The sequence below is a fragment of the Pituophis catenifer genome, unplaced genomic scaffold (genome assembly GCF_029215685.1).
Source record: "Pituophis catenifer annectens isolate HBS135680 unplaced genomic scaffold, rPitCat1.0.hap2 SCAF_17, whole genome shotgun sequence".
Classification (NCBI taxonomy): Eukaryota; Metazoa; Chordata; class Lepidosauria; order Squamata; family Colubridae; genus Pituophis; species Pituophis catenifer.
Window position 1 is genome coordinate 8,283,578 of NW_027256897.1, and position 140,640 is coordinate 8,424,217.

Here is a 140,640-nt window from a genome sequence, read left to right on the forward strand (position 1 = left end):
TAGCGCTCCCAGGCTCATTCAGTGTGAGCGTCAAGAGTGGAAGTTCAGGGACTGAAAGACCTCTATAAGTAGGGGCATAACCCCTATCTCCAGGCTGTGTTTATATGTGGAATGCTTGTGCGGGCCTCTCTGGTTCTAAGAATCAGAGCCAATATCCAATATTATGTTGCATCAGAAATGTTTTGATACTTATGTAGTTTGTTACATATGTTGTGATACTTTGTAATGTTTTTTTAAAATCTTTGCTAAAGCAAGCCTTAGAGTAAACTTTAGCAAGGCCCAAAGATTTTTGCAGTAATAAACATGTTGCAAACAGTACCTGCCAGGCTTCCTCACTTTCATTACTGGTATATATTGGAGAGTGAATGAAACCATCTGTCTTACTGTTGATGTCTTCTTCTTCGTCTAGTTTGGATTCATGCCTTTGAGATAAAAAAGATCAATGTCACCAAATGACCAACTAATGTTCAGAGACTAGAAAACCAATCAAGTAATTTTACAAAGGGGCTTTTATATGCTTTATCCTACAAGTGAAAGAAAGCATGATAGAATGAATTGGAACCTTGTGCCCTTGAGAATATCTCAGACCACAGGTTTTACTGTTCCTACTGTAAAGGCCTCTAATCCCAGCAGTTTCTCTTACTCTCGGGGATCAGGAAGCATCCCTAAAATTGCCTCATGTCTTGACAGTTTACCTTCCTCCAAGAAAGTAAGGTTGGCTCCTGGACTTGAAGTAATTTTAGTTAAGTTTAACTATTAGATACTTGAAGTAGCTAGTCCTGTTACAAGTTTTGCTTCTTTTAAGGACTTGAGCCTTGGTTAAAATTACCTCAGGCGCCAAGAATTCACTGTATTCATGAGACCATTGTCAGCTCCTGAGGCAATTTTACCTTTTAAAGCTAATGTTAACTCTTACTCGCCTAGGGTAGTTTAGTCCCTTTAATATGGCTGAGATTACTCAGGTTCCACCAGTCTTTTACTCTTAAGAGTAAAAGCCTTGGCTAAAGAGTTTGAGCCTTGACTAAAATTACCTCAGTCCTGAAGAGCTCACTTTATTTCAAGAAAGTTAATTCATGGACCTGAAGCAATTTTAGTTAATTTTTTGCCTTTAGTTACTTGAAGTAACTAGTCCTATACATATTTGCTTCTTTTAAGGACTTGAGCCTTGACTAAAATTTCCTCAGATCCCATGAGTTGACTTTACTCAAGAAACCAAGGGCAACTCCAGGTACTGAAGCAATTTTGCCTTTAAGCTATGTAATTAAGCTAATTAAGCTAATGCACCTGGCTAAAATTGCCTCAGCCTTATTCCTCAGAGTCAAATCAACGCCTAACTCCTGGGCCCTGAAGTAATTTTAATTAACTTTCCCCTCCACTTACTTACAGTACTCTTTAGTCTGCAAGGACATGGCTATTATTACCTCAGACTTTATTCCAAAGCTAATTTAACTCTTATTCACCTGTGGTGGTTCGGTCCTTTTAAAAGGACATGGCTGAAATTACCTCAGGTTCCATCAGTATTTTACTCTAAGAACTTGAGCCTCGGCTAAAATTACCTCAGGCCTCAAGAATTCACTTTATTCCTGAGAGCATTGTCAGTTCCTGAGGCAATTTTACCTTTTAAAGCTAATTTTAACTCGTATTCACCTGTGGTGGTTCAGTCCACCACAGTCCTTTTAAAAGGATATAGCTGAGAGTACCTCAGGTTCCACCAGTCTTTTAGACCACTCTAAGAACTTGAGCCCTGGCTAAAATTTCCTCAAGAACTGACTTTATTTGAAGAAAGTAAGCTCAATTCCTGGACCTGAAGCAATTTTTGTTAATTTTTGCCTTTAGTTACTTGAAGTAACTAGTCCTGTACATCTTTTGCTACTTTTAAGGACTTGAGTCTTGATTAAAATTTCCTCAAGTCCCAAGAGTTGACTTTATTCAAGAAAGTAAGGGAACCTCCAGGTGCTGAAGCAATTTTGCCTTTAAGATAATTTTAATGCTTGTTCACCTGTGGTAGTCTAGCCCTTTTAACTGCACCTGGCTAAAATTGCCTCAGCATTAATCCTCAGAGTCAAATCAGCTGCTGAAGTAATTTTAACTAACTTTCCCCTCCACTTACTTGCAGTGCTTTTTTAAAAAATCTGCAAGAATATGGCTATTATTACCTCAGACTTTACTCCAAAAAGCTCATTTTAACTCTTATTCACCTATGGTGGTTTGGTCCTTTTAAAAGGACATGGCTGAGATTACCTCAGGTTCCACCTGTCTTTTAAGAACTTGAGCCTTGGCTAAATTTACCTCAGTTTTCAAGAACTGACTTTATTTGAAGAAAGTAAGCTTAACTCCTGAACCTGAAGTAATTTTAGTTAACTTTTGCTTTTAGTTGACTTGAAGTTTGCTTCTTTTTAAGGAGCCTTTGACTAAAATTACCTCAGGAGCAGAGTTTATTTGAAGAAAGTAAGGGCAACTCCTGGACCTGAAGCAATTTTAATTTTTTATCTTTAGTTACTTGAAGTAACTAAAGTCCTCCACACATTTGCTTCTTTTAAGGCACCTTGACTAAAATTTCCTCAGGTCCCAAGAGTCGACTTTATTCCTAAGCGAGGTCAGCTCCTGAGGCAATTTTACCTATAAAGCTCTTTTTAACTCTTATTCACCTGTGGCGGTTTGGTCCTTTTTTAACAGGACTTGGCTATTACCTCAGGTTCTACAAGTATTTTAAGAACTTGAGCCTTGACTAGAATCACTTCATTGGTTTGCGTTATTCCCTGAGGGAAACCGTATTGGTAAGACTGAAATAACTATCTACAGTCACCTGAGGGAGTCCTTTAAATAACACTACTGTTGAGATATTACCTCAAAAACCGCCCCTGGCGTTTTTTTACTCCTAAAAATACACACCGTGGTTAAAATTACCACAGGAACTATCCTTTACTCCCCGAGAAACAATAAAGACTATTAATTATCTAAAGAACTCGCGCTCCCCTCAGTATCCTACAACATATAAAAAGTCTCAGGTAGAAATTACCTCAAAAGCTCAAAAGGCCCTGCCCGGCCTCGAGCTCGAGGTCTTGGGCTGCGAGGCGCCGTTGAAATCTATCTATCTATCTATTTCTATTTCTATCTCTCTATTTTTTAGCCTCTACGGCGCCCCACAGCATCGTCCCTTTCAAGGAACGAGAGAGCGCTACCGCTTCGGCAGCGCAGCTTGCTAATTTTTAGACACAGCTGAGGAGCCCGCCGAGTTTTTAAATGCTCCCGCCCCGCCCCTCGGAGAGAGGGACTCTCGGCCAATCCGAGGGACGGGTTTTCAGAGCAGCCAATGGCGGGGCGAGGTGGGCGTGGGGAAAGATCCCCGAGGGCGGCGTCTCCCGAGGGCGCTTGGGCGGGAAAGCGCGCTCTCTCGAGCTCGAGCGCGAGCTCGTGCGCACGCGCACACAGGGGAGCGCGCGCGGGTTGTTTCCTACCTCGCGTTAAGGGCCCAAAGGCGGCTGGCTCTCTCAGCGGTTGCCATGGAGACGGCGGGAAGCAACGCGCGCCGCGCGAGGCGGCTCATCACGGCCAGGTGGGCCGCGGCCGCACAGGTGAGGCAGATTTTGGAGGCTGCGGCTCTGTATGTGAGTGTGTGTGTGTGTGTGTGTGTGTGTGTGTGAGTGCGTAATGCCTTCTCCTCAAGGCTTCGGCCCCCCCCACGTCCCCCCGCCCCATCTGAGGACCCTTTCGCCCCACCCTTTGGACTACAAATCCCATCCGTCAGGCAGCCATCCTCTTCTCCCCTTGTGTCCCATGAGAGGCCGGGAATATTGGAGGCCCGGTTTTTTTAAAAATATCCCCGTTATTTTTTTTTTGCAGCGTGTTTTTTTAGGATTGAGAGGGTGAGTTGGCCTTATACTGTGTGTGTGATTTGGATTACAAGTCCCATCAGCCACCTCCGGGGTGGGGTGGGGGGGCTGATAGGGATCGTCCCTTCTTGCAAAGGAGAGCTTTTCTCCCTGCTTTAAAATGATCACTTGTTTTTTTTTTAAAAACTGAAAATTTAATAAATACCAAAAAAAATAAAATAAATAGAATTATGATTATATTGTAAGAGATGCTTTGGACTACAGTTCCCATAAACCAGGCTGTTACAAGAGAGGCAATCCCCATCAGTCTCCCCCAACCCCAAGGCTGGCTAATGGAAACTGTAGTCCAAAGTGTCTCTTATACTCTAAACATAATTTTTTTCTTAAAATTATTTTTTATATTTGTATTTTGTACTAATTTTTCAATTTTCTGCTTGGCGCGGGTTCTTCCCACCTAAAATTCGACCCCTTTTTTCTGTTGTTTTGTTTGCATCTTCTCCACTATGTTACAATCTTGCCAGGCAGCCTTTGCTTTTGTTATTTTATTGTGCAAATATTGAAATTGTTATTTTTTTCCCAGGTATTTTTTTTTAAAGAAAAAAAAATCCAGGACTGGTATGTTTTGCTTTGCTTTTTAGGGATTCTGTTTAAATTGTTATAATAAGAGTTTTTGATACATGGTGTCTTTCCCCTTGAAAGAAATCCATCCAAATTTGAAACTCTTTCTTCCTTTTTCTATTATAGGAACTCTTCCCACCCCCAGTTAAATGTTTTCAAAAGAAGTGCTTGTTCGAAAGTGCAAAATAATAAATGTCTGTCTTGGTTGTATTTATTAATGGTTAAAATATGGTTTATGGAATTAACCAGATTTTCTGCCCTTGAGTGACACTGAAATATAAATTACTCAGAGCACCCTGAAGTGGATGACATATTAGAAGTGAGTGATTGATTCCTTGTATTGGGCAAACCCAGTTACAGGTAGTCCTCTACTTACAACAATTCATTTAGTGACTGTTCAAAGTTACAACAGCACTGAAAAAAGTGACTTATGACCATATTTCACACTTATGACCCTTGCAGCATCCCCACGGTCAGTGATCAAAATTCAGGTGCTTGGCAAGATCACCTTTTGTGACCTTCTGACACACAAAGTCAGTGGGGAAGCCAGATTTGCTTAACAACCGTGTGACTAATTTAACAATTGCAGTGATATACTTAACAACTGTGGTAAGAAAAGTCATAAAATGAGGCAAAGCTCAACAAATGTCTCACTTAGCGACATAAATTCTGGGCTCAATTGTGGTCTGTAATTCAAGGACTACCTGTACATCAAGGCAAGAGAAACGAAAACGAAAGAGCGAGTTATGTGTTTTTCCTGATTTTAGTTTAAGCTACTTTCCAACAATGACTGGCTCTTTTGTATACCAGTAGAAACATGCCCAAAGGAAAGAACATAGAAACCATCAAAGGCACATTTAAAAAAAAAAAAATAACAAAATAAAATTGAGGCACTGCTTTCATAAGTGTCCATCTAAGTAGAGAACAGCAGAACTAGCTATACGCCTTCCAAACACAAGCTCAGATCTTACTTTCAAGGCAGCTGCTTCCGTCCTAAAGGTAAAACTGTGGTCTCTGGCTTTATCTTTAAAAAAAGTAGTTCCCATTTTGCCGATACAGATGAGGGTGTCATCTTGATATCTGCAATCTAGGCTTGTAATCGGAGACTTCAAGGTAGGTAACACAAGCAAATTATCGGGGTAAGCACTGAAGGGATTTCTTGAACAGAAATCCCTTCAGTAAAGTAAAGTAAACAGAAATTTCTTTGGAACTGCAAAAGCTTTACAGTTTTTTAACTGTAACATCTGCTAAAGTCTTTATGCGCTGAAGGGGAACCACAGCTTCCGGAAAAGAGGCATGCAGTGAGTAAGCAAAGATGGAGCTGTAAAACTAGACCGCCTTGGGGAACATGTCTTCTAGTTGATTTCCCTCATTATGAAAAGTTTGTGCAGGGCAGGTTAATACTTTGGAGGGGAGCCGGTTTAAAAGTTGCTGACTTCTCTCATTTTACGGTGAAGCAGCTGCTAAGTTGGTTATGCCGCTTGGAAAGCACAGATCTCTTTCCTTTCAGCTTTTTGCCGTATGACATGCAGAGGTCTATGCGATGAGGAGAGGCCAGCCACAGAAAACATCCCTGGGGAAGCCACAGATGTCTCCGTCCCGCTCTCGGAGTCCAAAGTCTCCTGCAATCATCCGTAGCAGGTCATCGTCTCCGCTGGACACAGAAGGAATTCCGTCGACCCACCAACCAACGGGTCAAAGATATCAAGGAGAGGTAGATCGAGAAAGCGATACAGGTATTGTAATAATCAGTGATGGATTATATAAAACGTTGCAGCTTTCCTGCAGGGACTTTGCTTAAGAGATCTAAACAATGGCTCTTTTATATATATTTTTTTAGAAAAATACACTACAGATAGTCCTCGACTTACAACCATTCATTTAGTGACAGTTCGAAGTTGCAACTGCACTGAAAAAAGTGATTTATGACCATTTTTCACACGACCTTTGCAGTATCCCCATGTTCACATGATCAAAATTAAGACCTTTAGCAACTGACTCATAGTTATGATGGTTGCAGTGTCCTGAGGTCATGTGATTCCCTTTTATGACCTTCGGATAAGCAAAGTCAATGGATTCACTTAACAACTTTGTTAACTAAGAAATGCAGAGGTTCACTTTACAACGGTGGCAAGAACGGTCGTAAAATGGGGCCAAATTCACTTAACAGCTGTCTTGCTTAACAACAGAAATTTTGGGCTCAGCTGTGGTTGTAAATCAAGAACTATCTGTACTTCACAATTCTCTTTTGGCTTATCAATTCATCCGATATGAATATGATTTCTATCCCCAGCATAAGGATTTCAGGCCAGTTCACACCATTTGAAGTGGGTAGAGGGGAAGGGTGGTGCTTTTCTCCTGCTATTGTGCATAAATGTTTGATTTTAAAGTTTTTATATTGTGTGACACCAAGAATGTTAACGGAGTTAACAGAGGCCGCTTATATGTTTAGTACAGTGTTTGTCAACCTCAGCCATTTTAAGATGTGTGGACTTCAGCTCCCAGAATTCACCTCTATGGCTTTGATAATGCTTATATTGTTCCTTGTTCAGTTTCTATGTCACTTATTACCTCAAACACCTTGCTATTGATTTCAGATGGCAGTCCAGGTATCCGATACATAACAGAACCTCTTATTAAAAAGCTCACCAAGCAAGAGAATCTGGCACGCATAACCGCTCTGAATCTTTCTCTTGGTAAAGATGGAGGGAAGAAATTTAAGGTTTGTGTCTGGTGCTTTGTACTTTAACAACCATCAACCACAGGGAGATAAGAGATTATGGGAATTCTGCAAATAAACCTGATCTAAAGAAACACTTTCTAATGCTTTATAGTGTGATTGCAGAGCTGAATAGATGGATCCATATTTTTATTCCTTTCAGTACATAGAAAATCTGGAGAAATGTAGTAAACTGGAAGTCCTAAATCTCAGTCATAATCTGATCGAAAAGATTGAAAAATTGGATAAACTTCTGAAGTTATTGGACCTCAACCTCTCTTTCAATAAAATAAGGTGAGCAAGAAAAAAGAGTGAATAATTACAAAACAGATTACGCTTTTCTTGAGGTTTTTTTAAAAACCAGTTAAGGCTATTTCCATTTTTTAAACTTGTATCAGCCAAAGACTAACGCAAAATGAGAAGGATAAACTTTCACATTCTTTATAAACAAACTCCCGATAGTTTCTCTCTCAGTTTCAGTTTTCAGTATCTTAGCACTTTTGTGGTAAAGGGATTCAAGTACACGGAGGTAGTCTAAGAAGTACATGGAAAAATAATATGTAACAACAAACCAATGTATGTCAGCAAACTTCCTGTAAGTTTAGATGCCCTTGTATTCTTGTAACTTCGTAGCTTTTTATTTAAGCTGGGCTGTTGTTCAGTTCTTCTAATCGTAGCCTGCAGAGTGGGGAAATGTTATCACAGCTCTTCCTTTGTATAAAAACTATAATTGATGTTAAAATCCGAACCTGTTCCTCACCTTAATATGCCGGATTGTCAACCCATCTCTTTTTTTTGTCCAGTAAAATAGAAGGGATTGAACATTTACACAGTCTGCAGAAGCTGAACCTGGCTGGGAATGAGATTGAACACCTCCCTGGGTGGCTGGGGAAAAAACTCCGGTCCCTTCGCATCCTGAATTTAAGAAAAAATAAAATCTCATCAGTAAGTGATTTTCCACCCTACAACAATGTATATTAATAGAGGATTGGGTACCATCATAGCTATTGTTGTGATTGTTTAAATCCTTCCCACCATCTGACAATATAGCCACCTCTGAAAACAGTTCTGCTTGGAATACTAGTGATACCTTTACTGACTGTTAATAAAGAGCCCTGGTGGCTCAGTGGTTAGAATGCAGTATTGCAGGCTAACTCTGCCCGTAGCCACGAGTTTGATCCTGACCAGCTCAAGGTTGACTCAGCCTTTCATCCTTTCAAAGTTGTTAAAATGAGGACCTAGATTGTTGGGGGCAATGGGTTGATTCTATAAAATGCTTAGAGCTGTAAAGCACTGTGAAGTGTTATATAAATTATCCTATTCCTATTCTATTCTATTCCTTATTCCCTATTCTATCGTATTTCATATTTCTATTCTATTCTGTTCTGTTTATTCTTATTCTACTCTGCCCTGCTGGCACAGTGGTTAGAATGCAGTATTGCAGGCTAACTCTGCCCACAACCTGGAGTTCAGTCCTGACCGGTTCAAGATTGTCTCAGCTTTCCATCCTTCCGAGGTCGGTAAAATGAGAACCCAGATTGTTGGGGGCAATATGCTGACTCTGTAAACCGCTTAGAGAGGGCTGTAAAGTACTGTGATGTGGTATATAAGTCTAAGTGCGATTGCTATTGCCAGAGGAACCAGCTTCCACAGTCATGGGATAACCAGTTGCAGAATCCTGCAGAAACTCACTATAAATATATCTTTGCTTTCTGCTGGAAAACAAGGACGGGGTCGCATAATTTGGGGTAAACATTCCCTAAAGCTAAAAAAAAAAAGAAAATGTACTCTCCTGCACAAAGAAGCATTTTGTGCGTCCTTAAAATGCTCTTCGTTGGCTTCTATTTTTGGTTCTCTTGCTGTGTATTTGCAAAGCTCTATGAAAGTACTATATTAGAAAAAGCGGGTATTCTTTTTTGAAGATTTCCCTACTTTAGAATTCAGCTCAGTTTGTCTTTGTGTAGCATTCACACAGACTTCTTTTCAGTTGTATCTAGCCAATAGATTTTTTTTAACTCCAGAAATTGAGTTATAACATGAAGCGCCATGCTTGATAGAACATCTTAACTGGTTACATCAATTTCTATTCAGTTTTAGCATAAAAGAACCATTTAGCTTATCATTTCATGGTCTGTTGCATTACTTATCTATAGTAGAAAACTTAACCCTAACTTATGCCTCAACATCTAATACTTGTGCCTCTTTATTATTTATTCCATTTATCTATCTATCTATCTATCTATCTATCTATCTATCTATCTATTAAATTATTAATTGTCTATTATTTCCTTTCAGCTCCACGAAGTAGCCAAACTGAAGCCTCTTAAAGATTTGACTTCTCTGTTCCTGGCAGACAACCCGGTGGTAAACCTCCCTCACTACCGTCTCTATACCATCTTCCATCTGAGGTCATTGGAGGATCTTGAGGGCCAGCCGGTGACGAATTGTGACAGGGAGGAAGCCCTTGAAAGATTTAATTTAGGTAAGTAAGTGCCAGTTCGAACTATCATTATGCATTCAGATAGCTTCTTCTAAAAATATATATTATATTGCATTAATATTAATGAACGTATCTTTTTTTGTATGTACGCTGAGAACGTATGCACCAAGGCAAATTCCTTGTGTGTCCAATCACACTTGGCCAATAAAAAATTCTATTCTATTCTATTCTATTCTATTCTATTCTATTCTATTCTATTCTATTCTATTTGGTGGAACCCCCTTATGTAGAAACATTTAGGATTGTAACAAAATGAACTGTTCCAATTTTTTTTTAGGCTGTAGTCACGCTTTTATACAGAAAAGGGTTGTTTCAGGCAGTTGGATGGTAACCCACATTATATGTAATTTATGGCAGGTGGATTGTGATTTAAATCACAATTTAAATCACTAGTAAAAAGGATTTAAATTATCTCGATTTAAATCATAATTTTTAAAGAGCAATTATAATTTCTGTCCCGCAGCAGCTCCTCCTCTGACCCACTACTCACTGACAGTCCCAATATTGCAGATTCACTGACAGTAGCCTCACTCTACATAACTAAGCTCCATTTCATGCTGAATAAACTAAATTATTAATGTATCTTAAATTGAAAATTATCTTTAGATAGATTTTTTACTCCAAAAGCATTTTATTAAAATAAATTTGATAAAAATAAAAAAAAATCCAATTTAAATAAAAAAAATTGATTTAAATTTCTAAAAATCCTATATTAATTAATTAATTAATTAATTAATTAAAAATCATCGATTTTTATCCACCCTGCAATATGGTCTATCTGAGATACAAGAACTTGTCAGTAAATAGCCTCACACTGTGTAACAGGCTTCCCTCAGCCTTGTCTTTGGCACCAGCCCTTCCTACCTGTTTTTCTCTCTCAGTTATAAACGAACATTCGGTTTGGTCTGCCAATCCAATTTGCATTATTTATTTGCTTTCCTGCCAAGAAGAAGTTGGATGTGATTTTTTTTTTTTCCTGGCTTGCTTGTCTTTTGCAGAAGAGATAGAACACCTGGAACATAACCTGGAACAGATGACCAAGGAGATAGAATGCTTGCAGAACAAACAGTCTGGTTTGCTAGAGCAAGTCCAGCAACAAGAGGAGCAGAACAAATCCTTAAAACAGAAGCAAGAGCAGCAGAAACAGAGCCATAAAGACCTGGAGACCGAATTGGAAACCAAAAATGAGTTGGTAAAGCAATGTATATGGGTGTTAGTCAACCATAGATCCTATTCTAAGGTTATGGATTGCTTGCAGACTTGATATGAAGTTAAATTCTTTATGTGATCCACTGTCCAATATTTAACTGTGTTTTTATTAACTATGGTTACCGTATTTTTCGGAGTATAAGACGCACCTTAGTTTTTGGGGAGGAAAATAAGAAAAAAGCTGATTGGCAGGTGGATCGGCCTCCCCCCGCCCAATCAGCTGTTCCCAGAGGTGAATTTTAGCAACAGGTTCCTTGGTTGTGAGCTCTGTGCCTTGCTTTTTTTTCTGCCTCTGAAACTTCTGAAACTCTGTTTCAGAAAAAATGTTTCTTCCTGCCTCTGAAAACCTCCGAAACAGAGCTTCAGAAAAAAAGTCTCTGGCAGAAGCTGGGACAAGTAACGGGAGCTCACCCTGTTACGCGGCACTAGGGATTTGAACCGCTGAACTGCCGACCTTTCGATCGACAAGCTCAGCTTCTTAGCCACTGAGCCACTGCATCCCTGCAAAAAAACCCATAGCTTTACACGATGCGTAAACTAGTTTGTCCTGTAATCCATTCTCGCTATTATGCTGTGACTTTGACTTACTGCTTGTATGTATCCACAACTTCCTGAAACTGACCTTGCTTTACCCCACCCCCCTCCATTTTCCATTAGCTGAAGCAGAAAACCGTGGAACTGACTCGAGCTTGTCAGAAGCAGTATGAGCTGGAACAAGAATTGGCTTTCTATAAAATCGACGCCAAATTCGAGCCGTTGGGCTATTATCCAGTGGAGGTAATTCCTTGGAAAGGGGGTGTTCTGATTTTCGGCAGTCTAAAATTTTGTCTAACTTAGGAGCCCTATTTCTGGTAGCCCCGTTCTTAGTGGAATGACCAGAGAAGAAGGGCTTAAACACATTAAGTATGTGCTGAGATGATTGGATTACTTCTTCCTCTGTTAATGATGGCACTGCTGATATTATCTAGTTGGGTAATGAAACGTCTGCAAGAAAAACCAACAAACTCAAAGAGCACCAAGAACTCTATACTTCTTCCTCTGGTTCACTGCAGGCTTATGGAAGAAGTAATAAAAAGAGTCATTTTTGGAACTGGACCACATTTTCATGGTCTATGAAACTGCAGCCCCAATACATGGCAGGGTATCTTTTCATCCTGGGAGAGAGTGAGAGGGTAATACTTATTTGTGAGGCTCAGCGTAGTTGAAGCCTCTAATATAGACTTCCTTGACCCTGGTTACCTCCTGAAGTGCATGTCTCAAAGCCCCACGTGTTAAGAATGGGCCAAGTCAGGAGGTAAAACATGGAAGTATCAAAGTTGGGGAACACCTTTTGAGTGCTTTCTTCACTCTGTCTTATATTTTTCTGAACCCTAAAATAAGCGCTTGGCCTTATTGCCATGCACTCAAAAGCCCGATTGGGCTTATTATCAGGGGATGTCTTATTTTGGGGGGAACAGAGTATTATATGAGAATTCCCAATTGGCTGGCTGAAGAAGATAGAACAGAACAGAAAGAATGGAATGGAATGGAATGGAATGGAATAGAATGGAATAGAATAGAATAGAATAGAATAGAATAGAATAGAATAGAATAGAATAGAATAGAATAGAATAGAATAGAATAGAATAGAATTCTTTATCAGCCAAGTGTGATTGGGCAAGGAATTTGTCTTAGGTGTACATAAGGAGGGTAAAATACATTCATCAAGAATAAAAGGATACAACACTTAGTGATAGTCAAGGTAACTAATAAGCTATCAAATCGTACTAGGAAACAAGTAAAAACAATATAATTGAAAGATACAGGCAACAAGGTTATAGTCATAAGTAGGAAGAGATAGATACTAGTAAGGATGAGAAGAATAATAGTAATACAGTCTTAGTAAATGATTTGACAGTGTTGTGGGAATTAGTTGTTAAGCAGAAAGATGGCATTCAGGAAAAAAAAAATCCACAAAAGTGTAAGGGGACTTGTCCAAAGTTTTCTCGTTATTTGTTTAATTGAATAAGAATTAATAGCAAGATCCATTGGTTAAATCAAACGTAAAATAATCTATCCAAAATGTCTCATGGTTCAGATCGCTGGCTTTGCAGATGATCTTCTAACATCCCTGGTGTCGCCTGCATTATTTCTCCTGTTTTAGGATGTTGAATTTGACAACGTACCAGGTGAAAGTCCTTACATCGGCAAGGCCAGGTACAAAAGGAACATGTTTGCTATGGAGGGTTACATCTCCAGAAAGGCTCAGCAGATGCAGATGGGAAATCTAGAGAAGGAGGAACATCAAGAAGCTCAGCATCTTAAACAGAATCTTCTCCAGTCGCTTGATGAACAGCTTGAAGAGAAAGAGAGGAAGATTAAAGAAGGTATCAACAGCTTTCCTTTTCCTACCTCGAAATCATGAGCAGTGAGCTTAGGCCTCTGTACGTTTGGGTGACCTAGAATAGAATAACAGAGTTGGAAGGGACCTTGGCAGTCTTCTAGTCCAACCCCCTGCTTAGGCAGAAACCCTACACCACTTCAGACAAATGGTTATCTAATCTCTTCTTAAAAACTTCCACTGTTGGAGCATTCACAACTTCTGGAGGCAAGTTGTTCCACTGATCAATTGTCCTGACTGTCAGGAAATTTTTCCTTAGTTCTAAATTGCTTCTCTTCTTGATTAGTTTCTACCCATTGCTTCTTGTCCTGCCCTCAGGGGCTTTGGAGAATAACTTGACTCCCTCTTCTTTGGGGCAGCCCCTGAGATATTGGAAGACTGCTATCATGTCTCCCCTAGTCCTTCTTTTCATTAAACTAGACATACCCAATTCCATCAACCGTTTTTCAAGTTTTAGCCTCCAGTCCTCTAATCATCTTTGTTGCTCTTTTCTGCACTCTTTCTAGAGTCTCCACATCTTTTTTACATCGTGGTGACCTTTAGGAACATTTGATTGATGTTGATCTATCAATAAATGAATCAAATCCCTTGCGATCACAGAGATGACCTGAAATAGACAGCTCTTCATCTCACAGGTTTAGCCAGCATGGTAGATTCCAGTAAGACGCACTGAAATAGCTTCAGAGGGTATTCAGATTTAAAGTCACATTACGTGGCTCTTTGGTCTTTCTTTTTAAACCCTTCTCTGATCCTTATCAGCCTCTCAAACCCTGTGCATGAAAAAAAAGAGCCTTTAAAAGCTTTGGCAGCAATTATTATCTAAACATTAAAAATGGTTTGCTTTTCTAACAGGAGAGAGAAGCCTTTCACATCGCCGGCATCTAATCCATTTCAACTGAATCTTAATTTTTCATTTTTTTTTTCCAGCCCAGGAAAAATTGGCCACGCTGCACAACGAAGTCGCCCAGGCAGAGCAACAGGTCTTAAAAGTCACTGAGGAGCTTAAACAAGTCCAGGATGCGGTCGCCCAGAAAAAGGTATGAACAAATGGGGAGCATGATGACCAAATCTAGCTATGCTCACCCAACGTGTTAAACCATGTTTCCGCTTTGCCATTCATATGTTGCGTTGAACCCAATACACCAAAGATAAAAAAAATGGTTTCATGCGAGACATAACCTTAGTCTTTTTGTGCCTAAAGGATAAATTTCAAAATTCCAGTTTACGGCTCTTAAACTGGGGAAATGAGAACATGATGCTTTTCGGAGCCAAACATTAAAACCATCCTTCATCTGGAATGACAATAGCAACACATTTAGCATTTTATCTTCCAGTTTCGTCATTTATGGCAATGTTGCTGCGTATAAAAACACAAGACTGACCCAGAAACCCACAAAAGCCACAGTCCTGTGCACTTATATTTGGAATTAATTTCCATTAACGTTGACGTCTAAGCAGGAATGGGAACCCCAATTTCTGAATGGCAAGAGATTCCAAGTTTTTATACCTAAGCTTCTAGCTTGAGAATCTCTTGCGTGCTCATTCTTCCCCAGGTTTCTTTGGTTATATTCTCTGCATTTTCAACTCCAGGTATCTGAAGCAGAAAAGGATTGTTTTCGGCAGCAGCTGAGCAACAAGATACGTCTCGTTCATCGGCTGCAAGAGGAGGCTCTGGAACTAGAGGGACAGATGCAGAAACAACAACAAGAAATGGCGGAAAAGGAAAAGGAGCTAGAAGGCTTGCAAAGTTTCCTAGATTCTCTGGATCCTAAAGACCCAAGACATGTAAGTGTGTACATCTTCCTGTTTTAAAATAGGTTGCTTTCTTTTTAACTTGGGATCTGTTCTGTCGAAGAAACTCAACTCAGCTTTGAGTTTTTGCCAATTACATTAGTCAGACGCCTCTGCTTATTGTTAGATTGCCGGACGTCCAATTGGTCTGCAGGAAGTTTAGATGCGGTTCAACCTACCCAGAGTTCCCTTAGCAAAAGCCAACTTTCATTAAGCGAAATTTTTTAAAATTTTATTTTGGCAATTGCAGAATATCGCAAATTACTTTAGCGTTGATCGTTTGCAAACCAGCCCATCTAGTTTTTCAATCCCGTGGGGGTGAATACTTGTTGTCCCAAACTAATTTTTTGTGCGCCAGGCCACAAAGCTCCCGACAGAAAACCTTGCCAAGATTGCAGCCTTCCCAAACTGACATCCCTCCCACCCCCCATGCTTTCGAAACAAAAGGAAGCTGTTTCCTCCAGTGGCCGGCCTCTCTCTCGGAGAGCAGAAGTGCCTGCTGCCACTCCTATAGCTGATTGGCTGCCGACAGGCAGTTTCCTGTGTTGTGATTTAAAGCAAACAGGGCAGAGCCCAATTAACCGAGACAAGCAGGGATTGGCACGCACGTTCCCGCTGGGCAAGCGTCATAAAGAATCTCACACGGTCTCTGGAGCTGGCTTCTTTCAAAACCACTTCCTCGCCCCAAGTTGCAACTGTCAAACAGCGGATGATGCGCCAGATGAGAAAAGAGATTAGGGGAACTGTGTCCCGATTAAGCAACTCCTTCTGTTGCTGCATTTTTCTCCCCACAATGAATTTCACATGCTGAGCGGGGAGGGGAAAAGGAGACGAGACAAAGAAAGCAGTGTAAGTTTTCTCCTCCTCCTCCCCCCCCCATCAAAAGACTCTGGAGGCAGCTCAGCAGCTGCAGGGACCTTGAAGGGGAGTTGACAGCATTCAGCGGTAGATAGACTGTAGAAAAAGGAAGATGGATCTAGCGTGATTGTGGGTGTGTCAACAATGGCCGAGAAGCTTGGTGAGTGTGCGATCGTGCTCATGTGAAACGTGCTTCGACCTTTTTTTTGCATTGCTTCAGGGAATCTGGAAGAGTATCTGGAAATCATTGCATTCTTGGAATCAGAATCATTATGGTTTTGCATTTTTAAAATCATTGCTGGATGCTACAGTTATCTAAAGGGACTATTTGACTAAGTATTGAGATTCCTCGTTGTTGTTTTTTAACCATTGCTTTTATTTTGGAAGTTGACAGTCCAAACAATCTTTTTTTTTTCTTTTTGCTATTGACATAGAAATAGCCAGGGATGTGGTGGCTCAGTGGCTAAGATGCTGAGCTTCCATCGAAAGGTCGGCAGTTCAGCGGTTTGAATCCCTAGTGCCAGGTAACGGGATGAGCTCCTGTGACTTGTCCCAGCTTCTGCCAACCTAGCAGTTCGAAAGCACGTAAAAAATGCAAGTCGAAAAATAGGGACCACCTTTGGTGGAAAGGTAACAGCATTCCGTGTGCCTTTGGTGTTTAGTCATGCTGGCCACATGACCACGGAGATATCTTCGGACAGCACTGGCTCTCCGGCTTTGAAACGGAGATGAGCACCGCCCCCTAGAGTTGGGAACGACTAGCACATGTGTGAGGCTATTTATTAAAAATAGCCAAATACAGGACAGCAATAGAAATCGGTAGTCTGGAACCCCAGTTTGTGAGGGAATCAAGTATGCAGAATCTACCTACAAACTATTTTCTAAGTCAGTGCAAATGGAACACTGTAATAAAACCTGCTATCCGGACAGTTTAGGTGAGCTGTTAGCTGTCAGGAGATGTTGTTAGAATGGGTTTTGTGATCTTTAAAAAAAAAAAACACCAGTTACTGCATATAATACTTTTGTTAGCTGTTGAGGGTGTTTGGTTTTCATTTTCTTGCATTGCTTTGAGCTGTCATAGAACATAGAATAATAGAGTTGGAAGCAACCTCAGAGATCTTCTAGTCCAACCTCCTGCTCAAGGAGGAAACCCTACATCATTTCAGACAAATACCTGTCCAGTCTCTTCTTGAAAGCCTCCAGTGATGGAGCATCCACAACCTCTGAAGGCAAGCCGTTCCACTGATTAATTGTTCTCGCTGTCAGAACATTTCTCCTTTGTCCTAGGTTGCTACTCTCCTTGATGAGTTTCCATCCATTGCTTCTTGTCCTGCCCACAGGTGCTTTGGAGAATAGATTGATCCCCTTTTCTCTGTGGCAGCCCCTCAAATATGGAACACTGCTATCGTGTCACGCCTAGTCCTTCTTTTCATTAAACTAGACATACTCAATTCGTGCAACCGTTCTTCATATGTTTTAGCCTCCAAAACATCTTTGTTGCTCAACGTCTGCCCATTCTGTCCCTAGGCTCATATGAAGGCTCAGAAAGCAAGCAAAGAGCAGCAACTCGACATGATGAGGAGGCATTATAAGCAACTGGAAAGCCGCCTGGATAACGTGCTGTCCAGGATCGCCAATGAAACGGAAGAAATCCGGGATTTGGAGCAACAGCTTACAGATGGTAACCTTCTCCTTTGCAATCCTCCCTTTATGGCAAACTGGCCATGTGTGCCTCAGATGTTACGGGGTGCGGGTGTTTATTAAGCATCAATAAAGGTTTTGTTGCAAGAAACATCGGGGGTAGCTTGGGAATTGTCATTAATATCTGTTCGCAGGCCAAATTGCAGCCAACGAAGCCCTGAAGAAAGACTTGGAAGAAGTCATCCTAGGATTACAGGAATACCTCGAGAACGTTAAGAGTCAGACGAAGCAAGCGACCGATGAGTGCAAAGACCTGCGGAAAGAGAAGGAGGCTTTGCTGAAAAGACTGGAAGAGGTAGAGGAAGAGAGGAACCAGCTGGAAATAGTTGCCATCGATGCTGAAAACCTCAGAAAAGTGAGTTATGAAGACAACTGTCTTTATAGCCTTGCCATTCAAGGTTATAATTACCCTTACCAGCTTCGGAAATGTATTTTGATCAGATCCCTTTCTTTCTCTCTTTTTGACTGAAAATCGCACCAAGTAAAGGATAATATTTGTAGCTCAGGATTGAAATGAGGGCTTCTTGGTGCTCTCCAGCCTAGCACCGATGATGTTACCTAGTTTGGGTAACGAAATGTGTGCAAGAAATCAAGCAAGCTCAGAGAGCACCAAGGAAACTGTGCCTGTCAATAGAATAGAATAGAATAGAATAGAATAGAATAGAATAGAATAGAATAGAATAGAATAGAATAGAATAATAATAGAATAGAATAGAATAGAATAGAATAGAATAGAATAGAATAGAATAGAATAGAATAGAATAGAATAGAATAGAATAGAATAGAATAACAAGAGTTGGAAGGGACCTTGGAGGTCTTCTAATCCAACCCCCTGCCCAGGCAGGAAACCCTACACCACTTCAGACAAATGGTTATCCAACATCATCTTAAAAATTTCCAGTGTTGGAGCATTCACAACTTCTGCAGGCAAGTTGTTCCACTGATTAATTGTTCTGTCAGGAAATTTCTCCTTAAGTTCTAGGTTGCTTCTCTCCTTGATTAGTTTCCACAATCTACATTTTGCAATATTGTGGACAGGTTGATAGGAAGAATCCAAAGGTACCTTTGATTTCAGGAAACGGCGAACCTGGAACGGGCTCTCCAACAGCAACGTGAACTCAACGAGGCCTTGCAGGAAGCCCAAGGAGAGATCAGCGCTTATGAGGCTGAGCTGGAAGCTGAGCTGAAGGCTCGAGACACTGAAGCCAGCCAGCAGAAGGAAGAGCTGGAGAATTTAAAGCAGATTATTCAGGTAGGCAAACATATATATAAATAAAAGGCCCCCGTCATCTTGTTGTCTGAAATCAAAGTTAGTAGCTCTCCAGCTTTAGAATTGTTAGTGGGACCTTCCCGAGAAGTGATGTTTTAAGGCAGGGGTCCTCAAACTTTTTAAACGGGGTCAATTCACGATCCCTCAGAATTTGGAGGGGGGTGGGGCGGACCAGCGTCATGTGACTGGATGGGGTGGCCAATTTAGCAGTCTGGTAAATGATACACATAAATTAAACTTTAATTTGTTTTGCTCCTAGGGTGGAAAGCAGGTTAGTGAAGGGATTTGGCTGCCGTGGGGGTGGGGGGTGAGGGACTTCTGTTTCCCTCTCCCTCTCTCTCTCTCCCTCCCCCTCCCTCTCTCCCCCCTCTCTCTCCTTCCTTTCCTCCCTCCCTCCCTCTCTCTCTGCCTCTATATCTTTGTCTGTCTGTCTTTCTGTCTCTCTCTCTCTCTCTCCTTCCCTCCCTTTCTCTCTCTCTCCCTCTCTCTCTCTCTCTCCTTCCTTTCCTCCCTCCCTCTCTCTCTCTCTGCCTCTATATCTTTGTCTATCTTTCTGTCTGTCTGTCTGTCTGTCTCTCTCTCTCCTTCCCTCCCTCCCTTTCTCTCTCTCTCTCTCTCTCTCTCTCTCTCTCTCTCTCTCTCTCTCTCTCTGTAGGCCAGGGAGGCGAAAAATGGGCCCACATGTCCCATTTTTGGCCTCCTCAGCCTCCAGAAGGCAGGTGGGGATAGGTGGGGCGATGTGGGTGGGGCAGCCTCATGGTCCCGCGCAGGCCAAATTAATGGCTTCCGCAGACCGTATCCGGCCCATGGGCCGTAGTTTGAGTACCCCTGTTTTAAGGTGTCAAAGATGTTCTGGACAGATTTATTTCAACAAAGGCATTCTCAAATTCCATCCCGATGGAGGTTGAGAAATGGGAACTTCATCTTCAGGGCCTTTAGATACAAAACGTAAATCAATATTCAGTAGCTCAATTTTGGGGGGGCAGGTTGCTTCAGTTTCCTTTGAAAGATTTGCTTTCTACCTCATTTTTTTTTTCTTTTCTGATTGGGGGTTACAGGTGGAACAGTCTCAGCTTGGCAAGGAGAGGCAGGCCTTGGAGAATGCCTTGGCCAAAGCACAATTGTGCGAAGAGAGGGAACAGGAGAATAACCAGCTGCTTTCCCAACTCAAACTGCTGCAGGTAGAATATTTTTTCCCCAATTGCCTTCGTAGCTCTTTTCCTTCAAAGAATTAATATTAGCCTGATGAATGTTCAGTGAAAATCAGTTGTGTACCTGTCTTTTCTGGTCATTCAGGTCTGTTAAAAATTAACAAAACCTTTATGCTAGAGAAATTATTATTTGTTGTAATAACAACAAAGCAGTTGAATGACAAAAAAATAAATAAATCTTGTTTGCAAATGTGCGGCACTGTTAATGTTCTGATGAGATGTCTGTAGGTTTTATTCTGCGACCGAATGAAAATAAATAAATTTCAACTTTGTAATGGTGCATTATGATCTTTCAAACCTCTCTCTCTCTCTCTCTCTCCCTCCCTCCCCCCCATCTCTCTCTCTCTCTCTCTATCTATCTATCAGAAAGACAACCACCTCTTGAGGCAGCAACTGAAAGACACACAGGAGCAACTGAATCACACAACCGATAGCTTAATTCATCCCGAGGAAGTCTCAGCTCGTGTGAACGAACTCAAACAAAAGTTGCGGACTGGGACAGAAATCAGGTGCGATAAAATCAGAAAAGTCCTAAATCCATGGGTGTGAGACCTGCCCCAGTCTGATCCCTTAGGGAAGGAAAACCCTCGACTCCCATTTGGTTGAAATGAAAGGTACTTTTACTAAGAGATGCTTGTTGCAGTAAAGTCAGGCGGAATCCTTCAGTCCTGTCCCTTCCCCCATGACAGATTGAAATCCAGTCAATGTGATGTCGTCGAGGTGTTTTGGGAACACTGAGGTATTTGGGCTGGTAATTTTCCATGCTCAGGGCAAACGGCCTTGAAGATGCCTTGAACTGTGGTTCCACGTTGATCTGCTTTTCTTCAGCTGTCATCCCCTTTTACAGATTCCCACACAATAGTGCATAGAGTTTTACTGCCCATTTGTCATCGTCCCCAACCCTCCCCCCTAGTCCTTTGATGGCAGGACGCCAGTGTGGCGCCAAGCCGAAGGTGGTGGACCTGACAATGGGAATGGAAGATACATCTGGAAAGACTTGGGTAATTCTAGTCCTAGGCAGCCCAATGAAGCTTCTAGGTGTGCTTACACATGAGGAGAGGCATTTATTTTCCTTTTGAACCTTTAGGGTGTTTACTTTTTAAAATCCATTAAGGGTTTTTCCTGGGGAATCACGTCTCTGCCAAACTTTAGAAATGTGGTGGGTTTCCCCTTTTTGCCTTCCACTTCTTCTTTATCCTCATTTTCCCCGATAGGACGTTCTTTATTTATTTTAGTTTATTGTTTAAATCTCCCATAACGTTTCGTTTTTTTTAAAAAAAAATTTTTGCTTTTCTACAACAGGTGCCATAACTCGAAGGACGTATTAGGGAAGAGCCTAGCGGAGCTGCAGAAACAGTTCGCCGAGATCTTAGCTCGTTCCCAGCAAGAAAATGAATCGGCCCAGGCCAGGGAGAGAGAGCTCCAGAAAGAGATGGCTACTCAACGGGCTGAGCTGGAAGAAGCCCAAGAAAAGTATAAACTGGCCTGCAACAGAGCTGCGGAAGCCAAAGTAAGAATGAATGAATGAATGAATGAATGAATGAATGAATGAATGAATGAATGAATGGCAAATTATAACTAGTGGGAGGAAAGATCACTCAGCATTTTGGCAGAAATCTTTTATATAAATAATACGTTGTTTTTATGGGTCACTTTTTCCTCAATTCTGCAACTAATATTCTGCAGAAAATCTTTGGCTTGATCCTTAATCCTTTGTTGTTGTTGTTAGTTGCGAAGTCATGTCCGACCCATCGCAACTCCTTGGACAACATTCCTCCAGGCCTTCCTATCCTCTACCATCCTCTGGAGTCCATTGAAGCTCACGCCGACTGCTTCAGTGACTCCATCCGGCCACCTCATTCTCTGTCGTCCCCTTTTTCTTTTGCCCTCAATCTTTCCCAGCATTAGGCTCTTCTCCAGTGTCCTTCCTTCTCATTAGGTGGCCAAAGTATTTGAGTTTCCACTTCAGGATCTGGCCTTCTAAAGAGCAGTCAGGGTTGATCTCCTCTCGGACTGACCAGTTTGATCGCCTTGCAGTCCAAGAGACTCGCAGGAGTCTTCTCCAGCACCAGAGTTCAAAGGCCTCCATTCTTTGACACTCAGCCTTCCTTATGGTCCAAATTTCACAACCATACATTGCAACTGGGCCTTAATCCTTACCGGCATCTAATTATACAAAACTCTCTCTGTCTCATTATTATTTGGCTGCTATGATTCTAAAGACTTAAAGGCAGGGGTCCCCAACCCCCGGTCGTGAGACCCTAAGAGTATAGCTGAAGATCAGAGCTTCTCTATAAAAACAGCGGTTGAGTTATAATTTAAAAAATGACAACTATTACAATTATTAATACAGCAGGAAAAATTGTGAGTGGGAAGGAACGTGCTGATACATTTCATTTGATGTTTGTTTTAGTAAAATAAGATTTTCAGCCTGTTCCTTCCCACTTCTTCTCATTCTCACCTTTTAAACTAAAAAAAATCCAAACTTTTTTTTATTTTTGCATCAGTGGGAATGCTCGATATTGACAAGATACCTTGTTAGTATCATTCACTGACTTTCCTTTGTTACTTATATTTATCTAGATCCAATCCTTAGTATCATTCGCCCCTTTTGTTTCTTGCGTTTATCTAGATTAAATCCGAGAGAAGGCAGAATGAGGCTCGTGTCCAGCAGCTAGAGGGTGAAATCCAGCATCTCGTCGAAAAGCTGAAGAGCATGGAGGAAATTCAGGGCCTCACCGATCAGCAGCTTCAAGAAGCTGATGAAGAGAAAGAACAAATCCTTGCTGAGCTGGAAGACTTGGAGAATAAGGTGGGTTTCTCCTCTTGAAGGTCCTGGTTCAAGGTCCAAGTGAATCCTGGTTATTTTATTGTAGCTTTCAGTGCCTTGTTTTGCTTTGCTCAAATCTGTTGAATGCACTTTTGTGGGTCTTTCCAGAAAAAGGCGGAAGACGCGAGGGCCCAGCTGCAGTTCCACAGCCTCAGCAAAGAGCTGAAGGCGTTAAAAGAAGCCATTTCCGCTTCCGATAAACAGGCCACAGCCCAGCTCTGCGCAGCCAAAGACCAGCTCCAGTCGCTTCATGGGACTGTGTTCAAAATCAATCGGGAACGTTCCGAGGTACGGTGCTGCAGAAACTCCCCGCTCAGAATGGTGCCAACCAAATCCTCATTGCTTACGGAAAGGAAACCTGTGTTCGAGACCTGTAGCTAAGCAAACTTTATCATTATATTTTATCATTTATCATTATAAAAAAGGTAAAGGTTCCCCTCGCACATATGTGCTACTGTTCTTAGGCGGAACTCTAGGGGGCGGTGCTCATCTCCGTTTCAAAGCCGAAGAGCCAGCACTGTCCGAAGATTTCTCTGTGGTCATGTGGCTGGCATGACTCAATGCCAAAGGCGCACGGAATGCTATTACCTTCCCACCAAAGGTGGTCCCTATTTTTCTACTTGCATTTTTTACATGCTTTCGAACTGCTAGGTTGGCAGAAGCTGGGACAAGTAACGGGAGCTCACCCTGTTACGCGGCGCTAGGGATTCGAATCGCTGAACTGCTGACCTTTTGATCGACAAGCTCGGCGTCTTAGCCACTGAGCCACTGTGTCGCTTTTATCATTATATATAAACTTTATTTATATTAATGCTGGTGAATCCAGCAAGAGGTAGAGAGAGATTCCAAAGAACGGTGGCATTGAACACAGAGAGAGCATTGAAAGTCTCTGTAGCTGCTCTTTTGTAAATTAATTAAATGCACAATTTGTAAAATGCTACTCCAAACTGATTTGGCCTTTCATCCCCCTTTCCATTTTCCTCCCAACTGAAGGAGCTTCAGGAGGCAGAAAAGTTCTGCATGCAGGCCACTCAAGCAGCTAAGGATCTGGCCAGAGCAGAGACAGAAATAGGACTTTTGCAGAAGCTTCTCAGAGAAAAAGAGGCGCAGGTATGTTATGTTTACATGTTCCTTTTCATAGTGGAGTCCTGGTGGCTAAGAAGCAGTATTACAGGCAAACTATCAAGAGCCTTGATAGTACAGGGGTTTAGTGTACCCTGTTATTAACACAGCTGCCTGCAATTTCTGCTAGTTCGAATCTCTCCAAGGCTCAAGGTTGACTCAGCCTTCCATCCTTTCTAAGGTAGGTGAAATGAGGACCCAGTTTGTGGGGGCAATAAGCTGACTTTGTATAAAATATACAAAAGAATGAAGGCTATTGCTTAACGCATTGTAAGCCGCCCTGAGTCTCCGGAGAAGGGCGGCATATAAATCAAATTAAAAAAAAAAAAAAAAACAAACTCTGCCCACCATCTGGAATTCGATCCTGATGGAGATCAAAATTGACTCAGCCTTCCATCCTTCCGAGGTTGGTAAAATGAGGACCCAGATTGTTGGGGTCAATAGGCTGACCTGTAAATCGCTTAGAGAGCACTGTGATGCACTATGGAATGGTATACAGGTAGTCCTTAAATTACGACCACAATTGAGCCCAAAATTTCTATTGCTAACCGAGACATTTGTTGACTGAGTTTTGCCCTATTTCACGACCTTTCTTGCCACACTTGTTAAGTGAATCACTCTAGTGGTTAAGTTAGTCACGCAGTTGTTAAAGCAGATCTGTTAAACACCCATTGAGTTGGCTTGTCAGAAGGTCACAAAAGGTGATAAAATGAGCCCAGGACACTGCAAATTGTCATAAATATGAATCATTTGCCAAGCTTCTGAATTTTGTTCACGGGGCTGCTGTAACGGTCATGTGAAAAAGTTCCTTTTTTTCAGTCCTGTTGTAACTTCAAACGGTCACTAAACGAACTGCTGTAAGTCGAAGACTACCCATATAAGTAAGTGCTATTACTAATTGACCTGAAAACTGGAGTGAAAGATGCCTGAGGTGGAGGATGTAAGATGTTAGAATTTGGTGTCTCCCAAAGTCCTTTAAAATTGAAAAATCAATGACAAACTTCATCAGAAATATATGTGGAAGATTTAGAAAGATCCCATGCTATCATTTGGCTGGATCCATCATGTCTCCTCTGCCCAGGGAGAGGACTCAAGATACTGTCTTTGACCCTGTGATCCTTCTTGGTTTTACATGGGATCAGGGTGGATTTCATTTAAATCGACTTGATTTAAGTCACTAGTAAAAAGGCTTGATTTAAATCAGTTCGATTTAAATCATAATTTTTAAAGAGCAGCTATCATTTCTGTCCCGCATCAGCTCCTCCTCTGACCTGCTGTTGACTCACCGACAGTCCCAATATTGCAGAATATACAGTCTCATGCTACATAACTAAGCTCCATTTCATGCTGAATCAACTAAATCGTTAATATATCTTAAATAGAAAACTGTCTTTAGATAGATTTTTACTCCAAAAGCATTCTATTAAAATAAATTCGATAAAAATCCAAAATATCTGATTTAAATTTTTAAAAAAATTCAATTTAAATAAAACAAACTCCACTTTTTTGATTTTTTAAAAAAAAAATCATCGATTTTTATCCACCCTGCATGGGATTCAAATCCATCCACCAGTTTTTGACAGCATGTCAAAATCGGTCAGATCAGTGGACATGAAGGACTTGGTATGGGGCACCCTCAAAAGCAAACATTTTCCACCCAAAATAAAATGTTTTTCAACATTGCAGTTGGAATTGGAAAAGAACGATGCCGAGATGGCGGCTTCGCATTTTCAAAAGGAAGAGTGGGACAAGTTGAATGGGCTTCTGAAGTGGCAGAAAGCAGAAACGGACCGACTCCGCCGAGCCTTAGATCAGGCTAAAAACGGTTTGTTGCTTTTCTCTTTGCTTTTCGGCAAACGTGGATGAATTTGCACTCTTCCGCGAAAGACGTTGTGCCCACAGAATAACTAACACGCTTAAAACAATAAGACAACCGACTTGCTTAAAACACAGTGAATTTTTAAATTCCCTTGTAGGCAACAGGGCTGAAATGGAAAGCGTACTGGGGGAAATCGAAGGACTCCGACGTACGATCTCTCAGCAGAACGATACCATCGCTAGCTTCGTGGCTCCACTCCAGCAGAGTCAACATCTGTTTTTTGTGCCATCATCATCCCAAGTATGAAAAACCGTCACACCGTTTGCCTTGAAAGAGACTTTCAATCAAATCAAGCACAGTTGTTTACAGGGCTGCCTCTTGTTTTCATAAAAAAAAAAACATCTGGAGTTAGGAAGCATCGTTTTATTTATTTGAGAGCTGAGATGATGGCGCAGTGGTTAGAATGCGGTACTGCAGGCTACTTCTGCTGACTGCCGGCTGCTTGCAATTTGGCAGCTCGAATCTCTCCAAGGCTCAAGGTTGACTCAGCCTTCCCTCCTTCCGAGGTGGGTAAAATGAGGATCCAGTTTGTTGAGGGCAAGAGGCTGACTCTGTAAACAGCTTAGAGAGGGCTGTAAAAGCACTGTGAAGCGGTATATAAATCTAAGTGCTATTGCTATTATTTCTCTTCATCCTGCCTACAGCTGGCTACTTTTCTCCACCTTGCTAAGCCGAAGTTAGATAAATATTTTGAGTTTTCCTGAGTGGAAGCCCGAACTAGGCCCAGCCAGCTTCTGTCATCCACAATTTCTTTTCAACAGAGCCCACTTTCCTTACAGATTTTTTTCCCCTGCAACCTGGTTATGTCCGTATGGAGAAGAGACCCATTCTCCAAAGAGAAGGAAAACCGCAGCATCTATAGCCAGCTTTGTGAATTGACATAACTTGGAGGATTTCCATAACAAAATGATTCTAGCCCTTTTTTCCCTTTCTTTACCCCTTGTACGTACAGATGTTTGCATATTTATAGTGCATAAGTCAGCTTCTGTAGCATAGTATGTTGCCATATTTTGGTAGAAGGATTCATAGTTATACAATTGGTGTTTTTCTGCCTATTGCAAGCCATTTTTTCCCCCCAGTATCTGAAATAATAGCTTTTACTCCCTTATTTTTGCCTGAAATGCTCTCATTACATTGGGGCCCTTCCCTCTAGGGAATATTTGTCTCAACTCAAGTTGGTTATTTGTTGTTGTTTATCTTCCTTTTCCAAGGCGTCTACTCCTGCATCTCAGAGCACCAAAGATTCAGGCATTATCTTACAGTGTCCCGTGTCGACTCCCATCGTCAAACAGGACAGGAAGCTGACCGAAAGCAAGAAAGCACATTACCCTGCTGGCTTGCAGGAACCCTCCTCTAGCAGTAAGTCAGTTCAGCTAACTACCGTACTTTTCGACGCAAAAATGGTGAAAATTTAGGTGCGTCTTATAGACTGAATATGGGTGTTTTTAGGCTCCCAAGCCTTCCGCGTGTCGCGTTTTCACCCTCCCCGGCCCCCAGAAGCACTGCAGGCCAAAAACAGGCCCGTTTTTGGCAAAAATGTGCCGTACGGAGCATTGCCGAGTGCTTCTGGGGGCCTGGGAGGGCGAAAATCCGACGCGCAGAGGCCAAAAACATTTTTTTTTCTTGTTTTTCTCCTGTAAATTTATGTGCTTCTTATAGTCTGAAAAATACAGTATCTTGCAAGTTACTTTCTAGAGAAAGCTGGCAGATTATTTGCCAAGGCATAGCTGTTTGTTCCTAGGAGGCAGATGGGTGCTTTTAAAATTTGATAAATAAATAAAAGGTCATAATTTCTCCTTGCTATGTATAGTATGTTACTGGGAACCAGTGAGAGGCAAAGACTGGGAATGCCTCAGTATGCTTCTTGATTGTAAACCTGACTGTAAAGGGAATATTCTTGGCATTTTATTCATACTACTACCTTTCAAGGTGACGAACACCCTGCATTACAGGTAGTCCTCGACTTACAACAGTTTGTTTAGTGCCCGTTCAAAGTTACAGTGGCACTGAAAAATGTGACTTACGTCTTGTTTTTCACACTTACGAACTTTGCGGCATGCCCATGATCAAAATTCAAATGCTTGGCAACTGGTTCATATTTATGACCATTGCTGTGTCTTGGGGGGCGGGTGTGTGTCACGTGATCCTCTTTTGCGACCTTCTGACAAGCAAAGTCAACGGGGAAGCCAGATTCACTTAACATCCGGGTTAATAACTTATCCACTGCAGTGATTCGCTTAACCACCATGGAAAGAAAGGTCGTAAAATGGGGGCAAAACTCACTTAACAAATGTCTCCCTTAACAACAGAAATGTTGGGTTCAATTATGGTCGTAAGTCGAGGACTACCTGGATAAACCAGACAGGTCAAAACCCAATACCATGTTTCCCCGAAAATAAGACCCTGCCTTATATTTTTTTGAACCCCGAAATAAGCGATTGGTCTTATTTTCGGGTAGGTCTTATTATTTTGGGGCACGTGGAGCAAGACGGGGCTCCTCTTGCCGTCTTACCTGATTTCCAGTTCTGTCTCCCTAACCCTAATCAGAGGAAATGGCGGGGACCGGCTGTGCATGCGCTTAAATATTTTCAGGGAGGGCTTATTTTCAGGGGGGCTTATTTTTGGGGAGGGCTTATTTTAGCGCATGCGCTTAAAAGCCCGATTGGGCTTTTTATTTGGGGAGGTCTAATTTTCAGGGAAACAGGGTAACAATTCTTCTGTACCCATCAGCTCCGAAGTAATGTTCCACACGCTGTTCCTTTTTCTGAGAGCACACCTCTTCGCTGTTTGTGTCTTTGTGTTCCACAAAAAGTTCCTTATCCATGCCCTCCAGTGTTTAACTGGCATTCTTTCCACTGTGTCTCACCCTGAAGGGCACCAAGGTGATGGTGAAACCCTCCCCAGCGCTGCTCCTTGCGTCCTGCCTCCTGGATCCATCATTTATACCCTGCTTCCAGATGGCAACCCAGTGCCCCAGGGGACAGTGCTGTATGGCCTACAGCCTCCCTCCGCGCAAGTCAGCGGAGGCCCAGTTGCTCCCACATCCGTGGTCTACGGCTCACCTCCCACCGGAGTCCAGCTGCATTATGGTCTTCTTCCTGCTAACTATTCAGTGCCATTGGTTCCCCTGGGAATCCTTCATTGCAACATCCCCGACCACCGTAACTTGGTAAGAGGCTACATAATCGGGTTTTGAAACAAAATTCATTATCTTTGGATTTTATGTTGTAGCCGAGAGATGGGAGCCATCAACGTAGCCTAACCCCTTTCGTCCATTCTATCCATCAGTAATCTGGAAATGATTCATAGTCGGCTACCACATGACTGCACGATAAGGATAGTGACAAATAAATTGAGCCTTTTTTGCTTTAGAACATAGAATAATAGTTGGAAGGGAGCTTGGAGGTTTTCTAGTCCAACCCCCTGCTCAAACAGGACACCCCAAAACAGGTGGGAGAGTGGGTGGGTGGTGGCTGGATGGATGATAGGATAGAAGGAAGGGAGAGTGTGTGTGTGTGTGTGAGAGAGAGAGAGATGGTTCTCCATTCTGTTTTTGAAAGCCTCCAGTGACCGAGCACCCACAATTTCTGAAAGTAAATTTCTCCTTAATTCCAGGTTGCTTCCTTCCTTCGTTAGCTTCCATCCGTTGTTTCTTGTCTTGCCTTTTGATGCTTTGGAAAATAGTTTGACTACTTGTTTGGCGGCCCCTCAAATATTGAACCCCCTGATTGGATCGGGAGATAGAGAGACTCTAATGATGTACTTGGTCTCCATCGTTTGCAGGAAAATGATATCTTGCGGCTAGAAGACAGCATAGAGGCCTTGAGGTCTCAGCGGCACAAAGATGGGTCCTCCAGAACTTCTCGTGAACCTAATAAAGAGATGGAAGAACTGAACCAGGGCATACAGGACTTGTTGAAGGAGAAAGAAGAGCTGGAATACCAAGTCGCAGAGCTGCAGCGGGTAGCCCAGAAGAGAAGTAAACGCATGTGAGCAAGCTCTCTAGCAAAACGTTTAACAACCACAATAAAGTCTATGCTGAGATTTTCCTCTGGGTGGAATGTCGTGGCACTTTTTTAGCCCATTCAGCAAGAAACATTTAGGAGACACCGCTTAGCAAGTTTTTCCTGTGAAGCTCCTGTGATGTAGGGAGCAAGCCATTTTTTTTTGGTCTGGATGACTTTATCAATCTCATACTATTATTTATTCAATGAATAACTTTCCTTTCCTTTCAGAACTCTTGTTTACCTTAAAACTGATGTTTAAGGGATGGGATCAATTTAGAGCTAAGGACGACAGCAGAAAATCAGTGGTATTTTTTGGTACCTGTCTACAATCCTTCCTTTCTTCCTCTCTGCTTTAGAGACTTGATCGAAGGGCGTGGGGACGCCCTCACTGCAGAGCTGGAATTGGAGAATTCAATCCAGTGCCATGAAAGTATCATGGATGAAATTGAATGCGTGGAAAAGACACTTCTGAAGCGACGGGCAGAACTCAGAGAGGCTGACTGTCTTCTGGCTGAAGCTGAAACTGAGCTCGAAAATACTCGAGGAAAGGTAATTTGAATATATTGATTTAAAATACCTGCTAGTGGCGTCCCATGGTTGTTTGTCCTATATTTTCTTAGCCCTTCCAAGGGCTGAATAATAGAATTATTATTCTTTGAGTAGTCATAAAAGAATTTAATTATAGAATAGAATAGAATAGAATTTTTTATTGGCCAAGTATGATTGGACAGACAAGGAATTTGTCTTGGCGCATACACTCTCAGTGTACATAAAAGAAAAGATAACGTTCATCAAGAATCATAAGGTACAACACTTAATGATAGTCATAGGGAACAAATAAGCAATCAGGAAACAATATCAATATAAATCGTAAGGATCCAAGCAACAAAATTACAGTCATACAGTCATAAGTGGGAGGAGATGGGTGGTGGGAACGATGAGAAGATTAATAGTAGTGCAGACTTAGTAAATAGTTTGACAGCGTTGAGGGAATTATTTGTTTAGCAGAGTGATGGCATTATTCTTCTTTGACTAGTCATAGTGCTTTTGATTTCCCCTTCTAGACCAAAGAGACTATTCAGAAATACAACACCGCTAAGCAACACTTGTCTCACACTGAGAAAGAAGCTGAGGAACTTGAACGACGGACTCGGGAGATGGCTGTAAGGCTTGTGAAAGCAGATCAGGAGCTCAGGTGAACCTAAGTGACTTTTAAGAGGACACTCTTCACCTCAACATAACAGGGCCAGATGGTGGCTCAGGAGGTTGCGAACACGCAGTCATAAAGAGTTCTTGCTTCTGATTTAACTAACAGCCTTGTTTACTTTTAAGGGCATGTAACAGTTGCTCTGGGAGCAGAATTGGTGTGGCAGGCAGCCTGTATATGTATGCACACCCAGCTTTCTTAACCTGCAATCAGTTTAATGGCTTTGATCATCGGCTGCCCTTCTCCATATTTACTCAGCTTTCATTATTATTTAACTATGGTGTTGACCTCAGCGCACATTTAGCCGTTTTATTATAAACCTCTCCGTGAGCTTGTCGGAATCAGCAGAACAGCATCCCTTAAATCAAACCGCAAATTCAGTTTCCAAACACAGATCCTCTAAAATCTAAAACAAGATTGCCTATGCCCTCAAGGAGAATGTGAAATCCCCATGGTTGCCAATGGTTTCTTTGCAGAAGTGCAAAGAAGGATTAAAATATGGAAAGGAGAATAAAAAGATGTGATCAAACCCACTTCCTAAGGTCCACTCGGGAAACGAAAGAGATAAAAGCTCAAAAATTATTTGGTTCTGGGTATATGTGTGTGTTTCATGGTTCATAGAATTTGCCTATTGGACATTTTAAGTTTAGCTCGTGATTTAAAAAAATTAAAATAACACCCACCCCCCACCCCTCAAAAGAATCGATTTTCAGAGGTGACCAATCAAGAGATTTTTGATGGCTGCCTTTCAGGTTCCTTCAAGCAAACGCCCAGAATTTGGAACAGCACAAGATGGAACAAGAAGGAATTCTGAAAGAAATCAACCAAATCGTATCGGCAAAAGATTCTGAATTTCAAGTCTTGAGCCAGAAGATAGAAATATTGACCGAAAGGTATTTTTTTAGACTGGCGCATCTAATGGACATCAAACCTCCTGGGTAGATGGTGTTCATCCTCTTCTTTTTTTTATTTTTTTTTTTCCTTCTCTCCATAACCTCCCAACGTGCTTTTCTCTGAAAATTTCCTTTAAGACATTACGGGCACCTATAATACTGTGCCTTTTGGGAGAGGGTAGACCGCCAACTTGAGCTAAGTCAGTTTTGGCAAATATGCTAGCTTGTTTCACCGTTTCACCGAAGGGCCGCTGGGCCACCCTGTGTTTAAATCTTTCTTCCTCCTCTTCCTCCAAAATAAATACATCCCAATTTCATTCTTTTCCAGCCTTCAGAAGCTGCAAACAGACATCCAAGTGGCAGAAGGCAATGAGGATCACCACCTACAGATCCTCAAAGAAGCAGAGAACATCCTTCTGAGCAAAAAGCACGATCTAGAGAGATTAAAAGATCAGGTGGGTGGAATCCTTCCCGATCCACATTTTCCAGAGATAGGAATGTTCTGAGCTAACTCAGCGTTCCAAGCGACACCCCCAACGAAAGAAAACTCAAAGTTTCCTCAAAGTTACATTTTATTAGAGGTGTCATATTGGCACATCTGGGGAAATCCGAATCTGAAAGCTTCCAGGTTTTCCCCACTCAAAAGAAGTCCCTGCCCAGCATCCATATGTCCATCACATGGTCCAATTGAAACACCATGCCAACTGGAGATGCCTCCCAGTTTCAACCATCCAATCTGTCCACTGTCCTTGACTCTCTGAGAAAGGAATGTTATTATGACTATATATATCACCCTTGCTCCATACAATCTTTTGTATGGGGACCTTTTATCAGGTTCGCCTGATTCGCCAGTTGCGGCCCTTTCTTGATCGGGATTCCTTGTGCACAGTCACTCATGCCCTCGTAACCTCTCGCCTTGATTACTGCAATGCTCTCTACATGGGGCTCCCCTTGAGGAGCACCCGGAGGCTCCAACTGGTCCAGAACGCAGCAGCGCGGGTAGTGACGGGAGCAGCGTGGCGCTCCCATGTAACACCGCTCCTGCGTGAACTGCACTGGCTCCTGGTGATCTTCCGGGTGCGCTTCAAGGTGTTGGTTATCGCCTTTAAAGCGCTCCATGGCATAGGGCCTAGCTATCTTCGAGACCGTCTACTGCCACCGATGACCTCCCACCGACCCGTGCGCTCCCACAGAGAGGGCCTCCTCGGGGTGCCATCAGCCAAACAATGCAGGCTGGTGACCCCCAGGGGGAGGGCCTTCTCTGTGGGGGCACCTACCCTCTGGAATCAGTTGCCCCCTGAGATAAGGAAAATCCATGACCTCAGTGCCTTCCGCCGTGCCCTTAAAACTTTCTTTTTTCAACAAGCCGGGCTGGCTTAATTTCTTTTTAAGGGTTTTTTTAATTGTTTTGTTTTGCTTATCGTTTTAATTAATGGGGCCAAATCTATATATATTTTTAAATGTGTTTTAATATTTGTATCTGATGTTTTTATCTGGCTGTTCACCGCCCTGAGTCCTCAGGGAGAAGGGCGGTATACAAATTCAAAAATAAAATAAATAAAATAAATCCCCCCTCCCAGTTTCCCACTGCACTAAATGTGGCAGGCCTGAAGGCCCAATGCAGAAGATGGCTTCCATGCCTGACACTAATCCTTGGATGCCGCCATATAGAAAACAGTGGAAAAGGCTGGCTTAATGACCAGAGGAGTTGATTATCCACAAATACCAGTGATATTAGTGCAACTATTGGTAGTATTTAAATTTACAAAGAGCCACGCTGACCTTGTCGCTATCTGACCAGCAGCTCAGCCAATGAGCTGGTTAAGTTTTGGAAAGTCATGAATTAACAAGGGTGCTCCTGTGCACTCACTGAAAGCATTTAACCATCTTGCCACCCAGGGCAGGTAAAAAAAAAAATAATTAAGGACAGATCTTGGGCTGCCCTGAAGTCTGATAAATAAAAGACTTGACTTGTTTCTACAACTGAACTGAATTTCTTGTTTCGGCAGACCTCCGTTCAGCAGCAAGAGTTACACCTGGTGGACAGATTGCTCGATCAAAAAAGGAACGAGCTACGGCTCCTCCAAGACAGCATTGCTGAGAAAAATGCCATCTTTGCAGAAGCTCTCGGGAATGGAGAGGCAGAGATAACTGAAAAACGGCATCTAATGAAGGTCTTTTTCCAGTCGCATTACAGTTTTTTTTAGAGGCTTGTTTTTTCAATTGCTCAAAAGTTTTCTCCAGAAAGTCTCTGTCAGGTTTTGTCATTGGAACAATTCTGTTGTTTTAATTTGCTCCCGTTTTGAGAATTGTTTTAATTCAGCGTTCCTCATTCAGAAAGTAAAGGTACTATCAGATGTGCTTGTTACCCTGGAGCAAGAACTAAATCTGAATGGAGCTGCTTCTCTGTGGAGATTCTCAGTCATCCAGCCATGTTGTTGTTAGTTGCAAAGTCATGTCCGACCCCATGGACAATGTTCCTCCAGGCCTTCCGGTCCTCTACCATCCTCTGGAGTCCATTTAAGCTCATGCCAACTGCTTCAGTGACTCCATCCAGCCACCTCGTTCTCTGCCGTCCCCTTCTTCTTTTGCCCTCAATCGTTCCAAGCATTAGGCTCTTCTCCAGGGAGTCCTTCCTTCTCATTAGGTGGCCCAAGTATTTGAGTTTCCTCTTCAGGATCTGGTCTTCTAAAGAGCAGTCAGGGTTGATCTCCTCTAGGACTGACCGGTTGGATCGCCTTGCAGTCCAAGGGACTCGCAGGAGTCTTCTCCAGCACCATCGTTCAAAGGCCTCCATTCTTTGGCTCTCAGCCTTCCTTATGGTCCAACTTTCACAGCCATCTATTGCAACTGGGAACACCATAGCTTTGACTATATGCACTTTTGTTGGCAGGGTGATGTCTCTGCTTTTTAATAAGCTATCTAGATTTGCCATAGCTTTCCTCCTCAGGAGCAAGCGTATTTTAAATTTCTTGGCTGCAGTCCCCATCTGTGGTGATCTTGGAGCCCAGGGAAACAAAATCTGTCACTACCTCCATTTCTTCCCCATCTATTTGCCAGAAATTGAGAGGGCCGGATGCCATGATCTTAGTTTTCTTAATGTGTTAAAATTTTCTTTCATCCAGCCATAGTTGTCTTTAAAGAAAAAATAGGTTTAGTGTTTTTGAAGGAGAAGGAAGAAGAAGATGTTTTGCTTCTCAGCCAAGAATCTTTATCAGTTGTCACAAGTGATGAAGCTTCTTGGATGAGAAGTGAAACTTCTTCTTCCTCAAAAAACAGTTCAGTTGCTTTTTTTTTTTTTTTAAAGCACTTTGGAGATAATGGAGCTGCTTGTTTGCACATTTTGCAACAAGCCCTTCAATTCTATCTTCATCCTTTTCCTAGGAAATGAAGGCTTTTCTAGAAGACCTGAGTGTTCAGAAGGGAGAACTCAATGCCCAGCTAAGCGAGAAAAGGTCCCAGCTATCTCTCGTCATGCAGAATATCCGAAAAGAAGAAACAAAGCTACAGGATATCCTGGGGCTGATAAAGAAGCATAAGACAGGTTTGGCTCCAAAAAAAACCCCCAAAAAACCCTGTAGCCACATCTGTAGCTTTCTATATACCTACCAATATTTACATGAATGCCCTTTTCTGCCATTCATTAGAACTGAAGCACATGCTGGAAACAGCACATCTGGGAAAAGAGGAGGTCGAAACCCTGAAATTTCAGCATAACCAAAAGGCGAACGAGTTGGAAAAAATCGAAAGGTTGCTTCTAGAGGTGAAAAAAAACACATTTTGTAGTTATGGTTCGGTTTAGGAATCCCTGCCTTGAGCTTCTGCAGATAACATTGGTTAATCTCACTTTTCTAAACAAGGAGAAAGCCGCACCTCCACTAATACAGGAGGGCAAGCTACTGTATATAAATAGGGATCAATCCTCCACACTCGCTGTAGCACTGATGGTGTTACCTTGTTGGATAATGAAACATCTGCAAGTGAACGGCCAAGCTAAGAGAACACCAACGCATGACTTTGTGTTTCCCAGTTTATAATGTTTATATTTGGGTGATGCGTTTATTATCTTACGATTTTGATTTTTAATTACTCAGAATCTTGGGAATAGGCAACCATACAGATGATGATAATGATTGATACCTAGGACGCTGGCAGCAACCCGTATCAACCATTAGCACCAGTCAATGGTATTTGTGATGCATTTTTGAATGTTCAGTTGACTGAGTTTCAAGTTTAATGAATAAAAGAGAAAGAGTGATCATCATCATCATCATCATCTCCTTTCATCCCCATAATCCCTTGAAGGGTGGAGTTTGGGGTAACTGAATGGAGCTATCAGAGTGTTTACTGGCCGGATGCCCTTCCTGTCGCCAATACGGAGTTTTGTTCAGCAGATATATTCTCATTGTTCCCAGAGAGAGAAATACCTGCCTCTACCCAGGATCGAACTCACAGCCTCCTGATTGTGAGGCGAGAGCTCCCCCTCTAGGCACACCGCACCACTCTAATGAGGGTGCAGTGATGGGGGGGAGTTAAATTTTGGGGCAGCTGTTTTTATGCAGACATTTTTTTTTTTTTTTTTGTAAACCCCAGGAGAAGCTGGAACTGGAGAATCTCCAGCAAGCATCCCAACGCCAACGAGGGGAGGTCGAGCACCAGAGGCAGCTTCTCCAGGAGGCTCAGCAGGAAGCCGAGCGGCTGACTTCTCAGCTCCACCTTCTGCAAAACCGCGTCAGGGTTCTGAACGATGAGAAGCGACAGCTGGAAGCCAGCTGCGAAAGCCTAGAGGAGAAATTCTCCCAAAGCAAAAGGTGACAATGGCGATTGGGAAAGGGGCGTTTTCGACCTTAGCCAATACAAAATCCCCAAAGAGGTCATTTTATAGGAATGTACTTACGCAGGTAGTCCTCGAACTTACAGCAGTTTGTTTAGTGACCGTTCGAAGTTACAACGGCACTGAAAAAAATGTGACTTACGACCGTTTTTCACACTTACGACCATTGCAGCATGCTAAAATCTCAGCTGCCTGGCAACTGACCCGTATTTATGACGGTTGCAGTGTCCTGCGGTTACGTGATCCCCTTTTCCGGCAAGCAAAATCTAGGAAGCCAGATTCATTTAACAACTGTGTGACTAATTTAGCAGTGATTCACTTAACCGTGGCAAGAAAGGTTGTAAAACAGGACAAAACTCACTTAACTGTCTCACTGTAGCGACAGAAATTTTGGGCTCAGTTGTGGTAGATTCTTCTTTGAATATTTTAACAGATTAACAGAGTTGGAAGGGAACCTTGTAGGTCATCTAGTCCAACCCCGCGGCCCAAGCAGGAGATTTCTGCTTTTGAAAAGTTCTACTTTCTCCATGGCATTAGAGAAACTACGTACACTGGTTTTCCTTTCATATGAAATAGACAATGACTAGATTGTGCTGTTTTATCCCAGAGTATATCCCAGACCTGCTGATACGTTAATTTCAGCCAAGGTCTGTGAGACGAAACAGACTGATTTTGTATTCAGTTCTTAGCAATCCACCAAGCTGCACCTGCCTCTCTGCTTTAATTTTGCAAAGTGAATCCCAAAGGTGCTTTTTCAAATGGCAACTGGACTTCGTTTTTCCTTGAAGACGTTTCACTTCTCATCCAAGAAGCTTCTTCAGTTCTTCTTCTTCAGAACTGAAGAACCTCCTTGGACGAGAAGCGAAACGTACTCAAAGAAAAAACAAAGTCCAGTTGCCTTTTGAAAAAGCACCTTTGGGACAAGCATGGATGTTGAGAGTCTCCATAGACATTGGTGAAGTAAACACGTGGCTTTTTCTTTTGGCAGAACCTTAGCCTCTACGGAAGATAATAATAAAACTATTCTCGCCAGCAAAGAAAAATCCATTTTGGATTTCCAAAAGCTGCAGCTTGATATCGATCAGCTTCACAACCAGAAAATAGTTCTGAACAAGGATGTCGCTGAGCTACAGAAGCAGTTGCATGGTACGGGAAACTTTTTTTCAAATCTCTTTTTATCCCAGTCCTTTTCCATATGTGTCTTGTGCGGGATAAAACACCATCAAGATTACGATCTTTTTAATCAAATCGTCTCCCGTGCCTTTTCTGTTTTTCTTGGCGATTGACCTCTTCCTCAAAATATTGCAATTATTTTCCCCTTTAGGAAAAAAGGAGGAATTGGAGGTTTTGAAAACGGAACTGAACAATTCCAGGCATTACCTTCAGCTGTTGGAGCAGGTGAGTTTCGTTTAGATTTACTGTTCCGTGTTAAGGATGAGGAAAAGTACTGCAGCCAGGAGCTACATTTTTTCCCCCAAGGATGCAAAGTCAGGGCAACGATATAATACCTCAGCCAAAATCAGACTGCAAACTGCTACAATAAGGCATGATTTTCTACAGGAAATTAAAAAGGGCAAAAAGAAAGTCTATTTGCAATTGTTCTCCTGCGAGCTGCATCCAGATTTATCTGTAGCAGCGGCCTACTTAGTAGGTTCCTGAGATACCCCATCAAAGACGTTGATCTGCAGCAATTAACAAGCATCTTAAATCTTTCGCTTGCAGCTATTCTTATATTATTGAGTTTGTCATCTGCATATCATATAACTGTCTGGTTTGGCTCTGCAACCCAACAAGACAGACAGAGACTTCAGGGGATAATTAGAACTGCAGAAAAAATAATTGCTATCCACCTGCCTTCCATTGAGAACCTGTTTACTGCATGAGTCAAAAAGAGGGCTGGGAAAATATTTACAGACCCCTCGCATCCTGGACATAAACTGCTTCAACTCCTACCTTCAAAACGACGCTATAAGGCACTGCACACCAGAACAACTAGGCACAAGGATAGGTTTTTCCCGAATACCATCACTCTGCTAAACAAATAATTCCCTCAACACTGTCAAACTATTCACTAAATCTGCACTACTATTAAATCTTCTCATCGTTCCTATCACCTATCTCCTCCCACTTATGACTGCATGATTGTAACTTTGTTGCTGGTATCCTTATGATTTATATTGATATTGTTTCCTAGTATGATTTGATAGCTTATTTGTACCCTATGACTATCATTAAGTGTTTTACCTTATGATTCTTGACGAACGTATCTTGTCTTTTTATGTACACTGAGAGCGTAGGCACCAAAGACAAATTCCTTGTGTGTGTCCAATCACACTTGGCCAATAACGAATTCTATTCTATTCTATTCACTCTGGAACTGCAGGACGTGAAAGAGGCCGCAAAGGCAAAGGAGGATCTGCTCCAAGAACAGAAGGTCCTCAAAGACACCCTCCACGAATCTTCCAGGAAGTGCAAAGAGGCCCAAGAAGCCCGAAGGGAAAAGGAAAACCGGCTACACCAACTCCACAAGGAGCTTGAGGAACAGGAGGTGAAACAGGCCAAACAAGAGACGGTACATTCATCTTTTTTTTACATTTTGTGTTTGACTGATCTGCTGGCTGAATTCTTCCTTTTTAAAAAATGAACAAGTTGGCGGGGGGAATGGAAAGGTTGATTCAGGAGGTGAAAGAAGCCATAATGGATCTCGGATCAGTGATTCAGTAGCCTCTCCGTACAACGGCTACTCTCTGAGCCCAGTTGTTTACTATTTACAGGAGTTCGTTTATTATTTATTTAATCCATGCCCCACCTTTATTATTTTACAAATAACTCAAGGCAGAAAACATATTCCACGCACCTTCCTCCCCCTATTTTCCCCACAACAACCCTGTGAGGTGGGTTGGGCTGAGAGAGAGAGAGGGACTGCTCCAAAGTCACTCAGCTGGCGTTCATGATTATTAAATCAAGACTTGAACTCAGGGTTTCCTGTTTTCTAGCCTGGTGCCTTCACCATTAGACCAAACAGACCTAAAGAGTTAAAAGAGAAACACTTAAAAAGAAAATAGGTAAAAAAATAGGATTCTTATTATGCAAAATACCTTTAAGCAGGGGGAGATCTCAGATCACTAAAGAAACCAGACCACCCACCCATCCCAGTAGCCTCTTACCGCAAGCCACCTTAACTCTCGCTTGGTTGATTTCATCTAGGTCCTTCAACAGCTCAGAGAAGATGTCCAGCACGAAGAAAAAAAGTTGACAGAGTACACAGACATACTGAAGCATCAGAAAAAGCAGCTAGAGCAAGAACTGGAAGAGCAGCAGGGTCAGCTGACACAAGCTGTAGCCAAGGTCCAAGAGATGGAAGAACGGATCCGGAAGCTCCAGAAAGGGGAATCTCACATTTCAGCTCTTGAAGGAAAACTCCGCAAAGCCTGTGAGTTGTATTTGAGACCGGGAACGTGGATGTATTTTCATGAGAAATGCATCTCCATTGAGTAAGAAAGTCAGCGTGGTATTTGCAGCTAAGGATGAGGGAGTGAGCAAGATTCACACCCCAAAGTCACTGGGCAACTAGTTGTATACAGCTCATTTGGGAGTTTTATCTACTAAAAAGCATTCCCTTTCAAATATTTTGAGCTGTCTGCAAAGAGACTAGCATTTAGATATCACGAATTCTGCAGGATCCAATCTGAATCGGTCACCGGGTCCCAAAGGTTTATTCTTCCAAGCTTTTGGGCTCGTGCTGGAACTTCTCTCTCCCAGAATATGTGCGTTGGGCTCTTCTACACATTGTATTTTTATGGTTGCTGGTTGTGTGTAGCTTTTATTTGTTTAATTAGGATGCAGATGATTGGCTATTGCCGTGTTTTTTGGAGTATAAAATGCAGCTTAGTTTTTGGGGAGGAAAATGGGGCGGGGGGGAAATCTGCCTACCAGGAATTCATCTGGCTAGTGTCCTTAATCTGGTCAGCTTCAGCACATTAGTTCACTGGTTTTGAGTGTGCGCATGCGCTTTTTATCCCCTTTTTGGGGATAAAAAAACAGCTTCTAAAGCACAGCTGATCTTTGGAGAGAGAAGCAATGAGAAAAGCAGGCGAAGTGCGGAAGATCGCTTCACTCACTAGCGTCTCATTAGGGCTGACAAAAAGCTTCAAAAAAGTTACATTCGGAGTATAAGATGCACCCAAATTTTCAGCCTCTTTTGGGAGGGGGGGAGTGTGTCTTATACAGTAAATTGTTAATTGTTGTTTCCTTGTGACACCATGCCCTCGGCTCTTAAGTACCTGATAGGCTGGTGGTAAATCATCACTCCTGTTGACTGACCAGGGGTACCGTTTCCCAGGCTTCAATCCTTTCTCTGGCTGTTTTTGTCCCTGCTCTGCCAACAATCATCATACATTCTCTTAGGGATGTCCTTCAGCAAATGGAAAAGCACACACATCCGAGGCTCTTGGTAAGGTTGGTTGGGTAACCAAGACCGGCTCCTCTGATTCCAGGGCATCAGCTCTCTGAAAAAGAACAGAAGCTTCAAGAAAAGGTGAGCGAGGTTTCATCCCTGCAAAGAGAACTCGGCCTCTCCAGAGCCGAGGAGAGGCTGCTCCAGGACCGACTGCAAGCAGACCACATAAGAGCAGAGAAGCAAATGGCAACCTTGAAGGAAACCATCAAGGCTCAAAGGGAGCAGCTTGAAAGGGCCCTTCAGGTACGTAACTGTCTTCACCAACCTCCATTCGCTTCTTTTCCATTTTTGGAGGGTTGTGGAAGAGAGGGGAGATGGCGAGAAATTGAGAGGGTTTCTTGAACACGAGGAACAGCTGGCTTGGCCCCCAGTTCTACCAAACTCTCTGAATGCTTGGAAGTGATTTCTTTTATCCAAACAAGAGATTAAATTAAATATAATTTTGTCTCTAGTTCGAAATTGCTTCTGGAATTTGTGTTTGCAATGGGTGGGGGGGGGAATGAAACTTTGATTCTGTTTTTGTAAATTAGACAGGCTTATTGTTATAGAAAAGGGATGCAGTGGCTAAGACACTGAGCTTGTCGATCGAAAGGTCGGCAGTTCAGCGGTTCGAATCCCTTGTGCCACGTAAACGAGATGAGCTCCCGTGACTTGTCCCAGCTTCTGCCAACCTAGCAGTTCGAAAGCACGTAAAAAATGGAAGTAGAAAAATAGGGACCACCTTTAGTGGGAAGGGAACAGCGTTCCGTGCGCCTTTGGCGTTGAGTCATGCCGGCCACATGACCACGGAGACGTCTTCAGACAGCGCTGGCTCTTCGGCTTTGAAACGGAGATGAGCACCACCGTCTAGAGTCAGGAATGACTAGCACATATGTGCGAGGGGAACCTTTACCTTTTATTGTTATAGAAACGGCTTTTACATATTGCTGGATAAAAACATAAAGTTGTAGTTGTAATGCTGTTACCTTTGACTATGCCGAAGAGAGTCGGAAGTTGGTGCCTTTTTCCTTTTTTTCTCCCGTTACACTATGCCCCCGCTTTTTCCCCTTCCTCTCTTCTTACTTTTCCATGCTTTTTTTCCTTTGTATTTTATACTTCGATAAACTAATTTAAAAGTTTTAATTGGAAGTGATTGCAGAATACAACTTCAGCTAGTCTCATTCCAACTCTGTGAGGTTCTGTTGGGGAGGGGGGGGGAGGCACGAGTGAAAGGGGGGTTCATTCAAGACCACCAAAGGAATCCATGGCAGTAGTAGGACTTCAGTAGGTCACTTCTGGATTTGCAATCCAGTTTTCTCTCGTAACTCACAACATGGAGTTCTTGGATCCAATCCACGTTGGAAAATCTGAAGCGGGGCCAGACACTAGTATCCTCCAGATGTTTTGTATCAGGCCAGGTCTGCCCCATCTAGCATGGACATCTGGGGCCAATGTGCGTGTGCGTAACCTTAAATCATGAAGGATCACAATGGAGCATTCACTCCACCCCACCCCACCCCACCCCTCCATGGAATGTGTTTGTTAATTCCAAGGCAGATGGGGGAAAGAAAAATACTCTTCTCCAACCTGCTGTTGTAATTTTAGGAACAGAAGCAAGAAAACTACAGCTTGCAACGAGAAATAACCTCGTTGGAACAAGTGGCCCGAGAGAATCACGAGCGAGCCAAGCGGCTGATGAGGGACCTTGGACGGATCCAAGAAGAGTACGCACAACTCAAATCACAGGTAACACTCTGGAGCCTCCGAACAGCCTCCTCGTTTCCCAGAAAAGCCCCCTCTTGGCCTGCTGGCCAGGAGAATGAACTTCTCCCCACAATCTAGAATTAATGTACAAAGTTGACTTCTCCCAGGTATAATATACACAAGCTCTGAGATCTTTGAATGAAGCAGAGGAAAGGGCTATCAGGGCTCTAGGGATTCTCCTGCCAGTGTATAAATTAATACAGGTAGACCTCAGCTTACAACAGTTCATTTAGTGGCCGTTCGAAGTTACAACGGCACTGAAAAAAAGTGACTTAGGACTGTTTTTCACACTTACGACCGTCGCAGCATCCCCAGGGTCACCCAATCAAAATTCAGATACTTGGCAACCGATTCCTATTTATGACGTTCCCGGGATTAAAGTTATCCCCTTTTGCGACCTTCTAACAGGCAAAATCAATGGGGAAGACCGATTCACTCAACAGCCGTGCGACTAATTTAACAACGGCGGTGATTCGCTTAACAACAGTTGGTCAGAAAGGTTGTAAAAGGGGGCAAAGCTCACTTAACCATAGTCTCACTCTTAGCAAGAGACGTCTAAGGCTCAGTTGTGGCCTTAGGTAAATCGAGGATTACCTGTAATGTAAAAGGAATATAAATTGTAAAATGCGAAAGGAAGCATCATTAGACATAAATCACTTCAGATGTTCACGTTTAATTAGTTGCATTGATTAGATAAACTCATCCACGGGGCTTTCTGGCACTTCCCCCCAGAATCATAGAGATGCAAAACCACTTGGTGTGGAATGACTGTTGTTGCTTCTTGTGTCTTAGATGAAGAACCAGGAGGACCTGGAGAAACAGCAGAAAGAGCTGAAGGGCACCGTTAAGCTGGTCAGGCTGGAAGTGAAGGACAAAATGAGGAACGGTTTGAAGGATCTGAGCCAATCTCCTCCAGAGTTATTGGAGGATAGAGAAGCTGAGCTGGAAGGGAAGGCAAGGCTTTGGAGCGATGTGGAAAGCCTGAAGGAGAACTACCCGTTCACCGAAAACAAGGCCAGGATGCTGTTTTGGGATGAAAAGCTGGACCTCTCCAAAGTTCACATCACGGTAAGTTATGTTAAGAAGTAAAGTTGTATCAAGGATCAGAACAATGGGCCACACACACAATACTGTAGCTAGCATGAATGTCCCACTTGAAGAAGGAACTTCTGCATCTTCTGTGCGAGAAAGTGTAGGTTGTGCACTTATATTAGAAATCCATACATCCAGGCAGCTTGTTCCCACGTGCAGTTGGTCAACGAGCCTTCCTTTCCACCACTCTCCCATTTTTCAGTTTTGGTTACTAACCATCCAGGTTTATTTCTAATTTAAAAATAAGAGATCTATAAGAGGTTGGAAAACATTTGTGGACTTTCTGCATGCTAAATATAATAGCATGGTTAATAGAGGGATTTGAAGATTAGTGTAATGTTTAGCTCAACCTGTTGACTGCATTTTCTTCGAGAGATAGAGAGAGAAATGATAGATAGAGAGAGAAAGAAAAGGAAAGAAGGAAGGAAGGAAAGAAAGAAAGAAAGAAAAGAAGGAAGAAAGAAAAAGAAAAAGAAAGAAAGAAAAAGAAAGAAAGAGAAAGAAAAGCAGTCAACAGGTTGAGCTAAACATTACATGAATATACAAATATATGTATTTGTAAAAGGGGAGGAGAATTTATTGCTTTTTCTTTCTTTCAGCACCCAGCCAGATTGGATCCTACATGTTCAATGTCAAATTTAATTAACCATTTTTCCCTCCTTTTTTGTACACTATTTTTTCCCCTTGTTTGTGGTTGTTCGGTTTGAAGGTGTGTTTCTGTTTTGTTCCATTTTTGTTTGTTTTACTGTTTTGTATTTTATTTTGTATGATAAAACAGTAAGTTTTTTTAAAAATGAGATCTAGAAGCTTGGTTTTAAATCTCTGCTTCGGCTAGAGCTTGTAAGTAGGAGTCCGCATTTAAAATACCCGTGTGATAGCTATTGTCTGACAGTACACAATATCACTGCGTTTGCTACATGTGTGATAGTTAACCACATTCCACCCTGAATGAGTGTGAAGGGATGTCAAGAGATATCTTCTTGTTTCCCTTAAGTTACTTGCCGATTAGTCTCTTCACCAATTCTTTCTTCTCTCAAGGATGAACAGTGGCGTGGAAAGGCACGCCGGGAACAACTGCAGCACCAGGAAGATCGTCTCAAGGTAGTGATGATTCAGATTTATTTGCTTGGGATGGGGAATAAATGGTCCAATACAGTCAGTCCTTGACTTATGACAGTTCATTAAGTGACCGTTAGAAGTTACAACAATAGAAGGGACATCTTCCCAGCTGATTATTTCACTTCAACATTATCCATCTAGGCTCAACTCCGGCAATGCATGTCAAAGCAGGTGGAGGCATTAATAAAAGGGAAACAGCAGACTGAGGGCACCCTCCACAGCCTGCGGAGACAAGTCGATGCCCTGGACGAGCTGGTTAGCAGCAGTTCTACAGATTCCTTGTTTCCATCGTTAAATTCCTCGGGATTCACAGATGCAAAGAACCAGGTATGTGGGTCCTGCCACGTGGTTTTCTTCGCTAGCATTTGCGTCGAACAATCTTTATGGTAGCGCACGCCTCATGTTTATCCCATTCAGCCCGGATCCAAAGGGACCGTCCTTTCTCCGTGGCCTTTTTCTAAAGTGCCCCTATTTCCCCCCCTCGAAAAATAGATTTAATACAGCAGTGTTAAAAACAACAACACTAATCCTTTTGAAAAGGTCCAAAGCCAGCGTTATTTTACGCACTGGATATTTGCAAGGTGTACCAACTTGGACTCAGTGGCTAAGACGCTGAGCTTGTCGATTGAAAGGTCGGCAGTTCAGTGGTTCGAATCCCTAGTGCTGCGTAACAGGGTGAGCTCCCGTGACTTGTCCCAGCTTCTGCCAACCTAGCAGTTTGAAAGCAGGTAAAAAAAATGCAAGTAGAAAAATAGGGACCACCTTTGGTGAGAAGGTAAGAGCGTTCCGTGCGCCTTTGGCGTTGAGTCATGCCAGCCACATGACCACGGAGACATCTTCGGACAGCGCTGGCTCTTCGGCTTTGAAACGGAGATGAGCACCGCCCCCTAGAGTTGGGAACAACTAGCACATATGTGCGAGGGGAACCTTTACCTTTACCTTACCAACTTGGGAAAGATTTAAACCCTTCTTTCTCGGAATGGATGGAGGGCGTTACACCAGTGGTCCCCAACCCCCGGTCCATGGACCAGTACAGGGCCACGGCATGCCAGAAACAGGGACGCGCAAACAAGCGAAGCCCCATCCGTGGGATGCAGGCATCACGCAAAACCAGGTCCGTGGAAAAATCAGTCCCTGGTGCCCAAAAGGTTGGGGACGCGCTGGGTTAGGCTACGAACGGTAAATATATTCACTTTGGAAAAGTTAATGAACATCGCTTGAAGGAAAAAGGTGTACATGAAAGCATTCGAAATCCATTTAAAGCGTTTTCTACCTAAAGAGCACTTCTGCTTCAAAAAAATGGTACCTGTACGATTTTTAGTTTTTCATGTTGCGTTAAAGTTCTGGTTTGTTGTTTTTTTCCCTAGTCCACCACAGCTCCTTCTCCCTGGACGACTGCAGACACTTCAGGCCAATCTCAAGTGACTTATCAGTTCAAGACATAGCTTCAACAAAGCAGGTGAGAGGTGCAAGACGCACCGAGCTGTGAATAGTGTCAAGTTTCCGAAAGATGCCCTAATTAATTCATGAGCCATGATCCAAACTTCAAAGGGAATACAGTCATTTATTAGGAACAACATTCCGGCAATACTGGGATGCAGTTAGGACTGATCCCACGTAGATTTACGTTCCCCTATGACCCTGTCTCTCCCCACTTGTCTGGCCATGTCATAAATCACATTCTCCAATTAACCACTTTGGCTGGCTGTGAAACCTAACACCCTCCTTCTGATTGCGGTCAGGAAGAATGTATGGAATTCACTTCAGGTCTCCCTCCCTCCTGCTCATGGCAACTTGAAAGCTTTGCAGGTTGACAAATAGTTTTAAACACGGGTTGACCTATTCAAAGGCCGAAGTCACCATTGACATATATATTCCTTCTTAGTAGCATGACAAAGGGTTTCTACTCTGGTCTGGACAAGACCTTAAAAATCCATTGTGATGCTCGACAGTTGTGATAACCAAGGACAAAACTGCAGGTTACAGGTAGTCCTTGACATAACAACAGTTGCTTCAGTTAACAACGGCATTGAAAAAAGTGGCTTATGACCGTTTTTCGCGCTTAATGACCTTTGCTTGGCAACTGACTCACATTTATGACGGTTGCAGTGTCCCGGGGTTCGCGTGATCCCCTTTTGCAAGCAAGGTTGTTAAAATGGGACAGAACTTCACTTAACAGTTACCAATTGTTACCAATTACCTCCCACTTAGCAACAGAAAGTTTAGGCTAAATTGTGGTCGTGAAGTGGAGTAATTACCTGTATTCAGAACCTGGTTGTCTGTTCCGAGCAAAACGCGGCTTCTTTAGAACAAATATTACACAAATAAAATGAAACAAGTTGTCACAAGGAATTACATAGGAATTACATTTCCTGCCTCTGAAAGCCTCCGAAACAGCTTCAGAAAAAAAGCTTCTAAAGCTCTGTTTGGGGGCTTCTTTTCTGAAGCTTCGTTTCTGATGCTTTTTTCAGCCTCTGAAATCTCCGTTTGAGAAGCTGGGTGGGGCTACATTCGGCATATAAGACGCACCCAGATTTTCACCCTCTCTTTTTAGGGAAAAAGGTGCGTCTTATACTCCAAAAAATACAGTACACCTTTCCCTAAAGGTTTCCACAATTTTGGCCACTACTGTATAACTTGCTGCTTGGTACTTAAATCGCTTTTTTCGTTATTGTTGTTCTAGAAAAATACTATGCACAAATGGGATTGGTGAAACCCGGGCCAATCGGACGTGAAATTCATGAAGACTACCTCAATTTATTTACAAGTTAACGGTCTTCGAGCCACCTCAGGTTTTCCGCATCTCTTATAGCAGAATTCTGCCATGCTGAAAGCAACATCAGCGCTTTGTATTCCTTCGGCGTGGAGGGGAATCTAGGAAGAGGTGTGTGTGTCTCTTGCTCTTTTACGTTTCTTTTTAACCACCGTTTAAAAGCAAAAAATGGCTTTTTATGGGATAAAATATTTTGTGAATAAATTTTTTTTTGTACAAAAGGGTTCGACTTTTCGAGTGTCCATGCTCGATGGATTCCGTTATGAGGATTACACTGATATTTAATGTCTCAAAAATCTCTTCTCCCTCCTTCATTCAGACAGAAAAAAAAAAATTTAAAAAGTAGAATTATAGGGTTTATGATAGCCGTCTAAGGAGCACAAACGGTTGATACCGTCAGTGTATCCATCATTTGCCTGTAGCGAGTTATTTGGGAAGTTTTTAAAAGGCCAGCAATAACTCACATCATTTAATATTTAAGAAAGAAGTCACACTTTTATCCTCAACCGTATTGTCTTTCTTAAAAAATAAATCAACTAGCAAGGAAAATCAGAGCGAATTCTGAATGCAAGAAACACTCCCATAGATTTCCTCTGTCTTTATGACACCCCATAGAAGAATTCAAAAGTCTGTGAAGATTCTCAGTCATCCAAAGCCATGGTTGTCCCAAAGATGTTTTTCCAAAAGGCAACTGGGCTTTGTTTTTTTCCTTGAAGACGTTTCCCTCCTCATCCAAGGAGCTTCTTCAGTTCTGAAGTTTCTGAAGAACTGAAGAAGCTTCTGTTGTGGTCCGCCAGCAGCCTATGGAGCTGGCAGCAGAGTCGGACAGTGAGGAGGCTGGAAAGGAACATGGGCCAGTCCTAGAGTCTGGGGAAGGCTTGCGTCGAGGCAGAGAGGGGACCAGGGCCATCTGGGAGTGATGCACGGAGCCTCCAGAGCCAGACAGCAGAGGCAGAGGAACAGGAGGAGCCTGTTCCTAGTGCATGCATGCGCAGAGCTGCCAGAAGGCACGAGCAGTTAAAACAAAAGGGATGACTCGGGAGTAAGGCCTGGAAATGATTGGTCCCTCCCATAAGCTTTAAAAGAGGAGCAAAGGCATGTGGGCTCTTTGCAGGAAAGCAACGTTGTTAATTCTGTTCCCAGTCGACATCTCTGTTTGATTCTGGACTCCGTGTAGGTCCAGAATCAGTAGGTCTTTGGCAGAGTGTCGAGGGAGATAAAGATTGGTGATTATCCTGAAGGACTTCTTCCAAAGAATTTTTTGCAACTAATTGGGACTCAGTTGTGAATGAAAGTAATTCACAGCTGTTGCAATAAAACAGGTTTTTGGGACGACTGGTGTGTTTTAATGACTCAGGAAGCATAGGTCACAACAGCTTCCTGGATGAAGAGCGAAACGTCTTCAAGGAAAAAAACAAAGGAAGTCCAGTTGCCTCTTGAAAAAGCATCTTTGGGACAATTCAACCCCAACCTTTAAAGGTTTTGAATGGCCCTCCCCCACCCCTTTTAAAAAAGGCATCCATCTTCAGTCATCCCACAATTAGCAACCCTTTTATTCCCCTTCCTCAAAGAACAACTAACTCTCACTTTTTTGTCTAGATACAGGTACTTTATTTACAAATATTTAGATAATAGCATTGTTACATTAAATGAGTATACAGCAGCCCAAATAAATCCTGTCACAGAAAATGAAGACCTACTGTAACTTGAATGGGGGTGGGTGGGGAGTAAGAAAAGGATATTGCACCGCTAACAAGCTGCAGGAAGCAAATTTTTGCTTTTGCCCAAATTGCCTTTGCCCAAAACTTTTTTAAGTTGTGTCAACAGGTCATGGTCCCTGGGCAACCCCTCGCCCCCACCCACCTACCCCTACCCCAACGGTGCAATTCAAAGAGCAGAATTCTGTAATACCCATCTACTTTTAAAGAATCTTTTGAGATTTCAGGGAGGGAAGGGGGGGGGAAACTAGAGCAAAACGAAAAGGGCACGTTGAAGCGAGGGACAGCGCACAAGCTACCCAAATGCGAATCGTTTGCACATCCCAGTTTTTTTGGCGTTTTGAAGGTTCACACGTCGACTGTACATTATATGCTGGTTATCCCCTTTCGCTTTTGCACACTGGAACCGTGGCCTGGTTTTAGTGTCATCGAGGGTGGGGTGGGGAGGGGGTGTCTAGACGTGGTCGCTTGAGACACTGCGGGCAAAACAATCAAAGATGCTCATTCTTTTCCCCCAGCCGGGCTTAGCCACGTGTTAAAACCAGATTGCCATTGAGAGAACAATTAAGGGTGGAGAGAGGTTTTGGGGGAGGGGGGGTGACTGCATTCTACGGGCCCACCCTTCTCAGTAAACCCTCTTTCAGGGATCATGGCAGAGAGGAGGTTGGGAAGAGTATCGGTAGCCAAGCCGGTGGAACTGTAGTGTCCAATGCCACAGCAGAGTCCTAACTCCCACAAGAGTAACACTAGCGACTGTCCAGTTTAGAACAGACCCTTCCCAGAAGCATACATATGTGCGACACAGCCCCTGCCTTCTTGCACAACAAGGCGGGCAATGCAGCTGGAATAAATGCAGAGCTATTTTTTGTGGAGGGGGGGAGAGAGAGGGAAAGCGATTTAGCACATCCTCAAGTACACGAGACCCCCCCTGGAGTATCAACAACAACAAAAAGAGAGAGTAGTAGGTTGCTCAGAGGGCGCAGAGGTCCTATGCTGAGTTAGCAATACTCTTGGGCACCGCATTGATGCCAAACGTCATAAAGTTCAACCGGGGTGGACAAATGACCTGTGCTCACTAACCTGGCCGTCTTTCGTGGAGCTGTACAGATAATTTCACTTTTAAGTTTCTAATGCCAGTCATCGAGGACTCTCTCTCCCCTCCCCTCTTCATTAAAATCATATACACAGGATGTATTCGAGTGTCTAGCTTGGTTTGGTCAAAATTTATACATATTTACGCTTGGTTAATAATAAGGGCCCGTATGGGTAAAAAATAGGGAGGAGCAGCGGCGGCAACCTCAAGACATGGGGTACGAGATAAAGCCGTACCACGTCCTAGACCGAGGGGCCCCAGCAATAAGTGTCTTTCTCCCCCCACCCAAAAAATCCCCAGCCACCACCACGTTTCCCAACAAAAGCAATCTACGCAGGATCCCGTTCTACCCTTGGAAATAGTTTCATAGCAAATCTTTTTTTTTTCCTTTCTTTTTTTTTTTCTTTTCTTTTCTTTTTTGTGTGTTACTAAAAAGGACAGACCAGTTACAGATTGGGAGAAAAAGCTGAAGCTAACACAGTTAAACTTTACGAGAGACAAAGCTCTGCGGAGAGAGAGAGAGAGGGAGAGAGAGAGAGAGAAAAAGTCATGAGGTCCAGCATCAGAGCTCTTGTTTTGTAAATCATGAATCGGTGACATCTATTCACAAGGACGATTGATTATGGGGAGGGGGAGAGGAGAGGAGGGGGGAATAAAGACGTCTAGATTTACCATGCAGGGATGGGGGTATGACTCTACTTGCCTTTGATAACCTGATTACATCTAAGTTTTTTCTCTTTATTTTATTCTTTAGCAGTTTAGTACTGTGTTAAACTCTTGCCTCGGGAGTTTTTAATTAAACCTGGTAAGATGTGCAGAGGAAAACGGAAGCAGCCCCCCCAAAAAAAGCACTGCTCTTGACAGAGGTGAAAGGTCACAAATAGAGCCAAGGAACCGAGGTCACTAGCAGCCGCAGCCTTCTCTTTGGGGCTGGGGTTCGCTGGTTAGCCGGCCGCCCTGTGGAGCTGAAGGCTTGTGCTGTACCCCTGACTCTGCCGCGTTCAGATCCAGGCTCCCGTCTTGGATATTCTGGTAGATTTTCTTGGCGGCTTCTAGGAACGCGTCTTCCACGTTCTCGCCTCTGGGGGGGGGAAAGGACAAGCCGAAGCAGCAGCATTAATTTGGGAGATTTATGACCGATGCATCTGTATTTATAGCTCGGGGTCGAACTGAGGGGTCCTTGGTGTTTCTCCGAGCTTGTTTCCTTCCTTCCTTGCAGATGTTTCATTACCCAACTGGGTCACATTGGCCGTGCCGATGTGTACGATCAACACGGATGATGTTCCCTAGTTGGGTCATGACATCTGCAACAAAACAACGATGCTCAGAAAGCATCAAGGACCCCACCAAATACATCCCTCCCGTTTGAACACTGCACTTTCCATGTTTGGAAAGCAGGCGAATAATAATTTTTGTATTACAGTCATAGACCAGAACAAATAAAAACACTCAATAAACACACAATTAAAAATTCTAGAATAAAATAATAAATAACAGATGAAATCTATGATGAAACCCAGTCTGTCAATTATACATGGTCGAACTATACTAAAATCACAATCCATAAACTGTGTGGCCCGTAGTCGGTTGCTTGTGTTTTGAAGCCATAACTAGCATTATATCTGTGCAATTTTAACCACCGGCATGGGAATAAACCGAAATGATTCTTCTGCTGCCAGTAAGATGTTTTCACTCTTTTTTTTTTTTTTTTTGTTTTGGCAGAGAAAAATTTTCATGGGGAAACAATCTCAAATTTCTAAAGCTCCTGTTTCTTTTGAATTAAGAAAACCCCCGGGTTTTTCCTTTTCCTGCTACAATTAAGAAATTACACTGATAAAAGGCACTTGCTTTGCCAGGCAAATGGTGAATTCATTATCTATGAAACAAATGTTTTTTTTTTTAACGTACAGCTGCCTACTTACGTTTTTGCGCTCGCTTCAAGAAACAGCAAGCCTGTTGGGAGAACAAAGTGCAAGTTTAACTTGGGTTGGGAATCAAAATATACACCCCTCTTTTGGATCTCACCAACCAGCAAGTTGGTGTCTCCAAAGTTAACAAGGTCCTGGATACAATCCGAATAGCCGGGTCCATGCGTACCACTTCACCACCCAGAGGGGACCTAAATTGGCATTGCTCTGCGCCATCTTTCTGCCGAGCGCTACCCACCCTCCGTTCTCCTTAGGCTGAGCAGTGGTTAGAATGCAGCATTGAAGGCTAATTCTGCCCACTGCCAGGAGTTCGATCCTAACCGGCTCAAGGTTGACTCAGCTTCCATCCTTCCGAGGTTGGTTAAACGAAGACCCAGATTGTTTGTGGGGGGCGGGGGGCGGCAAGAGGCCGACTCCGTAAACCACTCAGAGGGTTCCGTAAAGCACTATGGAGCGGTACATAAGTCTAAGCGCTACTGCTATTACTCTGGAGCAGCCGTACGTACCATTCTCTTCGGCAAATTGTTTGGCTTCCTCGTATGTCACGTCTCTCTGGGCTTCCAGATCTGCTTTGTTTCCTATAAGGATGATCACCTGCAGCCAGAACGAGAGAAAAAAAAACGGAACATTTAACAGAAATCTAGCAGTGGACAAAAAGAGCCAGTCACAGGTAACATCTTCCCCCCCCAAAGGATCCTGTTGGATCCTTTTACAGAGCATGCCTCATCACAGCTAAGAAACACCATTCCTCTCTCCAAGAGGCTAAACATTTGGGGGGGGGGGGCGGAGGGACAGGACACGACGACTGGAATCGGGCAACGCCAGAAATGCAAATGCTTTTAATTAACGGACAATCTGGTTTCCTCATTAGGCGAAGGAAGCCGTTTTAAGGAACTGCTCATTATGAAATTAACACAGACGTGCTAGAAGAGGAAGTAAGAAACCTAGCGAGCTAGAATGACTGATGTAGTTAACCACATTGTCAGGAGGAAAAGTTAACCAAGGCTGTGCAAAAGGGAAGGAATCCCCTCCCTTTGGAATACGAAGCTGAGAAAAAAAGTTCATTTTCAAAACTGTCTCCCTTAAGCAAATCGTAATGGACTCTGTACAGCTGTTCCACCACAAGACTTCTAGAGGCAGAAGGGAAGAGGCAAAGGCCCACTAGGAAAATAGAAGGTATATTTCTAGGCGTCTGGAGGCTAAAACATGGAGAACGGTTGCAGGAATTGGGTATGTCTAGTTTAATGGAAAGAAGGACAAGGGGAGACAGGATAGCAGTCTTCCAGTATTTGAGGGGCTGCCACAAAGAAGAGGGAGTCAAGCTATTCTCCAAAGCATCAGCAGGCAAAACAGGAAACGAATCAACCTAGAACTGAGGAGGAATTTCCTGACATCTCAACCTGGAGACAAGCAGACCCTAACCCAAAAGTTTCTTAAATTGTGACACTCACAGTATTTGGGTTAGTTAGATTCCTTGCGTCCGTCAGCCAGCTGCTTAAATGGTTATACGTACTTCTTCTGCGAGACAAAAAGGAAGCAAACATTTCATCACGTTTATAAAAACGCCCGCTCGGTTTTTCTTGTCTCTTTAAGACGATCACAGCGAGAGAGAAAGTCCAACTTCGTCCCATTTGGCCCGAGAAAGATTCAGTATTTGGGTTCTTCCCTCTCCACGCCTTTTTCTACCCTGTCTATCAAAACGAGGTGCCTGCCTGGAGCAGCTTTTTAAACATCGATTTGAGAACGTTGGAAAATGATCATCTGGCTAAAAGGAGCGGGTTGGTACAATAGGTCTGACTCCTGCTTTGTTCCAGAGCAGCGGTCACCAACTGGTGGTCCGAGAAAATTTTGGTGGTCTGCAGAAAAATTATTTGCATTTTTTATATTGCACTAAATCAGGGGTCCTCAAACTATGGCCGCTGGGTTGGATATGTGCAATGAACGTTTGTGTTGCTGCAGAGAGTCTCCCCCTTCGGGGGTTTTTTGTGTGGGTCAGAGGGGGGCAGAAATTCCAACTCGGGATCTGCTTCAGCCTCCTGGTGTGGGGCTTTGGGCGAAGGCTGGAGGGAAGTGCCGCTGGTGGCAAAGAGCCGGAGGGCCTCGTTCCAGTGGGACTGCCTCATGGCCTGGAACTGGCTGACCATCTCAGCCTGCTGAGCCTCCAGGCGCCGGTACCTGGCCTTGCACTCCCACAGGTCTTCCCTCTGCTTGGAAAGCCTATGCTCCTAGTCCTCAGTGAGGTGCTTCTGCTGAGTCTCCTTCTTGGTCAGATCCAATTTGAACTGAGCAGCTGTTTTGCCAACTCTTTCTTGTAGTGGTTGCTTAGCTCCAACAACTGCTTCCTGTTGAGGCCCTAAGGAGCCTGGGCGGACAGGCAAGGAGTAGCGAATACAGGCTGGCAAGGCGCCCCTCGACGTGAGTGATGTGTTGGCCACGCCCACCGTCACATGCCCATCTTGCCACGCCCACCCAGCTGGGTCATTAGGCAGATCATATTAGTGGTCCGCAGGATTTGAAATTATGAATTTACTGGTCCCTGAGTTCTGCAATGGTTGGTGACCCGTTCCAGAGGGTAGTGTCAGCTAAAAGAGCACCAAGCTCTTAACCAACCACAGTGGGTTAAGAGACAGGCGACCCTGGGTTCAAACCACAGCAAAAGGGCATCTCTACCACCTTACCTAGTGATATCATAAACCATAAGAGCTCCCGCAGCTCCTCTGTAGTAGCTCCGTGTGACAGCTCTGAATCTCTCTTGTCCCGCCGTGTCCCAGATCTGCAGCTTAATTTTCTGGCCGCTAACTTCAATTATCCTGGTGCCGAACTCGACTCCAATTGTATGGGGACAATCTGCCATAACTGCGAGGCAAAACGAAACGACAAGAAAGTATTTACTACCTAAGGCAAGGCTTCTGTTCACAGGGATTCCCACAAAACGAGGAGTCATATCTGAAGGCCTGCTTAACCCACCTTCTCAGCTAAAAGGCAGCCCCAAAATCAACAGTTATGGTTTTTTTTCCCCATTACAGTGAACAATTAATGTCCAACTTGTTCTACTGCATGTTTTCATAGGTAAAGGTAAAAAGTTCCCCTTGCACATATGTGCTAGTCATTCCCACTCTAGGGGGCGGTGCTCATCTCCGTTTCAAAGCCGAAGAGCCAGCGCTGTCCGAAGACATCTCCGTGGTCATGTGGCCGGCATGACTCAATGCCAAAGGCGCATGGAACGCTGTTACTTTCCCACCAAAGGTGGTCCCTATTTTTCTACTTGCATTTTTTTACATGCTTTCGAACTGCTAGGTTGGCAGAAGCTGGGACAAGTCACGGGAGCTCACCCTGTTACGCGGCGGCACTAGGGATTCGAACCGCTGAACTGCCGACCTTTCGATTGACAAGCTCAGCGTCTTAGCCACTGAGCCACCCCAGCTCTAGTCGTCAGCAAATGTATAAATCTTTGGTTGTTAAAGCCTATCTCTGAACAAAAATTCACAACATTAAACCAATAGCGATCGCGTATTATATAATGGGAGGCATTTTTGCTTTGGTGAAATCCAGAACCATTCCCATTCTGTGAGGCAGCTTTAATAACAGAAGCCTAAAATTAACACGTTGGGAAAGCGGAGAGATAAAGACACTCTTGTAGTTTACTACTTTCAATTAGAAAGAGATGTGGACACTTACACTTCTTTTCTGTAAACTGATGGAGCAAGCACGACTTTCCTACACCCATATCGCCTTAAAATGGGAAAAAAAAAAAAAAAGGAGAGAAAAGAAAGGAATATTTAGAAATGAATTGCTGCCTCAACTTAGTATCTACTGCAGAAGTTATCTATGGAGCCATTTTTCTCCCACACAGACGGTGTTTACACCATCAGCATTCCTCCTTAATAAAAGTGCCAAGTAAGTTTTTTTTTAAGGGGGTGGAGGGAATGAAAAGAAAAGTAGTGCATAATGCTACTGAGAATTGCTCTGGAAATATTTTTTCTTCTGGTATTGCTATTACCGAATTTGTAACTGGGAAGTAAGGAGAGAAAAGTTCCTACTTCTTAAATTTCTTCGAAAGAGCACAGATGAGTAACATGAATACTCTCTGTCTTCCCACTCAGGAACGTAACTTTATGTTTTATACAACTTGCTAAGCGTTAGACATGGTTTATAAACACACTAAAATCAAAGAAGCCACTCGGGCCTGATCTTATTGTGTGCGCACACGTCTCACAATTAGACTAAGAAAGATCTCAAATCACTATGAAATGTAATCCTGGACTTACAATTGGTTATTTGGGGCCAGAATTTCTGCTTGCTTGTTTGAAAGCAGGCTGGGAAGATCACAAATAGCAATCCAGGACCCTGCAACCACTGTAAATCTATGCCAGTTGTCAAGTTCCCAAATTTTGATCCTGCGACGGTCGTATGTCCCTTTTTTTTTCAGTGCTGGCGTAGGTTTTTTTTTTTTTTTATTTTATTTTTATATAAACAGCCCATTTTCCATTAACCAATGTGTCGTATGGGGTACACATATTTTGTGCCAACATTAAAATACACAGTCTTATTCATTGTTTAATCTCATCTTGGCTTAATTTCCAATACCTGAAGTATCTAATATTATAACAATCCCATTGTGATTTATTTAACTCTTATTAATTATATTAACTATTAATACATTTTCTATACTTTAAATAACTTCTTTTACTATTAATTCTTATGTCTATTCCTCAACCACCGGTAAAAAGATTCCAAAATTGTATAATAATCAGTTTGTTCTCTCTCTTTGATAGCCAGTGTCAATCTGTTCCTTTCTGCACGTTCTAGTATTTTCCTAATCACATTCTCATCTGTAGGGATCTCTTCACTTTTCCAATTTTGTGCAAATACAATCCTGGCTGCTGTTATAACATGAATAATCAAATATATATTTTCTTTACTAGCGGTCGATAAATGAATGTTTGTGAGTTGAGGACTACCGTATTTTACGGAGTATAAGACACACCTCCCTTTTTTGGTGAGGAAGACAAGAAAAAGAACTCTGCCTCTGCCTCCCAGCAATTTTGCCTTGTTACAGCAAACAGCCTGCTTTACTTTCATTTTCGTTTTCAGCATAGCTTGATTAGCACAAGAAAAAAAAATCTGCTCCCAGCAAGCAGCAGAGGCCTGCGCAGCAATAGACAATGGCAATCCCTGCAGCCTGAAACAGCTGAGAGTTGGGAGGCCGATCCAAGAGACAATCAATTTGTGCTAATTAGGCTGTGCTGAAGCTGAAATGGGCTGTTTCTTCTTGCTGCTTGCTGCAAGGAGGTAAATTGCTGGGAGGCAGAGGCCAAAGGGTGGGGGACCAGTGGGTGGGCGGGGGCTACATTCGGTATATAAGACGCACCCAAATTTTCACCCCCTTTTGGGGGGGGGGAAGGTGCGTCTTATACTCCGAAAAATACAGTATTTCGAAGCTGGATAGCAACAGAGTCTAAAATCACATACAGGAACGAATGAAGTTTACCCCTAGGAGACTATTCCACCAGTTCTCCTATGTGTATATCATGTTACTATCTGGCGTAGTAGCCTTTGCCCAATACCAGACACAAAACAAGGATCAAATGTCAGCACCACAGCAATCATTGAAGGAAGTGTCTAAAAGGGTAAATCATTCTACCTCACTTCCTGGCTATGAAATCCAAAACTCAGCCAGACTGAAAACACTGAGAGATTTACTCGTGAAATAATGCAGCAGTCTAAACATTAAAAATAAACCAACTCTTGCTTTAGGATGAATAGGACCAAACCCTCAAGACCACTGAATTAAAAGCACCACAATCAATGTGTCAGTGACTTGTGGCATTGTATGCCACCTTTCCACCGAGCCTTGCATGCCAGGAATGGTTCGACAGATCCCGAAAATAGATCGTTTTTTTTTTCATTTTACTCGTTGTTGGTAGGTTGGGCCCTGCCAGCATAAACGTCTTCCCACAACTTTTATTATCCCAAACCAGCTGCAGTCAAAAGGATCTGGAAGTGTGCTGTAGCAGAAATAATGAGACATTTCCAAAGGAGGTTTAGACTTACCGATAATGATGTATTTAAAGATGTAGGAATAGTTGTAAGGTGCAGTTGCCATTGTGGCACTAGAAAAGAAAAAAAGAGAAACAGCTTAACATGATTATCCTTGGATCACACATTTCCTGTTTCGTTTACAACTCATAGTTGGTCCTTAAGAGAAAAGAACCACAGAACCCCAAAACTCCAAAGTCAACAGACTCCTTGGACATTTACTGAGATAGCAATAGCAGTAGCACTTAGACTTATACACCACTTTACAGCCCTCTCTAAGCAGTTTACAGAGTCAGCCTCTCGCCCTCAACAATCTGGGTCCTCACTTTACCAACCTCGGAAGGATGAAAGGCCGAGTCAACCTTGAGCCTGGTGAGATATGAACTGCCAAATTGCAGGCAGCCAGCAGTCAGCAGAAGTAGCCTGCAGTACTGCACTCTAACCACTGCGCCACCATGGCTCATAGATATGTAGTCCTTGATTTACAACTGTCCATTTAATGACTGTTCAAAGTTACGATAACATTGGAAAAAGTGACTTATCACCGTTTTTCACACTTACAACCGTTTGCAGCATCCCCAAGGTCATGTGATCAAAATTTGACCGCTTGCCGATGGACATATATTTATGACGGTTGCACTGTCCTGGGGTTACACGATCCCTTTTTGCGACCTTCTGACAAGCAAAGTCAATGGGGAAGAAGCCAGACTCACTTAACAAATGTGTTACTGATTTAAGAACTGCAGTGATTCACTTAACAGATGCGGCGAGAAAGATCGTAAAATGGAGCAAAGCTCACTTAACGAATGTTTCACTTAACCACATAAATTTTGACCTCAATTGTGGTCCTAACTCGAAGACTACCTGTATTTCAAAGAAGGAAATATTAAAATTGCAAACTTTTAAAACTATGCTGCAATGATTGTAAGTGTGAAAACGGGCGTAAGTCATTTTTTCCAGTGCCGTCGTAACTTTGAACGGTCACTAAACGAACTGTTGTAAGTCGAGGGCTACCTGTGTTGAAGTTCACATAATTTTCACGATTTGCCCTCCAATCCACAAACATCAGTAGTGTGTTCATTCCTTTTAAGAATCCTACTTTAGCGTCAGATCGCTGCTCCTTCAAAAAAATATCATGGAAGTTTTTTTCCCACAGTGGACACACCTAGATATTTCAGGAGATTCCATGCGCCCTTTCTCAATTTCCTGGCAGGATAGCGGAAGAATTTATTAAGCAATTAACCCAACACCATACAATGCTAACATTGCCCTACTCCCCATTATTTTAAGCCTCTTATCTCTTTTTCCTGCGAGACATTATCTAACTGCGCCTTTAATAAAAGAACGTAGCGAAAAAGATTCTCAAGCATTCACCAGGCTATTTACCTATTTCTAAGTCTTGAATAAAGTTTGTGCATACGTTTAGGGATGAAGGGACAAGCCCAGGGGTGAAATGCTACCGGTTTGGGCCGGTTCGCCTGAACCAGTAGTAAAAATTGCTACTGGTTCACCGAACCGGTAGTAAAAAAAGTTTTTTAAAAAAAGTTCCGAAGATTAGCTGCGCGACGCGCGATCGTCGGAACTTTTTTTAAAAACTTTTTAAAGCATTTTATGTAAGTATTTACTTACTTACTTTTTAAAGCATTTTATTCATGTATTTACTTACTTTTTAAAACATTTTATTTATGTAAGTATTTACTTACTTACTTACTTTTTAAAGCATTTTATTTATGTAAGTATTTACTTGCATACTTATGTAAGTAAAAAAATGCTTAAAAAGTAAAAAAAAATGCTGATGATGGAGCGTCGCTCAGCTGATCTTCAGAACTTTTTTTTTTTACTTTTTAAAGTATTTTTAACTACTGGTTCTGGAGAACCGGTAGTAAAAAAAATGCTTTAAAAGTTTTTAAAAAGGTTCCCAAGCTCACGCGCTAAAGCTGATTGCCCCCACCTCACTGCTCTACTTACCTTCCCAAGCCTCCTTTTGGTGCGCACTGCGCAACCAGCAAACCAATAGTAAACCAGTTCAGATTTCACCACTGGACAAGCCTCATATGTAAGCTATGTTAGCCAGTCTGGTTTTTTTTTTTATTGAGCAAATTAAAATAATGAAGCAGACCTACATTACAGAGATATCAAAGGAAAGGATAACATATTAACAGAATATGACTAATAAAATAAATTCACTGAAAACAAGGAAGAGGAGACCGCAGTGAACGGAAATTCATTGGAAATGAATTTTATTTATTCCATTTCTACAGCCAATTCAAGCAGGCAAATGAAATGTTGCTTTGGGACAGGCAACCCCCCCCCCCCGATAGTATTAGTAAAACCAAGTGGCAAGTCAATTAATTTTAAAGAGTGCATGGCTACTTTTATTTATTGTCCAAAACAAAAAACAAAACAAAAAAAGCTTAAATTGCTTAAGGAGATTGTGAAACCTGTATACTCTTGTAGGTTTTGAAAGAAAAATAAAAAGCTGGCATCCGGAAGGGCAATGGAGAGAGAATCTGTCTTGGAGGAGAAGCCAGAATGCATAACTGCTAGGTCCTTTCCCACTAGAAAATAAAATACAATAAAATAAAATCTGAGCTCAGCCTGATGGTTTAGGTCATTTCCCCTCCTCAGAAGATGTGATTTCCCAAGAGTAAGCATCTTGTAGTAAGCACGTGATCGTCATCTGATTGGAATCCATCCGTTCTATACAGAAGGGCATGCACAGCGTGGTGTGGCAGATCCAATATCCACCAGCGAGCCCGTCGTATGAATGAAACACACTATTTCAGGCCCTTAGCCATGCTGGCAAATATCTTAAGGCACCGCTTTGATAATTCTTTGCAAGAATGGCCTTCAAATGTGTGTCTTCTTGCACACACCCTGGTGCAGCGCCAAGATGCACGCTTGTTTACAATGGCAGATTTGAGAATTCAAGAGGGGTGTGTGCGTAAATCTCAAACAGCAAATCATGTCCTGGTATTCAGGTAGTCCTCGGCTTACGACCACAACTGAGCCCAACAATTTCTGTTGCTGAGGAAACGCTGGTTCAGTGAGTTTTGCCCCGTTTTATGACCTTCCTGGCCGCAGTTGTTAAGTGAGCAACACGATTAAGTGAATCTGGCTTTCCCCATTGGGCTTTGCTCATCCAGAAAGTCGCAAAAGGGGAATCACGTAACCCCGGGACACAGCAACTGTCATAAATACAAAATACAAACCGGTTGCCAAGCACCTAAAATTTTGATCACATGACCCTGGGGGATGCCGCAACGGCCATAAGTGTGAAAAACGGGTCATAAGCCCCCTTTTTTTCCCCCAGCCCCATTTGTAACTTCGAACTATTAAATGAACGGTTGTAAGTCGAGGACCACTTGTGCCTAACTCCTCTTTCAACAGCATGCGGCTCAAATCAGTGCATATTTACACAGACGTCTCAAGTCCGCAGCGCGCTTAAGGTAAACCCAAAGTGAACTTTTCTCTTCATTAAAAGCTGGTGGGGTTGCACTGCTTTTATTTTTTTCCTTTATGGCGATTGTGCCACTGCCCTTTGGGAAAGCCTGCCCCGACAATACACAACCAGTAATGTGTGCAAAGTTCAGAGATTGCCATGGGAAACTGTAAAGGGCCTTACATGTTCTTTATTTAGTGAAGGAAGAATTGTACCAAGCCACTCCCTTGTCTGGCAGTAGCCACTGAAAAGGCAGCACACATACCGGGAAAACGGACGAAGCTTCCTAAATATTTATTTATTGGTTCGATTTATATGCCTCCCTTCTCTGTAGACTCAGGGAGGCTTACAATGCGCTAAGCAATAGCCTTCATACTTTTGTATATACCTGCTTAGTAGGGCTTTTGGCCCCCCCCTAAGCGGTGTTCTTTTTTATACAAAGTCATCTTATTGCCCCCACAATCCGGTCCTCATTTTACCTACCTCGAAAGGATGGAAGGCTGAGTCAACCTTGAATATGACAAAACCATGGCAAATCTCCAAAGTGAGACCACTGACAACTGGAGGGAAATCCTCACACATTTACAACTTTAGAGGTTATTCTAGTAAATCCTTTCAGTGTCCAGGGATTGCAAATGCAATGCTAAGAATGCAAGATCTGGGGTCAACGTTTCCTATTTCGTGCCTTCTAGATGTTTTGAGAACATTTAACTGCCCCTCAGCCCAGGTAAATATAGCCAAAATTGGGATGACGAGTTTGCAGGTCGCAAGGCTGGTGTTAAAGAAGGCAACTGTCCATATTTTACTGCACAATCCTTCCTTCGGGCAAAATCTGAATTTTAACAAGTTTCACACCTTCGCAGGTGTGAATCGCCCCCAAGCAAACCAAATGAGCCAAACAGACCCAGCAACCATAAGCTGAAATTTTAGCAAAGGGCACCACCCCTAAATATGAAAGATATGCCCGATAACCCCCCTTAACCTACGATATAGTAATTTGTCAGGAATCTTGCATAAAATATTCTTAGCCTGAGTAGAAAAATCTGCAAAACAAGTTTATCAGTTTACAGGATTCTTAACTGGTTTTCCCTTATTAGAAAGATACTTTTGTTAATTTGAAAAAACAAACATGCAAAGTTAGTTTGTTGCAGCCATACCACGTTGTTACAAGGAAGTGTAACTGTACAAGCAACACATATGCTGATTAAAGGATAAGAGGTGTGCACAGCTATGTATTCATAGCCAAGTGCACAATATCTCACTGAAGATCTACTATGTGTAAAGCACTTAACACATTTTTTTTTTAAAAAAAGAAAGAAATCAGTGCAATAGATAGAGCAGCAATCCTTACCACTTTCAGTTCAGATTCCAGGCAATTTTTTTTCCTGTTTCAAGCATTCCTACCCTTAGCCTACTTAAGAAGGACTTATCCAAAATCCTCAATCTCTTTTAAAGCGCCCATTGCCCCCCTTCCTCTGATGTAATATGCACAAGACAAGTGGCATTCACTGCACATCGTTGTGTAGTTGTGTTGTACACTAGCTTACAAATAAAGGCAGCTTCACAGACACAGGTTTCTAACTTTCTCCAACAGAAAGAAGAAAGAGGCATTCTTGACACCATCAGGACTCGGGACAAGTCCAGGACAACCAAGGTAAAGAATTTAAACGAGGGTCAAAACATTGCTTAAACAAACTGTAGGCAAATAGGGACCACTCTCCAGAAGCAGCTGTAATGTACTTCAACCCTTAGAAGGCATCCACTCCAGGCATCCTGAGCATAAAATGCTGTTTGTTCATTTATTGGTTAGATTTTGATCCTAACTTTATCACTTTATAAGTGATCAACATGAGACCATACCTAATACCACTTCCCCCCTGCTATGCTTATTGTTTATTAAATTTATATGCCGCCCATCTCAACGGTAACAACTCTGTGAGGTGTGCTGGGCTGTTATATGCCGTCCATGTCAATCACATCAACCCTGTGAGGTGGGTTGGCTTGGGTGCCATCCAAATTTAAACCAATTAGTTCCAAGGAATATGGTCTAATGCACTTTCTAAAGTTTTTATATAGGGGTGCTGTCCAACTTTGGCAACTTTTTTTTAAAGATTTGTGGACTTCCAACTCCCAGAATTCCCCAGCCAGCACGGGAAGTGAACTCTGGGAGTTGAAGTCCACAAGTCTTTAAAAAGTTGCCAAGGTTGGACATTCCCTGTTTTTTAACCCATAGAGGTAGGCAGGTTCCTGCTGTAAAAAAGATTGGATTGGAGGGAGAATGGAAGAGAAAGAGAAGGGAAAGGAAGGAAGGAAGAAAAAGAGAGAAAGAGAAAGAAAAAAAGAAAGAAGGAGAGAGATATGGATGGATATGGAAGGAAGGAAAGATACAGAGATGGATGGAAAAGGAAGGAAGAAAAAGAAAGAAAAAGAAAGAGAAGGAGAGATGGATAGATATGGAAGGAAGGAAAGAGATGGATGGAGAAGGAAGGAAGGAAGAGAAAGAAAGAAAAGAGAAAGAAAGAAAGGGAGAGATATGGATGGATATGGAAGGAAGGAAAGACAGATGGATAGATATGGAAGGAAGGAATGAAGAGAAAGAAAGAAAAGGAAGAAAGAAAGAAAAGGGTGAGATATGGATGGATATGGAAGGAAGGAAGGAAAGACAGATGGCTGGAGAAGGAAGGAAGAGAAAGAGAAAGAAAGAAAAGAAAAAAGAAAGAAAAGAAAGGGAGAGATATGGATGGAGAAGGAAGAGAAAGAAAAAGAAAGAAAGAAAGAAAGAAAGAAAGAAAGAAAGAAAGGAGAGATATGGAAGGCAGGCTAGAAATGCTCCTCCAACACCCTTCAACCCTTCATCTATGCCCAAAGATCGCAGCTCCTCTAGGCCTCCATCACCAGGATCCCCTCTCCCCCCACTATGGGTCTGTCTGGGGCAGAGAGCAAGGGCTGGGAACGATGGGATCGGGGAGGGCAGAGCAAGGAAGGGGCCTTCCAGAGCCATGGAGAATGGGCAGCCATGGGAAGCGTGTGTTTCTATTTGTGTTTTCCCTTAAACGGCTGGGGATGATGGGAGGTGCAGAGGCCGCAGCTGCCCTGCCCTGGAGGCGGCGGGCTGGGAACGATGGGCGCGATAGTCACCATCCAGCCCCCCCCATTTCCTCCTCCTCCTCTTCCGCCAGGCCTGGCGCCCGCGGGCGCACCTTTCCCCCCCCCCTCCCGCCGCCGAGACTCCGAGGGGGGAGGCGGTGTCCTCTCCCCGTTGCTAGGCAACCCCCGGGGGAGGCCTAGAGGGCCGGAAGGCCTGGCTTTTCGAGCCGTCCGGATTTACCTGGGCTCGAGGGGCTGGTGACTGGGCAGCTTGGCTGGGGAGGCAGCGGAGGCCACAGCAGCGTTTCGTCCCGGGCGGGAGCCGCGGAAGGGCGCAAGAGGGGGCGACGGGCGGCGGCGGGGAGTCTCCTTCTTCTCCTCCTCCTCCTCCTTCTTCTTCTTCTTCCCTCTTTCGTCGCCGCCGCCCCTCCTCTTCCCTCACAGGCACCCGCGATCCAAGATGGCGGCGGGCCTTTCCGCTGGGTGGCCCCGCCCACTTCGCGCGGGGCGGGGCCCGGAGGCCGGCCGGCCCAAGTCTCTTCTCTTCCCTTCTCTTTGCCAAATGATTCCCTCCTCCCCGCAAAAGAAGGAGGAGGGCGGGCGACGAGAAACAAAAGTCAACGCAGGGAGGGCGGGATGCGGCAGTGGAATAGACCAATCGGAAGGGAGGAGGAGGAGGAGGAGGCGGGCGGGTTGGGGATGGTCGGGGAAGTGGTTTCGCGGTTTGGGGATTTTTTTTTTATTTTTTTTTTAAGGAAAGCGCGAAAGCCTCACAGCGCCTGCGTTAAGGAGGAAAAAAAAAAAGAAAAAAGAGCCGGTTCTTGTTTGGGGGCAGCTTAAAAAGAGGAGCGTGCGCAGACCGGAGAGAGGAGACGCATGCGTAGACTGGAGATGGGGGGGGAGACGCACGCGCAAATTGAAAGGGGAGGAGCCAGCGGCCACAAATGGGCGGGGCATAATACAGGATGATTTTTTTAAAAAAAACAAAAGTCATGGAGTTTGGCCAATGAACTCCGTCCGCAGTCGTTCTGGCTCCGCCCACTCGCTTAGCCCCTCCCCTCCCTTCGGCTTGTATTCAACAGGGAAGTCTTCCCCTGCTTGACCAGTTGAATTTCTGCCTGCAATGCTGATTACTTCCTAGTCAAGATCTTTTTTGGGGGGGGTGTGGGGGAAGGGCTGTCCCAGGACATGCATTTAAAAAAAGTTTATTATTCCTAAAGTTAACACATAAAAATATGTATTAACTGATCATTAATGAGCAGGATTCGAACTCAGAGCCGCATCAAGCAGGAGCCCTTGTGAGACTATCTAATAAAAACGACAACGCATTAAAAAGAATTCATTTGCTAGAGCCTAGCCTTCTGCATTGGGTTAGTTAGCAGTAGCCAGTTTAATGCACCGTGCAAAACCCAAACACGTGTTTGGGCGAGGAGGCTCGTGTGAATCCGACTTCGGGGGGAGGGAGGGGAGACTTTCTGGTTCATGAATAAACTTAAGAAAAAGAAACGGAAAAGAAATGCAGGGTGCACCACTTTTCTCTCGCCACGAGATGGCAGCATTGCTCCACGGTTGGGAAAGGGAGGCCTGCAAACCTGCGTTCCCCTTTAAAAGGAGAATTAAAAGAAAAGCTTAAACTGATTCAAAGAATGTTGCACACTTGTGCAAAATGAGCTTCTTCCCTTTGCAACCCCCAAGTGGCTGGAATTCAGGGGGAGATGCACTCCCATGAGAATCAAGCATGCGCAGACGGGGAAGCTAAAGTGGGAGGAGCCAGTTCCCCGAAGTGGGCGGGTATAACACACAGCAAAAAAAAAAAAAAAAAGATTTTTTTAAAAAGTAGAGGAAATGCATCCGCAGTGGTTCTGGCTCCGCCCACTCGTTTAGCCCCTCCCCTTCAGCATGCATTCAACAGGCAATTCCTTCACTAGTGGAATTTTTCCCTGCAAGTATACTAGGCTAGCCCACTCCTTAAATCAAAGTTTTTGGAGGGGAGGAGGTTCAGGGAGTACATTAAAAAAATCATTTTATTATTCATAAGCTTAACACACAAAGCGTTTATTGATACAATGATCCTGCCGAGGACATGAGCAGGATTCGAACTCCGAGCCGCATCAAGCAGGAGCCCCTTGGGAGACGATAGAATAAAATAGTCGATTAATTAATTCCTTTTCTGGGACCTAGCCGCCTTGCAATCGGATAGTGGCAAGTTTAATGCACCGTGCAAAACCCAAACACGTGTGAATCACTCGCTAGGCGAGGAGACTCGTGAGAATCCGACCTCGGGGAGGCTTTCAAATTCATGAAATGCTTTGTAAATAAGTTTTTTTTTAGAAACGGGGGGAAAAAGTGCAATGCACCACTTTTCCTTGGCCACGAGATGGCAGCATTGCTCCATGGTTGGGATGGGGGGGTGCCTTGAAACCTGCGTTCCCCATTAAAAGGAGAATAAAATAAATAAAAAGTTTTAGCTGCTTAGGCATTTAAAAGATGATTGCACAGTTGTGCGAAATCATCTTCTAGCTTGTTGCAACTTGCGAATGCAAATGCCTTGAATTGCATTGAATTCAGGGGGAAGATGCACTCCATGGGAATCAAGCATGCGCAGGTAGGAGGAGCCAAAGGGGAGGAGCCAGCCTCCCAAATGGGCGGGTATAACCCCCCCCCCCACACACACAAACAATATGATTTTTTTAAAAAAAGTCGAGGAGCTCTGTCCGAAGTTCTGGCTCCGCCCACTCTCTTAGCCCCTCCCCTTCAGCTTGCATTCAACAGGGAATTCCTTTGCTAGTTGTTTCTGCCTGCAAGTTTTCTGGACAACTCAAAAGAAAAAGAAGAAAGTTCACTCCATAGGCAAGGTTTTTTTGGGGGGGGCGGGAGTGTCTCCGGGGGGGGGGGAAATAAAAAAAAATTTATTATTCATAAAATGTTCATTGCTGCATTGATCCAGCCAAGGGCATGAGCAGGATTCGAACTCGGAGCCACGTAAAGCAGGCGTCCCTTGGGAGAAGAAATAATGAAATGTCCATTCATAAAAGAGTAATAAAATTCCTTTGCTGGAGCCTAGCCTTCCCCCTGGAATAGTAGCCAGTTTAATGCACCGTGCAAAACTCAACCATGTTTCCATTGCTTAGCACAGGGGTCAGCAACCTGCGGCTCTGGAGCCGCATGCGGCTCCTTGGACCATCTGCTGTGGCTCCCTGTCAGCTGATCCCACCACCAGCTGGCCCTCCCCTTCCAGTCGCTCCTCGCCTGGCCTGAGAAGGTAAGGGCGACGGCAGGGGATGGAGAAGCGGCCAGGGCAGAGACAGAGAGATACAGAGAGAGAGGGAGAGAGAGAGACATAGAGAGATACAGAGAGAGAGAGGGATGGGGGGAGAGAGAGATATGTCAAAAGGATTTTGTGGTTCCCAGTGTTTTTTAACAACTGGTTCTCTGCCCTAATGACCAGCTGGGTAGGCATGACTAGGGGGCAGTCATGTGCCTGGTGGAAGTGAGTGACATCGGGTTGGCCACGCCCACCCAGGTTTTGTGGCTCCCGGTGTTTTCTTTTCTGTGGGAAACGGGTCCAAATGGCTCTTTTGAGTATTTAAGGTTGCAGACCCCTGGCTTAGCAAGACAGGTGTTAAGTGAGCCTGGCCCCGTTTTATGACCATTCTTTCCCCCGTCGTTAAGCGAATGGCCACTGCTGTTGAGTTACTAACACGGTTGTTATGCCACTCTGGCATCCCCCTTGACTTTGCTTGTCAGAAGGTTGCAAAAGGGAATCATGTGACACACACACACACACACAGAGAGAGAGACACACCCTGGACTCGGCAACCGTCATAAATATGAATCAGTTGCCAAGCGTTTGAATTTTGATCACGTGATCGCGGGAATGCTGCACTGGTTACAAGAGTGCAAAATAGTCAAAAATCCCTTTTAAGTGAAATTACCTATAACGACAAAGACATTCCAAGTTGATCTGAGAACCTGATTTCTCAAAACAATCCCAAAATGTGTATTTTTCAGGCCAATATAACCGTCCTGGGCGGTTTCTATTGCTCTTTGGAGCCCGCGGAGTCAAAACTCGTGCAATTTAATTTTCCATAGTCGGACAAAGACTGGTTGTTGCCTCGGAAATGGTTCGACAAATAAAGCTATTGTTGTTCCCCAAAGATTCTCCTTCTTCATGGAGCCGTACGCACACAAAGACTTTTCAGAGAAGGAACAATGCTGTATTGAGTCCTCTGCACATTTGCCTATGGCTGGTGTGCAAATTGGATGGGTGTTTCACCTATCGAATGAAACCAACAGGACAAGATTCCCCGGCATTTAGTGAAACGAAGAACGGTTGCAGGAATTGGGTATGTCTACGTTTAGAATAGAATAGAATAGAATAGAATAGAATAGAATAGAATAGGATGGGATGGGATGGGATGGGATGGGATGGGATGGGATGGGATGGGATGGAATGGAATGGAATGGAATGGAATGGAATGGAATGGAATGGAATAGAACAGAGTAAGAATGAATGGAATGGAATGGAATGGAATGGAATGGAATGGAATGGAATGGAATGGAATGGAATAGAATAGAATAGAATAGAATAGAATAGAATAGAATAGAATAGAATAGAATAGAATAGAATAGAATAGAAGAGTTGGGAGGGACCTTGGAGGTCTTCTAGTCCAGCCCCCTGCCTAGGCAGGAAACCCTACATCACTTCAGACAAATGGTTGTCCAACATCTTCTTAAAAACTCCCAGTATTGGAGCATTTACAACTTCTGGAGGCAAGTTGTTCCACTGATTAATGATTCTAACTGTCAGGAAATTCCTACTTTGTTCCAGGTTGCTTCTCTCCTTGATGAGTTTCCACCCATTGCTTCTTGTCCTGCCTTCAGGTGCTTTGGAGAATATCTTGACTCCCTCTTCTTTGGGGCAGCCCCTGAGATATTGGAAGACTGTTATCATGTCTCCCCTGGTCCTTCTCTTCATTAAACTAGACATGCCCAGTTCCTGCAACTGTTCTTCATATGTTTTAGCCTCCAGTCCCCTAATCCTCTTTCTTGCTCTTCTCTACACTCTTTCTAGAGTCTCAAAATTTTTTTAAAAGCGGAAATTTTGAGTAGTCCGGAGAACCGGCAAATGCCACTTCTGGCTGGCCCCAGAGTGGGAAGGGAATGGAGTTTTTTGCAATATCCCTTCCCCCAGGAGTGGGGAGGCAATGGGGATTTTGCAGTATCCTACCCCTGGAGTGGGGTGGGCATGGAGATTTTGCAGTTTCCTTCCCCTGCCACGCCCACCAAGCCACGCCCACAGAACCGGTAGGGGCAAAAATTTAGATTTCACCCCTGTCAGGGAGGTAAATTAATTTAATGCAGTATTTCTCTTTAAGAAAGACGCATGAACTTCAACTCCCAGAATTCTCAGCGTGCCGGCTTATGGAATTCTGGGAGTTAAAGTCCACCTGTTTTACAAGTTCCCAAGATTAAGAAACACTGGTTTAATGGCTGTCGGCCCCATCACTTTCTCAACACCTGACTGGCATCAAAACTTGGTCATCCCATAGATAGATGTCCTGCATGATAATCCATCCCTACCGAATTACAATTTCCAGCCACTGCAGCCAGAAATGGCCATATATTAAATATATTAAATATATTAAATGTCGGGTGTGGTAGATCTAATGAAGGGAGTCATGAAGAGTGATCCGCTTTGGAGAAGCCCTTTAGCCTGGCACAAAATATTCTTCCTTATGTGAGAACATCTGTCTGCTTTTCCCACCATTCTTAGGCTTGCAATGCGGTTCCTCCAGAAAAGTTCCTTTTGAAGTTGGATCCTCTTTCTTTCTTTCCTTCCTTCCTCTTTGGAGAAGTGACTCACTCTTTCCAACTCTCTCCAGTTCTTCCTCCGATATTCTGAAGCTAACCATAAAAAGGGAAGCTTTTTTAAATAAATAAATAAATAAATAAAAACGAGACGTATTTACAGCGTTCCATCTGCCACCAATAAACACTGGAACACAGTGCATGGCGAAAGGCCGAACAAAAACCAATTTTTGGGGATACACGGGCCAGATGAATATGTAACAGTAACAGAGTTGGAAGGGACCTTGGAGGTCATTTAGTCCAACCCCCTGCTCACACACTAGGGATTCGAACCGCCGAACTGCCGACTTTTCTGATCGAAGAGCTTAGCCACGAGTGTCTTAGCCACTGAGCCACCTAGTCAGGCTAGTTAAATAAATAAATAAATAAATAAATAAATAAATAAATAAATAAATAAATTTATTTATTTCTATACCGCCCTTCTCCCAAAGGACTCAGGGCAGTGTACAGCCTATTAAAAACACAAAGACAAACATCAGTTAAAAATAATTAAAATTATTACATAATTTCGGCTCAGATTTAAAACCCCAAGAATTTAAAACACCCAATTTAAAAATTAGTTAAAAGTAGAATTTTAATTTTCCGCTCTAGGGTATCCTCAGGTTACCTATGATGTTCTAATCTAGCGGAAGATGGACGGATAGATGTTTCAGTTAGGATTCTTGCCCAGAGCGTGGTCTCCAGCCATCTCGGCAAGCTGTGAATCGATCACCTGTCAAAGCGCGGTGACTGAGGATGATGGGAACTGTAGTTCGAGGGCAGAAGGCTGTAGAAAAAAAGCAATCATCTGGCCAGGAACAACCTGTGAACAAGTCCACCGTTGAAGAAGGATGCTTCAATTTGGCATCGTGTTAATAAACACACGGATACTTACTTACTTACTTACTTACTTACTTACTTATTTATTTATTTATTTATTTATTTATTTATTTATTTATTTATTTATTTATTTTTATATGCCGCCCTTCTCCAGAGACTCAGGGCGGCTTACAATGCGTTAAGCAATAGCCTTCATTCTTTTGTATATTTTATACAAAGTCAGCTTATTGCCCCCACAAACCGGGTCCTCATTTTACCCACCTTAGAAAGGATGGAAGGCTGAGTCGACCTTGACTTTTGTGCTCATGTGTAAAAACACATCAGCCTGGGGTAGGACTGCCTTCCTTGAGGCTCGTTTTCAGAAAGGGGTGGGGCGGGTGAAAGAAATCTCCACCTGCAAGGGGCAGTCTACCCCAGTATCCAAGGAAGGAGCCAATTTGGAGAGGGGTGGATGGGTGGGCAAGCTGGCTTCACTAGAGAAGTTGCATGCAACTCAGGCACCAACTGTGGGGTTCTTGATGTGCGTAGGATAACATCCAGAATTAAAGAATAACAGAGTTGGAAGAAGGGACCTTGGAGGTCATCTAGTCCAACCCCCTGCTCAAGCAGGAAATGCTATACCATCTCAGATAAATGGTTGTCCAATCTCTTTTTGAAAAACCTCCAGTGATGGAGAGCATCCACAACTTCTGGAGGGAAGCCATTCCATTAATTAATTGTCCTCCCTGTCTGGAAGTTTCTCCTTAGTTCTAGGCTGATTCTCTCCTTGGTTACTTTCCATCCGTTGCTTCTTTGTCCTGCCTTCTGACGCTTTGGAGCACACCAATTAATCAAACTAGAGCTGGAAGGGATCTTGGAGGTCATCCACTCCAACCCCCTGCCCAAGCAGAAGACCCTGTACCATTTCAGACCTGTGGTTGTCCTGTTTCTTCTTGAAAACTTCCAGTGATGGAGCACCCACAATTTCTGAAGCCAAGCCGTTCCATGGGTTAATTGATTATTAATTGATAATTGGTTATAGGATAATAACAGAATTGGAAGGGACCTTGGAGGTCTTCTAGTCCAAGGGATCTGCAACCTTCAACACTCAAAAGAGCCACTTGGACCTGTTTCCCCACGGAAAAGAAAACACCGGGAGCCACAAAACCTGTCCCGTACCTGACTATTTCTTGAGCGGCCACAAAACTAGCATCTGTAGTTGAATTAAACGTTCTGTTTTCTTCCGAAACTTTTCTTTTCTTGGATTTATCCACGGTTGGCCTACCGGGGGTTGAAAAGCTCAATAAATCACAAGCGGATGGGTGTCACACATTGGTGGTTGTGACGGGTATGGAACCGCAGCAGAGCCACATACGGCTCCAGAGCCCCAGGTTGCCGACTCCCTATTCTAGTCTAACAGGGAAGCCTATTTTCAGACAAACGGCTGTGCAATGTCTTCCCAGTGATGGAGCACCCACAACTTCTGAAGCCAAGTGATGAATTGCTCCTTACTTCCATGGGTAGCTCGTTCCCCATCCCAGCTAAACCAGCTTTACGCGCGAGCCAACCCGCTTTGCAAACGGAGCGGGCGGAGTCGAAGCATCGCCGGTCCTCCTCCCCGGAGTTGCTTCTGCGTGGCCTGCAGCCTCTGGAAGCGCAGGGCGGAGCGCAGGGCGGGGGAAGAGAAGAGGGAGGGGGGGGCTCGGCCCGACCCCTCCCAGTCCAGCCCATCCCATCCCAGCTCAACCCCAGCCGGATCTTTCTCCCTTTCTCTGCCGTCTCCACCGCCTGGGATTCTCGCAGAGCCGCTCTTGGATTCATCCACTGCCCAGCTAGGTAGGATCCCAGGAGGAAAAAAAAAAAAAAACTGGGGAGACCCAGTGGGGAAGTTGGGGGGGAGAGGCGCCCCCCCACTTTCCGATGGGGCGCTGCGCTTTGGCTGCGGCTGGGCTCCTTCTCCGAGCCCGCAAAGCTTGGGAGCCGCGGCTGTAGCCCCACCAAGGAGGAGAGGAAGCGGGGGCGGGGTGGGGTGGAGGAGGGGAGCGAGATGGAGAGATTTTGGGGAGGGGGGGTTGGGGAGAGGCCGAAGATGTGTGGCATTGGGGGGAGGCGCGCGAGGGAGGGGGAGATCCGGGAGGCGCCGGGTAGCCTGGAAAGAAAGAAAGAAAGAAAGAAAGAAAGAAAGAAAGAAAGAAAGAAAGAAAGAAAGAAAGAAAGAAAGAAAGAAAGAAAGAAAGAAAGAAAGAAAAGAAAAGCCGGCGTGTAGGTGGGATCCTTTGCTAAAGGAGCGCTCCGGTGCCTGTCCGGTTTTGAGAGCCCAATCCGGTATTGGAGGCTGGAAAGTTGGGGGGTGTCGGTGGAACCCAGCACTAGTTTGACTGAGGAGGAGAGGAGTTCCTTCTTTCCCTCTTTCTTTCCTTCCTTCCTTTCTTCCCTCTTCTCCTTCCTTCTTTCCTCCTTCCCTCCCCCCTCCTTGTCCTCCTTTCTCCCTCCCTCCCTCTCTTTCCTTCTTTCCTTCTTTCCTTCCATCCTTCTCCTCCTTTTCCTCCTTCCCTCCCTCCCTCCTCCCTGTCCTCCCTCCCTCTCTTTCCTTCTTTCCTCCCTCCCTTCCCTTCCCTTCCCTTCCCTTCCCTTCCTTCCTTCCTTCCTTCCTTCCTTCCTTCCTTCCCTCCCTCCCTCCCTCCCTCCCTCCCATGGCATTTTCCCCAAAGTTTGGAATTTTAAAAAAGGGGAAGGGACGAATGCAGACTCTAAATAAACCACAAGAGTTCCCACCCCCAAGCTGAAAAGTCAGAGATGCTCACCTTCCAATTCAGGACAATTTCACCAACTAGGCTAGGACCAATAGCCAAGATTAGATTATTATTATTATTTAATTCTTCCAAAAGGTCAGGGCTGAAATATGTAAGTGACCTCAAAAGTTTCCAGCTTCAAGAGAGAGAGAATTTAAAAAAAAAAAAAAAACCTTTGTCTTTAATTTAAATAATAATAATAAGACTCATCCAATCCTGAATTTGGATGGTAGAATTGCAACACCTAAGGAACACCTGAATGTTTCAAAGAGGGGTGTTTGTTTGTTTGTTTTTAAATAGTAGTCAAAACCTGTTGTGAAATCTTTGCACAAGTTTTCCTAAAGCCCTTTGCGCAGTTTCGCTGCCTGGAGTGAAATTTTGTCAATCCAGGGGAGAAAAAAAACCTTAGTTTTTTATAACAGCCAGAGGGGATTTATTGGTGTGTGACTGAATGACAAATTGCATCTAGATGAAAGGTTGCCACCTTTCCTCTTAAGTCCTGCTCCTGTGCTTTCTGCACCAACACTAAGCAAATGATGTCAGGTTGCAAATATTCAGCGGAAGGGGCTTCGGTAGAATTAACTGGATTCTGAAGGATGCAAAGGTTATATTGGGGACTTGTGATGATAGGGCTGAATTTAGTTCTCTTATCTCTCTTATCACAGCGTATACAACACATAGTAGCTACTATGTTGCTTGCCAAAAAAAGAAAAGTAAATCTATGTGCATTTTGCAACTGACTAACAAGTAGTTATTCTGCACAGTAAACCTAACCTTTATATCCTGCTCCCGCCCACTTAATTATTTTTATTAATAACTCAGGGCCGCGCGCATACCTAGTATTTTCAAGGAAGTGATCGTAGATAATATTCCTTCCTCCTATTTTCTCCCACAACAAGCAACATTGTGAGGAAGGTTGGGCTGAGAGAGAGATGGACTGGGTCAAGGTCACCCAGCTGGCTTTCATGCCTAAGGTGGGACTAGAACTCACCGTCTCCTGGTAATTGGCCTAAAGTCATCTAGATGGCTTTCGTGCCTAAGGCGGGACTAGAACTCACCGTCTCCTGGTGATTGGCCTAAAGTCATCTAGATGGCTTTCGTGCCTAAGGCGGGACTAGAACTCACCGTCTCCTGGTGATTGGCCTAAAGTCATCTAGATGGCTTTCATGCCTAATAGGGAACTAGAACTCCCAGTCTCCTGGTAATTGGCCCAAAATCATCTAGCTGGCATTCATGCCTAAAGTGGGACTAGAACTCACCGTCTCCTGGTAATTGGTGCAAAGTCACCCAGCTGGCATTCATGCCTAAGGCGGGACTAGAATTCCCAGTCTCCTGGTGATTGGCCCAAAGTCACCCAGCTGGCATTCATGCCTAAGGCGGGACTAGAACTCCCAGTCTCCTGGTGATTGGCCCAAAGTCACCCAGCTGGCATCGATGCCTACGTCTGCACTAGAACTCACAGCTACCTAGTTTCTAGCCCAGTGCCTTCAACTACCAGACTCATCTGCCTCTTTTTTGGTCTTTTGAATTATTTTACAAAGATTCGGACATGAGAATATTTTAGAAAAGCCCATTGCCTTTAAAAAAAAAAAAAACTGAATATTTTCCTTCGGGTGGTTCTGAATGAATGACTGAATGTTTTAGGAACATCGTCATGACACCACGTCAGCCCAGGAGCTGATATCTTTCGGGGCTTTCTGTATATTAATCCGTCGCATTCCCCGGGCTCTAGACGAGATTCTTTTTATAGCATGATTTGATGATTGGGTTTCTGGCAAGACAAATAAGAGTTAGAGTTGCAGCCCTAAAACGGGCCCAGTGCGAACCAGGGAGCTGTCGTTGCTCATTGCTTCAACTTTTTTTTTTAACAATTGCAGATTGGCTTACTGAATTAACCCCATTCTCCCGGTTAGCCCAACACATCGGAGCACCTTAAACAAAAAAAAACGTCAAATCGGTCTTAGCAGGCAACTAAAATCAGGGTCTTGTGAAAAGCCCTTTGGGTATTGTGCTAGCTTTGGGTCCAGGGGTGAAATCCAAAAATTTTTCCCTACCGGTTCTGTGGGCGTGGCTTGGTGGACGTGGCAGGGGAAGGATATTGCAAAATCTTCATCCCCACCCCACTCCAGGGGAAGGATGCTGCAAAATCCCCATTCCCTCCCTTCCTGGGGGAAGGATACTGCAAAATCCCCATTCCCACCGCACTCCAGGGGAAGGTTACTGCAAAATCTCCATTCCCTCCCCTCCTGGGAGAAGGATATTGCAAAATCTCCATTCCCACCCCACTCCAGGGGAAGGATACTGCAAAATCCCCATTCCCTCCCCTCCTGGGGGAAGGATATTGCCAAATCTCCATTCCCACCCCACTCCAGGGGAAGGATACTGCAAAATCTCCATTCCCACGCCACTCCAGGGGAAGGATACTGCAAAATCTCCATCCCCACCCCACTCCAGGGGAAGGTTACTGCAAAATCCCCATTCCCTCCCCTCCTGGGAGAAGGATATTGCAAAATCTCCATTCCCACCCCACTCCAGGGGAAGGATACTGCAAAATCTCCATCCCCACCCCACTCCAGGGGAAGGATACTGCAAAATCTCCATTCCCACCCTACTCTGGGGCCAGCCAGAGGTGGCATTTGGCGGTTCTCCGAACTACTCAAAATTTCCGCTATGGGTTCTCCAGAACCTGTTAGAACCTGCTGGATTTCACCCCTGTTTGGGTCTAATGCGCACAAGTGTCTTGTGTGAACATAGCTTCGGGAGCTGAAGTGAGTTGAACTAGCTGTAACAGACCAGAGAGAGAAAGAGGGAAGGGAGGACCGCTCCAGGGTGAGTCATGCAGCTGTTTGGGCAGAGCAGATGCATAACCATGTCGATAGTCAATAATCCCCCATCTCGGATCGACAGATTCACACGCCCAGCCCTGCCTCTTCTTTGTGTACCAGGAAAACATGACTATATGTTTTGAAACAGAAATCCCGATTACCCAAGAAGGCACGTTAGACAGTTTATATATGAAGGAGTATGCAAGATACAAGAGAAGAGAATGATTATAGCTCAGGGTTGAATTGTGAGGTCCTTGGTGGCTCTCTGATCTGGTTGGTTTCCTTGCAGATGTTTCATGACCCAACTAGGTAGCATCATCAGTGCTAGAAGGGAGTGGGGTTTGTAGAGAGGAGGAGGAGGGCGAGGGGGAGGAGGAAGTGGGGGAGGAGGAAGGGGAGGAGGAGGAGGAGGAAGAGAATGATGGGATCCTTGATGCTTTCAAGCTTGGTGGTTTTCTTGCAGACGTTTCATGACCCAACTAGATAACATTATCAGTGCTAGAAGGGAGTGGGGTTTGTGGAGTGGGGGAGAAAGAGGAAGGAGGAAAAGGATGGTGGGTCCTTGGTGCTCTCCGAGCTTGGCGGTTTTCTTGCAGACGTTTCGTGACCCAACTAGGTAGTATCATCAGTGCTAGAAGGGTACGGGGTTTGTAGAGAGGAGGGAGAGGGGGAGGAGGGAGAGGAGGAGGAGCCTGGATAGCTCAGCAGACTATTGCATTGTATTTTAATCCAGCTGTCTGCAATTAGTAAGTTCGAATCTTGCCAGGCTCAAGGTTGACTCAGCCTTCCATCCTTTCTAAGGTAGGTAAATTGAGGACCCAGTTTGTGGGGGCAATAAGCTGACTTTGTATAAAATATACAAAAGTATGAAGGCTATTGCTTAACGCATTGTCAGCCGCCCTGAGTCTCCGGAGAAGGGCGGCATATAAATCAAATTTAAAAAAAATAAATAAATGGTGAGATCCTTGATGCTCTCAAGCTTGGTGGTTTTCTTGCAGACATTTCATTACCAAACTATTTATTTATTTATTTATTTATTTATTTATTTATTTATTTATTTATTTATTTATTTATTTATTTAGTCCCATTTCTATCCCGCCCAACTCCCAAGGGACTGTAGATAACATCATCAGCGCTCATTTAGATTGTCCGCCTGCGATGATGAAGACACAAGCAGACAATTTAAAGAAAGGGGAAATCAATGCTTTTCGAAAAGCAGAACGAGAATTCTCTTTACCCCCCCCCCCGCCCCCGGTGGTTTTCCACACAGAAAGGAAGCGGAATTCATAGAATCCTATTAGAACTCCAAATTTACCGAGGGCAAACTGGTTTCAATTGGAAAAAACTGGAAACGCGTCTAAATCCGAGCCCTCCTTCCCTGCCCGCGGGCCCATTCGTTCCTGGCTGCTCTCCAAAGAAGCAGCTGTGAATTTTCTTCGGTTTAAATCCCAAGAGGAAGGAAAAAGGCAGCGTGAATCATAGTGTGCTTGGCAGCACACGCCCATTGAATGGCTTGTGATTTTTCAATATTTGCTCTATTAAGCGGAGAAATCAGACGGCACAAGTCCAATAATCAACCAAGTCCTCTCTGGAATTCGTTAGACAATTTGGACCTCTTCACTTTTCCCAAATTGAGTTTTCCACTTGCATCCCAACCTGAGAGCATGGGAAAAAAAAACCCTATCCCATTGGAGTATATTAGAATAACAGAGTTGGAAGGGACCTTGGAGGTCGTCTAGTCCAACCCCCTGCTTAGGCAGGAAACCCTACACCACTTCAGACAAATGGTTATCCAACCTCTTCTTAAAAACTTCCAGTGTTGCAGCGTTTACAACTTCTGGAGGCCAGTTGTTCCACTGGTTAATTGTTCTAACTGTCAGGAAATTTCACCTTAGTTCTAAATTTTTTTTATTTTTTTTTAATTTGATTTATATGCCGCCCTTCTCCGGAGACTCAGGGCGGCTTACAATGCGTTAAGCAATAGCCTTCATCCTTTTGTATATTTATACAAAGTCAGCTTATTGCCCCCACAAACTGGGTCCTCATTTCACCTACCTTAGAAAGGATGGAAGGCTGAGTCAACCTTGAGCCTTGGAGAGATTCGAACCAGCAGTAAATTGCAGGCAGCTGTGTTAATAAGTTAAATTGCTTCTCTCCTTGATGAGTTTCCACCCATTGCTTCTTGTCCTACCTTCAGGTGCTTTGGAGAATAGCTTGACTCCCTCTTCTTTGGGGCAGCCCCTCAAATATTGGAAGATGCTATTATGTCACCTCCTAGTCCTTCTCTTTTTTTAGAGCTAGACATACCCAGTTCATCTTTTGTTTTAGCCTCCAGTTCCTTAATCATCTTAGTTGCTCTTCCCTGCACTTTTTCTAGAGTCTCAACATCTTTGTATGTGTGATACAAATTTTGTATCTGTAAACAGTCCAAAATCCTGGCAGCTTCCATCTACACAGCACTCTTGACAAAGGTGCTGAGAATTGAGGGTATAAACTTTGGTGAGAAGTTTGGGCTCAATTGTGGTCATAAATCGAGGACTGCCTGTATGTAGGGATGGTGAATTGCTTTGGATGTGCTTGGCAGATCTGGTTTGTCTCATAGAGACTTTTTTTTTCACTCCAGGATCAAGAAGTGGCTTCTGGAATGTGGATTTTAGCTGAGAAGCTGCATTCTCCCAGTCCGGGGCTTAATTCCTGGCTGACGTTTGTTCAGGGCAGGACACTGAACTTTCACAGCGGCAGTGTCTGCCCCACGTGGCAAGCTGTGGCTCAAATACCCAGCTGGCTTTGCTTCCCTGGAAAAGCCGAATGGTGAAGCAGGGAAGGGGGGGGGAGGTGGCTGCGGCTGTAAATTCCAGGGGAGGAAAAGCAGGAGAACACAGAAAGGGAAGGATGAATGCATCCGTAGGGGTGGGAGGAAGGAGGTTCTGTGAGCCCAAGGGTAACGGCTAAAGGAGAATATTTGCAGCTCAGGGTTGAAACGAGGGATCCCTGGTGCTCTCTGAGCTTGGTGGTTTTTTTTGCAGATGTTTCATGACCCTAATTAGGTAATATCATCAGTGCTAGAAGGGGGTGGGGGTCACAGGGAGGAGGAGGAGGAGGAGGAGGAGGAGGAGGAGGAGGAGGAGGAGGAGGAGGAAGACTGTAGGGTCCTTGGTGCTTTCTGAGCTTGGTTGCTTTTTTGCAGGTGTTTTATTACCCAAACCAGAAAGAGAAAAATAGATAGATAGATAGATAGATAGATAGATAGATAGATAGATGATAGATAGATAGATAGATAGATAGATAGATAGATAGATGATAGATAGATAGATAGATAGATAGATAGATAGATAGATAGGAAGAGAGAGAGAGAAAGAAAGAAAGAAAGAAAGAAAGAAAGAAAGAAAGAAAGAAAGAAAGAAAGAAAGATAGATTGAGAGGTGAGTGAGAGAGAGGGAAAGGGAAAGAGAAAGGGATAGAAATAGAAAGATAGAAAGATGGATAATAGAGATGAAAGAGAGAGAGGTTGAGAGATGAGTGAAAGAGAGAGAAAGAGGGTTAGAAATAGAAAGATAATAGAGATGAAAGAGAGATTGAGAGATGAGGAGAGAAAGACAGAAAGAAAGGGAAAGAGAATGATGGATGGATGATGGATGGATGCATAGATAGAAAGACAGACAGACAGACAGACAGATAGACAGACACATAGATAGATAGATAGAGGCAGAGATGAAAAATAGAGAGAGATTGAGAGACGGGCAGAAAAAGAAACAGAGAAAAAAAGCATTTTGTGGAAAGAGAAAGCTGCAATAACCTCACAGAAAAATTGCAGTATTTTTTAGGCTTTTTTCTTTCTGGCCCAGCCGAAGCAGCTGACAGGATGAAACTGCTGATGGGGAGTTTGACTGGCAAACTTTTTTTTCTTCCCTTCTGCCAGTATGACCGACACGGGCATTTTGCCCAAAGCTGGTAAAAATAGCTCCAGACTTCATTAGTACCAGCAATGTGAATGGGCTTTTTGATTTAAAGCTGTGTTTACTGTCAATTTTATTCCCTCCCCCTGCCAGATGTTATGGAAAGTGTGTTTTTTTCCTCTCTTTTTTTGTTTTCACCGCCTCTTCTTTCCAGATCATGTGTTCCAAAGTGGGGGAGGGAGAGAAAAATCTCTCTCTCTCTCTCTCTCTTATTTTTTTTTTTGTTTTTAAATGAAGACAACTGCAAAGTTTTGTGTTATTGTTGTTTTTGTGCCTTGAAATGCAGCCATTCTAAACCCTATTTAAAATGTTTCCTAGGGAGAGAGTGTTTATAAAAAAAAAAATACTTATGGGGATGACATGTGTGAAAGACGCCAAGGTAGGAAGTCAAGATCTGATTTTTTTCAATCCATTGCTTGGAATGTTTAACCTGCCTTTTTCTCTCTCTGGATGCCATGAACCGATCCAACTTTGCTAACCATGGATATCTTCTTCCCACCTTCTCTTCCCTGCGTCCTTTGCCCCCCTTCTCCTCTCTTATATATTTCTCCTCCGGGGATCATCTAAGTCCCAGTTTCTTTTTCCACAACCTGCCTCCTTTGCATGAATTGAGGGATCTTCCTTGGGAAGAGGGTGGGAAATTTTTAGGGGGGGGAAACCCCCCAAAGAGGATGGATGTCAGAGAACAGGACCCCTTCTCCTCTCTCTTTCTCAATTGATGTTGACATGTCTTCAGATCTCAATGTATTGATTGATTCCTCTGCCTGCCAGCAGCTCTTTGTGGTCATATGGGATAGTGAGATCCATAAATTCTACCCTGCCTAAAGAAAACGCAACTGTGGAGTTGTTTTATTGGTCAAATATACTTACTGGTACAGTATAGGTGGTACCTTGCTCAATAGTAGTAACTGTGAGAGGGATCTTGGAGTCCTAGTGGACAACCATTTAGATATGAGCCAGCCGTGTGCAGCAGCTGCCAAAAAAGCCAACACAATTTTAGGCTGTGGAGCGGAGGTGGTGCAGTAGTTAGGGTGCAGTACTGCAGCTACTTCAGCTGACTGCTAGTTCAGCAGATCAGCCGATCAAATCTCACCGGCTCAAGGTTGACTCAGCCTTCCCTCCTTCCGAGGGTGGGTAAAAGGAGGACCCAGATTGTTAGGGGGCAATTATGCTATTTAGTATACTGTCTTTGGTGTAAGCCGCCCAGAGTCCTTGGAGAGTGGGCGGCATAGAAATATGAAAATAAATAAATAAATAAATAAATAAATAAATAAATAAATAAATAAATAAATAAATAAATAAATAATAAATAAGTAGGCTGCATAAACAGAGGGATAGAATCAAGATCACGCGAAGTGTTAATACCGCTTTATAAGGCCTTGGTAAGGCCACACTTGGAATCTTGCATCCAGTTTTGGTCGCCACGATGTAAAAAGGATGTGGAGACTCTAGAAAAAATGCAGAGTAGAGCAAGAAAGATGATTAGGGGGCTGGAGGCTAAAACATATGAAGAACGGTTGCAGGAACTGGGTATGTCTCGTTTAATGAAAAGGAGGACTAGGGGAGACACGATAGCAGTCTTCCAATATCTCAGGGGCTGCCACAAAGAAGAGGGAGTCAAATTATTCTCCAAAGCACCTGAGGGCAGGACAAGAAGCAATGGATGGAAGCTAATCAAGGAGAGAAGCAACTTAGAATTAAGGAGAAATTTCCTGATGGTTAGAACAATTAACCAGTGGAACAACTTGCCACCAGAAGTTGTGAATGCTCCAACACTGGAAGCTTTTAAGAAGATGTTGGATAACCATTTGTCTGAAGTGGTGTAGGGTTTCCTGGGGGAAAGCAGGGTTGGACTAGAAGACCTCCAAGGTCCCTTCCAACTATGTTGTTCTATTTCTAGTCTATTCTAAATGCTTAGTGGAGCTCATCCAGTGGATCCATGGCTCCTGGAGAACCTGGAACCCAATCTTGGTCTCCTCTCTCCTGTTCTTCCCCCCTAAGACAGGCGGAGGTTGGACACAACGAATGGATACCCTGACTCTCCTTTTATCGTAGGGCCACACCTGGAATACAGCATTCAGTTTTGGTCACCACAACAACTGTTGACTTCTTGGTGGACTACCTCTTCCTGTTGGATCTGACAGCCTCAGAAACTGAGAGCTTCACACACCAAGAAGGGTAATGATGTATGAGTTGCCTTGAAGGGCAGCAAACAAATCTAATAATTAAATAAATTCCCAAATCAAGTGGACCAGGGATCCCCACTGGATCTCCAAATTGAACCAAATGCGGTGTAGATGTTCTCTAGATGTTCCTTCAAACTAAGCTGAGGATGAGTCGTGGACAATTTTGAAGTGGAAATGACCCGTCTCTTCTGAAAAATAGGAGATAAGGCTGGATGGGAAAATCTGAAGGTAAGAATGGCCTTTTCTTGCCCTGTTTCTCAAAGTGGACAACCAAGAAAGAGAAGATCTAGGCGATGGTGTCTATGGAGAGTCTCAGTCATCCAGGTCACGGTTGTCCCAAAGGTGCTTTTTCAAAAGGCAGGTGGACTTCGTTTTTGCTTGAAGACATTTCGCATCTCATTCAAGAAGTTTCTGATAGAATTGAAGAAGTTTCTGTTCTGACGTAGGCTTCCCAAGAGCATAAAACAGACTCCTTGTCCTGATAAAACCCCCTTTTTGTTAAGTTACTGTGAATTCCTCTCATTCAAATCCAGCAATGTCCTTCAAGGGAGAATTTACACTCACAGACCTTATCTGGCTTGGAGAGCTGCCAGGCCAATATCTTCAAAACTTGGCAAGAAGTCTCGGAGAGTCACGAACCAATTAAGCGAACTAATTGTCTCCTGCAAACTCCCCTCCCCTTTCGCTCCTCTTTTATTCCCTATAAGAGAGGTCATTCACCGTCCACCTGTGGCTTTACTCCTGAGTCGACCCTTGTTCCTTAGCTGTTCCCTTCTCCTGCCAGCTCTGCGTATGTGCACACTGGGAACAGGATCCAGCTGTCCTTCTGCCCCACTGATGTCCGACTCCAAAGGCAGCTGACAACTGTCAGACGGCCCTGGCTCCCTCTCTGCCTCTGACGCAGAGCCCTCCTCAGAGCCTTCCCCAGACTCCAGGACTGGCCCATGTTCCTCCCCAACCTCCTCGCTGTCTGAATCTGCCACCGGCTCCGCTGGCCGCTAGCGGGCCACGACAGTTTCAGGATATCCAGGCGATGGTCAACTCTGGTCACAGTGCCTGCTCTTCCCAATATTTCCGCCACTTTCTGTGGAAGTTCGAACCTTCTCGTGACGAGGATCTCTCATTCTTGATAGTTTCAAAACCAGCCATGTGGTTCTCACCACATCCTCTGGCAGATAACTCCGGCAGTGTACGAGGTCGAAACTCTACACTTCCTGATCTATTTTATTTCTCTGTTTTTCAAAACGCTTCCCTTTGCCGTCTGATCTTTCCACCGACAGAAAAAAACCATTTTAAACTCGGGAGTGGCTGATGGATCTCTGGCTTCCTCCACACGGCGCAGGAGGTTGGGAAGCTTCAGCTGAGTCTCCGTAGCTGTCTTCCATCCCATCCTTTGAAGGAGATCCTGCTGGGGTCCCTTCACCATCAGCGTTATAGCCTTCTTCTGCAGCTCTTGGGTGAGGCTTCTCACAGCTGATTTCGCAACATACGAGCTATTAAAAGCATTGGGGAAGACTCAAAAGCGTTCCTTGTTATCTGTTTGCAACAGCCCTTATAGTAAGACCTGCCAGTCCTCAACATACATTTAGTGACGGTTCAAAGTTACAATGGCACTGGGGAGGGGGGGGGAAAGGGGAACTTAGGGCCATTTTTCACACTTAACGACCGTAGCGTCCCTGCGGTCAGACAAGCAAAATTCAGCCGCTTGGCAACTGGCTCATCTTTACGACAGCCGCAGTGTCCCACAATCCCCTTTTTTGTGACCAGCAAATTCAACGGGGGAAGCCAGATTCGCTTAACAACCGTGTCACTGACTTACCGCCGCCGGCAATTCACTTAACGACAGTGGCAAGAAAGGCTGTAAAATGGGCACAACTCGCTTAGCTAATGTCTCAGGAACAGAAATTTGGGGGCTCAATGGTGGCCTTAAGTCGAGGACTACCTATATTGGATCCTAACATCCCTAAATCCTGTGGCCTCTTGAGGGTTGCAAGCTAGCCTCTGGAGACCAACGTTTTACCTAGCCCAGATTAAAATAATGCATGAGTACCAAAACAATAAATAAATACATGATTAAATATAATTATATCCAAAGATAATCAACTTCAAATTAATTGGTCTAGTCATTCGTTTTGCAAATGCACCCACAAGTTACTAGTCCACAGTGTTTCTTCTATCCTGCTTGGTCAAACACACATGGTACCTTAGCAATTTATACCGGCTTTTTAGCGGTAGCATCAAAAGACATTTATTTGCCATTCATGAACCATGCAAGCTTAGATTTCACCATTTCCTGACTGGAAAAGTCTTATTCAACCAAGTTCAGAGAGCATCAAGGACTCCTTGATGGTGGTGTAGGGTTTCCTGCCTAAGCAGGGGGTTGGACTAGAAGACCTCCAAGGACCCTTCCAACTCTTCTATTCTATTCTATTCTATTCTATTCTATTCTATTCTATTCTATTCTATTCTATTCTACTCTACTCTACTCTACTCTACTCTACTCTACTCTACTCTACTCTATTCCTCAGGTCATGTCCACACAGACACAGAGTCATAGAGGTTGGGTTCAAGCAGGATAGCAGAAAGCAGGATTCCGTCCCACAAGCAGGATAGAAGAAGCACTGTGGACTAGTAACTTGTGAGTGCGACTGCAAAACCGATCAGCTGAATGAAAGGTACCTAGCAGATGCATTGACACGGCATGCTAGATTTAGTTAGCGTGGGGCCTGATGTGTGAATTTTGTGTGAATTTAGACCCACTGGAGTAGTTTATAATCCGAGGGCGTTGTGCAAATCCAGAAAAAAATTGACCGATTAATCCCATAATCTAGTTAGGCAAACCCTCACCAAACAGGAAAAATTAGATTTAAAAAAATGTGATTCCTTCAGTTGTGTCCTTTCATCATCCCCAATGAAAACAGTGACAATAATGAAGAGCAAACTTTTGTCTTCATCAAATATTTACTCCTTTCCAATTGTGCCCACTAAATCTTGAGGACTGGTAGTTTTCTCCTGTGTTGGCCGGATGCAGAGTTAAGATTGGCCTTCTAACTTGCACAAGGTCAGGCTGCCAAAGCCTTCGTGGGGGAAAGAACTATTTCAAAGCCATTAAGAGATCCAAGGCTGGCAACTATTTAAAGTTACAGACAAAGCCAAAGTGATTTGGGGAGGGACAGGCTGGCTCTTAACGCCCAAGAATTACACTGTGAGAAGGAAGGTATGGCATAGAAGGAGGCAGAGAGAAAGGAAAATTATATATAGAGAAAAATCTTCTGAGACTTAGAAGAATAGAATAGTTTATTTGGCCAACTGCGTAGTTACACGCACAAGGAGTTTGTCTCCGGGACAGAAGCATTCTGTGTACTTGCAAAACAACATAGAAAATAAAAACAGCTATTATGAACTAGGAGGTATCGGGGATTATACACAGGCAGCTGGACAAGTTTTTGTGCTAAAATTAGTAATTGTATAGGAGAGTTTCTTGATAGCTAAGAGATAGGAGGAGGCGGCGGAGGAGAAATATGGGAGGAGGAGGAGAACAAGGAGAAGAGGAGGAAGGAAGAAGAAGGAAGAAGGAGGAAGAAGAAGAAGAAGAAGAAGAAGAAGAAGAAGAAGAAGAAGAAGAAGAAGAAGAAGAAGAAGAAGAAGAAGAAGAAGAAGAAGAAGAAACAGAAACAACTACTTACAGAGTTGGAGTGGCATTTTTTTTTTTTAATTTGATTTATATGCTGCCCTTCTCCGGAGACTCAGGGCGGCTGACAATGCGTTAAGCAATAGCCTTCATCCATCTGTATATTTATACAAAGTCAGCTTATTGCCCCCACAATCTGGGTCCTCATTTTACCTACCTTTGAAAGGATGGAAGGCTGAGTCAACCTTGAGCCTGGTGAGATTTGAACTTGCAGTAATTGCAAGCAGCAGATGTTAATAACAGTGCTTTAGTCCACTGTACTACAGGCTCTTATAGAGGGTTTGCATGGAGGAGGAAGAGGAGGTGAGGAAGAGGAATGAAGGAAGAGGAAGAGGAGGAGCTTCCTCTTGATCTGGAAGTCTGGAAGGAGACACCCATCTATCTACTTAGCTTTTTCCATTCACTTTTCCATTTTATCTCCTGCTTTATGACCTGGTCTTAATCACAATGTCAGGTGGTTAAGAAAAGGAAGAGGGTGAAGGACAAGGAGAAGGAGATAATTCTCTTCCGGCCCTTCCTATTTTGCAAGGATGAGCTTGCAATACTTTTTGGATGAGATGCCCTCTTTAATGGATTGTTTGATCCATCAAAGATCCACAAGGGGTTGATAGGAAGACAATCCCCGCTCTTATAGGAAGGGAGAACCTAAGTAGACACCCAAACACAGTTCAACTCCTACAAGAGGTTGAAGGCAACGAGACACGGAAGTTATCCCCCACCCCACCGGAATCTGATCGAAAGGAAGGAAACTAGCAATCCCTGAAGACTACTACGGCCAACCTCTTGGTGATTCAAAGGGCTGTTTCCTCGCAGCCCTTCCGCAGTTTGTCTATCACGGCGACGAAAAGGCCCTTTTCTGCTCCCCATCAAACTTCCTCGTTGCTGAAAAATCACTTCTCAAACTTCTTCACGAAAAGCCAGGCCAATTCTTGGGCTCTAACCACAACAGCATCAGCATCTCCAGCCTTTTGGACAGAGGAGCAGAGAAGGCCGTCTCTTGCCCATATTAGGAGTTTGTCAGCAAGCCCTAGAGACGCATCGTTTCAACAAACTACTTTTGTGGATTTTTTTTTTCCACCCGACCGAGAGAAGGGGGAAGGAAAACCCAACAAGAGAAGGAAAAATCTATTCCAGCTGTAATTCCAGCTCCGAAGGCTGCGGGGGAACGGGCTCCCGATATTCCCCATTAAAAAGGCTGCCCTTCTCCTGTTTCAAACTACAGTAGTTCTCGACTTACGGCCACAATTGAGCCCCGAATTTTTGTTGCTAAGAGAGACACGGGTGGCTGAGTGAGATATTCATTTTGCTCCCTTTTACGACCTTTCTTGCCACCGTTGTTAAGTGAATGACTGCCGTTCAGCGGTGGGTTTCAGATTACCGTGTTTTCCCAAAAATAAGACTGGGTTTTATATTAATTGTTGCTCCAAAAGACTCATTAGGGCTTATTTTCTGGGTAGATTTTATTTGGGGGGGAAATACGGTACTAAATACATCCATCTAGTTGACAATCTTAACTGAGGCTTATTTTGGGGGGTAGGGTTTATATTACAAGCATCCTGAAAAATCATGCTAGGGCTTATTTTCTGGTTGGGTCTTATTTTGGGGAAAATACAGTACTAAATGCACCCATCTGGCTGACAATCTTAACTGGGGCTTATTTTGGGGGTAGGGCTTATATTACGAGCATCCTGAAAAATCACGCTAGGGCTTATTTTCCAGTTGGGTCTTATTTTCAGGGAAACAGGATATGTTACCACTGGTTCGCCATGTGCAGCGCCTGGTTCGCACACGTGCCTGCCTTCTGCACATGCGCTTTGCTTGTGTGCGCGCCTTCCGCGCATGCACCCAGCCTCAAAAACGTGCCTAAATAGGATGGCATAGAGCTGGGGCGGGGGCGGGGCATCCATGAATTCCATTACCGGTTTGGGTGAACCGGTCCAAACCGGCTGAATACCACCTCTGCTGCCGTTGTTAAATTTGTAACACGGTTATTACGTGAATCTAGGATAACAGAATAACAGTGCTGGAAGGAACCTTGGAGGTCTTCTAGTCCAACCTTCTGCCCAAGTAGTCCCCAAAACTTCTTTTATTGCAACAGCTGTGAATTACATTCATTCACAGCTGAGTCCCAATTAGTTGCAAAAAGTCCTTCGGGAGGAGTCCTTCGGGATAATCACCAACCTTTATCTCCCTTGACACGCTGCCAAAGACCTATTTGGCAAAGCCACACAGAGTCCAGAATCAAACAGAGATGCTGACTGGGAACAGAATTAACAACGTTGCTTTCCTGCAAAGGTCCCACGTGCCTTTGCTCCTCTTTTAAGCCTTATGGGAGGGGCCAATCATCTCCAGGCCTTACTCCCGAGTCGTCCCTTTTGTTTTAACTGTTCTTGCCTTCTGGCAGCTCTGCGCATGCACGCACTGGGAACAGGCTCCTCCTGTTCCTCTGCCTCTCCGCTGTCCGACTCTGGAGGCTGTGGAGTCCGCACATCACTCCCAGATGGCCCTGGCCCCATCTCTGCCTCTGACACAGAGCCCTCGTCCGAGCCTTCCCCATTCTCCAGGACTGGCCCATGTTCCTCCCCAGCCTCCTCACTGTCCGACTCTGCTGCCAGCTCCGCAGACTGCTTGCGGACCACAACAGGTTTAGGGTCTCCTGCTTGAGCTGCGGGGGGGTTGGACTAGAAGACCTCCAAGGTCCCTTCCAACTCTGTTATCCTCGCCTCTCGGGCGTATTTATTTTTCCTCTGCTGCGAAAGTGCTGCTGAATTTGATCCCCCCCCAAAACCTCATTGGAATTTCCCCCAGATGGTTTTTGAGGTGGTGCAGGGGGGGAATCATATGGAGGGAAAGAAATGCAATCCATACCTCTGCAGTCGGTTGTGAGCGTTGTGTTTAATTGAAGAGGGCGATGGTTTATTTAGAGGGTGGGCTTAGTTCCGAGGCTGGCTGAGTCAGCAGATTGGGATTGTGTGAGAGGGTGTGCCTAGAGAAATCACTCTTTTTGCGGTTGGGTAGAATATTTGTTTAGGCTAGTGAGCCGTATACAGATCAAACCACATTGGGAGGCCCACAATTTACAGTCATGCCCAAAATTGTGGAAACCTTTTGGGAAAAGTGTATTTTCTAAAACGAGTTAATAACACCACTTTTTTTTTCTGGAGTAGTACCATAAAATTATATATCAATGGAAAGACAATTTAATCAAGAATGTAATGCAATAAATTTTAGGAAGGATTTGCTATTAGAATAGCAGTTACAGTATAAAGAAGAAAAGGGAAGCACGTAAAAAAAACAAGATTATACAAAAATGATCCCCATAGAAAAACCGAGATCTACAAAAATGATCCCCATGTCAGTGAATCCTTCGTTGGGTCACCTTTAGCATGAATGACGGCCTTACAACGTCTTCCCATGGAGTGAACCAAGTCTTTGAGCTCTGCAGCTGTTCTAATGTGAAACCAAGATTGAAGGATGGCTTCTATTAACTGGGTTTTATTGCTGAGTCGCTTCTGACTAACCAAGTTTCTTTAGTCGGCTCCATTGATTTTCAATCGGGTGGAGATCTGGGCTATTCCCAGGCCATTCCAGCAGTGGAATAGGATTATCTTGAAACTCCCAAAAAAAAGTGGTGTTATTAGCCATCAAACCTCAAAAATACACTTTTCCCAAAAGGTTTCCACAATTTTGGCCACTGCTGTAGCTAATTTAACCACATTCCTGGGCACTTCTAGCAGGGGGAAAAGAGAAGGTTTGATCTAGAACAAAACCAGGGAAGGTGCTGCGTTGAATGTAGAACGTAAAGCGTAGAAGAATGCTTTGGAAGTCAACAGGAGTGATCATCATCAAAGCATTTGTGCTTTATGTGTATCCAATGTTTAAAATATCAAGGAAAAGGGTGATTTACCCTTTCCCAATGAACCATATAATATATTCTGAAATCTTAGAGGCCTGGAGGCTAAAACATATGAAGAACGGTTGCTGGAATTGGGTATGTCTAGTTTGATGAAAAGAAGGACTAGGGGAGACATGATAGCACTGCTCCAATATTTGAGGGGCTCCTACAAAGATGAGGGGGTCAACCTATTCTCCAAAGCCACCTGAGGGCAGGACAAGAAGCAACGGATGGAAACTAAGCAAGGAGAGAAGCAACCCTGAACGAAGGAGAAATTTCCTGACAGTTAGAAAAATTAATCAGCGGAACAATTGGCCTCCAGAAGTTGTAAATGCTCCAACATTGGAAGTTTTTAAGAAGAGATTGGACAACCATTTGTCTGAAGTTGTGTAGGGTATCTTGCCTAAGCAGGGGGTTGGACTAGAAGACCTCCAAGGTCCCTTCCAACTCTGTTATTCTATTCTATTCTATTCTATTCTATTCTATTCTATTCTATTCTATTCTACTCTACTCTACTCTACTCTACTCTACTCTACTCTACCCTACCCTACCCTACCCTACCCTACCCTACCCTACTTCTATTCTATTCTATTCTATTCTATTCTATTCTACTCTACCCTACCCTACTCTACTCTACTCTACTCTACTCTACTCTACTCTACTCTACTCTACTCTACCCTACTTCTATTCTATTCTATTCTATTCTATTCTATTCTATTCTATTCTATTCTATTCTATTCTATTCTATTCTATTCTATTCTACTCTACTCTACTTCTATTCTATTCTATTCTATTCTACTCTACTCTACTCTACTCTACGCTACACTACTTCTATTCTACTCTACTCTACTCTTTATTCTATTCTATTCTATTCTCAATTCTCTATTATATTCTACTCTCTGTTCTGCTGTATTCTATCTATTCTACTATATTATCTATTCTACTCTATTCTGTATTCTATTCTATTCTATTCTCTACTCAATTCTCAATTCTCTATTATATTCTACTCTCTATTCTACTGTATTCTATCCATTCTACTATATTCTCTATTCTATTCTACTCTACTTTATTCTACTCTACTTTGTTCTATTCTATTCTATTGTTATTAGAGAATGCAAGAAACAAAATATATTATATTTTTTTGTTAGGGTAAAGCATTGCCTTCCTACAAACTTTGGGTTTTATTTCCTGGTCTCTATCAAGACTGCTTTTGTTGCGTGTGTGCGCACGCGTGGAGGTTTTTTTTTTTGTTTTTTTGTTTTTTTTTAATGGTGTTTGTGTGCCCCCTGCTGATTCAACACCAAATTGAAACACTGGCTCCAGTAACTAAGTTTTAACCATTCCAAACAACGTGAGGTTTTCCGCTTTTGGCTGTCGGCATCAGAAAATTTGAGAAGAGGTGGCATGCTTGGAGTTAAATTGCTGGAATTTAGTCCTCCGTTTTGGACATTTCCGTGACTTTGTGCCTGCAGCTTTTATTTGCTTGCTTCTTTTGAAGTCATGGATAGATCCCCTTATTAATTTTCATGTTTGTTTGTTTTTTTTGAAGTTCCCGTAGAGTTCAAACATCTCCTAGAACTTAGCAGGACGTCTGACTGTACTGCAATGGTTATTCTAGGTAGCAATTTTGGTCTCTGGAAGCCTTTAAACTTGTTTCAAACATCTTTGAGCGTTGGAATTGCAATATATATATATATATATCTTTTTTTAGTATTGGAATAGCAGTTTTTCCCCTCAGCCAGATGGGTTGGGATGCAATTTTCTGAATTCTCCAGCCAGCGCGGTCAAGAATTCAGTCCCAAACCGTCAAGAAGACACAAGGTTTTTCCAAAGTGTTGGTCTCTTTATGTTAAAAATCAAGTAAAGATCAACATTCCATGCCTATTTTTGACAGAATAACGGAATGAATAAAAAAAATTTTTTTATAATATACTTTATTAAATTTTTCCATTATAAAAGAAAATGTACAATCTCTACCTCCTTCAGAGGCCCAGTGTTTATACATATTAAGAAATCATACATCAAATATACTTCATCCTTAGCTATTCAATATTATATTCAGTATAACTCATCTTTCAAATGCATAAGCTAGTCATATCCTAAGATCATGTTTTTGTCTTGTTCTTTAACCAATTATACCAATTTCCCCATACTTCGTAATATTTAGATTTCTCCTCATTATTTATCTCACTCGTCAATTTTGCCATTTCTGCGCACTCTAAATAAAAACTTTATTACGGTCATCGACCAGCAATAGACATACAATAAATTAAAAATAATACTGACGTTAATCGGGAATAAAATACATGATCTCAAACTGTTAGGATCACTCCCTAATTTACCTGAGCTGAGAGCCAATACGTATGTGAGTAAATGTATTTTTCCAATAATGGTTATAGATAATCTCCAAAAAATTGGCACCAGTTGACATCTATAATTCTCTAACCAGTTTTTTTCTTGTGGACATTGCAGTGACACAGAATTTTGCTACTGCATGTTGTGGTAGCTGGGTTTGAGTCTTGGAGCGTACATAAAAGTCGTCTGTCCTCCCTGGCAATCTCTCTAGTAAGGGGAGTAACCCTTTAGTAACCCTGCAACCGTTTTTCATTTGTTTTAGCACATGTTTGGAAAGTGTTAATTATGCTGTGCATTGTGGCTAAGCTTTGGGGCAGTAGGATCATGTAGCTACAGTGCCTTGCTTGATCCTGTTACCAGTCAAGAGTAGAGATACCTGGAAAGGATCCAACACGTTAGATCACAACAGCATTGGGTAGGAATGTTCTCCTCGAGATCCGTGCTTCCCAAACTGGCTCTCTTCTTCTAACTTGACCTATTGGAATATTTGAAAACATTCCACAGCACTTAGCCAAACCATGGAACAAGTAACTAATGAGTTAGTGCCGCAGGCATGAGTCAGCTTTTAAAAATAAATATTTTATTTGTGAGGAAAGCCAATTCGGTGTAGTGGTTAAGGCATCCAGATAGAAACCAGGAGACTGGGAATTCTAGTCCTGCCTTAGGCATGAAAGCTGGCTGGGTGACTTGGGCCAGGTGACAGTGAGTTCTAGTTCCACTGTAGGCATGAAAGCCTTCTGGGTGACTTGGGTCAGTGACCAGGAGACAGTGAGTTCTAGTTCTGCCTTAGACATGAACGCTTTTTGGGTGACTTGGGCCATTCACCAGGAGACAGTGAGTTCTAGTTTCGCCTTAGACATGAAAGCTTCCTGGGCGGCTTGGGCCAGTGACCAGGAGACAGTGAGTTCCAGTTCCGCCTTAGACATGAAAGCCTCCTGGGTGACTTGGGTCATTCACCAGGAGATGCTGAGTTCTAGCTCCACCTTAGGCATGAAAGCCTTCTGAGTGACCAGGAGACAGTGAGTTCTAGTTCCACCGTAGGCATGAAAGCCTTCTGAGTGACCAGGAGACAGTGAGTTCTAGTTCCACCGTAGGCATGAAAGCCTTCTGAGTGACCAGGAGACAGTGAATTCTAGTTCCGCCGTAGACATGAAAGCCTCCTGGGTGGCTTGGGCCAATGACCAGGATACAGTGAGTTCTAGTTCACAAGCATGAAAGCCTTCTGGTTGACTTTGGGACAAATCACCAAAAGACCATGAATTCTAGTCCTGCCTTAGGCACAAAGCCAGCTGGGTGATCTTGGGCCGGTCAATTTCTCTCAGTCCCAGGAAAGAGACAATATCCAAGCACTCCTGAAAAAACACACAAGGATTGTCCAGGCAGTCTCTGAGATCCAGACACCATCGAGTGGAAGAACAACAAAAGCTTCCCAAACTTGATGGATAGATAGGACATTTAGGGTTGGGGGTTAACTTCCCCCTGAGCATGAGGGAGATTTTTGGTTTCTCTGTCATTACAGCTGCTGGTAACTAATACCGTGTTTCCCCGAAAATAAGACCCTGTCTTATATTTTTTTGGAACCCTGAAATAAGCGCTTGGCCTTATTTTTGGGGAGGCCTTATTATTTTGGGGCTCATGGAACAAGATAGGGCTCCTCTTACCTGATTTCCAACTCACTCTCCCCTAACCCTAACCAAATCAGCTGCGCATGTGTTTAAATATTTTCGGGGTGGGCTTATTTTCGGGGAAGAACATGGTATTATATTCTCCCATGGGTTGCACCCTGGGATAATAGCCCTCCTGGTACCATCCCTGGCCCTTAATGTGGGAAAGGACTGGAGAGGGAGCTGAACCAGATCGGGGCACGACCCGAAAACATAAGTTCTGAGGACATTCAAGCAAAATTGTTTTGGGAAGAGAGTCCCAAGAGAACCGACAAAGTAGCTTCTTTCTGCAAAAAAACATGTAGTACTTTCCTTCATTTGGAGGAAAGCGATGGAGCAAAATAGACACAGTGTGCTACTCATAACCCCAAGAGGAGGGGAAGAAGGAAGGAGGTACACATTTGAGATTCTGGGTCTGATCCAAGGGAGACAAATTATTTGTGTTGCCTAAACCCAACATCTAACCTTTTGCCGTGTTCAGACATCCCAATTTTTATTAATTTTATTGATATCCTGCTTTTCTTATTTATTTATATCTTATTTATAACTCAAGGGGGCGAATGCAGTGGTGGGATTCAGCCAGTTCGCACCTATTCGGTAGAACCGGTTGTAAACTTTCTAAGCAGTTCAGAGAACCAGTTGTTGGAAGAAATCTTATTTTGTTTTTTTCCACTTTACAGGGCTAATCCTGTAAGGAAGGCAGAAAGGAAACATTCTGGTGGTGTTTCTAGCCTAATCTTTATTGCCCTGCTTACAGAAACTGCCTCTCTGGTTAACCCTTATTACATTGTAACAGTAAGGTGAAGATCCATCGACGTGAGTGACATTGAGTTGGTCACACCCACAGGGTCACATGACCACCGAGCCACACCTACCCAGCTGGTTATTAGAGCAGAGAACTGGTTGTTAAATTATTTGAATCCCACCACTGGGTGAATGTATCCAACACGCCTTCCTCCATTACTGCAGGCTGACCCTGCCCACTGCCAGGAGTTCGATCTTGACTGGCTTTAAGGTTAATTCAGCCTTCCGTCCTTCCGAGGTCGGTAAAATAAGGACCCAGATTGTTGGGGCGGGGCAATAGGCTGACTCTGTGAACCGCTTAGAGAGGGCTGTAAAGCAATATGAAGCGGCATATAAAGTCTTAAGTGCTATGGCTATTGTAACTCCGAACGGTCACTTAGACAAACTGTTCTAAGTCGAGGAATTCCTGCCCCACAATAACAACCAATTGGTGAACAAAGGCTGCCTCCTGGCCTTACATAACCTGTTGGCAATTCCCATCTCTTCTCAGGGATTTCAGCCTGGGAGTATTAAGTACCGGTTGGCTTTCTGCCTGGATAGCCTGCAGGGAGTTGGCCTTTACTGCACCTTGATTCTTTGTCCGGCACATCAGAGGCGGGTCCAGCTGTGTGTGTTTCAGCTGGAGTTGGGCGTTCCCCGGAGTGGAATCCCAGCCAAGAATTGCACACCGATAGGAGATAAAAAGCCAAGTCCTGGATTCCCTCCGTCTCTCGGTTCTAAGGTAGACTCGAGAAGAAGACCGGGCTCGTTCCAGGCTTCAGTTGCAGGGAGGTGGGTTGGGAAAGTTTAATTCAGCCCGAAACCTACGAGAGAGTAAAACATGATGCCTTTGGGAAGTGCCTCTCCTCTTGTCTCGCTGATGGTCGTGCTCTTGGCTGGGGTGAGTGACAAGGACTTTCAATGCTCAAGTGCTCTGGACCAGCTCATTAGCTTGCAATAAAAGCAGCAGCAGGATTTTTGGGATTAGCAGATGGAGGGCAGGGGAGCTCTGCGTTTTAATGCTTACGTTGGCCAAGGTTTTGCCAAGTCAGTTGGTGAACCGGTAATATGCTATGACTTTTACAGGTAGGTAGATAGGTAGACAGACAGACAGACAGAGATAGATGATAGATAGTTAACAGATAGATGGATAGATAGGTAAAAGAGAGGGGGGGAAGAGAGAGAGATGCCCAGAGTCATTTGATAGTGAGATGGGTGGCATATAAATTTAATAAATGAATTAGAGAGTGTCAGGGTGGATTTGATTTAAATCGAGTTGATTTAAATCACAATTTAAATCATGATTTAAATCACTAGTAAAAAGGCTTGATTTAAATCAACTCGATTTAAATCATAATTTTTAAAGAGCAACTGTCATCTCTGCTACTCCTTTGACCCGCTGTTGACTCATTGATAGTCCCGGTGTTGCAGAATATACAGCCTTGTGCTACATAACTAAGCTCCATTTCATGCTGAATAAACTAAATTATTTATGTATCTTAAATTGAAAACTATCTTACGATAGATTTTTACCCCAAAAGTTTTTTATTAAAATAAATTTGATAAAAATCAAAAAAATCCGATTTAAATCAAAAAATCTGATTTTTTTTTATTTTTTTTTTTAAAAATCATTGGTTTTTATCCACCCTGGAGAGTGTGTGTGTGTGTGTGTGTGTGTGTGTGTGTGTGTGAGAGAGAGAGAGAGAGAGAGAGAGAGAGAGAGAGAGAGAGAAATGCCCAAAGTCACTTGATAGTGAGATGGGTGGCACATAAATTTCATAAATGAATAAGTGTGTGTGAGAGAGAGAGAAAAGAAAGAAAGAAAGAAAGAAAGAGAAAGAAAGAAAGAAGGAAAGAAAGAAGGAAGGAAGGAAGGAAGGAAGGAAAGAAAGAAAGAAAGAAAGAAAGAAAGAAAGAAAGAAAGAAAGAAAGAGAAAGAAAAGAAAATATGAGACTGACAGAGTGAATTTCTTTCTTTGTTTTTGGACATCTGATCTAATGCATTGCAACATGTCTAACTGGTTAAGCACCCCCGGAGTTCAAATTTCACTCCGGCCATAAGTTTACTCGGGTAATTATTTCCTCATAACCTCAGGCACTCTAAATTAGGGGGGTTTTTTTTAAAAAAAGGGGGGGGAAGCACCCTAAGAAAACTGATTTGCATCTAAGGATATCTATCTACGCAACATGTAGGTAGTAGTAGCATTGGCCAGGCCTGATCAGATGGCTTAACAACATGACCGGGTTAATATTCACGATGTGCTTTGCGTACTTAAAAAGATTTGAGTACCACCTGCTGTTCCGTCTTTGCAATTAGATTGTAGAATTAACCATGGGGAGAATTACGATCCTTGAGTCCAATCCTCTAACAAGGAATGCAACTTCAAGCATCCTGGAGAGATGCCATGTTTAGTCTCTGCTTGCATATGCGTTGGTCAGTTGTCTACTGTCAAAGTGCTCTTACGATGGTGATATTTTTCTCAACCTTCATCCCGAACCTGCTTCCTACTTTCAATCAGCTGGAAGGGACTTCACAGGTCTTCTAGTCTAACCCCCTTATACCCAGTGGTGGGATTCAAATAATTTAACAACCGGTTCTCTCCCCTAATGACCCGCTGGGTAGGTGTGGCTCGGTAGTCATGTGACCGTGTGGGCGTGGCCAACTCAACGTCACTCAGGTCGATGGGGCGCTTCGTCTTAGCTGTTACAATGTAGTAAGGGTTCACCAGAGAGGCAGTTTCTGTAAGCAGGGCAATATAGATTAGGCTAGAAACACCGCCAGAATGTTTCCTTCCTGCCTACCTTACAGGATTAGCCCTGTAAAGTGGAAAAACAAAACAAAATAAGATTTCTTCCAATAACCGGTTCTCCCGAATAGGTGCGAACTGGCTGAATCCCACCACTGCTTATACCATTTCAGACAAATGGCTGTCCAGTCTCTTCTTAAAAACGTAAGCACCCATAACTTCTGAAGACAAAGCCCATCCCGCTGATTAAATGTTCTAACTGTCAGGAAATTTCTCCTTTACTTCTAGGTTGCTTCTCTCCTTGATTAGTTTCCATCCATTGTGTCTTGTCCTGTCTCCAGGTGCATTGGAGAATAGTTTGACCCCCTCTTCTCTGTGACAGTCCCTCAAATACTGGAATATCGCTGTCATGTCTCCCCTGGTCCTTCTTTTCTCTAGACTGGGCGTACCCAATTCCTTAAAACTTAAAATTCCTTCGCTTAAAACCCTCCCTTGTCTCCATGGCCTCTTTCGTGTGATACCCTCATATCTCCCTTCAGCTGTCTTTTTTAAAAAAAGCCAGATTCCTTGCATTCTTTCGATCACCTCTCCTAAGACCGAGCTTTCAATCCAAGCAGGGTGGAACAGTCCTTCTCCCCCTTTATTATTTATTTATTTATTTATTGGTTCGATTTATATGCTGCCCTTCTCCGGAGACTCAGGGCGGCTTACAATGCGTTAAGCAATAGCCTTCATCCTTTTGTATACACCTGCTTAGTAGGACTTTCGGGGGCCCCCCATGTGGTGTTCTTTTTTTATACAAAGTCAGCTTATTGCCCCCACAATCCGGGTCCTCATTTTACCTGTCTCGGAAGGACGGAAGGCTGAGTCAACCTTGAGCCTGGTGAGATTCGAACTTGCAGTAATTGCAGGCAGCTGGTGCTACTTTAACAGCACTTTAGTCTGCTGCGCCACCAAGGCTCTTTAGAAACTTCTGGAGATCTCAAACCTGCAAGGTTGTGTGTGCCGATCCACACACGCAACGTGCACATTTTCCCTGGGATACCACAAAGTGACATCTGTCCAAACGGCGGAGAATTTACAAACGGTGAAGACAGAGGTTTGAATAACAGAGCATTGGCACAGCATGGGAACAATTTCAAGTTTGGAAGCCAGACATTTTTTTTTTTTTTTTTTTTGCAAGGCACAGAGTGACCAAACCGGAACACGCGTGCGTACGCATGCCAGAGTGCCAGAAACCCAACAACCAGCTGACTGGTGTGCACACACACCTCGGAAACCCAACAGCCAGCTGGCTGAGCTGGGGCGACGGCGCGCGTGCCCACCGAGAGGGCTGTGCGTGTCACCTCTGGCACGCGTGCCATTGGTTCGCCATCCCAGTCCTAGGGGCACATGCTACCCGGAGGAGCAAAATCTGACTTTCTTGCCAGTGGTGTCTGCAAGCGGCTTCCTCGTTTTCATTATCCGTTCTGTTTTTAATTTGAGGCACCAATTTCCAGAGATAATTGGCGCTTCTTTCCTTGCCCTCCGGTTAAGTCCCGGTGCTGCATTCCAAAATGCCAATTAGAAGCAGCCAGAAGAATATGATTGATTTTTCTTTTTTCTTTTTTTTTTTTTAATAAAGCCACACATTCAGAAACTTCGGTGAAACCCTTCACAGAATCTGATACCTACTTAGGTGATTTTTTTTTTAAATTTGATTTATATGCCGCCCTTCTTCGGAGACTCAGGGCAGCTTACAGTGTGTTAAGCAATAGCCTTCATACTGTTGTATATTTTATACAAAGTCAGCTTATTGCCCCCACAAACTGGGTCCTCAATTTACCTACCTTAGAAAGGATGGAAGGCTGAGTCAACCTTGAGCCTGGCAAGATTCGAACTTACTTTAATTGCAGACAGCTGGTGTTAAATTACAGTGCTTAGTCTGCAGAGCTATCCAGGCTCTGTCATTTTAACTCCATTTAATCTGGTGGCATAATTGATAGGAATTTAGGTATGTTGTTATAGGATTATAGGATCGGGTGACTTACAAGCATTCGTTTATTGACCATTAGAAGTTACAACAGCACTGGAAAAAGTGACTTATCACCGTTACAGCATCCCCTAGAGTTACGTGATCAAAATTCAGACACTTGGCACCTGATTCCTATTTATGACGGTCGCAGTGTGATTCCCTTTTGCGACCTTCTGACAAGCAAAGTCAATGGGGAAGCCAGATTCACTGAACAAACGTATTACTAATTTAACAACTGCAGTGATTCGCTTAGCAACTGTCGCAAGAAAGGTCGTAAGACGGGGCTTAACAACCGTCTTGCTTAGCAATGGAAATTTGAGGCTCAATTGTGGTCATAAATCAAGAACTACCTGTATTCACCATCTAAGTCTTTTAATGAGCCCATAATCCCTTGCGGGGTGGAGTCTGGGCGACTGAATGCAGCTGAGTGTTTACTGGCTGGATGCCCTTCCGGTCGCCAATGCGGAGTTTTGTTCAGCAGATATATTCTCATTGTGCCCAGAGAGGGAGAAATATCTGCCTCTACCTAGGATCGAACTCACAGCCTCCTGATGGAGAGGTGAGAGCTCACAGCTATCTAAATGCTACAGAGCAATGCATCTGCAAAGCCACTAGAGCTTCCAACAACGGATGGAAACTAATCAAAGAGAGAAGCAACCTGGAATTAAGGAGAAACTTCCTAACAGTAAGGACAATTAACCAGTGGAACAGCTTGCCACCAGAAGTTGCGGGATCTCCATCACTGGAAGTTTTTAAGAAGAGTCTAGACATTCTCTTACTTAAAATAGTATAGGTTCTCCTCCTTGAGCAGGGGGCTGGACTAGAAGACCTCCAAGGTCCCTTCCAGCTCATTCATTCTAATTCTAGGCGAGAAACTTACCTGTCATTTTCTACACCTTTGGTTGATGCAAAACAAACTCTCGAAGAACGAGACTGGAAGGAATGTCTACATTGAAACCAACTCGTTCTTTTCTTTTTTTTAAAAAAAGTGTTTATTATATTCATATCGTAACCGAACTGGTTTGGTTAGTCGGCCGCCTCCCTGCCAGACAAAGAAAGTTACTGAAGTCCTGAGAACCGTTGTGAGCAGAAACCTGTCAATTCGTTCTAGGATAGTCAGCGACGGAATTTCACCGAGGCCTCGTTTTTCTTGCGCGTTTCCTCGAGTCACCAAAGCAACACCACGAAAACAAGACTCTTGAGTCACGTGCGTTCAATGAAGTCGGTTTCGGTCATGGGGAATTGAGTTTTGGCAGGAAGTGGCTGCTCCGTTCTAGGTTTCCTGCACCAAGAACCAGCTTGTGTCTTAATTTTAGCAGGGCAGAGGCTAAAAGCGAAGGAGGGCTGGGCTTCGGTGCTTATCTCTAGCTTGCACAAAGTCCGGTCTTCCCAATGGCTGGAATCTCGATGCAGGACTGGCCAAAAGCCAGCCTGAAGTCTTGGAAAGCTGATTCTGTCAACGGATCAGGAAAAAAGAGGCCACTTGGCGATTTGGGATGGAAGCACTGAACCTGTTCTGTCCCCAATCACACGCACACACACCAACAGACGTTCAAGAGTTAAAGACCAAACCAGCCGGCAAAATCCTTTTCCTTATGATAACAGAACTAGTGGCTGCCTGCCAAGAGTTTATTATTTACGAAGAGGAGAGATAACTTCTCCCCACTTCTGATACATCAAAAGGAACAGCTCAATAATTACAATCAAGTCCAGAGATAATCCAGCCAAGTCTTATAGCAAAAGTCCGGCAATGCAGAATGGTGTGGAAGCTTTCAGCTTTGTTCGTCACAAGGTTTGACTGGCCACCACGCTCCCTTTTATATCCTGTGGGGTGTGGTCCAGTGACTCAGCCTAATCTCGGGCACGCCTTTTCTTCTGTTGCGCACGCTTATCTCTGCGACGCTGGCGTGGATCCAGCCAAGACTCATTACCCTCATCACTGTCCATCTGTGGCTGCGTGGACGTGCTTGGCCCCGGCCCTATCTCTTGCCCTTCGGCGGACACCGAAGGCATTGCCAGAGAGGAGGGTCCTGGAGAGGGAGGCCTTGCCAACTCCTCCCCTTCACTCTTGGAGTCCTCTCCTGCCGATGACACAGGCTCCGGTAACGGAGCCACAACAGAACCGGATGGCTCTCACTCCTTACTCACGGTCACTCATGCCCTCTTCACTTCCCGCCTGGACTATTGCAACGCTCTCTACATGGGGCTCCCCTTGAGGAGCACCCGGAGGCTCCAACTGGCGCAGAGTGCGGCCGCGCGGGTGGTTATGGGAGAGACATGGCATTCCCATGTAACATCTCTCCTGCGTGAGCTGCACTGGCTCCCGATGGTCTTCCGGGTGCGCTTCAAGGTTTTGGTTACCACCTTTAGAGCACTCCATGGCTTAGGACCTGGTTACCTACGGGACCGCCTGCTGCCACCAATAGCCTCCCACCAGCCGGTACGCTCCCATAGAGAGGGGCTCCTCAGGGTGCCGTCGGCCAAACAGTGTCGACTGGCGGCCCCCACAGGGAGAGCCTTCTCTGTGGGGGCACCTACTATCTGGAATGAGCTTCCCACGGAGATATGGAGAATCCCGGATCTACGCACCTTCCGCCGCGCTCTTAAGACCTTTTTATTCCATCAGGCTGGCCTGGCCTAATCTTTTCCCTTTTTTAAAATGTAAATTTTAATCTGTTTTAAATTATTGGGGTGTTTTAAATCTGTCTTGGGCCAAAATTGTTTAATTCAGTTTTACTTTGCTTTTAAATTTGTTTTTATGTGTTTTATCTGTGGCTGTTCACCGCTCTGAGTCCTTTGGGAGTAGGGTGGTATATAAATCAAATAAAATCTAAATCTAAATCACTGAGTTGATTTTGGATGGTAGGTAGGTAGGTAGATAGGTAGGTAGGCAGATCGATCGATCAATAGATAGGTAGGTAGGTAGACAGATAGATAGATGATAGGTAGGTAGGTAGATGATAGATGATAGAACTGTAGGTGGATGGATGGATGGATGGTAGGTAGGTAGGTAGGTAGGTAGGTAGGTGGGTAGATAGATAGATAGATAGATAGATAGATAGATAGAACTGTGGATGGATGGATGGATGGATGGATGGATGGATGGATGGATGGATGATAGGTAGGTAGGTAGATAGATAGACAATCTTAGTTAGCTGCAAACATGAATGCATCTTGGAGACTGGGAAGTTCCCTGAGGATTGACTCCAGCAGAGTCTGAAAGAACAAACTTCCAGTACCGGTGATTGATTCAGATTGCATTCTGTAATATTATCCTGGGATATGTATATTTTGCCTTAGGAGTGGTGCGGTGGCCTAGAGGTGGAGCTCTCGCCTCACCATCAGGAGATTGTGAGTTTGATCCTAGGTAGAGGCAGATATTTCTCTCTCTGGGCACAATGAAAATATATCTGCTGAACAAACCTCCGCACTGGCGACGGGAAGGGCATCCGGCCAGTAAACACTGTGCTAGCTCCACTCAGTTGCCCAGAGTTATGGGGTTGTTAAACGAAGATGATATGTATATTTTGCCTTCATTCCGAGGTCAAATTCATTGCCTTTTGTATTTTAAGGACAGGGTCTCTGGAAATAAGATGGTGCCGTTTGCTTCGGAAGCAGCGGAAGAAAGTGAGCAAGTCAAATATGCCAATTATATATATTTTTTAAAATCTTGTCTTTTCTCTCAGCCGGTCAGCATGGTGGAACACGCCGAGTTCCTGAATGCTGGCAAGCAACCGGGCCTTCAGATCTGGAGGATTGAGAAGTTCGACTTGGTCCCGGTGCCGAGAAATCTCTATGGCGATTTTTTCATGGGCGATGCTTATGTGATCCTCAACACAATCCGGCAACGCAACGGGAACCTGCAGTACGACCTTCACTTTTGGCTAGGTAAGGAGAGCTCTGTGGGACTCCACTCTCTGTGGGATTGGGGCGATCCTAAATTAGCTGTTTTATGTATTTGGTGGGTTTTTATTTTTGTTTTTCTGCTGTATTTTATTTATTTATTTTTTTGGCTGTATTTACATTTGCTTTGATTGTTTGTAAGCCCTCCAGGGGCAGTCAGTGAGTCAAACACACACTGTGTGTGTGTGTGTGAGAGAGAGAGAGAGAGGGGGAGGGGTAAGCTATATCTATTTCAATAAGTAAATAAATAAATGTATCGGAGACAGTGGTGGGATTCAGCCGGTTCGGGAAAACCGGTAGTTAAATTACTGGGTGCTTCCCACCCCGCCCCTTCCAGGAGTCCCCACGCGCCCCATTTTCACTCCCAGGAGGCTGCAGGACGGCCTATTAGGCCCAAAATGGGGTGTGGGCCTGTCACACCCCCTGGCCATGCCCACCATGGCCACGCCCACCCAGCCGATCATTAGGGCAGAGAACCGGTTGTTAAATTATTTGAATCCCACCACTGATCGGAGATCATTCTCCGCGTCAAGAGTTTTAAGATTCAGTCTATCGTTTTAATTTTGTAAAGTTTCCAGTCCTGGTGGAGGGAGCCTGTGCATTGGCTTGCATATATGTGTATATTTCTATGGGTATGAAACGATAAAGAACTCGGCTTGGAAGAATCACCATGTGTCATTCATGGTTTGGGACCTGACACATGACCGAGGCATTCTAGGAGTTGAAGTCACACAAGAGGTATGGAGGGAGGGAGGGGCTGCATCCCAGAGGAGTTAAGAGGCAACTTAGCCAGGATATCACGTGTGAGAAACAGAGGGTGAAGACAGGCCCTCCCTAATAGTTCTCAGAACATATTATAGATGCGGATAGTGGAGTCTTCAATCTGGCAAGATTCTGTCTAAAGGTGTGAAACAACAGAGAACTCAGCCTGAAAAATCATCACATGTCATTTTTGTTTTGGGGCCCGACACAATACATGGTGACTGAGGAATTCTGGGAATTGAAGACCGCACACAGTGGCTGATGAATGCTGTGAGTTTGTCCACACATGATGGCTGAAGGATTCTGGGAGTTGAAGTCCACACACGATGTGATGGAATCTCCAAGAGGGAGAGAGTGCATAAGAGGCACCTCAGCTCAGATATGTGTGTGTGAGAGAGAGAGTGAGGACCTCCCCTTCCTAATAGTTCCCAAAGTATATTATAGGTACAGATAGTTGAGTTTTCAGCCTGGCAAGATTCTGTCTTTGGTATGAAACAATAAATAGCTTGGAAGAATCATCACCTATTTGTCTTGGTTTTGGGCCAACTAGATGAGCCCTCCTACAGGTTTCCAACTCTTTGGCTTCTTTCCTTCTCCATTTCCCAGGGAACGAGTGCAGCCAAGATGAAAGCGGATCCGCCGCCATTTTCACAGTACAACTGGATGACTACCTTGGGGGAAGAGCGATCCAACACCGGGAAGTGCAAGGACACGAGTCGTCCACTTTCCTAGGATACTTCAAATCGGGACTGAAGTACAAAGTAGGTGCCTGCTGGAGATCTTGTTTGATGGTGCTCAGAACCCTGTTGTCAATGCGCAAAGCATCCCTGGCCTGCTCTCGAGTTGCCATAGGCAAGGGGGAGGGGAAAATGGTGAAGCAGCACAGCAGCCAAAAACAAAAGCACATTCCAGACATATCTCTCTCAAGGCTATCTCCCAGGGTTACCCACAGCGGCCAGGAGGGGAGTGATCTCTACAACCCGCGAAATTGTTCCGTTGGCGAATGTGACTGATGACACACCCTGGGGGGAGAGGGGGGAAACAGGGTCATGCCTGGGCCGTAAATTACATGGGGTCAGAGTTGGCTTCATTTGGGAACTTGCTGACATGAAGCTCCTAATAAATAACTGGATTTCTTTTGAAGCTTTTGAACCCTGACACTTGTTAGCAAAGAGCCCTGATCCAAGGAGAACCAATAACGCAGTTCTCTTTGGTCTTAGATGGAAATATCAACTCATCCAGATGTTTCCGATAAGCCAAATCCTTCCTGTAGATCTGACTTAAGATGTGTTGATGGTCATCTTTGGCGGAGGGTCCATTTGTTTCTCTTCTGTTCTAGGCTGGTGGTGTGGCCTCAGGCTTCCGACATGTGGTACCCAACGAAGTCACGGTCCAGAGACTCTTACAAGTCAAAGGCAGGAGAACTGCACGGGCGACAGAGGTGCCCGTCACCTGGGACAGCTTCAACAGGGGTGACTGCTTTATCCTGGATCTGGGCAGTGTAAGTGCTCTATAGAGTCATTCGCAAGAGGATTTGGGCATTGGGGACAAAAATTACATGACATTGTTCTGTAAATGTGGCATTTCACCGGCTGCGGAAGCCATAGAACATCTTCTGGGGAGGTAACAGAAAGAAAAACTCACAATCTGATGAAAAGAAGAACTAGGGGTGACATGATAGCAGTCTTCCAATATCTCAGGGGCTGCCACAAAGAAGAGGGAGTCAAGCTATTCTCCAAAGCACCTGAGGGCAGGACAAGAAACAACGGGTGGAAACTCATCAAGGAGAGAAGCAACTTAGAACGAAGGAGAAATTTCCTGACAGTGAGAACAATTAATCAGTGGAAGAATTGGCCTCCAGAGGTTGCAAGTGCTCCAACACTGGAAGCTTTTAAGAAGAGATTGGATAACCATTGGTCTGAAGTGGTGTAGGGTTTCCTGTCTAAGAAGGGGGTTGGACTAGAAGACCTCCAAGATCCCTTCCAACTCTGTTATTCTATTCTATTCTATTCTATTCTATTCTATTCTATTCTATTCTATTCTATTCTATTCTATTCTATTCCATTCCATCCCATCCCATCCCATCCCATCCCATCCCATCCCATCCCATCCCATCCCATCCCATCCCATCCTATCCTATCCTATCCTATCCTCTCTACACTACTCTACTCTACTCTACTCTACCCTACCCTACCCTACCCTACCCTACCCTACCCTACCCTACCCTACCCTATCCTACTCTACTCTACACTACTCTACTCTACTCTACCCTACCCTACCCTACCCTACCCAACTCTACCCTACCCTATCCTACCCTAACCTTACTCTCTACACTATTCTATTCTATTCTACTCTACTCTACTCTATTTTACTTTACTCTACTCCATATACTCTACTCTACTCTACTCTACTCTACTCTACTCTACTCTACTCTACTCTACTCTATCTTTTATTAGGAGCATGGTGAATATACAACACTTTCATTAAGAAAGGGGAAAAAATTCCCATCTGGCTTTTCAAAATGAGTTTGAAATATTACCCCATCAAGTAGCATGTGATATCTTGGTAGGTAAACCATTATTCTGGTCTTTGACCTATAGGTGAATGGACATCTAACTCAAAGACTCTGAGCTGGCTTGTTTTTCATGAGAAATCCAATTTGCAATGCTTGTATGTGTACATACACACACAAATACTTTTAGCACTGGCCTTGTATTTTCCCCTATTGACCCCCTCGGTTGTTTCATCTCCTGTAGAACATTCACCAGTGGTGCGGCTCTGATGCCAACCGGTTTGAAAGACTGAAAGCCACCCAGGTCGCCAAGGGCATCCGGGACAACGAGAGAAGTGGACGGGCCAGAGTCTACGTTGAGGATGATGGGGCTGAACGCGACGAGATGATCCAGGTCTTCATTTATCGTAGACGTGAATCCCTTCTGAGCCTTTCTCCAGAACTTGCTCCTTATCATCTTGAGTGGACAGAGATGTCTCTCGTGGCTTTTTTTCCCCCTCCCTTTTTAGAAACAAAAACTTAGTAGTTTTTGTTTCAACCACTGATGATTTAATCTCCTCTCCAGAGCTCAGTGGCTAAGACGCTGAGCTTGTCGATCGAAAAGGTCGGCAGTCCAGCGGTTCGAATCCCTAGCGCCGCGTAACGGGGTGAGCTCCCGTGACTTGTCCCAGCTTCTGCCAACCTTGCAGTTCAAAAGCACGTAAAAAAAATGCAAGTAGAAAAAAAATAGGGACCACATTTGGTGGGAAGGGAACAGCGTTCCGTGCGCCTTTGGCGTTGAGTCATGCCGGCCACATGACCACGGAGACGTCTTCGGACAGCGCTGGCTCTTCGGCTTTGAAACAGAGATGAGCACCGCCCCCTAGAATCGGGAACGACTAGCACGTATGTGCAAAGGGAATCTTTACCTTTACCAGAGATTTTGTTTGAGCCCTCTTTCCTTTCTTTCCTTTTCCTCTTTATAACTGCCATCAATCTGGTCACCAAGTTGATGGAGAGATCCCCAAAACAACCGTAATCGATCATTGTTTTTCCACGCCAAACTTGTTTCCTCTCTGGGAAACATTTGGGGAACAAAGGTATGGAGACCACGAACAACAATAACTTGGAAGGGCTGACATACCTGTGTTTTTCAGGTGTTGGGACCCAAACCTACTCTGCCAGCAGGTACCACCGATGACACCCAAACTGACGCGACCAACAGAAGGCTGGCTAAACTCTACAAGGTATAACCAAAAGTTGGTGAACTATGGTGAACTATGACACGGGGGCTTCAGGAGATGGGCTGTGAGACCCGGTGGCCTAGAGGTGGAGCTCTTGCCTCACAATCAGGAGGTTGTGAGTTTGATCCTAGGTAGAGGCAGATGTAGGGTCTCCCGCTTGGACAGGGAGTTGGACTCGATGACCTGCAAAGTCCCTTCCAACTCCGTTAATCTGTTAAATCTGTGAAAGTCTACAAACATAGTTCTCGAGTAGAATGCCGAGGGCTGCAGGCCAAAAATTGAATTGCACCAAAGCAAATACAAAGTTTACCTTTGGGCCACTAAATTAAACTCTACTATTTAAATACAGATGATGAAACTTCTCCCTACGGATTGTACTTTCTGTTGTGGGTAACGTTGCAATCACTGCAAGGAGACATATTCAGGAATATGCCTGGCATTTAAGTAGTGCAAATTTTACACGCCCAGATTCAGAATGCAAAATCCTGAACCGATTGTTCCTCTAGAACCGTGATGGCGAATCTATGGCACGCGAACCTATGGCACACAAGGAATTTGCCTTCGGTGCATAAGCTCCCAGTGTACATAGAAAAAATACATTCATCAAGAATCGTAAGATACAACACTTAGGATATTTCCTTGCATTCGATGTATGAAGTCCAACACAGAGCAGATTCCAGGGTCATCATCATATGCGCCTACTCCAAAGTAAACCTCATTCAGCTTCATTTCATATTGCTTAACGCACTGTAAGCCGCCCTGAGTCTCCGGAGAAGGGCGGCATATAAATATAAATAAAATAAATAAATAAAAATAAATTTCTGGACAAGGGACGACACGATTCAGGGACTCCAGATCAGGGAGGTGTTAACTTTTGGTTTCCAAGTGGGTAAAAAAAACAAAAAACATCTGGGCTTTTTTTTTTTTTAATTTTTTTTTTTTTTTTTAAATTTGATTTATATGCCGCCCTTCTCCGGAGACTCAGGGCGGCTTACAATGCGTTAAGCAATAGCCTTCATACTTTTGTATATTTATACAAAGTCAGCTTATTGCCCCCATGAACTGGGTCCTCATTTTACCTACCTTAGAAAGGATGGAAGGCTGAGTCAACCTTGAGCCTGGTAAGATTCGAACCTGCAGAAATTGCAGACAGCTGGGTTAATAACAGGGTGCATTAAACCACTGTACTACCAAGGCTTGTGTTTTTGCTACAGGTCTCCAACGGTGCAGGCAACATGGCTGTTTCCTTGGTGGCCGACGAGAACCCCTTCTCCCAAGCAGCCCTGATTTCCGACGATTGCTTCATTCTGGACCACGGCACTGACGGCAAAATTTTTGTCTGGAAAGGTAACAAACGAAAGCCAAACACGTGTTTGACTTAGAAGCTCAGCATCTCAGCCACTGAGCCACCACGTCCCTATATAAGCATAATACACCTGGATAAATAATACCTATCTCTGTTTCCTCCCGTGTTAATAACAGGGAGAAATGCCAATTCTGAAGAAAGGAAAGCCGCTCTTAAAACTGCTTCTGAGTTCATCAGCAAGATGACTTATCCAAGACATACCCAGGTAAGCGATGGAAGGAAACGTATCTCTAGCTCACCTGCCATTAGAAAGTAAACTTTAGGATCTATGGGAAAATAGATCCTCCTCAACCATGGATGCTCCCTGGGAGACTTTGGCCAGGTGTTGCCCCCCCCCCCCAACAATCTGAGTCCTCATTTTACCGATCTCGGAAGGATGGATAGCTGAATCAATCTTAAACTGGTCAGGATCGAACTGCTGGCAGTGGGCAGAGTTAGCCTGCAATACTGCATTCTAACCACTGCACCACCAAAGAAGAAAGACCAGTAACTTCACATCCTTGATTTCCATCCGTTCCACTTTTATGCCCCAGTCGTCCGTGGCATCGTCCAAAGTGGCCTGTTGAGAAGGAAGGAAGGAAGGAAGGAAGGAAGGAAGGAAGGAAGGAAGGAAGGAAGGAGAAAAGGGAGGGAGAGAAAGAAGGGAGGGAAGGAAGGAAGCAATAGCCATAGCACTTAGACTTATATACCGCTTCACAGTGCTTCACAGCCCTCTCTAAGCGGTTTACAGAGTCAGCATCTTTCCCCCAACAATCTGGATCCCCATTTTACCGACCTCAGAGGGACAGAAAACCAAATCAACCTTCAGCCAGTGAAAATCAAACTGCCGAATTGCTGGCAGCCGGCAGTCAGCAGAAGTAGCCTGCAGTACTGCCTTTTAACCACCGCGCCGCCACGGCTCACGCTTACGGTTTTCTTTCCTTTCAGATCCAAGTCCTCCCAGACGGCGGGGAGACCCCTCTGTTCAAGCAATTCTTCAAGAACTGGCGCGACAGGGACCAGACGGAGGGCCTGGGGGTGGCTTATGTCTCTGGCCACGTGGCCAAAATTGAGCAAATACCTTTCGATGCAGCCACACTGCACACCTCGCCAACCATGGCAGCCCAACACGGCATGGAAGACGATGGCACCGGAGAAAAACAGGTAAGGAAGTCTTGGGAGGCTGGTGGAGCAGAACAGCTACTCTTTTTGGGCTAAAGCAGGGGTGAAATGCTCCTGGTTCGGACCAGATCGCCCGATCCAGTAGTGATGGCGGCGGGTGGCTCGGAGAACCGGTAGCAAACATCCCTGTCATCTCCCCCACAAGGGACCCCTCATTTCAACCTGTACACTGAGATGGAGGATTTCCATAAGTTGGCCATGACAGAAAAGGAGAGAATGGCTTACAGTAGGGAAGTCCATCCCTCAACCAATGCCCAGCCAGGTGCACTGGAACTATGTTTCCCAGAATTCCAAGCCAGGCCAGGCTAGTCCCTTAGTTAGTAGAACCGTCCAGCAGTCACCCTGAGCTTTCTCACTTTCTCCACTAGGTGACACTGTGGGGCAGTGTGTTAAGAATAGGAACCGAAGGAGCATACACCGAACTTCCCGGTGAGGGCAGAGTTAGGGAAAAGCTTCACGCTGCACACTGGAAAAAAACTGCTCATTCCATGCAAATATTTCATCAATTTATAACTATGCTGAAACTGTGGTTCAGTAAGATTCAGAAGTGGAAATGGCCGGTGTTTAATACTGATGACTAGGCAGTGTGGCACGGTAATTGTGTTGGATGTCCACCCGGGAAGTTCAGATTCCTGTCTCTCCTCAACCATGGAAACTTCCTGAGAGACTTTGGCCAGTTTCTCTCTCTCCCTCCCTCTCTCTTTCTATCTCTCTCTCTCTCTGTGTCTGTCTATTTGTCTGTATTTGGCTATGTCTCTGTCTATCTGTCTCTTTCTCTGTCTCTATCTGTCTCTCTGTCTCTGTCTCTGTCTATCTGTATGTCTCTATCTATTTCTCTATCTGTCTCTGTCTATCTTTGTGTCGGTCTATCCGTCTGTTTTTGGCTAGTTCTCTGTCTGTCTCTTTCTCTATCTGTCTCTCTATCTCTGTTTATCTCTCTCTGTCTGTCTTTGGCTATTTCTCTATCTGTCTGCCTCTCTGTCTCTATCTGTCTCTTTATCTGTCTCTCTATCTCTGTCTATCTGTCTGTCTCTGTCTTTTTCTCTCTCTGTCTCTCTGTCTCTGTCTCTGTTTATCTGTCTGTCTTTGGCTATTTCTCTGTCTGTCTGTCTCTTTCTCTGTCTCTGTCTCTCTGTCTCTATTTTTCTATCTGTCTCTCTATCTCTGTCTATCTGTCTGTCTTTGTCTATTTCTCTATCTGTCTGTCTCTGTCGCTGTCTGTCTATCTCTGTCTTTCCGTCTGTCTGTCTCGGTCTCTTTATCTATCTCTCTGTCTCTGTCTCTCAGACAAATGCACCTCATGGGGTTGCTATGATAATGGTGGGGGGAACAGGATGGATCATTAGATCTGCTGCTTTCGGTTCCTGCCCGAAAAGCAGGCTAGAAAACTAACAGGTAAATCTATGAGCTATCTGAAGAATGAAAACAAAACAAAACAAAAAATGCGAAGAGGGAGGTTCTGGCCTCCCTCTTCGCATTCAGTAGCTGTGTTCGAAACTCAAATGAGAAACCCGGGAGGAGAAGCCAAGAGGTTCCCTCCTGCTTTAACTCCAAAAGTTAACTGATTTGTTGATGACATTTGCTTCCCTGCAAGGAAACCTCAAGAGGGTATTTTGTTCAACGACTTACAAAACACACAACAGCCCCCCCCCCCGCTCTCCACCCGTTTTCCCATTTTCTGTTCTTCTCCAACTGACCTGACCTGGTTCTTGTTCCTTCTCCTCTTTCTGCAGATCTGGAGAATAGAAGGTTCTGGTAAAGTACCTGTAGATCCTGCGACTTACGGCCAGTTCTATGGCGGCGACAGTTATATCATCCTGTACAATTACAGGCACGGGAACAAGCAAGGGAAAATCATCTATACTTGGTAAGACAGCTTCTACTTTTGAATAGATTAGAATAGAGTAGAGTAGAGTAGAATATAGAATAGAATGGAATGGAGTGGAGTGGAGTGGAGTGGAGTGGAGTGGAGTGGAGTGGAGTGGAGTGGAGTGGAGTGGAGTGGAGTGGAGTGGAGTGGAACAGAATATAGAATTAATAGAGTAGAGTAGATTAGAGTAGAGTAAGTAGAGTAGAAGTGGAATGAAGAGGAATGAAGAATGAGTAGAGTAGAGTAAAGTAGAGTAGAGTAGAGTAGAGTAGAGTAGAGTAGAGTAGAAGTGGAATGGAGAATGAATAGAATGGAATGGAGTGGAGTGGAGTGGAGTGGAGTGGAGTGGAGTGGAGGAGTGGAGTGGAATGGAATGGAATGGATGGAATGGAATGGAATGGAATGGAATGGAATGGAATGGAATGGAATGGGATGGAATGGAATGGAATGGAACAGAATATAGAATTAATAGAGTAGAGTAGAATAGAGTAAGTAGAGTAGAAGTGGAATGAAGAGGAATGAAGAATGAGTAGAGTAGAGTAGAGTAGAGTAGAGTAGAGTAGAGTAGAGTAGAGTAGAGTAGAGTAGAGTAGAAGTGGAATGGAGAATGAATAGCATAGCATAGCATAGCATAGCATAGCATAGCATAGCATAGCATAGCATAGCATAGCATAGCATAGCATAGCATAGCATAGAATAGAATAAAATAGAATGGAATTCTTTGTTGACAAAGTGTGATTGGCACGCAAGGAATTTGTCTTTGGTGTATATGCTCTCAGTGTACATAAGGAGAATAAAATACATTCATCAAGAATAAAAAAATATACAACCCTTAGTGATAGTCAAGGTTACTGATAAGCTATCAAATTAAGTATGGGCAAGGGAGACTTACAAAAGTTCTGAGCTCACCTTGACAAATTTTGTTTTGTTTCTGGACTCTGGACTCTCGCTCCTTTTGCTTTTAAAACAAGAATGCTGCCAGTGAAAGAGTAAAGCTGGCTTCCTTTTTATTTGCAAGAATGTTTCTGCAGCAGCTTTTCTTCTTAAAAGAAAAAATATTATTAGAAAATACGAAAGGGCGGGGGGTGTTGTAACGTGAGGCTTTGTTTAGAAGCGTTTCTCACCAGCACAGAAAAGAATCAGCCAAGGGAGGAACATGGGAGATTTGTCAAAAAGTCAATAAGAGTTGAAATATTAAAAAGGGCAAGAGATGATGGTTAGATATACAGTAGTGGCCAAAATTGTGGAAACCTTTTGGGTAAAGTGTATTTACTAAAACTAGCTTATAACACCACTTTTTTTTTTTAGTAGTACCATAAAATTATATATCAATGGAAAGATAGTTTAATCAAGAATGTAATGCCATGACCTTTATGAAGGATTTGCTATTAGAATAGCACCTATAGTACAAAGAAGAAAAGTGAAACACGTAGAAAAAAACAAGATATACAAAAATGATCACCATGTCAGTTAATACTTCGTTGGGTAACCTTTAGCATGAATGACAGCCTTAAAACCTCTTCCCATGGAGTGAACCAAGTCTTTGAGTTCTGCAGCTGTTATCATGTGAAACCAGGATGGAATGATTGCTTCTATTAACTGGGTTTTATTGCTGGGTCGCTTCTGACTAACAAGTTTGAAAAGTACATTTGTATTTACCCATTTGCAAGTTTGTCTTCTTTTTCTTCTTACCCAGGCAGGGGGCAGATTCCACCCAAGATGAGATTACCACCTCGGCTTTTCTTACCGTCCAACTGGATGAACAGCTGGGAGGAACTGCAGTGCAGGTAAAAACAACGAAACCTCACCTTCTCAAGGTGGGACGCTTAGAAGGATAGAGTTGGACGTGACCTCAAGGGTCTTCTCAACCAAGGCGGAGGAGAACCAGTGAGACCATCCGTGAGAGGCAAACACATCAGAGGCCCAAGTAGAGAAAGGGACAAGATGCAGAATGGACGTTGGATAAGGCAGAGTTTCTGCAGCACTCAAGACTCAAGAGAAGAGGAAGAAAGAGACGAGGGATCAACACAGATTCACGCTGTCTTAAATACTTTGAAAAGATCCAGATCTTCCATTCAAGCATGACTAAAATTCCAGAGGGAAATCTGAAAGTTGAACACTTATCCCTGGAGATTTGTCACTTCTGCTCAGAAAACTAGATGGAAACTGACCCCGTTTTTCTTTTCCTTGATAGAAACGAGTGATCCAGGGCAAAGAGCCCCCTCACCTCACGAGCATCTTTGGTGGGAAACCACTGATCATATTCCAAGGCGGCACTTCCAGAGAAGGTGGTCAGACCAGCCCGGCTCCAACACGCCTCTTCCAAGTCCGTTCCAGCACATCTGGGGCAACCCGGGCTGTTGAGGTACATGATTTATGAAATACGGAATTTGAGGACAACAAAGACCAAGATATCAATAAAATGGAGCCAATATGGTATTCATCTTGCTTGTGAGCCTTGGTAGGCATTAATCCCAGACTAGACCTGCCATTAGTTAAGCCTCTAAATAGAAATGGTCCTTGGCTCCTTTTGTTGAGAAAGGTATAGTTTATTAGAGATCAAGTATATTGCAGAATTGCAAAACCGGATCTGAGAATCGCATGCCAAAATCTCTAAATTCTACTTTTTCTTCTCTTAACTATATCTCATTGCCCAACCCCATATCATCAATCAGGTTCAGGCAAGATGTTTCCATAACGGTCACTTCAAACGTAGATTGGTATGTAGCTCCCTCCTCCTTCCAGCTGGGTGACCTTGAGGCAGCGTCTCGAGCAGATACGGCACTTACTTTAATTTCCCCAAGCATTCCTCCCCTTCATTCACCGCATAGCAGCGAAGCACAAGCCAGCATAAGATGCCAGTTGACACGATGTCATTTTCATATTTTTACAGATCAGCCCAGCTGCTAAAGAACTGAATTCCAATGACGTCTTTGTCTTGAAGACCCCAACTACTGCTTATGTCTGGGTGGGCCAGGGAGCCAGCAACACCGAAAAATCAGGAGCCCAGGAGCTACTGAAAGTTTTGAGAGTGCAGGCAACTCAGGTTGCTGAAGGCCGAGAGCCAGGTTTGAAATGCATGTCTGAAATTAAAAGTCAGGTTCACACCTCATGCTGAAGAAAAAGTGGTTTCTTCAGTCGTGGTGCACCGTAATGTGTGAATCCACTTACGGTGGGCTGTGGGAGGAAGGAAAAACCCAAGTCCATGAGTCTTGTTCAACAAACTACAGCTTAAAAAAATGATGTTGGGAAAAGGTCATCATTTTTATCCCGTGCTGCGTTGAGTTGGATCCAGTGAACCTCAACGTTTTCTATCTTTCCAAAAGAATCCTTTAAAAACTGGCCAGTTTCCCATTGCGTGATATTTTCATTGCCTACGAATCTCCAAGTCAACCTGTAGCACTGATGATGTTACCTAGTTTGGGTAATGAAACGTCTGCAAGAAAAATAAAAGCAAGCTCTGAGAGCACCAAGGACCCCCTCGATTCAACACAGGTTGAATAACACTTATCTTCTGTCCCAGGGGTGGGATCCAAAAATTTTAGCAGCCGGTTCTCTGTTCTTTTATTTTGCAGAAAGCTTCTGGGAAGCTCTTGGTGGAAGGGCTGCCTACCGCACTTCCCCACGGCTGAAGGATAAGAAGATGGACGCTCACCCCCCTCGCCTCTTTGCCTGCTCCAACAAGAGTGGACGTTTCACGGTGAGTTCCTGAAGCTAACTTGGTTGGCGAGTTAACACACATTCTGCAAACTCTATACTACAGATGGATCACTTTCCAACTAAGGAACTACTTGCCACCGTGCCTAATAACTACAGGGTGACAGGCATCACCAATGGAAGTGTGTTGAGGTCATAAGAATGGGCAAAGCTTCTTGAGAGGAATTCCTTCCAAACCTTGATAGCAAAATGGTTCAATTTTGATGCAGTGTGGCCTCTTGGGGGAGGATGAACTGTGAAAACTGGATCTTCCATCTCACAGAAGCTTCATCCTGACATTCTCCTCCTTGAGACAGCCCAAAACCACACCAAATAATTTGGCTATATTGGTGATCCTAGATGTGATTCACAGATTATCCCTACTGCATTTTACGAGTCTGTAATTTCTTAATTCAAGGTAGAGTGGGGCGACTGGAGGTAGCTGAGCATTTACTGGCCGGATGCCCTACTTGATGCCTATGTGGAGTTCACAGCAGATATTTTTTTTTTTGCCTCCTAGGAGAGGAATATCTGCTGCTACCTAGGATTGAACTCTCAGCCTTCCAAGTGGGAGGCGACAAGCGTCTTCACCACTAGGCCACTATCCTGCTCTTATCCCTACCACATTACACCACTTAAACTCAATTAGGAAGCGGGTGTGGGGTTGAAATGTCTGGCCACTCCCTTGAAGTAGACAGTTGAGATTCTTCTTTGAATAGTAGGGTCAGTCATGCCCACAAGGATGTTGCCCCCAATTCAGAAAAATTTAGGGAGGACGGAACAATGGAAAAGACTCAGGGGTGAAATGCTACCGGTTCGGGCCGGTTTGCCTGAACCGGTAGTTAAAGTGCTACTGGTTCACCCGAACCGGTAGTAAAAACATGCTTTTAAAAAAAAAAAAGGTTCCAAAGATCAGCTGTGACAATCAGCTGTGCCACACGATCGTTGGAACTTTTTTCTTACTTTTTAAAGCATTTTTTTTACTACCTATTGCCCAAAATGGTATTTTTGTGTAAAGTGTGATTGTTTTTGAGCTCCATGTGATTCTGTGAGGTTCCGGCTTGTTGCAGGGGCCATTTTGTGTGAAGTCCAGCTGCTTTTGCATTGTGTGTAAGTCAGTTGTGTAGCTTTTGTGTTTATTTTTGTGTAAAGTGTGATAGTTGGTTTTCCCACCAAGCCATGCCCACCCAGTCACATGGCCACCAAGCCACACCCACAGAATCTGTAGGGAAAAATTTTGAATTTCACCACTGAGAAGACTACTTAAGGTTCCTAGTCTTGATAGCTGGGTATTAGTTCCAAAATTTAAGAAAAAAAATCAGTCTTTAAATACAGGAGTTACCTATCTCAGAAGCACTGGATCATTAAAGAAGACTAAATGTTGAACAGGATGGGGATTTACCATCCAGCGTCCCCCGGAGTGAGGTGGCCAATAGATTGAAAATAACCAATATAAGTCAATAAATTTAAAACCTCTTGGGAATTCAGAGACGGTTGATGATTTTCAACGTTCTGGATTCACTTGGGAAGTTTCTTCTCTTGGGATCACCTGTCAGGTTCATGCCGGAGAACGAAATCCCTGAATCTTATTGTTACATAAATACATTTTCCATTTCAAACTTCTTAGATTGAAGAAGTACCTGGGGAGTTGACTCAAGATGACTTGGCAACAGATGACGTCATGCTTTTAGATACCTGGGATCAGGTAAGTACCCTACTCATTAATAAATGGAATTTTGTTCTGCTCTGCACCATGAAAGCATCTATAGCAAAAGTATTATTAAAGGGCCATAATGTTGCCCTAGCCCTAACCCTTAAAAGGGACGCGGTGCCTCAGTGGCTAAGACGCTGAGCTTGTCGATCGAAAGGTCGGCAGTTCAGCGGTTCGAATCCCTAGTGCTGCAGAATAGGGTGAGCTCCCGTTCCTTGTCCCAGCTTCTGCCAACCTAGCAGTTCGAAAGCACGTAAAAAATGCCAGTAGAAAAACAGGGACCACCTTTGGTGGGAAGGGAACAGCGTTCTGTGCGTCTTTGGCGTTGAATCATGCCGGCCCCATGACCATGGAAATGTCTTCGGACAGCGCTGGCTCTTCGGCTTTGAAACGGAGATGAGCACCGCCCCCTAGAGTCGGGAACGACTAGCACATATGTGCGAGGGGAACCTTTACCTTTATCTTTAATGTTTCTTGCCTTTCTTAAGGTGGTGTTAGCCCTCAGAAAATATATTTAACCTCTTTTCTAGATCTGTAAAATGTCAAAACCGAAATCAGAGAAAAACGAATATCGTTTTCATTAAACATTTGTTTTCAAAAATTTAAAATCTCGGTAACCCAACAGCAAATCAACATCTATTTCTATTTTTTAAGTATACAATTGATCAGTCGTCGTTGTTTTTTAAAATAATTACAGGTGCATCTCTAAAACTCATAAAATAATCATTACAAAGTTCAACAACGGCACAATAAATAGGCCCAAATGTATTGTCTAGACCAGTGTTTTTCAACCTTGGTGACTAGAAGATGGGTGGACTTCAACTCCCAGAAATCCCCAGACAGCACAGCTGGTTGAGAATTGAATGTTCTGCCCCAGCTATGGACCCAAAGAACGTAGCACACACAAAGTCTGTACAAAACTTAGTTTACTAAATTAAATCAGTCTTTTTCAAACAAAAGTATTTGGGGGACTCCAAGGTCCTGAAAGTGATACCCAGCCCTCTTTTATGGAACCCTTCCCATCTCCTACCTACCTCAATGGGCAGAATAAGATGGAGATGAAGAATTGACCATCCCTGGTGGCCATAGCATGTATAGTAAGGAAATTAATTTGGCTTTTTCTTCAAAGGTCTTTGTGTGGGTTGGAAAAGATGCCCAAGAAGAGGAGAAGACAGAATCTCAAACATCAGGTTAGTTGGTCACACCTCAATCCTTTCATCATCCAACTCTTCATTGGCAGGTCAACATCTCAAACTGTTCTGACCAAGGCGTTCCCAAGAGCATGAAGCAGACTCCTTGTCCCGACAGAACCCCCTTTTTATTAAGTTACTGTGAATTCCTCTCATTCACATCCAGCAAAAGTTTTTCCACGGAGAATTTACACTCACAGACCTTATCTGGCTTGGAGAGCTGCCAGGCCGATATCTTCAAAACTTGGCAAGGACTCTCTGAGAGTCATGAACCAATTAAGCAAACTAATTTTCTCCTGCAAACTCCCCTCCCCTTTTGCTCCTCTTTATTCCCTCTGGGAGGGGCCATTCACCATCCACCTGTGGCTTTACTCCTGAGTCGACCCTTGTTCTTTAGCTGTTCCCTTCTCCTGCCAGCTCTGCGTATGTGCACACTGGGAACAGGATCCAGCTGTTCTTCTGCCCCACTGATGTCCGACTCCGAAGGCAGCTGACAACTGTCAGACGGCCCTGACCCCATCTCTGCCTCTGACGCAGAGCCCTCCCCAGACTCCAGGACTGGCCCATATTCCTCCCCAATCTCCTCACTGTCTGAATCTGCCACCGGCTCTGCTGGCTGCTGGCGGGCCACAACACAAACATTTGATGCTGATTATTTCTATGCTGTTTTCTCCTGGTGGCATCTTTTACAGCACGGAGGTACATTGAGACAGACCCGGCCAACCGCGATCGCCGGACACCCATCACCCTCATCCGACAAGGATTCGAACCGCCGACCTTCACCGGCTGGTTCCTGGGCTGGGAGGACGACTATTGGAACGTGGATCCTTTAGAGAGGGCTTTGGCGGAGCTGGCTGTGTGAAGACAGAAATCTCTCCTTTTTTTTATCAGTTGGAAGGAGGAAAGTGTGTGGCCTTCTGAGGCCTCCTTCCATCTCCTAGAGGCACTTTTTTCTTTTAAAATAAAATTTAAAAAAAATTAGCTCAAGAAGCTGATCAGTAGCTGAGATCTGTCCACGAACTGTATCGTTTTGACCCCCTTGCTGCTGCTTTGAAAGAAAACTGCCTTTAATAAAGCTTGTATAGAATCAGTAAAAGCTTTGCCAGTTTTGGGGCATGTTGGAAGAGAAGTAACCGTTCTTCATATGTTTTAGCCTCCAGCCCCCTAATCATACGAAGAATGGTTATAGGAATTGGGAGTGGTGCGGTGGCCTAGAGGTGGAGCTCTCGCCTCACAATCAGGAGGCTGTGAGTTCAATCCTAGGTAGAGGCAGATATTTCTCTCTCTCTGGGCACAAGGAGAATATATCTGCTGAACAAAACTCCGCATTGGCGACAGGAAGGGCATCCGGCCAGTAAAACACTCAGCTCCATTCGGTTGCCCAGACTCCACCCCGCAAGGGATTATGAAGTTGTTAAAAGATGATGATGATGAATAGTTATAGCCATGATGGAGAATCTATGGCGTGCCAGAGGTGGCATGGAGAGCCTCTCTGCTGGCATGTGTATCGTCACCCCAGGTCAGATCTCTGTGGCTTTTTTAATTTTTTAATTATTCATATTTCTATGCCGCCCACTCTCTGAGGACTCTGGGCGGCTTACACCATAGACAGTATACTAAATAGCATATTGCCCCCAACAATCTGGGTCCTCATTTTACCCACCTCGGAAGGATGGAAGGCTGAGTCAACCTTGAGCCGGTGAGATTTGATCCGCTGATCTGCTGAACTAGCAGTCAGATGAAGTAGCTGCAGTACTGCACTCTAACTACTGCACCACCTCGGCTTTTCTTTCGTGAACTTTTCTTTTCTCCTTTTTCTTTCTTTCTTTCTTTCTTTCTTTCTTTCTTTCTTTCTTTCTTTCTTTCTTTCTTTCTTTCTTTCTTTCTTTCTTTCTTTCTTTCTGTTTCGTTCTTTGCAGAGAAACAAGCTCACAGGGAAAAAAAGATCTTACCTCTTGCTGCGCTGCCGGTGTTGGGATGCCTCACCTCCCGCTGGCCAGCTGGCCTTCGGATCTCTGCTGTGCATGCACACATGTCCACGCATGCCCGAGTTTGCATGTTCGTGCATGTGCGCACTCACACGCGTGCACCTTTCAGTTTGGGCATGCACACGCGTGCAGTTTGGGCACTCAGTGGAGAAAAGGTTCGCCATCACTGGGTTATAGGAATTGAGTTATTGTTTAGTCCGGTGATGGCTAACCTTTTTGTCGTGGCGTGCCGAAAGAAAAGCGTCCACAACCCCCCCTCCACATATTCTATTCACCAAACCATGAAGAAACCATGGCTCTCGCACCAATCTTTTTGCTAACAAGCATCCATCACTTCTGAACTCAACCACCACAGAGGACCAGCTGCCAAGATAAATCTCTTCCTTTAAATTTTATTGGGGTTTTGGGGGTGGGAGAACCATAGCAACAACATCAAATGTTAAAAACCAACAAATACATCTACCCCTACGTCTTCTAAGGTGGCCTTCAGAGTTTGAAGGACCCTGATTTCTTCCCGTAGTAGCCCACGTTCTGGAGATACGGCTTCTCTTAATGGGCTTCCTTCTCAATCCTTCTCTGCGGAACTGGGTTAAGTAAAGATGATAGTGGAGGTGTGTGGGCTAGGATGGGCGCCGTCTACCTTCAGGCAACGGAATTGGATGGAGACAGGAGAGTCTTGAAGGAAGATGGAAGCTTCTTTCACTGGCCTCGGTTGTGGCGTCACATTCCCTGGGGAGACAACCTAGAAGGAAGGAAGGGGGCCCACAGGTTCTTAAAGAGGCATCTGGAAAGCCCTTGCAATGTTCCAAACCGCTAGCTTTACCTGGCCTTTCGCTTCTGCGACTCCCAAAGCTGCAGAAGGTACTTATTTTATGTCTTAGGATAAGCAACATCTGGAACAGGGTGAAACCGGACCAGGAATGGGTCGTTTGTGTGAACGAGGGGTCCACCTAAAGATATAACGCTCTGCTATGCAGGCTCAAGATGCAGAAGACGCAAAGGTCTCTAGAGATGGGCTCTACCAATCTAGAACATACAAAGAACGGTTGCAGGAACTGGGCCTGGCTAGCCTAGGGAAGAGAAGGACCAGGGGAGACAGGATAGCAGTCTTCCAATATTTGAGGGGCTGCCATAGAGAGGAGGGGGGTCAACCTATGCTCCAAAGCACCTGAAGGCCAGACAAGGAACAATGGATGGAAACTGATCAAGGAGAGATTCAACCTGGAAATGAGGAGGAACTTTCTGACAGTGAGAACAATCAACCGATGGAACAGAAGTTGCCTTCGGAAGTTGTGGGAGCTTCATCCCTGGAAGAGACTGGACTGCCATCTGTCAGAAATGGTGTAGGGTCTCCTGCTTGGGCGGGGTGGGGGAGTTGGACTACAAGGTCCCTTCCAACTCTGCAAATCTGTTAAAAATCGGTGTCACTCCCTAAGGGTAGGTAACAAAAGGTCTTTAATTTGTATGTAGCAAATTATCTGTTACATATCACCTTCGGCAGGGATCAGCTGCCTGTAGGGTTCAGGAGTCCATTCTGCAGCTCATCCAAGCTCGTTGTAAAGCAGCCGACCAAAACATAGGCCTGACTTGCAGATACAGGTAGCCCTCGACTTACAACAGTTCATTTAGTGAACCGAAGTTAACAACGGTACTGAAAAAAAAGTGACCTACGACCATTTTTCACATTCAGATGCTTGGCAAGTGACTCCCACATATGTCGACGGCAGGGTACTTTGCGACCTTCTGACGAGCAAAGTCAGAAGGAAGCTGGGTTCACTTAACAACCGGGCTCCCTAACTTAACAACTGCGGTGATTCACTTAAGAACGGTGGCAAGAAAAGTCATAAAATGGGGTGAAATTCACTGAACTGCCTCGTTTCACAACAGAAATTTGGGGCTCTATTGCAGCCGTAAGTCAAGGACTACTTGCCATCCTCCTCCTCCTCCTCCTCCTCCTCTCACCACCGCAATGGTAACCCTTAGCAACTCTTATTGTCAAGTGGTTGCTAAATGAAACCACAACTTTTTGTGTGTGTGATTTTATTGCAGCTTTCCTTTGTTTCACAGACCCGTGAAGGTCATCAAGGTGAGGATCGGTGGCGAAGTCACTTTTCCATCGCCGTGGTAACTGGAATGGTCACTAAGTGAGGAAACACCCCCCCCCTGTACTTAGCTAAGTTAACAACTGACTAGATCTGCCCAGCATATTGAGACCGAAATCCCCACAGGTGGGGAGGATAGAAGCCAAACCAAGAGCAATTACGGGTTAAGAGTAAAGAATAAATCCAATATTTGCACACTGACCCTCTTACATTTACTCGTGTCTTCACATTCTTGATCTCCACGTGTTCTATTGTGACTCCCCAGTCAGCTGTGATGTTGCCCAGCAGGACCTGGTGAAAAATGGTACAGAGAAATGTGGACCAGGGGTCTTCTAATATCTAAGGTGCTGCCCCAAGGAAGAGGAGGTCACGCTGTTCTCCAAAGCACCTGAGGGTAGAACAAGAAGCAATGGATGGACTCATCCAGGAGAGAAGCAACCTAGAACTAAGGAGAAAACTTCCTAACAGCGAGGACAATGAACCAGTGGCTTTACTCCTGAGTCGACCCTTGTTCCTCAGCTGTTCCCTTCGTCTGGTAGCTCTGCGCATGCGCACACTGGGAACAGGCTCCAGCTGCTCGTCTGCCTCACTGATGTCTGACTCTGAAGGCAGCTGATAGCTGGCATACGGCCCTGGCCCCCTCTCTGCCTTCGATGCAGAGCCCTCATCAGAGCCTTCCCAAGACTCCAGGACTGGCCCATGTTCCTCCCCAACCTCCTCACTGTCCGAATCTGCTGCCGGCTCTGCTGGCTGCTGGCGGATCACAACAAGAAGCTTCTTGGATTGAGAAGGGAAACGCCTTCAAGAAAAAAGTCCAGTTGCCTCTTGGAAAAAAAACACCTTTGAGACAACCATGACCTGAATGACTGAGAATCTCCATAGATATACTCTGGAGTCGCAGAAAAGAGGTGCTCTTTCCCACAAACTAAAGAGAAAGAGGAGCTTGGAATGTCTGGTGGCCAGGAAGAGGGCAAAGACGGGCCCTCCTTAGTGGTTCACAGAATATGTCTATAGTTACACCGACGGCAAGAGTCTGTCTGTCGGCCAACAGCAATCCAGAAACTACGCCGACGTAACTCCACCATGTTGTTCTTAGATCTTTAAGTTTGGCGGGTGTACCTGGATCTCTTTGGCAACTTTTTCCCGGTCAGAGATGAGGTGGGAAAGGGTTTGGGTCCCCAGCGTATTTTTCATTATGGCTTTGGCTAGAAGGTTGGTAGCCACATCCGCATCGGAGACCTTGGTTACGGCAAGAAAGGCATCTTGGACTCGGTAATAGACCACTCCATCGACATCAATAACCAGGGGGTCTTTCGTAAAAATCTGCAGGAGAGACCGAAATGGGGGGGGGAAGATCGCTGTTATTGAATCAGCTTAATTATTCACAAACCATCTCCTTGTTGTGAGATGATTTGTGAGTACCGTATCTTTTGGAGTATAAGACGCACCTAAATTTAGAATAATTTTTAAACTCTCTTACTGTCTTGGTTTAGAAATCAGACCGGCCAATTTCATGCACCGCGCTAAACCCAAACCAAATACACCTCACAACCAGATTTAACAACCGGTTCGCCCCAGAACCAAAATGTGAGTGCGCGTACTTGCATGCATGTGTGTGGCAAAAATAACCTTAGCTAAATAGGATAGCATAGCACCAGGGCGGGTTGGCGCACCGGCTGAATCCCACCTGTCCGCATGACGCATTTAACACGATGCATGGATTCTGCCTTTGTCATGCTTTCCAAGAAAGTTCAACCGTGCTCCCCCAAAATTTCTAAAGATCAGCCTTAAACGCAGCTTGCAAAAGGATGGCCTGCCGTTTATAAAAAGGAGATGGAAATATCACCGAACCAGGGGGAAAAAAAAAAAAGACCAAAAGCAGAAAGGAAGAGACGACGAAAGACAGGCTTGGGAGAAACTCAGCAGCAGCAAACGTAATCTGCTTAAGGGTTATTAGATTTCCAGACAGTTAAACTCGAGTCAGCTGGAGCAGTAAACGTAATCTGTTTAACAGTTATTAGATTTCCGGCCAGTTAAGTCTTGAATCAGTTCTAAAAAGAACAATTATTGTCTCTTATGCGAAGGGACAAGCAGTGAATCTGGAAGAAACTCAAGACTGAATACAGTAATTCGGTTTTCATTACTTTGCCACACTGACTACAGGAGCCTATAAAACCTCCATCCCAGTGGTGAAAACTTCCCCTGGTTTGCCACCGGTTTGCATGCCAAATCGTGCAGCACAGCTGATCATCAGAAATACCGGTTCGGAGGACTTAGCTTTTTTTTTTTTTTGTATGAACCGGTAGGATTTGACCGCTGCTCCATCCGCACCGACAGTGGAAAATCTATTGTTAATATCTGCGCCGCCCAATTCTCAGCCACTTCACAAATTATTTGATCGCACAGAGCGATAAAATAACGCAGCGATTCAAAGCCAGGGGGTTTCAAATCAAACCGCCACCAATTGTGTATACAATTGTAGTATACAAATCTCGAGCAACTTTTAAACGAAAGGATGGTCAGGTTGAGGCTCCCTGAGCGGCACGAGAGGCATTTCCCAGGGTTAAAGACGGAAACGGCTGGATTAGATTTTTAATCGTATGTAGGCAATTTAAGCAACTTTTCCCCAAAAAAGCAAGGAATAGAAGGGAGGATGAGACATGCCTCATAAAGACGGCACCTTTTAATACAATTTGTTCATTGGGGGAAAAAATGCAACCAGATGCCTTCTGATTTTGAGCTCTCCTTCTCCTATGTATGTAGACCAGAGACGTTTTTGGAACTAAAGGCAAAGACAGATTTAGCAGCCCATTGGGAAAAAATAAGGAATACATAGATTGCAGAGAAGGTAGGGATAGATAGATAGATAGATAGATAGATAGATAGATAGATAGATAGATAGATAGATAGAAGGGTGAGAGAGAGACAGAGATACTGGTAGGTAGCAAGAGAGATACTGACAGAGAGAGAGAGATACTGTAAGCAGGTAGGTATATAAATATAGATGGATGGATGGGTGGGTGGTTGGGAGAGAGAGATACTGGTAGGTAGAGAGAGATACTGTAGGTAGGTAGGTAGATAGGTAGGTAAATAGATAGTTATTGGTAGGTAGGTAGGTAGGTAGGTAGGCAGGCAGGCAGGCAGGCAGGCAGGCAGACAGACAGACAGACAGACAGACAGACAGACAGACAGAGAGATACCCTGTTTACCCCGAAATAAGACATCCCCTGATAATAAGCCCAATCAGGCTTTTGAGCGCATGGCAAGAGTTTATTTCAGGGTTCAAAAAAATATAAGACAGGGTCTTATTTTCAGGGAAACACAGTAGACGGACAGAAAGATAGATGATAGAGAGAGAGAGAGACAGACAGAGACAGACAGACAGATGGAAAGAATGATAAATGAGATACATATAGAAAGATAAATAGAGATGGTAGATGATAGAAGACATAGATAGACAGACAGACAGACAGAAAGATGGATAGAGAGATGATAGATAGGCAGACAGTATAATATGTGATGCTCCCAACCAAAGAACGAAAGAAAAAACACTCACTTCCTGGAACGGCAATTCAAGGGCTTTTGTCCTCATGTCGACTTTGGTAAGAGTGTCTGTGCAGGGCAGAATGAAATAAACGCCTTTGGGAAAAGAAATGACATCGCCATCAAAATAAAAATCTCAGCCTCCATCTCAACCCCCCACAAAACAAATCAACCAGACGGTGAAGAAAAAACATCTCGGGCGCCTCATCTTTTTCGTTAACCCCCCAAGAGAAGCCGTCAACTGGGACTTTGCACATTGGAAAAGGTGAGCAACCTTTAGGTTCTCTACTAGGGTCCTGTTTGTCAACCTTAGCAACTTTAAGGTAGGTGGACCAACTCCCAGAATTCCCCAGGCTGACCGTCCTATCTATCTATCTATCATCTATCATGTATCTATATCATCTATCTATCATCTATCTACCTATCATCTATCTATCATCTATCATCTATCTATCATCTATCATCTATCTATCTATATTATCTATCTATCATCTATCTATTCATCTATCTACCTATCATCTATCTATCATCTATCATCTATCTATCATCTATCTATCATCTATCTATCTATATTATCTATCTATCATCTATCTATTCATCTATCTACCTATCATCTATCTATCATCTATCATCTATCTATCATCTATCATCTATCTATCTATATTATCTATCTCATCTATCTATCATCTATCATCTATCTATCTATATTATCTATCTATCATCTATCTATATCATCTATCTATCATCTCTATCATCTATCATCTATCTATCATCTATCTATCTATATTATCTATCTATCATCTATCATCTATCATCTATCTATATTATCTATCTATCATCTATCTATCTATCATCTATCTATCATCTATCTATCATCTATCTATCATCTATCTATATCATCTATCATCTATCTATCTATATTATCTATCATCTATCTGTCTATATTATCTATCATCTATCTATCATCTATCTACCTATCATCTATCATCTATCATCTATCTATATCATCTATCTATCATCTCTATCATCTATCATCTATCTATCATCTATCTATCTATATTATCTATCTATCATCTATCATCTATCTATCATCTATCTATATTATCTATCTATCATCTATCTACCTATCATCTATCTATCATCTATCTATCATCTATCTATATCATCTATCATCTATCTATCTATATTATCTATCTATCATCTATCTGTCTATATTATCTATCTATCATCTATCTATCATCTATCTACCTATCATCTATCATCTATCATCTATCTATATCATCTATCTATCATCTATCTATCTATCTATCTATCATCTATATCATCTATCTATCTATATTATCTATCTATCATCTATCATCTGTCATCTATCATCTATCATCTATCTATATTATCTATTTATCATCTATCTATCATCTATCTATCTATCATCTATCATCTATCTATATCATCTATCATCTATCTATCTATCTATCGATCTATCTACTGTATCTTCTCTATATCTATCATCTATATCTACTCTATCTATCTATCTATCTATCATCTATCATCTATATCATCTATCTATCATCTATCTATTATCTATTATCTATCATCTATCTTATCTATCATTTATCATCTTTCATCTATCTATCTACTGTATCTTCTCTATATCTATCATCTATATCTACTCTATATCTATCATCTATCTATCTATCTATCTATCTATCTATCTATCTATCTATCGATCTATCTATCTATCATCTATCTATCTATCTATCTATCTATCGTATCTTCTCTATATCTATCTATCTATCTATCTAATCGATCTATCTTTGAAGTCCACATATTTTAAAGTCACCAAAATCATGAAACGTTGCTAGAGAAGAAGGGAGAACTGGTGTGCAAACAACCTCAACAGTTTTACCCACCCTCAGAAAAAATAATGTAAAAAAAAAAGAGAGAAAGAGATTGCTCATAGTTATGACGGCTGCAGCGTGTGACCGGGATCATGGAATCCCCTTTTTGTGACCTTCTGACAAGCAAAATCAAAATCAGGAAGCCAGATTCGCTTAACAACTGTGTTTACTCATTTAACAACGGCAGTGACTCACTTAACAATGGTGGCTGGAAAGGTCGTAGAATGGCTCGAAATTCACTTACCAACTTTCTTGCTTACCAACAGAAATGTTGGGCTCGATGATGGTCGTTAAGTCGAGGATGACCTGTAATTGTGAGAATTTAGCTCAATGCACCCCGAAACTTCAGATGAACTACTCACCTGCCCCCCTTGAGACATTTTTCCGTATGTGTCCGAATCTCATGATGACCGGCTCTTCGTATTCGGTAACAACCTGAAAACAAAAGAATTCCGTTGCATGTTTCAGCTTAATTTTGTACTCCATTCGTAACATCCCAAACTGAAACATAACACTGGGCAGAGTGTGAAAGAGAAAAGAGAGAGAGAGAGAGAGAGAGAGAGAGAGAGAGAAACGATTAAAACAATCAATCAATCAATCAATCAGAATAGAGCCAGAAGATATCTTGAAGGTCTTCTAGTCCAAGCAGGAGACCCTATACCATTTCAGACAACTGACTATCCAGTCTCTTCTTAAAAACCTCCAGGGATGGAGCACCCACAACTTCTGGAGGCAAGGAGTTCCACTGGTTAATTGTCCTCACTGTTAGGAAGTTTCTCCTTAATTCCAAGTTGCTTCTCTCCTTGATTTAGTTTCCGTCAGGGGTGAAATTCAGCAGGTTCCGACAGGTTCTGGAGAACCGGTATCGGAAATTTTGAGTAGTTCAGAGAACCAGCAAATACCACCTCTGGCTGGCCCCCGAGTGGGGCAGGAATGGAGATCTTGCAGTATCCTTCCCCTGGAGTAGGGTGGAAATGGAGATTTTGCAGTATCCTTCCCCTGGAGTGGGAAGGGAATGGGCATTGTAATTTAACTCCAGCTGTCTGCAATTAGTAAGTTCGAATCCCGCCAGGCTCAAGGTTGACTCAGCCTTCCATCCTTTCTAAGGTAGGTAAATTGAGGACCCAGATTGTGGGGGCAATAAATTGACTTTGTAAAATATACAAAAGGATGAAGGCTATTGCTTAACGCATTGTAAGCCGCCCTGAGTCTCCGGAGAAGGGCGGCATATAAATCAAATTAAAATAAATAAATAAATTGCAGTATCTTTCCCCCAGGAGTGGGGTGGAAATGGAGATTTTGCAGTATCCTTCCCCTGCCATGCCCACCAAGGTACACCCACCAAGCCACATCACACCACACCACACCACGCCCACCAAGCCACACCCACAGAGCCGGTGGTATAAAAATTTGAATTTCAGCACTGGTTCCCATCCATTTTTTTTTTTTTTTAATTTGATTTATATGCCGCCCTTCTCCGGAGACTCAGGGCGGCTTACAGTGCGTTAAGCAATAGCCTTCATCCTTTTGTATATTTATACAAAGTCAGCTTATTGCCCCCACAAACTGGGTCCTCATTTCACCTACCTTAGAAAGGATGGAAGGCTGAGTCAACCTTGAGCCTTGGCGAGATTCGAACCAGCAGTAAATTGCAGGCAGCTGTGTTAATAACAGGGTGCTTTAAACCACTGTAGTACCAAGGCTCTCATTGTTTCTTGTCTTGCATTCTGATGGTTTGGAAAATAAGCTGACCCCCTCCTCTTTGTGGCAGCCCCTCAAATACTGGAAGATGTCCCCCCCTCATCCTTCTTCTCTCTAGACGACCTCAAACCCCTATCCTGCAACTGGGACATCGAAGGGAGGTAGAACCGGCTAACGAAAGGAAAGCATGAAGAGAAACTAGCCAGCAAAACTGAGGAAGGTTCGAAATGCTTTGAAAAGGCTGCAGGCTGGTTTTGCTTAAAAACCAGAGGTGATTTTTGCTTTGCGACCGAAATGAGAAATGCGGTGCTTGGTTTAGTAAAATCAAATGGATGGAAACTAATCAAGGAGAGAAGCAACCTGGCGTTGAGGAGGAATTTCCTGACAGCGAGGACAATTAACCAGTGGAACAGAAGTTGCCTTTGGAAGTTGTGGGTGGCTCCATCCCTGGAGGATTTTAAGACAAAATTGGACAGCCACCTATCTGAAAGGGTACAGGGTCTCCTGCTAGAGCAGGGGGTTGGACTAGATGACCTCCAAGGTCCCTTTGGAGCTCTCTTCTGATTGATTGGCTTTTCCATCCGAGGATATTCTGATTTGCTTGTTTGCAGGTTTATGTTGGAGGATATTATTACCTATTGAAGGCTTAATGAAATGAATTGTACAAGCAACCATTAAATGAAAAAAAAAACCATCTGTATTTGCATTTATTTATTTGCGGTCAATGGTCAGTGAAAAAGTCACAATGCTAAAGCTACAGCCGAGGTGGCGCAGTGGTTAGAGTGCAGCACCGCAGGCTACTTCAGCTGACTGCTAGCTGCAGTTCGGCAGTTCAATCCTGACCGGCTCGAGGTCGACTGAGCCTTCCATCCTTCCGAGGTGGGTAAAATGAGGACCCAAATTGTTGGGGATAAGAGGCTGACTCTGTAAACCGCTTAGAGAGGGCTGTGAAGCACTGTGAAGTGGTATATAAGTCTAAGGGCTATTGCTATTCCTCCTCCCTCCCTTCCTTCTCTTCCTTCCTTCTTCCTTCCTTATTTTCCTTCTTTCCTTCCTTATCTTCCTTCCTTCCTTCCTTATCTTCCTTCCTTCCTTCCTTCCTTCCTTCCTTCCTTCCTTCCTTCCTTCCTTCCTTCCTTCCTTCCTTCATCTTCCTTCCTTCCTTCCTTCCTTGGTGGTACAGTGGCTAGAATACAGGATTTTAGGGTGACGCTGCTGACTGCCAGCAGTTCGATCCTGACCGACTCAAGATTGACTCAGCCTTCCATCCTTCCAAGGTGGGTCAAATGAGGACCCAGATTGTTGGGGGCAAGAGGCTGACTCTGTAAACCGCTTAGAGGGGGCTGTAAAAGCACCATGAAGCGGTACGTAAGTCTAAGTGCTATTGCTATTGCTACAGATTTTTTTAACAAGGGTCAAATAAGAGTTTGTGCTTGGTCCAGACATGGCGGTTTATTTGGGGCACTTTGGATTTGATTGCACGATAGTCTGTCTCTTTTATGCTTAGCTCTCTTTGCTCACATCAAAAAGGGCAGGATTTCAGGAGACATTTTAAAAATTATCATTCATCACATAGTCAACCAGATGTTTAGACCAGTTTTGACACTTTTATCCACCTCTCAAGGTCTTCCCAAGGACCTGGAATAGGCAGATGTGGAGGTTACAGATATCGTTGCAGGATGTCAGCTCTCTCTGGAGCAAAGCTGCCTTCTGCCATTGACTAATGCGGAGATTATCAATGCCAAATGGCATCCAAGTATTTATGGGTTGTTGTTGTTTGTTTTTTTACCTGTAAGCAGAAGCAGAGAGAAATGGGGAAAGTCATGAGGAGGCATAGAACCGACAAGACCAGCAGGAAGAGTTCTCCTCGCGCCAAATTATCTTCTGGATCTTTGGGGCAAGAGAAAGGGAGAAGAGAAACAGAAAGTCCATGTTTTGGGAAGTTGGATGCAACGTACGTCAACTTCACAAAAAAAATAAAATAAATATGAGGGGTGCTTGGTGCTCTCTGATCTGGGTAGTTTCCTTGTGGACGTTTCGTTAGCCAAACTAGGGAACATCATCATCATCCGTCGGGCCCTCAAAACCTTTTTATTTCATCAAGTCGGGCTGGCCTAAATCTCTCCAATTGTGTATTTTAATTTGGATTTTTAATGGGGGACTTTAACTGTCGGGCCAAATTGTTTAATTCGTTTTTAAATTGTTTTTATGTTTTGTATTTGATGTTTTTTTTTTTACTTCTGGCTGTTCACCGCCCTGAGTCCTTCGGGAGAAGGGCGGTATATAAATTTAAAAAATAAATTAAAATTAAATTAAATCAGTGCTAAAAGGAGGGGGGGTTTGCACAAAGGAGAAGGAGAAGGAGAAGAGGAAGAGGGGGAAGAGAAGAGGAAGAGGAAGAAATAATAAAGTGGGAGTGGTGTTTGCATGGAGGAGGAGGAGAAGGAGGAGAAGGAGAAGGAGAAGAAGAAGAAGAGGAAGAAGAGGAAGAGGAAGAGGAAGAAGAAGAAGAAGAAGAAGAAGAAGAAGAAGAAGAAGAAGAAGAAGAAGAAGAAGAAGAAGAAGAAGAAGAAGAAGAAGAAGAAGAAGAAGAAGAAGAAGAAAAATAACAGCGTGGGAGTGGGGCTTGCATGGAGGAGGAGGAGGAGACAAAGAAGAGGAAGAAGAGGAAGAGATAACAGAGTGGGAGTGGGGCTTGCATGAAGGAGGAGGAGACAAAGAGGAGGAGGAGGAGGAGGAGGAGGAGGAGGAGGAGGAGGAAGAGGAAGAGGAAGAAGAAGAAGAAGAAGAGGAGGAGGAGGAGGAGGAGGAGGAGTTGGAGGAAGAAGAAGAAATAATAACAGAGTGGGAGTGGGGCTTGCATGAAGGAGGAGGAGACAAAGAGGAGGAGGAGGAGGAGGAGGAGGAGGAGGAGGAGGAGGAGGAGGAAGAGGAAGAAGAAGAAGAAGAAGAAGAAGAAGAAGAGGAGGAGGAGGAGGAGGAGGAGGAGGAGGAGGAGGAGGAAGAGGAAGAAGAAGAAGAAGAAGAAGAAGAAGAAGAAGAAGAAGAAGAAGAAGAGGAGGAGGAGGAGGAGGAGGAGGAGGAGGAGGAGGAGGAGGAGGAAGAGGAAGAGGAAGAGGAAGAGGAAGAAGAAGAAGAAGAAGAAGAAGAAGAAGAAGAAGAAGAAGAAGAAGAAGAGGAGGAGGAGGAGGAGGAGGAGGAGGAGGAGGAGGAGGAGGAGGAGGAGGAGGAGGAGGAGGAGGAGGAGGAGGAAGAAATAATAACAGAGTGTGAGTGGGGTTTGCATGGAGGAGGAGAAGGACTGTGGGATCCGGGGCGCCCTCTCTATTTGGTGGCTTTCTTGCAAGACGATTCGTGACCCAACTAGATAACACGATCAGTGCTGCACGGGAGTGGGCTTTGTGGAGGAGAGGAGGAGAGGACGAAGAAGCGGAGGAGGACTGTGGGATCCTTTTGGCGCTCTCTAAGCTTGGTTGCTGCCCCCCGCCCGCTCCCTCCGTGCAAAAAGTAATCGATCCTCCAGCCCCCCACCCGTCTCTGCCCCGCCGTTCTCCTTGGCTCTTGCCTTTAAACGCGTCGGAGGCCACCGATTCCTCCGGCTTCTTGAGAGGCACCGACATGCTTCGGCTCGCTCTGTCGCTCCGGGGACGCTCAAGGAAGATCCCCACCCGCCCTCTCCGGCAGCCCCTCGCCCGGCTGTGGGCGGCGGTTGCTGGGCTGCTAACGCTCGAGACCGGCGTTCCTCGCCTCTCCGGCTTTCAGCCTTCGCTTTTACGCGCCGAGAGGTGTCCAAGCGCACCCGACGCCCACCAGTCCGGTTCCCCGCTTTTGCGACCGGCCGTAGAGAGGAGAGAATGCTTGTAAGCAGCTCGGGGTTGAACTGTGGGGTTCGTGGTCTCTGGCTGAGCTGATTCCTTGCGGAAGTTTCATTACCCAACTAGGTAACATCATCAGTGTTAAAAAAGGAATGGAGTTTGTGGAGAGGAGGAAGACAGTGGGATCCTTGGTGCTCTCTTGAGCTGCCTTCTTTTCGTCCAGATGTTTCATTACCCAACTAGGAAACATCATCAGTGTTAGAAGGGAATGGAGTTTGTGGAGAGGAGGAGGAGGAAGGGGAGGAGGGGGAGGGGGAGGGGGAGGAGCATGGGATCTTTAGTGCTCTCTGAGCTTGGTGGTTTTCATGCAGATGTTTCATTACCCAACAAGGTAATATCATCAGTGTTAGAAGGGAATGGAGTTTGTGGAGAGGAGGAGGAGGAAGGGGAGGAGGGGGGAGGGGAGGGAGGAGGACCATGGGATCTTTAGTGCTCTCTGAGCTTGGTGGTTTTCTTCCAGATGTTTCATTACCCAACTAGGGAACATCATCAGTGTTAGAAGGGAAATGGGTTTTGTGGAAAGGAGGAAGAGTGTGGGATCCTTGGTGCTCTCTTGAGATGGCTTGTTTTCTTGTGGACGTTTCATAACCCAACAAGGTAACATCATCAGTGTTACAAAGGAATGGGATTTGTGGAGAGGAGGAAGACAGTGGGATCCTTGGTGCTCTCTTGAGCTGCCTTCTTTTCTTCCAGATGTTTCATTACCCAACTAGGGAACATCATCAGTGTTAGAAGGGAAATGGGTTTTGTGGAGAGGAGGAGGAGGAAGGGGAGGAGAGGGAGAGGGGAGGAGCATGGGATCTTTAGTGCTCTCTGAGCTTGGTGGTTTTCTTCCAGATGTTTCATTACCCAACTAGGTAACATCATCAGTGTTAGAAGGGAAATGGGTTTTGTGGAAAGGAGGAAGAGTGTGGGATCCTTGGTGCTCTCTTGAGATGGCTTGTTTTCTTGTGGACGTTTCATAACCCAACAAGGTAACATCATCAGTGTTAAAAAAGGAATGGGATTTGTGGAGAGGAGGAAGACAGTGGGATCCTTGGTGCTCTCTTGAGCTGCCTTTTCTTCCAGATGTTTCATTACCCAACTAGGGAACATCATCAGTGTTAGAAGGGAATGGAGTTTGTGGAGAGGAGGAGGAGGAAGGGGAGGAGGGGGAGGGGGGAGGGGGGAGGACCATGAGATCTTTAGTGTTCTCTGAGCTTGGTGTTGCAGATGTTTCATAACCCAACAAGGTAATATCATCAGTGTTAGAAGGGAAATGGGTTTTGTGGAAAGGAGGAAGAGTGTGGGATCCTTGGTGCTCTCTTGAGCTGCCTTCTTTTCGTCCAGCTGTTTCATAACCCAACTATGTAACATCATCAGTGTTAGAAGGGAAATGGGATTTGTGGAGAGAAGGAGGAAGAGGACTGTGAGGTCCTTGGTGCTCTCTGAGCTTGGTGGTTTCCTTGCAGATATTTCACTGCCCAACTAGGTCGCAACTATCATCAGTGCTGGAAGCAACCCTCCTTCCCTTTGAGCACTGATGACATGACCTAGCTGGGTAATGAAACGTCTGCAGGAAAGCAACCCAGCTCAGGGTACACCGAGGAGTTGCTCAACCGCGTGATGTTTGGCAGCAGACTCAGGAGCCCCCAGTGATGCCCTGGCACAGACGAGCCTCAGGTAAATTGCATGCCAAGGATGCCCTTCTGGAAAACCCAATATATGTGCTTGTGGAAGAGTGGCACAGACCAGGATTAAGGACAGGGTGATGCTTGCTTTTACCCCTGGTGCTAAGCCGGTCTCCGGTTCATTATTTAGGCTTAGCGTGAGAATCCAGCAATGGTGGCTCCCCATCGCTTAAGTCGTGTGGCATCAACATTGCTGATTGGGACTTTTATGGTGAACCACAGATTGAGCTGATGTGAAGGACCTCTTTTTAACAGAATAATGACAGAGTTGGTTGGAAGGGACCTTGGAGGTCTTCTAGTCCAGCCCCCTGCTCAGGCAGGAAACCCTATATACCATTTCAGACTTTGATGCAACTACCTACTGAATTGGGAGGGAAGGAAGAAAAGAGCCAAGTGTCAACAATTGTTGTGTTTCTGTTGTTGAGTCAAGAGCTTCTCTGGGTTGAAATCTTAAGTCACCCTCGTGCAAAGGCTGCAAATAAATAGATCTTGTACAATGCAGCCCACTACTGGGCCGTGGCCTATTCGTAACCAGGCTGCGTGAATGACAATTTGTCAATTGACTGCATCAATTTGCACGAGTGGCAGGCTGGCACGTGTGCGCACACACGCGTGCAGCTCTGCTTCTGAAAGTTGAACTGCGTGTGCATGCGCACCGGCCCAACACTCTTGCAAGCTGAGCTGTGCGCGCTGCCCCACAACTCACGCGCTCTGGTTCCCTTCTCTTCTTCCCCCCCCCACCAAACCGGACCCACAAGCCACAAAGCTGGGGACTGCTGTTGTACAACATCCGTTGTGGCCCGCCAGCTTCCAGCAGAGCTGGCAGCAGACTCAAACAACGAGGAGGTTGGAGAGGAACTTGGGCCAGTGCTGGAGACTGGGGAAGGCTCTGATGGATGCTCTGCGTCGGATGCAGAGATAGAGCCAGGGCCATCTGACATTTCCCAGCCGCCGGAGAGGGAGCTGCCTTTAGAGGCTGAGATGAATGAGGAGGAAGAACAGCTGGGGCCTGTTCCAGATGCGCATATGCGCAGAGCAGTTAGGAGAGGAGAACGATGGAGGACAAGGAATCGACTCGGGAAGCAAAGCACACGTGGACGCTGAATGGCCCCTCCATGGTTGGGGAATAAATAGAAGGAAAGGGGAGTGGTGGTCGTAGGAGACAACCGTTCGTATTTCTGAAGATTTTGCTCATTGTGTTTCGTGCCACAGAAACATGCTTGCCAGAACTTAATTTGCAGCCTTTCAGCCTTGCAATTATTGCAAGGAACTGCAATAAGGTCTGTTAGTGCAGTTAACTCCTTGAAGGTCTATTGCCTGGACTTTTCAGTGGGGTGAATGCAATTAATTCACAAGAGGTAAATAAAGAGGTTTTTTCTTTTTTTAATGACCAGGAGTCTGTTTCTTGTTTCTGGGGTAGAACACCACCTTGGAGTAACATGCACACACATTTTTATTCGAAGGGCTTGGAGGAAAGACAGCAGCTGATTGTCCCTTTCTCTTTTCTTTTTCCTCCTCCTCCTCATGGCAGCTAATGCTTCGGGGAGGTAAAACTGTGCAGGATGTCCAAAGGAAGAGGGAAGATGATGGTGGAATTCTTCTCGGCGGCGATGGTGGTGAGCGTCTGCAGGTAGCGGAGCTGGAGGGCGGCGGGGTTCTCAGAGATGATTGCGGCGGCCTTTTGCAGAGCCCGCGAGGCGTTCATTTCGCCCTCCGCTGCGATCACCTGGAAGGCAGGAGGCCACTTTTTTTTTTTATGAAAAAGCAGATTTGTTGGATTGGCAGCACTGATTTCGCTATAACTGCTATGTTGAACTATCCACAATCGGGCTTAGGATCACCATCTAGCATGGTGTGCGAGCCCCATGGCTGGTTGAGTTTGAACCCCTCAGCTTTAAAGGTAAAAGTTCCCCTCGCACATATGTGCTAGTCGTTCCTGACTCTAGGGGGCAGTGCTCATCTCTGTTTCTAAGACAAAGAGCCAGCGCTGTCCAAAGACGTCTCCGTGGTCATGTGGCCGGCATGACTCAACGCCAAAGGCGCACGGAATGCTGTTCCCTTCCCACCAAAGGTGGTCCCTATTTTTCTACTTCCATTTTTTACGTGCTTTCGAACTGCTAGATTGGCAGAAGCTGGGACAAATCACGGGAGCTCACCCCGTTACGCGGCGGCACTAGGGATTCGAACCGCTGAACTGCCGACCTTTCGATCGACAAGCTCAGCGTCTTAGCCACTGAGCCACAGCATCCTTTTATTAGGTACAAATTTTTGAATCTGAATGATTGTCTCCTCTCTCTCATTCTTCTGTTCTACCAAATCGGAATTGTTAGATCTTCAGCATAACCAGGGAGGGGGAGGAAATGTGCCCAACTGGGAAATGGGCTGCACACCTTTTCCTAGACACCACCACCCAAAAAAAAAGAAAGAAATTCAAATAAGCATTATTTCCCACCTTAGCCTTGGCTTCTCGAGCGGCTTCGGCTTCTGCCGCCATGGCTCTGTGAAGCTGGGCGGGTAACTTCACATCTTTGATTTCCACCCGTTCCACTTTTATGCCCCAGTTACCTGTGGCCTTGTCCAAGGTGACCTTTAAAAAGAAAAAGAAAGACAGGAAAGAAAGAAAGAGAGAGAGAGAGAGAAAGAGAGAGAAAGAGAGAGGAAGGAAGGAAGGAAGGAAGGAAGGAAGGAAGGAAGGAAGGAAGGAAGGAAGGAAGGAAGGCTGTAGTACAGTGGACTAAAGCACTGTTATTAACAGATTAACATCTGCTGCTTGCAATTACTGCAAGTTCAAATCTCACCAGGCTCAAGGTTGACTCAGCCTTCCATCCTTTCTAAGGTAGGTGAAATGAGGACCCAGATTGTGGGGACAATAAGCTGACTTTGTATAAATATACAAAAAGTATGAAGGCTATTGCTTAACGCATTGTAAGCCGCCCTGAGTCTCCGGAGAAGGGTGGCATATAAATTAAAGCAAAAAAAAAAAGGAAAAAAAAGGAAGGAAGGAATAAGGAAGGAAGGAAGGAAGGAAGGAAGGAAGGAAAGAAAGAAAGAAAGAAAGAAAGAAAGAAAGAAAGAAAGAAAGAAAGAAAGAAAAGGAAGGAAGGAAGGAAAGGAAGGAAGAGGAAGAAAGGAAGGAAGAGGAAGAGGAAGAAATGAAGGAAGGAAGGAGAAAAGGAGGTGAGAGAAAGAAGGGAGGGAAGGAAGCAATAGCCATAGCGTTTAGATTTATATACCGCTTTACAGTGCTTGACAGCCTCTCTAAGCTTTTTACAGAGTCAGCCTATTGCCCCCAATAATCTGGGTCCTCATTTTACCAACCTTGGAAGGATGGAAGGTTGAGTCAACCTTGAGCCAGTGAGAATCAAACTCCTGGCAGTGGGCAGAGTTAGCCGGCAATACTGCATTCTAACCACTGCAACACCATAGAATGAATGAATGGAAGGGAGGGAGGGAGGGAGGGGAAAAGGGAGGGAGAGAAAGAAGGGAGGGAAGGAAGCAATAGCATTAACACTAGGAAGGAATGAAGGGAGGGAGGGA

The 140,640-nt window shown here is 44.1% G+C and overlaps 5 protein-coding genes across 6 annotated transcripts in view; 2 read left to right on the plus strand and 3 right to left on the minus strand.

The window, feature by feature from the left end:
* The first annotated feature begins 5,994 nt into the window (after positions 1-5,994).
* On the plus strand, positions 5,995-48,224 carry CNTRL (centriolin). The gene is made up of 43 exons (XM_070955608.1): positions 5,995-6,187; positions 7,049-7,173; positions 7,334-7,464; positions 7,974-8,115; positions 9,466-9,652; positions 10,669-10,862; positions 11,537-11,656; positions 13,023-13,245; positions 14,187-14,296; positions 14,850-15,044; positions 17,436-17,589; positions 17,744-17,964; positions 18,685-18,861; positions 19,938-20,060; positions 20,457-20,599; positions 21,393-21,600; positions 22,723-22,902; positions 23,029-23,208; positions 23,914-24,030; positions 25,729-25,867; positions 26,019-26,161; positions 27,133-27,280; positions 28,795-29,090; positions 29,705-29,910; positions 30,285-30,477; positions 30,993-31,123; positions 31,888-32,028; positions 32,357-32,483; positions 34,038-34,202; positions 35,413-35,572; positions 35,676-35,791; positions 36,622-36,839; positions 37,851-38,008; positions 38,187-38,260; positions 39,246-39,434; positions 40,070-40,295; positions 41,359-41,564; positions 42,906-43,046; positions 43,857-44,132; positions 45,195-45,257; positions 45,417-45,602; positions 46,643-46,734; positions 47,959-48,224. Exons 1-42 carry the CDS (start codon positions 5,995-5,997, stop codon positions 46,718-46,720), a joined length of 6,903 nt encoding a protein of 2,300 aa, XP_070811709.1. The 3' UTR covers positions 46,721-46,734; positions 47,959-48,224.
* A 1,397-nt stretch (positions 48,225-49,621) lies between these two features.
* RAB14 (RAB14, member RAS oncogene family) lies at positions 49,622-65,896 on the minus strand. Its single transcript, XM_070955507.1, has 8 exons — positions 65,597-65,896; positions 58,842-58,900; positions 56,466-56,519; positions 55,466-55,643; positions 54,239-54,305; positions 53,294-53,381; positions 52,782-52,812; positions 49,622-51,940 (listed from the first exon to the last, which is right to left on the minus strand). Exons 2-8 carry the CDS (start codon positions 58,891-58,893, stop codon positions 51,763-51,765), a joined length of 648 nt encoding a protein of 215 aa, XP_070811608.1. The 5' UTR covers positions 58,894-58,900; positions 65,597-65,896; the 3' UTR covers positions 49,622-51,762.
* A 7,869-nt stretch (positions 65,897-73,765) lies between these two features.
* Positions 73,766-121,321, plus strand: GSN (gelsolin). 2 transcript variants are annotated; one of them, XM_070955774.1, is made up of 17 exons: positions 73,766-73,860; positions 104,619-104,820; positions 106,204-106,358; positions 106,937-107,098; positions 108,354-108,503; positions 109,246-109,335; positions 110,547-110,679; positions 110,815-110,903; positions 111,626-111,841; positions 113,593-113,726; positions 115,426-115,516; positions 115,924-116,094; positions 116,623-116,797; positions 117,305-117,429; positions 119,053-119,130; positions 120,266-120,326; positions 121,019-121,321. In XM_070955774.1, the coding sequence occupies exons 2-17, from the start codon at positions 104,628-104,630 to the stop codon at positions 121,186-121,188; spliced, it is 2,193 nt and encodes a 730-aa protein (XP_070811875.1). In that variant the 5' UTR covers positions 73,766-73,860; positions 104,619-104,627; the 3' UTR covers positions 121,189-121,321. The 2 variants fall into 2 exon arrangements, with proteins under 2 accessions (XP_070811875.1, XP_070811874.1); XM_070955773.1 differs by lacking the exon at positions 73,766-73,860 and adding an exon at positions 96,897-97,072.
* A 1,582-nt stretch (positions 121,322-122,903) lies between these two features.
* On the minus strand, positions 122,904-135,178 carry LOC139325783 (stomatin-like). The gene is made up of 7 exons (XM_070955775.1): positions 135,124-135,178; positions 133,348-133,448; positions 130,220-130,292; positions 127,973-128,055; positions 125,536-125,739; positions 124,627-124,707; positions 122,904-123,056 (listed from the first exon to the last, which is right to left on the minus strand). Exons 1-7 carry the CDS (start codon positions 135,176-135,178, stop codon positions 122,904-122,906), a joined length of 750 nt encoding a protein of 249 aa, XP_070811876.1.
* Positions 135,179-138,634: 3,456 nt separating this feature from the next.
* The window catches only part of LOC139325685 (stomatin-like), a 10,655-nt gene continuing 8,649 nt past the window's right edge, over positions 138,635-140,640 (minus strand). Inside the window, exons 6-7 of the mRNA XM_070955635.1 lie at positions 139,556-139,690; positions 138,635-138,829 (exon numbers count right to left, since the gene is read on the minus strand). Coding sequence (XP_070811736.1) covers positions 138,635-138,829; positions 139,556-139,690 — 330 coding nt within the window. The remainder of the gene's footprint in view (positions 138,830-139,555; positions 139,691-140,640) is intronic.

Coding starts and splice junctions, on each gene's coding strand:
- LOC139325783 (XM_070955775.1), bottom strand. CDS start 135,178: ATGTCGGTGCCTCTCAAGAAGCCGGAGGAATCGGTGGCCTCCGACGCG. Junction 133,449..135,123: donor GGCCTCCGACGCGTTTAAAG/GCAAGAGCCAAG, acceptor CTTGCCCCAAAG/ATCCAGAAGATAATTTGGCG. Junction 125,740..127,972: donor TTGAATTGCCGTTCCAGGAA/GTGAGTGTTTTT, acceptor TCTCTCCTGCAG/ATTTTTACGAAAGACCCCCT.
- CNTRL (XM_070955608.1), top strand. CDS start 5,995: ATGAGGAGAGGCCAGCCACAGAAAACATCCCTGGGGAAGCCACAGATG. Junction 8,116..9,465: donor GAAAAAATAAAATCTCATCA/GTAAGTGATTTT, acceptor ATTTCCTTTCAG/CTCCACGAAGTAGCCAAACT. Junction 22,903..23,028: donor TGGAAGACTTGGAGAATAAG/GTGGGTTTCTCC, acceptor GGGTCTTTCCAG/AAAAAGGCGGAAGACGCGAG.
- RAB14 (XM_070955507.1), bottom strand. CDS start 58,893: ATGGCAACTGCACCTTACAACTATTCCTACATCTTTAAATACATCATT. Junction 55,644..56,465: donor TCAGTTTACAGAAAAGAAGT/GTAAGTGTCCAC, acceptor TTTGCCTCGCAG/TTATGGCAGATTGTCCCCAT. Junction 53,382..54,238: donor ATCTAACTAACCCAAATACT/GTGAGTGTCACA, acceptor TTCTGGCTGCAG/GTGATCATCCTTATAGGAAA.
- GSN (XM_070955773.1), top strand. CDS start 97,013: ATGATGCCTTTGGGAAGTGCCTCTCCTCTTGTCTCGCTGATGGTCGTG. Junction 110,904..111,625: donor CTTATCCAAGACATACCCAG/GTAAGCGATGGA, acceptor CTTTCCTTTCAG/ATCCAAGTCCTCCCAGACGG. Junction 117,430..119,052: donor ACAAGAGTGGACGTTTCACG/GTGAGTTCCTGA, acceptor CAAACTTCTTAG/ATTGAAGAAGTACCTGGGGA.